We start from the raw sequence: 125,713 nt of genomic DNA, 5'->3' as shown, positions 1-125,713 counted from the left end.
CAGAAAAAAAAAGATTATGTCCCAATTTGCGTCACTTTTGTGACTAAAAAAAGGCATGAAATCTTAGTAAATCTCCCCTGAAATATGTTCAGGCAAGCAGCCATTTCCAGATACGACTTGCTACCGGATTCTGGGCAAAGTTGTTAAGAGGAAGCATGAGCTGGATTCACCTATAGGGTTTTACCAGTCTATACTGGCCTATGTGTAAATACAAGTGAACTCAATTTTATGGCCACTGGATCTTTCCAGAGGGTCTCCTATGACCATGTTGGCCTCTCACAGACACTCTCTTCCCTATTGTTGCGCAAACTGAGAATTTGGATCAGCTCTACAAAATAGGAATTCACAGCCATGGCAGCACCAGAGATAAATGTGACTGTAGAGTCACTGTAGCCTAGCAGAACCCAACCAAATATATACTGGAGTAGAGTAATAGCTTTTGGGTTACTAATATGAAGCAGTGGTAATCTAATTGATCGTTAATTAATAATTTAGACCCTCAATATCAATAGAAACATAATATGCAAATCAATGTATTTATTTTAAAATGTTTATTTTAAAATGCCGGAATTTAGTGCAAAAAATTCTGGAAACATACAGAAATTACAGTAACAGTGAAAATAGGGACAACTTGTAACATCCTAATTTATAGTACTTAACACGCTCACTGGTTATATCTAAGCACTATGCTAGTTCTAGCAAATGAATATGTAATAAACCTGAGGTTCGGAGGAGATGCGCATACCTGGACAACACTGTAGATATATATGTCTTTTTGAATGTGTCAGCCACCCTGAAGAAGGCCTTGTCATTTGCGAAACATGTTGGTTGGGTCTGTATGTAATAACTTCGAGACTGAAAAAGAAAAGAAATGAAAAAAAAACATTTGAGCAATGTGAAAGGGCAGGAATACACAGTATGTATGATATATGGTGTAGACACCTTTGCACCATGGGTCACCTTCCTGCACAAAAAACAAATCAAAGAGGTTAACCTCTTTCCATCTGCAGATTGGAACAAATGAAGAGAGGAAACAACAGGGAGAAATTAAAATATTTCTCTTTGTTACAACTGCTCTAGAGAGGCATAAGACTTTGGCGCTGCACCCAGTTTCATGATTAAGTAAATCTGAGGCAGCATCAAAATCAATGTGTGCTGGCTGAAAAAACCCACCACAGCACACATGGAATGCCACTTTCATGCAGAGCAAGGCATGGCAGCGACATGTGCTGCTTTGTACTTCATATCTATGAGGTCAGGCAAGCCATGCAGAGTGGCTTAACGTCGCTTCATAGATATGATTGAGAGACTTACTTTTTTTGATGCTCCGGCGGATGAAGACTCTCATAAATGAGACACAGTGCCTGCGAGTTGTAAAGTATGGCCGTAAGCTACATGTAGTAAGTTTACTCTTGTAAATTTTGACTTTTCAGACTTCACTTTTTCAAATGAGGGATTGAAAACATGTAAGTTACACTTTGTGAATCAGGCTTTAAGGGTCTGATTAACAAACAGCATTTTATAGTCAGTTTACTAGTACTACAGTTTTTCTACTCACTAAAAAATACAAATCTGAACCTATGGCCTAATTTACAAAGGTAACTTACACTATTTGATTTCACAAAAGCAGTGCAATATACTAATAACCAAAAAATAAGAAAAAATATGATTAAATTACTTAACTTAATAAAGATAGGTAATTAAAATAACAATGAATAGGAATTATTGTTCAAATAAATCTAATTATTTAAAAGAAGTACAAATCTTATTGTAAAACAATGTAAAAATAGACTATACGCGTTATTGAATTATACCATATTTCAAATATACAAAAATAATGTACAAATACCTATTTTAAAACATTTAATAATTGTTCATGCATACTAAAACATGTATATTTTAGGTAGGAATTTAAACCTTAGAAAAAAAATTGATGTATTGCATTTGCATTTATTAAAATGTAATTTCTTTTTTAAATTCACTTTTTTATCTTTTCCTATAATTTACCAGGCAGAGGTCTCTGCCCCGACTTTGGTAGATTATTCGGGAGGACTATGTCGGGATAAGTTAGTAGACTGTTCCAAATTGTTGGCTCAAGGTATCTAAAAGAGCTTCCTTTTGTAATAGGAGAAACACGAGTCAGATTTAATTTAGTGGACCAAACAGCCCTAAAGGGAATGTAATACTGGATGAGACACTGAAAGTACTGTGGACCTGTGTTTGTTAGGTCAAGATGCTACAAATAGTTCAATCTATCAACCCGCAAGCAATGCAGTTCGATGAGATGGAGATGGAATGATGGTTTGGGGCATGCATAAGCAGGTAGGTTGCTGTGCTTTAGATTATTTTCAGTCTTCTCAGTAGTGTCCAGCAATGGCAATGATCTAAGACATTCTAGGACAGAAGGAACCTAATGGCTTCCTCAAGTAACCTCAGGAGCAGGCTGTCAAAGTCTTAAATTGATAGTGTATGGTTTGATTATGGTCTATCAGAAGTCCAGAATTTTCACATTGGGTTTTGTAGTAGACTTTTTAATGCTATATTCCATGATATATTATGTTCATAGAAAAAATAAAGAATTGTCCCACGAATCTGAATGGCATAAATGTGATATATTTATTTTTCAGAAGAACCCTTGGGCATATTACCAAGCAATAGCGATAATTATCCCCATTGCTTGGTTAGAGACAAAAATTTACCGCTGAGCTGCGGCGATTTTTATCGCAGATAAACCTTGGTACTACCAAGGTTTATCGCAAATGCGATAAAAAACGGCCGCAATGCATGAATATCGCTGAAGAGTCAGCGATATTCATGCATTACATGCACAGAGATGGTGGGCGTTCCAAAGAGTCTGATCTAGAGGATGCTGGGGCACTTACAAATAAGACCATTGAATGTCACAACCAGCACCTTAACAAAATTCAATTTAAGATTGAGGACTTGGAAAACTGCCAACGTCGTAAAAACCTTTGTATTTTTTGCATTCCAGAGGGGAGAGAAAGGGAGAACCCTGGACAATTTATTGTTAAACTCTTCTCAGAGGCATTTCCGGAACTCTCAGATTAGGACATGGGCTCTCAAATTTAGAGAGCGCACCTCGTCCTTCTCTGCAGGTCTAGTTATAATACTCCCATACCTCCTGTAATAAGTCAACAGATCATAAGACCTATATTAATTTAAATTGTTAACTTTTTGCTAAGGCAAGCAGTCTTAGTCAAAGAGCGACTGTCCGCTCTGACTTATGCAAGTGAGTATCTTTCAAAATGTAACTTCTTATAAGGTATAGGTCAAATGATTCTAAAACTTTTGAATATGAAAGTCCACCATCCATCTCCAGCAGAAGCGAAATATGGCATCTACCAATTACAGCCAGTCTGACCATATAAAAAAATAAATCCATGCACCAAAAGTCTTTTCTTTGCTTCACTTAGTAGTTGAAAATGTTTGTAGATGTGCCCCTTTGTTTCAGGAACAATAATTTGAGGAGAATGAAAGTGAAGTTTTGGAGGTAAAGGATTAACACATTAGGGTGGAGATTTAATTTTTTTTCACATAGTGCACTGCAGCAGGCACAAATACTGTGCTGAGCAGCGTGAAAAGGAAAGAAGAGAAGAGTGTCTAATTTACTAAAATAGGGCACCCTCCTCCCTTTTCCCTTGTGCTGATGCTGAAATCAGCTGGCTTGTGCCACGGGGACAACCTTGCACGAGGGTGCAAGGGGATCTCCCCGAGTATAGCATAGGTTTTGTAGTGGATTGGAACTATTCCAGTAAAAATACTATGCTTATACTAACTTGAAGCCATTTCCCTTATTGTATGTGTGCTTTACAGTGCAGCACACATGCAAAGTCAGAAAAGGAATGAGAAATGAAAGCATTCTCCTTCCTTTCACCTACTTTGAACGCCCACAGTTTTCTCATGCTAAACCTTTTTACTTAGTTTAGTACCTTGAGTTTAACATGAGAAGCCTTGGGTAGTTGCATTGGAATGCCCATGCTCCACCCGTGGTACACCCCCTTGGCGCTCAGCAATGTAAAGCAATGATTTGCACTGAGTTGCATTTCTTTACCATTATTTCCAGCACTAAACAAATTTAGCGCTGGAAAGTAAATCAGAAAAAAAAAGATTATGTCCCAATTTGCGTCACTTTTGTGACTAAAAAAAGGCATGAAATCTTAGTAAATCTCCCCTGAAATATGTTCAGGCAAGCAGCCATTTCCAGATACGACTTGCTACCGGATTCTGGGCAAAGTTGTTAAGAGGAAGCATGAGCTGGATTCACCTATAGGGTTTTACCAGTCTATACTGGCCTATGTGTAAATACAAGTGAACTCAATTTTATGGCCACTGGATCTTTCCAGAGGGTCTCCTATGACCATGTTGGCCTCTCACAGACACTCTCTTCCCTATTGTTGCGCAAACTGAGAATTTGGATCAGCTCTACAAAATAGGAATTCACAGCCATGGCAGCACCAGAGATAAATGTGACTGTAGAGTCACTGTAGCCTAGCAGAACCCAACCAAATATATACTGGAGTAGAGTAATAGCTTTTGGGTTACTAATATGAAGCAGTGGTAATCTAATTGATCGTTAATTAATAATTTAGACCCTCAATATCAATAGAAACATAATATGCAAATCAATGTATTTATTTTAAAATGTTTATTTTAAAATGCCGGAATTTAGTGCAAAAAATTCTGGAAACATACAGAAATTACAGTAACAGTGAAAATAGGGACAACTTGTAACATCCTAATTTATAGTACTTAACACGCTCACTGGTTATATCTAAGCACTATGCTAGTTCTAGCAAATGAATATGTAATAAACCTGAGGTTCGGAGGAGATGCGCATACCTGGACAACACTGTAGATATATATGTCTTTTTGAATGTGTCAGCCACCCTGAAGAAGGCCTTGTCATTTGCGAAACATGTTGGTTGGGTCTGTATGTAATAACTTCGAGACTGAAAAAGAAAAGAAATGAAAAAAAAACATTTGAGCAATGTGAAAGGGCAGGAATACACAGTATGTATGATATATGGTGTAGACACCTTTGCACCATGGGTCACCTTCCTGCACAAAAAACAAATCAAAGAGGTTAACCTCTTTCCATCTGCAGATTGGAACAAATGAAGAGAGGAAACAACAGGGAGAAATTAAAATATTTCTCTTTGTTACAACTGCTCTAGAGAGGCATAAGACTTTGGCGCTGCACCCAGTTTCATGATTAAGTAAATCTGAGGCAGCATCAAAATCAATGTGTGCTGGCTGAAAAAACCCACCACAGCACACATGGAATGCCACTTTCATGCAGAGCAAGGCATGGCAGCGACATGTGCTGCTTTGTACTTCATATCTATGAGGTCAGGCAAGCCATGCAGAGTGGCTTAACGTCGCTTCATAGATATGATTGAGAGACTTACTTTTTTTGATGCTCCGGCGGATGAAGACTCTCATAAGTGAGACACAGTGCCTGCGAGTTGTAAAGTATGGCCGTAAACTACATGTAGTAAGTTTACTCTTGTAAATTTTGACTTTTCAGACTTCACTTTTTCAAATGAGGGATTGAAAACATGTAAGTTACACTTTGTGAATCAGGCTTTAAGGGTCTGATTAACAAAAAGCATTTTATAGTCAGTTTACTAGTACTACAGTTTTTCTACTCACTAAAAAATACAAATCTGAACCTATGGCCTGATTTACAAAGGTAACTTACACTATTTGATTTCACAAAAGCAGTGCAATATACTAATAACCAAAAAATAAGAAAAAATATGATTAAATTACTTAACTTAATAAAGATAGGTAATTAAAATAACAATGAATAGGAATTATTGTTCAAATAAATCTAATTATTTAAAAGAAGTACAAATCTTATTGTAAAACAATGTAAAAATAGACTATACGCGTTATTGAATTATACCATATTTCAAATATACAAAAATAATGTACAAATACCTATTTTAAAACATTTAATAATTGTTCATGCATACTAAAACATGTATTTTTTAGGTAGGAATTTAAACCTTAGAAAAAAAATTGATGTATTGCATTTCCATTTATTAAAATGTAATTTCTTTTTTAAATTCACTTTTTTATCTTTTCCTATAATTTACCAGGCAGAGGTCTCTGCCCCTACTTTGGTAGATTATTCGGGAGGACTATGTCGGGATAAGTTAGTAGACTGTTCCAAATTGTTGGCTCAAGGTATCTAAAAGAGCTTCCTTTTGTAATAGGAGAAACACGAGTTAGATTTAATTTAGTGGACCAAACAGCCCTAAAGGGAATGTAATACTGGATGAGACACTGAAAGTACTGTGGACCTGTGTTTGTTAGGTCAAGATGCTACAAATAGTTCAATCTATCAACCCGCAAGCAATGCAGTTCGATGAGATGGAGATGGAATGATGGTTTGGGGCATGCATAAGCAGGTAGGTTGCTGTGCTTTAGATTATTTTCAGTCTTCTCAGTAGTGTCCAGCAATGGCAATGATCTAAGACATTCTAGGACAGAAGGAACCTAATGGCTTCCTCAAGTAACCTCAGGAGCAGGCTGTCAAAGTCTTAAATTGATAGTGTATGGTTTGATTATGGTCTATCAGAAGTCCAGAATTTTCACATTGGGTTTTGTAGTAGACTTTTTAATGCTATATTCCATGATATATTATGTTCATAGAAAAAATAAAGAATTGTCCCAAGAATCTGAATGGCATAAATGTAATATATTTATTTTTCAGAAGAACCCTTGGGCATATTACCAAGCAATAGCGATAATTATCCCTATTGCTTGGTTAGAGACAAAAATTTACCGCTGAGCTGCGGCGATTTTTATCGCAGATAAACCTTGGTACTACCAAGGTTTATCGCAAATGCGATAAAAAACGGCCGCAATGCATGAATATCGCTGAAGAGTCAGCGATATTCATGCATTTCCGAGCTAATGCTCTTAGCCATGTTATCCACCTCCCATTGGATAACATGGCTAAGAACTGCTCAGGGCAGGTGTTAGCTTTTGGAGATATTCGCGCTTAGCGCGAATATCTCCAAAAGTTGGTAATAGGAGATAGCGATGTTAGTGACTGTTTCCAGCCGCTAACATCTTGGCACGCCCACTTTGCATGTCATTAGTGATAAATATCACTGACATGCAAAGTGGGGCCCGAGATGGTCGCTATCTCCTACTAGCTGTCGCTAACTGGTGTTAGCGACAGCTAGGTAATAGGGAGATAATTTTATCTCCGCTTTCTTGGCTTTTAAAGCCAAAAAAGCTGAGATAAACCCCCTTGATAATATGCCCCCCCTGTTACTATTACTCCGATTACCACCTTCAACACTAGCATGGAAAATATCAGCGTGACATTCGATCCAGAACTTTTTAAGGCTGTTGTCTTCCATCACTTATCTACCTATGGATTTGATTCTCATTATCTCCGAGCAGCACTCTTACAATAACTGCCACTCTTCCAGATTATTAGTCGTGTATCCCCTAGAGCACATTAATGCTAAAGCTCTCAGACATGAGTCCCCTGAGCAAGAGCATGAAGTAGATATTCATTAGGATGCATGCGTGGATATATATTGCTGAAATTAGCCACTGATTTGTGGAGGTGACAGAAGCAAATCAGTGAGATCTGAAATCGGATATTCAGCACTGTTCAAAGGGAAACAGCCTCCTTTAATTCATCCAGTGTAGCTGCAAAGAATATTTTCAACCAAACTGTGTAATCCCTGTAATTCTTGATAAGGCTGTAATGAAAAGGAAGAAGTGTTGTTGTGACTAGGACTGTCTACTGCTGTCCCCGTGTTCTGTGTTCATTCGCCCGTAAGTCCTACAGTTTTGTGATAACATCGCTGCAAGTAAAAGATCAAGGCATTGCCCAAAGTACAACAGCATTTCCAGGCTGATGTCCTTCCTTTCATGCACAACTGATAAACAGATGTCTAGGATCATTTTGCACGAAAATGAGTTAGAGGTAAGCCAATGAAAACACATTGTTTTGGTATCTATTAGATTGGAGAAATACATGTTATATTAACTTTTGTTTCTGATGCCTTCAGACTAGGATTACTTTACTCGCAGTTAATTAACACAAGGATTATATTAAATTTGGGGCAGATTTACAAGCCCCTTACGCCACTTTTGCGTCATTTTTTAACATGGGAAAAATGACGCAAAAGTGGCGCAAGGGACTTGTAAATCTGCCCCTTTAAGTTTACCCACAAAATTACATCTCAGAGAACAATAGTTTATGCTTTCAAGGTCACATCATAGCAGATGGCGCGCAACCTTGAAAATATAGGACTTCTTCAAATAATAAAAGATATGCTCCATTCCAAAAGAAGTACCTGACAAAATGACAAATTGCTAATTATGTGCCCCTCCTTCTTGCCATATTGAAGACATTCATTGCAATCTGCCACCCGTTTTATGGTAGCGACTTACAGTAGCAGCACCTTTGCGCAAGATACATAACTAAAAATTGTAAATGTGTTAGTAATGCCAGTGGGAGTTGGAGGTGTGGAAATGAACATATCACTGGAATGCAAAAGGCTCTGTAACTTTGTGCTGGTTTCCCATTGCATACGTTATAAATTTTCTCAATGGGGCTGACATTTCTGATTAATGGGATGAAACAAAACCATCTAATTAAAGCCTCAAAATATTGGAAGCAATTTCAAGGTTTGATACCCTTAATTAAAAAGGTCAGTTCTAGTAAGCTACTAAATGACCTTCCAACAGCATGAAACCAGGGGGCATATTACCAAGGCAGGCAAAAGGAAATTATCGCTGCTTAACGGCGAAAATGTTATCGCCCTATTAGCAAGCTATCGCTAACATCAGTTAGCGACAGCTTTTAGGTGATAGCGAGCGGTTTGGGTCCCGCTTTGCATGTCAGCGATATTTATCGCTAATGACATGCAAAGCGGGCGTACCCAACCTGTTAGCGAATGAAAGTAGTCGCTAACATCACTATCACCTATTATCAATGCAGGCGTATCGACATAAAAATTTGCGCACTTAGCGCTGAAAACTAACGCCTGCTCAGACCAGTTCTTAGCCTGTATATCCAATGGGAGGTGGATATTCAGGCTAAGTCCCTATTAGCGATAGAGCCTGGACGGCCCCCACAACGCTAAGGATGCCTGGCCTCCACCTTGGGGGTGCCCAGGAGTGGACACCTCACAGGGAAAGCCAGGATGGGTTCCACAGCGGTATTCGTACAAGCGCCTTGAGACCCTTGCGGGTGAGTAGTGCGCTATACAAGTATCAATTTACAATATCGCTGGATTTCCAGCGATATTCACGCATTTCGCTGCTATCGCTGGATATTTTATCGCTTTGAAGATAAACGTTGCTAATAGCACGTTATCTCTGCGATAAAATCCGGCAATGCGCGGCGATAAAAAAAATGTCGCTCAGCCTATTTACCGATAAATATCGCTAGTTGTTGATAATATACCCCCAGGTTTTTACCCTTTCCGGGACTGATTCTATGACTTCATATTCATAGATTATTAGGGAACCAACCTCTAAATCCTTCTTCTTCTCTCAAACAGCATTTGTATTTGCTCTAGACCAAATATTCAGGGAGCAGATAGATGACATGTTGCAGAGTATCCATGAAGTGCCCTTAATTTCCCAAAGTACTTCAAGTTCATATGCAGCACTGACAAAAGCTGTACAGACTTTATTTTATGATCGAGCCTCTCCGTTATATATTCATTTTGATGCAGTATTCCTCTTCACAATGTTCGCAAATTAAAATGATGTGACTTTTTAAAATTTGGTGACTAGAAGAGAAATTTAAGGGGCATATCATCAAGGACATGCGATAATTATCGCTCAGCACTCTTAGCGCGAGGATAATTATCGCCGGCCAACTCTAAATGTTATCGCTGAGATAGCGTGCCTTCAGCAATGCTGATCTCCAAATTTATCAAATTAAGAGCGCAAGCTGCCAATTGTGCGATTATTGCTGGAAATACAGCGATAATCGCAAAAGGTTTGGTGAAAGCTTGCTGATAGGGCAAGGCATACTAGGCCATGATATCCATCTTACATAGGATATCATGTCTAAGTCAGTTTTGAAGTAGGCGTAAGAAAAGTAGCGATAACAGAGGTTATTGCTACTTTGCTTGTTGCTCTGCAGATTAGCATGCCTATTGCTAATTGGAGAAATGTTGCTTGGAAACATGTCTGCAGTTATGTCAGGGCAGGACCGCCCACTTTGCATGTCATTAGAGATGGAAAGATGGGCGTTGGGGGAAAGGGCGATAATACAAGGATTCACACGATAGTGTGACCTTGCTGATTAGGCAATAAAATTATCGCCGCTTTGCGTCCGAAAACGGACGCTAAAGCGGCGATAATTTGATCTCTCGGGTTTGATGATATGCCCCTAAGTTTTTTTTTCCTTTCTGAAGGTCAGGAGTGTGTGGGTCAAACTGAGATAAATAGGAAGAATATTATCGAGCTTGGATTTTAGACATTGATGATTTTGATACCCATCCATGCAGACTCTTTTCTACACAGGTAGGCAGGATCTCTCTTGAGTCTTGGATTAGTAATTTCCCCCACAATTACTAAGGCGACCGATTGAAATCCTTAGTTACCAAGTTTGACTTCCATTTATTACAATGTGAACATGATCGTAATGGGGACGCTATTCCAACCTTTATAATAAGGAATTCCACTTTGGTTACTGATCATATCCTAATATCTGCCGATGCATGTAAGTGGTGTACCCTTCTTAGAATTTCCTTTCTGGCCCTGATCGACCATAACTGTATTTTTTTTTCTGGGGCAAGTTCGGTGGCACAACTCCCCGTCACGCTATCGACAATGCCCCAAAAAGACCTAATGGAGTCTGCATTAAATGCAATGGACTGGACCCATTTGAAGTTTTGTGCAATATTTTTCCTAAGTTTTTTAATGATATTATTCACTGCTTAGATGATGTGGTTACCCCTAAGCAGTTACTTTATAGTTTTATGGGTATCACCAAGACAATAAATGACCTTCTGATGCGCCCATTTATGACAGGCCCTGCCAAACATAGAGGTTCATTTGACCATGCATGAACCACTGCCTGTAGGGTCCTGGAATTGGCCGTTTGTGAATGACCAAGAGATAATTCGCTAATTAAATTACTTAGATTTAAAAACAAAGAGGCGCTGTCAGCTAGGAAAAAATAACTACAAGTTGTGGCATGGTCTAAACTGCCAAGCACTGCTGACATAGGAGATAGTGAATTATTCTGGGATTCTGTTAATTCCCCTTTTTTAAAGGATGACTACTTCCCCGAATTATGGCTTTGCCCCCATTACCCCAGGACATTATGAGCCAAGAAGTGTCATGGGCCCTGAAGGAAAGAAAATGGGGAAAGCCCCAGGCCCAGATGGGATCCCAGTTATGTTTTTAGGATCACCACTGAATTATGAGCCCCAAACCTTACCAGATTATTTAGTTTGGCTGTGATGATAACGATTCCTCTTTCATGGGGAACGTCTATTATAGTCCCCATTTTCAAGAAGGGTAATAAATCAGACCCTAAGAACTATCGACCAATCTCATTGTTAGGTTCATTGACAAAAGTGATGAGCAAAATCATGCTCTACAGACTAGAAGAATGGGCTCAGGATTGCTCAATACTTTCACGATTACAGTTTGGCTTCAGGAAAGGTGTGGGGACCCTTGAGCAATGTTTGAATCTGGATTTACTTATTGGGAAGTATACAGGTGGCAAAGGCGGAAGATTAAACCTCGGCTTTGCTGACCTGAGCAGTGGTTTTGACGTAGAAGACCATACACTTCTCTGGACCACTTTGCTCACTATGGGGGCACCTTTACCAATTATCTGCTTTCTGGCACGACTATATGAGAATCTGGCAAGTAAAGTACGTTATGGCCCACGAGGTGAATGCACCACAAATTCATAGTTAAACATGGTAATTTTATTGCTGCTAGGAAATTGATAATTAACAAAATCAAAAAATATACTATTACCTTTCGGTTTGGGTTTTAGAACATTATTTATGGATTAGTTGCCAGTAGCTTCTGTTGTTACCCTTTGCTACCTGGGTATTACTTTCTCAGGTCATGGTTTATGGTCCCAGGAAATCACTAATGTTACCAGAAAAATGAAAAGAAACACCCATGGAGTCTTTAAATTTTCTGCCAAGATGGGCTCCAGGCCAGTTAGGGAATTAATGCAATTTATAGGGCAAGGGTTTTATCTATTGCCACATATGGGGGTGTTGTGTGGGGCTACCACAACAGCAAAGTGCTTCAGACCGAGGAAAATGGTTTGCGCAAGCAACTTATTTGTCTGCCCACTGTGGCCTCGTATGAGATCATTCACAGAGAAGTTGAGCTGCAGCACCTTTCAGGGATAGTTACACTTCGTCCTTGCCTGTCCTAGGCAGAAGCGGTCGCTCCCCTTACCTCCTCCTCATTTGGTATCGTGGCGTAGCGCTTCTGATTCTGCCAAATATCTTTCCAAACGCTAGCCTCTGTCTATTCATTTGCGCACTGCTAGGCTCGATATTGCTTCACTGATTAGCGATTGCTGAGAGCATTTCTCGTTTTGCATTCCGAGTTCGCTTGCGCACTGCTGGGCTTTGTGTTACTTCACTGATTATTGACTGCTGAGTGTATTTTACGTTTTGCATTTCGAGTTCTTTTGCGCACTGCTGGGCTTTGTATTGCTTTGCTGGTTGCTAATTGTTGAGTGATTTTTGCCTCGCCTGCTTGTCTGTACAATTTCATTTCTGTGTGCATTTTACTTAAACTGCTGCCAAATTTCATAGCGCTTTTAACGCTACCATTGCGCTTTGAACCGCTAGCATTTGCTGCACTAATTCTCCCCCATAGCGCTCCTTTTTGCCCAATCTCGCCCTGCCTCGCAGCATTTGTTGTTATTGTTGCTGCCATTTTGTTTTGTTGTGCCTTCCCACACCGTCACTCCACCTCGCTCCCGCCTCCCAGCTGCCCCTCCCACCCACTGAACTCACATGCCGTCCGAGTCCACACGGAGAGCTGTGACCGTCCTGTCCTCGGCAGAAGCGGTCGCTCCCCTCACCTCCTCCTCATTTGGTATCGTGGCATAGCGCTTCTGATTCTGCCAAATATATTTCCAAGCGCTAGCCTCTGTCTATTCATTTGCGCACTGCTAGGCTCGATATTGCTTTACTGATTAGCGATTGCTGAGAGCATTTCTCGTTTTGCATTCCGAGTTCGCTTGCGCACTGCTGGGCTTTGTGTTACTTCACTGATTATTGACTGCTGAGTGCATTTTACGTTTTGCATTTCGAGTTCTTTTGCGCACTGCTGGGCTTTGTATTGCTTTGCTGGTTGCTAATTGTTGAGTGATTTTTGCCTCGCCTGCCTGTCTGTACAATTTCATTGCTGTGTGCATTTTACTTAAACTGCTGCCAAATTTCATGGCGCTTTTAACGCTACCATTGCGCTTTGAACCACTAGTATTTGCTGCACTAATTCTCCCCCATAGCGCTCCTTTTTGCCCAATCTCGCCCTGCCTCGCAGCATTTGTTGTTATTGTTGCTGCCATTTTGTTTTGTTGTGCCTTCCCACACCGTCACTCCACCTCGCTCCCGCCTCCCAGCTGCCCCTCCCACCCACTGAACTCACATGCAGTCCGAGTCCACACGGAGAGCTGTGACCGTCCTGTCCTCGGCAGAAGCGGTCACTCCCCTCACCTCCTCCTCAATTGGTATCGTGGCATAGCGCTTCTGATTCTGCCAAATATCTTTCCAAGCGCTAGCCTCTGTCTATTCATTTGCGCACTGCTAGGCTCGATATTGCTTTACTGATTAGCGATTGCTGAGAGCATTTCTCGTTTTGCATTCCGAGTTCGCTTGCGCACTGCTGGGCTTTGTGTTACTTCACTGATTATTGACTGCTGAGTGCATTTTACGTTTTGCATTTCGAGTTCTTTTGCGCACTGCTGGGCTTTGTATTGCTTTGCTGGTTGCTAATTGTTGAGTGATTTTTGCCTCGCCTGCCTGTCTGTACAATTTCATTGCTGTGTGCATTTTACTTAAACTGCTGCCAAATTTCATAGCGCTTTTAACGCTACCATTGCGCTTTGAACCACTAGTATTTGCTGCACTAATTCTCCCCCATAGCGCTCCTTTTTGCCCAATCTCGCCCTGCCTCGCAGCATTTGTTGTTATTGTTGCTGCCATTTTGTTTTGTTGTGCCTTCCCACACCGTCACTCCACCTCGCTCCCGCCTCCCAGCTGCCCCTCCCACGCTCCGCCCCCCTCCACTACCCATTATAGACAGATGAACCTACGCGCAGCATCCACGCGCTGTGGCCGCGCCAAAGGTGCGCCAAAGGTAAGCCCGTCTGCGCCTGGACTGCGCCCAACGCCAGACCCCCTGGTTCCCACACCCCCCCTACTCCCGCATCACGTACGACGCCTCTACCCTCTCAGCCCTTAACCCCGGCCGACCACCAACCTGTTACCAAGCTGGACCTTTCACCTGCAATTCCTGCAAGTTTGCCTGCATTAGGACCCTCACCAAACCCACCAACATCAAACAGAATGCCGACACCAACCATCTGAAATGCATCCTACTCAACACCCGCTCAGTCCACAGGCACGCCGTCCAACTTTGGGATCTACTCGACTCTACATCACCGGACGTCGCTTTCCTCACAGAAACCTGGATGAACTCCTCTTCAACACCCGACATCGCCATAGCCATCCCTGACGGCTACAAGATTATCCGTAAGGACCGAACCAACCAAATAGGAGGAGGCATTGCCATTGTTCATAAAAACACCCTTCGCATCTCGACCAGTTCCGATGACATCCTCACAACCGCCGAATACCTCCACTTCCAGATCCACATCAACCCCAAGACCACACTCAAAGGTACCCTCATCTCCGGATCACCCGGACCCCGCACACAATTCAGCAAAGACATCACTGACTTCATCAGCCCACACACCCTCCCCTTCGAGGACTACATCCTACTAGGCGACCTCAACTTCCACCTAGATACGAACAACGACAGAAACACCATCACCCTATTAGATAACCTCGCTAATCTTGGACTCAAACAACTTGTTAACACCCCCAACCCACTGTGCCGGACACACACTCGATCCAATCTTTACATCCAGCAAATACGTCTCCTTCAACCACACCACAGCTCTCCATTGGACAGACCACAGCTGCGTGTACTTCAACTACAAAAAGACTAAGTCCCAAAACCAGCTTCAACAAATTCCCCACAGGAACTGGAACAAAATCACCACTGAGCAACTTTTCACATCGCTTCACCAATACCCTCCTACCTATTCATCAGACCCAAACCAAACAGCTACCAACCTTGCACAATGGATCACCCGCAGCGCTGACGAGTTAGCACCTCTGAAAAACAACCCTACCAAGTTAAACCTCAAGAAAGCCCCCTGTTCCAATGATGAGCTTAAGAAATCCCAAGAAGACATGCCGCATCCTCGAGAAAGCCTGGAAAAGAAACCCATCCACCGAAAACCTTGCCACTTTCAAGAACGCCACCCGTAAACACCATCAACTAATACGCTCCACTAAGAAATCAGCACTCAAAGATCGACTCGACAACAACGCCCACAGCAGTAAGGAACTGATCAACATAGTAAAAGAATTCACCAACCCATCAGCCGGCACCAATGACATCACTCCCTCCCAGCACCTCTGCGACTCCCTAGCTTCATTCTTCCACAACAAAATCGCCAACATACACAACAGCTTCACAAAACAACCGGATGACCAATCCACCCCACTCACCTCAGAACCTAATCTCCCCCTAACAACCTTTGTACCTGGAAACCAGTCACCACTGAAGACACCATCCGCCTGATGAACTCCATCCACTCAGGATCGCCAACCGACCCTTGTCCCCACCACATCTTCAACAAAGCAGACTCCATCATTGCTCCCCACCTTCGCGACATCATCAATAGTTCCTTCAACTCCGCCACTTTCCCGGAAAGCTGGAAACACGCCAAACTCAGCGCCCTCCTGAAGAAACCCACAGCAGACCCCAATGAACTTAAAAACTACTGCCCTATCTCGCTCCTCCCATTCCCAGCCAAAGTCATTGAGAAAGCTGTCAACAGTCAACTCGCCGCCTTCCTCGAATCCAACAAATCCCTCGACATATCACAATCCTGATGCTGTGCCAAACACAGATCCGAGACCGCCCTCATCGCAGCAACAGACGACATCCGTAAACTATTGGACAATGGTGAAACAGCTGCTCTCATCCTACTTGACCTCTCCGCAGCCTTCGACACAGTCTGTCATAATACCCTCATAAACCGCCTCAGAAACATCGGAATTCAAGGAAAAGCACTGGACTGGATCATCTCATTCCTCGCAGGAAGAACCCAGAGAGTCCGCCTCCCCCCTTTTAGATCAGAAGCCACCAAAGTCATCTGCGGCGTACCACAAGGATCTTCACTCAGTCCCACACTCTTCAACGTATACATGAGCCCCCTCGCATCCATCGTTCGCAAACACAACCTCAACATCATCTCCTACGCAGACGACACCCAGCTGATCCTCTCCCTCACCAAAGACTCCAACACCGCCAAAATCAATCTACACGAAGGGATGAAAGAAGTGGCCGAATGGATGGAGACCAGTCGCCTTAAACTGAACTCGGACAAAACGGAAGTCCTCATATTAGGATCATCCCCCTCCGCTTGGGATGACTCATGGTGGCCACCGGCTCTGGGAAACGCCCCTAAACCTACGGACCACGCACGTAAAATGGGCTTCATCCTAGACTCCTCCCTATCGATGACCAGACAAGTCAACCCAGTCTCCTCCTCATGCTTCAACATCCTACGCATGCTCAGAAAAATCTTCAGATTGATCCCCATCGAAACAAGAAAAACAGTAACCCACGCACTGGTCACTAGCAGACTAGAGTACGGAAACACCCTTTATGCCGGAACCACAGCCAAACTACAGAAAAAACTCAAACGTATCCAAAATGCATCTGCCAGAATCATTCTAGACGTCCCCCGCAGAGCTCACATCTCCAGTCATCTGAAAGACCTCCACTGGCTCCCCGTCAACAAAAGAATTACGTTCCGTCTCCTCACCCACGCACACAAAGCACTATACGATCTAGGACCCGAATCCCTCAACACACGCCTTTCCTTCTACACCCCCACCCGCAAACTCCGTTCTTCCAACCAAGCACTAGCCGCTATACCACGCATCCACAGGTCCACCATGGGGGGAAGATCTTTCTCCTACCTTGCAGCCAAAACCTGGAACTCCCTCCCCACCCATCTCCGCCTTACTCAAAACCACCTCTCCTTCAGAAAACAACTCAAAACCTGGATATTTGATACATAACCCCCCACCTCCCTCAAGCGCCTTGAGACCCTCTGGGTGAGTAGTGCGCTATATAAATGCCAAACTTGAACTTGAACTTGAACTCTGGCATTCTATATGGATCAAAGAGGATACTAGTTTTACACAGTCCATCATTTGAGGCTAGTTTCCCTTGTACTGGCGATCTCTTGGTTATGTTACATTGATTTTATGTACAGTAAACGATTTAAGGTATCAGTACCAACTAACCCTCTGCTAGTCTGATCACTTAGTAAGCAATCTATTAGAGAAAATTTTATCTATACTAATATAATAAAGAGAGAGCCTAAACCTTTGAGGCGGGTAATCTCAGGAACCACAGCACCAATCACAACACCCAATACAGCGTTGGAAAGGGCAGTGGCAGCAGAAGGACATAGGCTATGCAGACAGCCACCATATACATGTAAAAGGTAATAGAACCGTGCCAGCAAAGTAGTCCCTTGTGGGTGTGTCTGCATTGTGCTGTGGGCGTGACAATCGCTGGCGGCATTCCGTCACGAGTGTTGTTTTTTCTTCCCAGGTTCTATACATTCCTGCTCCCTTTAAATAGGAATTCAGTGGAGGTCCCATTCACTTAAAACCACCCCAAGCACAGTTATGGGCAAAAATACAACTAAAAGGCACTGCAAAGCATTATGGGATAAGATTAGCATCATTTTTAGCATTCATGAAAGGGTTTCAATGCCTTTGAATTTTACTCATCAGGGACATCTTGGGACGACGAGGTCAACTGCAGCTTGATGTATAATATTTTAAATGCTATTGCATTTGCCTCATCAGGGACATCTAGGGACGGGGAGGTGAACTGCAGCTTGATGTATAATATTTTAAATGCTATTTCATTTGCCTCATCAGGGACATCTAGGGACCACGAGGTGAACTGCAGCTAGATGTGTAATATTTTAAATGCTATTGCATTTGCCTCATCAGGGACATCTAGGGACGGCGAGGTGAACTGCAGCTTGATGTATAATATTTTAAATGCTATTTCATTTGCCTCATCAGGGACATCTAGGGACGACGAGGTGAACTGCAGCTTGATGTGTAATATTTTAAATGCTATTGCATTTGCCTCATCAGGGACATCTAGGGACCGCGAGGTGAACTGCAGCTTGATGTATAATATTTTAAATGCTATTGCATTTGCCTCATCAGGGACAACTGGGGATGAAGAGGTGAACTGCAGCTCTTTGTAGAATTATTTGGATACTATAATATTCACTTCCCACTGCTAATCTCGTCCCATAATGCTTTGCAGGGGCTTGATCTCAAAATCATCACCTCTCTCACTGCTTGCTGGAAGCTAATTTCACTTTGGTGAAATGACCATATGCATTTTAGCATGTAGAAATACTTGTTATTTTACCTTGAATATATGAGGTTTCTGTTTTAATAATTGGAAATCTGACGGCACGAAATATTGCGGATTTATTGTACTAAGTTCGCGCCAATTCCGCCCACCCCTACTTTAAATACCCCTGCACCCCATAATCATAACCCACCCTTACTCTATAAAATACCCCAACATCCTTAAACACTAACCCATCTTAACCCTAAAAATATACCCTGTACCCCAAAACCCAAACATATCCCTAAACCATAAAAATACCCCTGTACCCCAATACCCAAACCTAGCCCTGAACACTATAATTACCCCTGTACCTCAAAACCCAAACCTACCCCGGAACCCTAAAAATACCCCTGTACCCCAAAACCCAAACCTACCCCATAACCCTAAAATACCCCTGTACCCCAAAACCCAAACCTAGCCCATAACCCTTAAAATACCCCTGTACCCCAAAACCCAAACCTACCCCTGAACCCTAAAAATACCCCTGTACCCCAAAACCCAAACCTAGCCCAGAACCCTAAAATACTCCTGTATCCCAAAACCCAAACCTAGCCCTGAACCCTAAAAATACCCCTGTACTCCAAAACCCAAACCTACCCCTGAACCCTTAAAATACCCCTGTACCGCAAAACCCAAACCTACCCCTGAACCCTAAAAATACCCCTATACCCCAAAACCCAAACCTAGCCCTGAACCCTAAAAATACCCCTGTACCCCATAACCCAAAACTATATCTGAACCCTTAAAATACCCAAACACCCCAAAACATATACCCCTATACCCATACTCGCCTTATCCAAACATTTAAAAAAAACATGCTTTTACCATTCATGCATTTACAACGCATTTCGTTGTAAATGTATGCGTGGTAAAAGCATATAAAATGTAATGTATATAAAAAGCATATAAAATGTAATGCCATGCGTTATAATGGCATTGCGGAGTCATGAAAGTATGCGGAGTGATGGTATGCGGAAAGAAAGTTGCGGAATAATGGGTGTTTACCCTCCCCGTAAGTATATTGGTGGCACGGTGGCCCACATCTCCAGCAACATACTCATATGTTTTCACCACCGATTGGAAAAATGCACAGGTCTCTCTCATTGATGCCCAGCACCGACATACACTTTTAGACACACCTCCCACCACAAGTTCTAGAATTGCGAACTTTAGAGATGGGGAGCTATGTTCGAATCTCGGCATCAGCTCAACATCCTGTGATTCCAGGCAAATCGCTTTGTATCCCCGTGCCTACCACAAATGAATGTGTTCTTCTGTAATGCAAATTGTGCTCATGCCATGTTGTCGAGTTCGCGCTATATAATATTGCAAGGAAAATAAAGTAGGGAAACTCGAGTTCACACACTACTGAACGCGCACTCTTAAGTGCATCAGCAGTGCACTGTGAATCGGAGCGTTTCACAGGCCTGTCACAGATAAGAAATGCTATCAAAACGAAATCCTACGAAACAATATACTACTGGCCGGCAGCAATTCATACCCGGACAACGTCGGGACGGGCTGCTGGTGAATTATAAGAGGGAAGTCCGGCTGGACTGCATGATAAGGAAACCAACTGTCAAGTTTTATCTAACACTTACTGTAATGGAGGGTTGTCAAGACCATTTACCTTATATTCCTAATCTCATGTTTTGCACTAGTTAGATTCAGATTGGGAATTGTCCACTATCTTGTTACATGCCCCAACATAAAAATGTGTCCCCTGGATTCAACTCCTTGTCTATGTGATGGACAGAGTAAGCAAAGCACTGTGCTCCTTATTTGTGGGGTTTTATTCTGGTTCTAGAAGTTATTACCTAAAATCACTTCTGCTTGAGTATGGTAATGGACCGCATATCGCAGCCCTAAAATACTTGTCCGAACTAAATGATGTCAGGCTTTGTCTCAATGTAGCACTTTTTTTTATTAATGCAATTAACATAGGTAAAATCATCACTGTATGATTATAGTGATGAATTAATTACGTTTGCAAATGGAGATTGTACCCCTTTTAAATATTTTGAGGTGTTTTTAGACATGACCAATTGTGTTTCCTTGTTGTATATTGCGTGTTGCCTTGTATTATCTTTTATAACTCGTATACTATACGTGTGTAATGCATTTAATTTTTTTTTCAATTTATGTATACTTTTGTGGTTGTTTTAAACATACCGAAAAAGTTTTCAAAATCAAAACCAACAGTGATGACCAATGTTCCCTATAATTCTTTTCCTCAGTCTGTGGCAGTGTAAGGTCTCTGTGCACTGCAGCCACTGCTATGCGTGGCACAAAACTGACTATGTGAGCACAGCGACAAACATCAGTGGCAAATACAACTTCTAACTTCTGTTAAAAAATGCAAAAAGAAGGTGCATTTACACATATACAGCATCCCAGAGGCATGCTTAATTGTGGAGTCCTGGATGAGGACTCAAGGAAGAAGCATACCAGTAGGAGTCCCAGTGGGTGAGAGTCCTTTTAAATAAATAGGGACACCCCTCTTATGTGGCAAGGTAGTGAGATAACCCATGTATTACCAAGTGAGTTCTCTATCATGTGTTGTTGATTATTGAATTGGAAGTGAATACAACCCACTCATAAAAATTTCTTGTTATCCCAGTTCATATATGCACTGTACAAGAGTAATATGTTGCACTAAAAACGACATATCTACATGAGCTGGTAAGTGCAAATAATCTTAAAATGCATAATGAAATAAAACATAATGCATCCATGTTCCTCAGTGTATTTTGTTTCAAATGGAGTAGTAATGAGGTGACAGAAGCCATGCAGCAGCGCACAAATCACAGTTGTTCCTACGGCAACAGAAGAGCACAGTGCATTGTGCTCAAGAAATTAAAGTGCTTGGAGCTATTGATCCAAAAGGTTTGGTGATTCTCAGTTAAAAATTAACACACTTTCACCACATGCATGCCTGTGACTTACTAAACTTGTAAGGTAGTTCATACGACTAACATACCCACTGTGGAGATCTGCAGCTTGCAGATCACATGCATGAAGAATGGTACTCTTTTAAAATGCAAAACAGCCTGGATAGCCTTTTTGTATATGACTCCTCACCTCATGCTGTAGAATGCAAAATGTCCTAGCTAACATGCAGGAACATTTAAATTCTACTAAGGACGCAGAGGCGAAGATTAGGCTGTACCTTTCTCCATTTATTGCACTCCAGCAGCCTTACAAAGAACCATAATTTATATTTAAACTACATTTCCCATGAACACAGGGAAAATGGAAACAGAAAAAGTCCAAACAGCAGCAGCCAATCCCCTGCCAGGATCCCTCATAAATTCCCCTGCAGACACTCTATCTTCCTCTTTCTTCCTGCGACCCATCAAGGCAGTCTTTGGATTATTCTTGCTTGCCAGCATCCGATCCTAAGGTAAAAGAAAGTTAGGTATGCTCAAGGGAGTAAAACCCTATTAAACAACTTTGCACAGCGTAATCTGTCAACCAGCAATGAGCTACAATATCATAATCAACAATTCATAGGAAACAACCATTTCCACAAACAATTTACTCACCATGCATATGCAGAAATTCTGGGTGGGTTCGAATGAATAGCGGGTGGGCTAATCTTCGCCTCCGCATCCTTAATAGAATGGAAACTTTCCTGCTCGTTAGCTAGGAAATTTTGCATACTATGGCAGGACCGGAGGCTTCAGATTAGGCTACTTTAAAGCTTGTCTACCACCAAAGACCCTAGTGACACTACTGGTTTAAAGTAAAATCTTTTGAAGGTGGAGTCCGAGGACCAGTCTGCGGAATTCAAAATATCCTCAAGCTGTGCTCCCAGAGTTAAAGCCTTGGATGCCATTGCACCCCTTACGGAGTGAGCTCCAAAACGGGAAGTATCTATACCTGCTTCCAGCATTAACCAGCGGACCCATCTCACAATAGTAGGGGACGAAACCGCCCTGTGTGTTTTAGTAAGAGCAATAAACAATTCGTCGATGCCCTTGGACGTGTATCTACTGTTGCCACTTCGTAGGCTTTGAGGCTTTGAGACCACACACAACTTTGGGACGTCAGGAAATGCAGGATAGGACACAGAACGTGAATTGCACTTAGTACATCTAGAAATATGATAGGTACCTCCTTCCGTAGTGAAGATCAGGCTCGTGAGATCTAAGGGCCTCACATCCGAAACCCTGCGAAATGAAATCAAACACAGCAACATTGTGAGTTTAGGGGACATCTGCTTCCTCGACAAATACTTGGTGGTTGGCCAGGATCGAAATAGGCTTAGAACTTTGGGACCGATTCACAGAATGAACTTAAGACTCAATACTAAACTTACTACTATTTTGGTATTCACAGAATGCACTTACTACTTTTGGCATTCACAGAATGAACTTACTACTTTTGGTATTCACAGAAGTTAGGATTTTGTCTTAAGTCTGTCTTAAGTCTGTCTTAAGACAAACTTAAGACAAAATCCTAACTTCTGTGAATACCAAAAGTAGTAAGTTCATTCTGTGAATGCCAAAAGTAGTAAGTGCATTCTGCGAATACCAAAATAGTAGTAAGTTTAGGATTGAGTCTTAAGTTCATTCTGTGAATCGGGCCCTTTGTTTACATCCCATAGCACAGAGTAACGTGGTTCCGGAGGCACCGACAACCTGATATCTTTCAATAATTTACAAACCAAAGGATGTTCGGGCGCTTATCCAATCGAACATGAACTGCTGAGATCGCTGAACGAAAGGTGTTAATTGACCTATAGGCCAGTCCCTCCTTCGCCAGCGAGGCTAAAAAGTTAAGGACGTGGACAATGTCCGCCCCCATCGGATCCACCTATTCTCGCAGACACCAACTTCCCCACCTTGACCCAGTGGATCGGTATCTCTTATTGGTGCTCTTGGCCCAGGACTTAGAGATGCAATGTGGCAGCTTCTTCTGAAATGCCTGGGACTTTCCATCAAGCGCAGGCCGCCTGTGGCCAGAAGAAGGTGAGGATTCCTCTGAGGATTTTTGAGGAGATCGTGACTGAGGGGTGGAGGGATTGGAAAATCCCAGGAAAGTTCCATCAGAACCAGAAACCAGGTTTGCGACCTCCATATAGTAATTACCACTAGGTCTGCCTGCTGTCTCCTCACCTGGGTTGATAACCTCATGATCATTGCAAAGGGGGAAATGCGTAACCCTGTTCCTTGCTCCAATCCTGGAGGAAAGCATCCACTGCCAATGCCTCCGGATACGGGCGCCAACTGAAGTAATGTTCCTGTTGGGTGTCTAGACAGAAGGCAAAGAGGTCTACTGAGAATGGGCTCCACTGAGCTTGGATTTCCCTGAAAATACTGGGATTAAGTTGCCATAGGCTGGTGTCCTTCCAGTGACAAGAGCACCAGTCTGGCACCTAGTTGGACAAACCCGGAAGATGCTCCGCTGACAGGGATATCTGGTTGGATAGATAATATTCCCAAAGATCGCAGACTAGATTGGATAATGCTTTGGACCGTGTCCCTCCATGATGGTTAATGTAGCACACGGCTGCCACATTGTCCATCGTGAGCAGAAAACAACTTTGGATCCTGTCTTTTGTCCAGCTTTTTACCGCGAACGAGCCCGTCATCAACTCCAAGCAATTGATGTGAAGGGTCTGCTCGGAAGAGGACCATCTTCCGCCGTAGATACTTCGCCGCAACAAGCACCCCAACCAGAACCACTGGCGTCAGACTCTATTATCAGATCCTGTTTGGAAATGAAAATCGCTCGGCCGTTCCAGGCTTCCAAATGTTCGACCCACCATTGCAAGTGAGAGGCACGACCTGAGAGAAAGTGATGCCTTTGCGCAAGTGAAAAGCTAAGAAGCGCTTAAGGGCCCTGTAGTGGAGGGGACCCGAAAAAATCATCTGGATCGAGGACGAGAGAAGTCCCACTACTCTGGCCAAGTGGTGTAGCAGATTCGTGGGCCTTGCTAGAGTACGCTTCAGCTCAAGTCTGATCTTGGATAACTTTCGAGAGGGCTGGGACAAGGTAGCCGCTACCGAGTCTATCATGAAGCTCAGAAACTGTATCCTCTGGGAAGGGAGAAGGTTCGACTTGGTCTTGTTGATTATAAATCCCAGCGCCTTCAGGAGAGACACAGCTTGTTGTAACTGGGTCACCAGCCTTTATGGGCACTGACTCATGATGAGTATGTTATTCAGATAAATTATCAACCAGACGCCCTCCGATCTGAGAAGCTCCACCACAGGCTTCATCACCTTGGTGAAACACCACAGAGGACTGTCTGAAAGGAAGGGAAGTGAACTAAAAAACCTGAGAACCTCACTGGAACTGAAGAAAACATCTTTTAAGGGGAAACATCATGATCGTAAGGTAAGCGTCCTTGAGATCCAGGCGGACCATCCAGTCCCGTTCCTGTAACAGATCCCTCAGGATGTGAATGTCCTCCATTTTGAAATGGCGGTAAATGAGCAACACGTTGAACTCTTTGAGGTTTATTATGGGGCAGTAACCTCCATCCTGCTTCTCCACTAAGAAGATGTTGCTTGGTAACCCCTGGCGGTGTAGAGTGGAGGGAGTAGTTGCACCCTTCCGCAATGACTCTGAGATCTCTTTGTCTATTAGATCACACTGTACTAGTGTGAAGACTATAGGCTTGTGGCGAAGGAGCTGAGTAGGCAGATCTGAGTACTTGGTTGGAAAACCCTCTCATGGTTTGCAAAACCCAAGCGTCAGAGGTAAGCAAAGACCAATTGGGAAGAAAAAGCTAAAGCCTGCCCCCAACATCGCCTCCCCCAAACTCTGCACTCTCACCTCGTTGGTTGTTGTATACTCGATCTCCTCCGCCTCTGCCACCTGTGGCGGGGATAACTCCTGGTCGGGTAGAAGTTCCGGAATTTGTCTGGTTCCTAGTACTGTCCTCTATGGGACTCACCTTGCTTGTGGGAGGCTCTGTTGTAGGGGCGGCCAACCAAGCACACCCTGCCACGACCAGCTGCGCCAAAAACAAGCGGGGTAGAGATGCGTTTAATCGACGTTTGGGCTTTGTGCGGAGAAACGTATTAACAAATGTACCCAGTTCCTTCATGAAGGGATCCCCAAAGAGATTGCCCTCTGCAATTGGGCCCGATTCTGAGGTAGGCAGCTCCCCTAGCGTAGGATCTATTTTTATGAGTAGGGACCTGCGACGTTCGGTCAATATTGCCACATGGCATTCCCTAAGAAAATGACCGCTCTCTGTGCCCAACTAGAGATGGTTTCCGGAGAGATCAGAGTGCCCAAAGCCTTGGCGTCTTCGGCCTTATCGAGAGTTTTTTCCAAGGGCCCCGCCGTGTCCAAGAGCTTATCTTGGCACGCTCTCCATGAGCGATCAATTCCTTTTTTGGGGTCTCGGATGATTTTTGCCAAAAAGGTGGACATCTTAGGGTCCACTTCAGGCGTAACTGCAACCTTACCCTCTAGGGTAGGTCGCGGGCACTCTGTGCAAAGACAACTTCATACCTCTTGGTCCAGGGGCTTGCGCAGTCTGGCCACCATGTAGGCAGCCACCTTGGGGGCCAGGACCCACTACGATGAGTTAGGATGTAATAATTCATCAGGAATATGCATGTTTGTGCCCAGACCCGTGGACGTTGACTGGGCAGGGTTAGATGGGCGCCATGGACGCTCCGACTCCCCATCCCTGTGGGAGGTCTGGGGGGACTCATCTGGGTCAAGTGTAGCCACGTCGTCTAGAACAGCAGAGGGTCCCGCCAGAACCTACTTCAGTTCGCTACTACAACCAGGAGACACTATACCATCGGCTGCTCCTGTGATTCCCATGATCTGCCCTACCGCTACTGACCTCACTAATATTGGAACCCATTACAAAATATTAACAGTGGGTGGACAATCCATTTCTGCCATTATCGAGGCAGGTAAAAGTCACAAATGCTGATTGTCTTTTCTTTTGAGAAATTGTTGGACAAGATGTAATTTTTTATAGTTTAGACTTTCAAACTGTAATAAAACACATCTTTAAAAAAATATAGGAAAACTAACATCTTTTAAAAATGTTTTCTGTTGGAACCACCTTTTCTGGCTTGAAATAAGACTAGCTATCTGTTACATGTTTGTTAGTAAGTCACTGTTTATAAAAGCAAATAAGTTGGTGAGTCAGTACGTGTGTTAGTAGCTGTATGAATGCATGATTGGGTATATGACTGAGTGGAAGGGTAGGTGGGTGAGTTTGTAAGTGAGTGTATGGTGAGGGAATGGGCATGTGAGTAGCTGTATGGGTGAGTCCGTGGGGTGTTACTGGCTGTACTGGAAGCTGAGAGGGTGGCTGCATGGGTAAATGAGTGGTGTGGGTGGGCGTATGCATATATGAACGGGTGTGTGATTGGCAGTAATGGTACCTGAATGGGTGTGTGAGATGCTGTAGAGGTGAGTCAGAGGGTGTATGAGTAGGGATATGGGTGAATGAGTGGCTGGATGCATGAGTGAATGGGTGTAGGAGTGAATGCATGGGTAATTGGGTAGGTGCATGAGTGTCTGTATGGGTAAGTGAGTGGGTATACAAGTGGGTGTTTGGATGTGTGAAAGGGTCTGTGAGTGGAAGAATGGGTACATGAATAGGTATGTAAGTGGTTCTATGGTTCTATGGGTGAGTGAGTAAGTGTGTGAGGTTAGTGAATGGGTGCATGAGTGGCAGTACGAATATGTGAATAGCTGTATAAGTATACGGTTGAGTGTGTGTGCATGGATGGCTCTATTGGTAAGTATGTGGGTGTGTGAGTAGGTGTATGAGTGTATGAATGGGTATGTGAGTAGCTATACGGCTGCATGACTGGGTATGTGACTGGCTGTATCGGTGTGCTTTTGGACGTGTAACAGTATCAGGGGCATATTTACAAGCCTTTATCACCATGGGAATGTCACTTTTTACGTGGCTTAATTTTGCCTTTTAAATAAGGCAACCTTTAATGCTATGCTTAGCATGAAAGGCGATGACAAAAAGGGTTGCTGCGGGCGTTCCACCACAAGGAAGACGTAAATAAGAGGTAGCGCCAGAATTAAGACAAGGAAAAACCTGGTCTTACCCTGGCGCAATGAGGAAAAAGGTTTACAGCCTTATTCATCAACGGGCCGTTTTGCGAGCCCCTAATAGCGATTCATAGCGAATCGCTATTAAGGACTCGCAAAACGGTATTCATGTAGGAATTGCTAAATAAATAGCGATTCCTACACATTCCTTATTTGCGAGTAGCAAATTGCTAATCGCAAATAAGGAATAACTCCCCATTCATTCCTATGGGCCAAAAGGCCCATAGGAATGAATGGGGAGTATTCCTTATTTGCGATTAGCAATTAGCTAATCCCAAATAAGATAGCGATTTAAAGGGTGCCAGGGGTGTCCAAAGGACACCCTGTAGCACCCCTTAAATGCAAATTGAAACAGGTGTTGCGCACACACATGTCCAAAGGACATGTGTGTGTGCAACATGCAACTTAGAAAAATGCTTTTAAAAGCATCTTTCTAAGTTTTTGCTATTTATATTAATAGCGGCCCAAAATTGCAATTTCTCAATTTTAAAATGCTTCATGAATTGCATTTAAGGAATCTCAAATAGAGATTCCTTAAATTCAATTCTTCGCAAATGTGCGAATTCTTAAATAGCGAATTTTGCATTTGGGATGATGAATCCCAAATGCAAAAATTGCACTCGCAAAAGGCATGATTCTGAGAATCTTGCACTTTGCGAGTGCAATTTAGCTTGATGAATCAGGCGGTTAATTTCTCCTCATTTTTGCAGTTTTCATTTGTGCTGCATTGTGCAGCACACATCAAAACATTAAAAGGCCAATGATTGTTTATGTACAGGAAGGTTCCTCTTCCTGCACATAAACAATCATTTTTTTAAATGCTGTTTTGCAACTTCTGTATGTGCTGAATAAGCAGCACTCATATAAGTCACAAAAGGGCATTTAAAGATTTTCTATATGCAGGAAGGGGGACCATCCTGCACATAAACACCCTTGCACTAGTGTGCAAGGGTGCCTGTTTTGGCATAAATATTGTGCAGCTCTGTGTTTCTGAAGTGGCGGAGTGAGGCGTTAAGCCAGGAAGGCTAACACCTCACTAAGCCACTTCCAGTGTCTTCCTTGGTACGTACTTTAACAATGTTTGTTGAACTACACCAAAAGCAGTAGTTAGGAAATTACTTTACTCCAATAAATAGCATCATTCATCTGTTGAAAAAGGAAAAGAACACAAATATAAGTTTGTATTACATTTAGAAATTAACCCTGGGCATAATACTACGAGGAATGTAAAGTATCTACTAATTCGCAAACTGCACGTAATACAGTACCAAAACTGTGCCTAATCACATAGCGTAGCAGCTAAATCAACAGCATCCTCAGATGCTTTGAAAAGCAATTTTTCATGCTGAAAAGCATATAACTAATTCACAAAAGTGAACTTTTACAATGAAAACATTAGGCAATGAGAGAGCTGATGATTTTGGGGTCCCCCCTAACCTAGGGGGAGGACCAAGCAGATGCCTTGAACACACAGAGCCTAAACAAAAAGCAAATTTTGTTGAACTTCAGTGGTGGTCCCATCCTCTTAGGACCACCCCAAGCACAGTTATTGGCAAAAAAACAATCCCAACCAAAGGCCCTGCGAAGCATTATGGGACGAGATTAGCACCTATAGCGGGCAGTCCCTTTTCTAGTAGCGATCCGTTCGCCATTGTAATCGGCCCCATAGATCTTAGACAGAGTGCACGATAACCGCAAGGCAATTCAAATTGTCTTCTGCCTGCTGGAAGCGAAGTACTGCCCTGGAAGCGATTGACCATCCCGGAGGTCACTTACCGGTTAACAGGAAGCTGAAGCCTAATCCACCCAGTGCTCAGGGAAAGGGATCTGCATCCACAGTGGCCGGCTCCGGGATAGAGGCTGCTGCTGTTGGGGCTATGACTCACATGGATGTGGATCCAGGAGCTGGAACTACGTAATCCCAGGGACTGCGAGGGCAGGACGTGAACCGGAATGAGCTCACCTCAGAGGGAAAGGGGCAATATGGAGCTGCGCGCCAGCAACATCTACCCGACCATACAGTCGCGGATCTGTTGAGGGGCTCGAAGAAGCAATATACTTCACTAAATTAAGCAGGCAGAACTATGGCTGTAGACAACCCGGACAGGAGCATGGAGGTAATGGATGGATCTGTGGTGCAAGGGGGGATCCCTTCAGACAGCGAGAGCTCAGAACTTGCAAATTCAGGTGCTGGCCAGCAACAGGCATGCGAAAGGGGAGGACAAGGGAACCCTACTCACTGCAGAACCGAAATGCGAATCTATACAAGGAGTGGAGGGGGAGATCAGACAGGATCTATGGGGACAAAGGCAACAAAGGAGGGGCAGCGATGCAAAAAAAGACGACTTATTGGGTAGGGATCGCCACAAATTACAAAACTTTCAGAGGTAGAACCTGACAGCTTCCAAAAAATGAATACCAAACGGGGGCACCAGGGTCAGGTGGGAACCCCTCAATAAGGATGCCAACTGAAGCCCCACTACCCCGGCAACATGATCTCAGCTTTCTAGGCGAGATAGGGCTGGACATAGCACAAAGTAGCAACAAAATGCGGCCAGGGAGGAAAGGGCATGACTCAGAAGCTGCAGACTGTTTCTATTCCCTATCTAATGGTACCTGTTCAGCGGATAAATCTATCTCGCTGACAGACTCTGGTGGAAACGACACTAGCGAGGTGGACTCCGCAGTAAGTGTGCGCAAAGCACGCATAAGGTCTAGCTGGGCGGAGAAAGCTGCAATGAAGAAAAAAGGAGGGCAAGAAGATTTGAAATGGGACTACTCCCCAACCTCACAATTGGTTGGTGCAACTGCTAGAAAACCTGATGCCGAATCTCAGGATAGTACAGTCTCAACACTGGATCTTATACCACAATCACTTATGTTTCATCATGAAGAGACAAGGCAAGACAGCCAACGCTCTCAACCGTCTCTTTGGAGAATGTAAGGTTGCAAAAATCTGCAATAATATCAGTGAGCGGCTAACTGAGCTGGACAAGTGAATTAGAGCCCTTTAGGATGACATCTCAGGTGTTCAGTGACAATCAGAGGTTCATGAGGCTAGACTAAGAGACATCCAATGGAAGCTGGAGGAGTAGGAAAACCGGCAACGGCCCAATAATTTGCTCTTCTTAGGAATTCCAGGGGGTCAAGAAGGCACCGATATGCAAATCTATATGATCGATCTGCCGAGAAAGGCATTTCCAGACTTGGAAGGGTGGAACTGGCAATAAGAAGTTCAACGTGCTCATCGAGTTCCCTTCAACATAAAAAACCCAACTGGACCCGACACAAAACCTAGACTCATCCTAGTATTTTTTGGGAAGTATCTACTACGGCAAAACATTTGGGAAAAGGCTAAACCAGAAACCAACCAGAAGGTAGATGACGTTGCCTTCTTTGGTAGGCCGGACTTCTGCCACATTACCGCCGAAAGGCGCTGGAGACTGCGAAGATGATTGCCCCCTTTCAAGCCAAAGGTGCCCAGCCATATCTGGTGAACCCAGCTAAACTAAAGATATTAGTAGGAGGTCGTACTCACTACTATAATTAACAGATTAAAGCGAAGGAAGCTCTGGCAGAGCTAATGGGATAGCAGGGGCAAGGTGGTGCTGTTAGACATGGGTGGCAGCAACATGGAAACAATAGTATCAATATGATAAATGCATTGGCTGCACATGAACGGAGGGTGCTAAGTGGGGGGGGGTTGACAGAAGCTAAACAAGAATGAAAGAAGCAATGCTCTAAGATAATATGGGCTGTAGAATGTATCCGGGCGGAATATGAAGCTAATTTGCGTGCCTCTCTGCCTCATTTTATTTCTTTTTTTCTGCTCAATCTTTATAGCGAATTACTCAACCAATGTATCTCCATTGTTTATTTTTTTCTCCTTTGTATTTTCCTTTTAGGATAGCAATTGGGGTTTTACTGAACATGGTGCTACTCTGCTTCATCGCACACACAGACCTTTGGTCTGGAAGCTTCCACGATGGAGGGTGAGCATGGGGGTTGGGGATGCAGGGGGAGGGGAAGGAGTGGGGAGGGGACGAAGGGTTGGAAGGACAGAGGGGGAGGTCAGGGAGGACAGGGGGAATAAAAGAAAGAGAAAAGTCAAGTATGAACATTAAGGATAAAACAAATATTTGAGGAAATTAACAAGTAAAGGTCAGAGAGGAGGAAAGCTGCAAGTCAATATGGATACAATTAGGATTTGTTCAATTAATGTGGGTGGGCTAAATGATAAGAACAAGAGAAGTAGTGTCTATGAAATACTTAAAACCATTAATGCAGATATAATCTGTTTACAGGAAACGCACATCCCTTGGAATAAAAAATGTGATCTTGAGATCAGAGGTTATAACTTGGCGTTATGCTCTACCCAGACCTCTACGAATAGAGGAGTAGCTATATATTCCAAACACTGATAGCACAATAGCTGATAAATGGGGGCATTGGGTAATCACACAGCTAGCAATGGGGGTGACAGTGAGGACCATATACGGGTCAAATCAGGACAATCCTGAAGTTTGGGAAGAACTTGTAGAGAGCTTGCCTCATGGCCAGAGCCAATGATTGTCTGTGGTGACCTAAACATACATTTAGATATGACCATAATTCAGACCCTGAAATATGGGCGGAGAAAAATTAAAGTATACAGGGCATTGGCTGCCTTTAAAACTAGCCATGGATTGATTGATGTATGGGCAGAAAAAATCTTGAGTGACCCCGGATATACCTATTACTCCCACCCCCATAGGAAGTATGTGCATTTAGACAATTTTCTAGCCCCATGTAGAATGCTAGACAGGTGGAAATCAAAAAATGACCACAACTCTTTTCAGACCACAACCCGCTTTTGATCCAAAATGTGACTGGTTCGGAAAAGATTATAGATGTCTTTGAGGCGTTTTATAGAAGGCTACATCAAGCGGACTCTCTAGAAATAATCCGGACAGGTCATTATAGTAGGTAGCCAGCACTAACAAGAATAGGTGATCCTACAGCTCAGGACCTCAACAAACAATTTACTTTGGAAGAGGTCCAAGAGGTTATAGGATCCCTCTCTGCAAGGAAAGCATCAGGCCCTGATAAAATCCTACTAAAAATATAAACAATCGTTGCACACAAGATTGCTCCAATTATGCACAACCTATTCATGGGTGTGCAGCATAGCCTTAATGGCAGGGAACAGACATGGTGATATTTACAAAAAAGGGTAAACCAGCAGAGCTACTTTGCTCTTATCATCCAATTTCACTTATTAATTCCAACACTAATGTATACTCAACAATTATAGCCAAACGGCTACAAGGGGTCAGATAGGTATTTGTATCCCCTTGGCAGCATGGCTTTGTCCCAGGCAGGGGGACCACATCAGAAGGGTCATTGCAATAATTGACATAGCAGAAGTAGAATCTAGCTAGGTGGCTGTTGTCCTCCTGGACGCCGAGAAAGCTTTTGACTGGGTATCGTGGCAATATCTGTGGGGTACTTTGGTAGAAAGGGGGCTTGGCCCACGGCTTGTGAGGGCTATTCAAGCTATATACTATAACCCTTATGCCCAGCTGCAAATAATGTGCAATATGTCAGGGAGGATTAAGATAGCCAGAGGGACGCGACAAGGGTGCCCTTGTTCCCCTATTTTATTGGCCATCTATCTGGACTCATTCTTTAACCAAATTTGACATAATAAAGCAATTAAGCCAATAAGTACTAAAGGATATGAAACCAAGATTGTAGTGTATGCAGACGACATCGCAATAATCACATCTGAACCAGAAACGGCAATTAGGGATTTTGAAAATTTGGCTGACGAATTTGGAAAGAAATCTGGATACCTTTTTGAATAATGGTGAAAACTCAAATCATCTTCTCTTCCCATTGCCATGTACAAGATTCCCTTAAAAGAGCAATGGCTACTTATCTAGGGATAAATATAGCAACGTGTATGGATACTCTTTGGGCAACCAATATTGATCCTGTAATGGAAAAAGTAAGACTGGAACTCAAACGACTAGACAAAATTACATCTTACAATAATAGAAAGAATGAATGTAATAAAAATGAAAAATTTTCCTTAAATACCACATCTTCTTTGGGCAATACCCTTGGAATGGGCAGAAGATAAGGTAAATAAAATTAATGTCTTGTTCACTAATTTTATTTGGGGCTATCAGAAGACATGGCGAGCACTGAAACGTATTACTCTCCCTAGCGAGTGTGGTGGATGGGGATGTTATATCCTGTTCATCTCTTTCCCTGCTGCTCAGCCTGTGTATGTATGATGTCATTGGAATGTTCCTGTGTGCATGGTTTGAATGTGTGGTCAGTTTGAATGAGTGGGCTGAGCAGCTGGATGCTGCTCCCGGTGGGACCTTCTCCCTTACTCCTACTTACCTTCCTATTACCTATTTTAACCAATAAATACCAACTCAAGAATACCAACGTCTACTGGATCTATTTATATAAATAAGTACCATTATACATTGCAACAATGGCGACGAGCGAGAAAGAACTACGTGTGCAGAAATTACTTTGAAACATGGAATTGAAGAGATGGAAAATGAAAACTTTAAAAGAAGACAAACAACGCTTTTAATGCCCCACCGGTGTCATGTCACATCTGACAGCCTACAGGAAACATCTATAAAGAGGTATGTTTCAAGCGTTGGACTATGTGTAGCTTATTTGAATTTAATAATTACAGACTTATTTACAAGAGTGTCAAAATTTCAACTTAAGACTGATGTCAGAGTAAAACAGTAGAAAAATTACATATCTTTCGAGCTGCGATGTTCAGAGCCCAAGTTAAAAATGACTATTTAATTTTCAAGAACAAAGATATGAACCTTTCAGCAATTTAAAATGACCATTTATATTTCAAAGGCAAACAAGTGAACCTTTCTGCAATGTGTCTGAAGCGACTGTTTTCATTTTGTCTAAAACCTTGAAGATGAAATAAACAGATAACTGCCCTATTTCAAAGTGGATTGTAACGACGCTTTTAAGGAAAGGAAGTTTAATTTTTCAATTCATTGCCTGCAAGCTACGACCTTTTTCAACTCTGAAGCTTCCATTTTCATTAAATTTAAGAAGTTAATTGCAGCAGTGTTCAGAGATAATTGTGTACCAGCGCGCTCAATTTAACGGAGCATGTCATGTAAAACTCCGACCCTTTGAAGTAAAACTCTGACACTCACCGTCCTGTTTGGAGATGGCGGTTGAGTTGTCAGTTGGTCCGCAGCGATCCTTACCCTTTCCCTGCCTCAGGCTATTTGATGACGTATTCTAAGGGTTTCGAGGAGTTGGCGAAGTGAAGCTCTCCTCACGTTCTGCTGCTGATGTCACTCAATGAGTCACCGCCTCTGTTCAAGCCGCTGCTGATGTCAGTCGATGAGTCACCGTTTCTTTTAAACTGCAATTTCACCGTGAGCCATCAGGCGAAGACGTAACTGACAGAGTGATGTTTACTACGTGCTGTCGTCATTTATCAGGCGCCTCCTGACGTGAAAGACACTAAATGCGCTGATGTCGTCCTGAATCAAACACTTTCATTTCTACAGCGTTTCTATCAAAATGCTTTGCCTTTCTGGAAGTCTACCATCGTGTTTCATCATAGTGTCACAGCGACTGACACACTATGTTGTTTTTAAACCCTGCAAGTACCTGAAAAGTTTTCAATTCTATTCCAAGAGACAAGGTACAGTTTTTCTATTCAAGTCTCGCAATTCACAACATCTGATATGACAACGGTGACTACTTTTATTATTTTAGTTTCTTATTTTACATCAGTCACTATTTATATATAAATTGATGTACATGTTCTGTTCTAAGTGATTTATGGAACTGTTATGTACTGAAATTGAGATATTGGTTTATTTGTGTTCTGAATGATTTACTTATTATCTTACACTACTGAGAACTGTTATATCATACAATTTATGAATTAATTTATTTACACTATAATTTATAGGTTGATTTTAATGGTCAAGTTTTGATATGCTGAGTTCTGGTAATGTTTGAATTTATTTATGAAAATGAACCACATTTGTGCTCAATTAATTTGAGGTGTTCATTAAGTGCTGAGATTAATTACACTGAATTTTGATGAACCACTTAATTAACAGTGCTCTATTTTAGATAGAGAAGTTCACGTTGTTTTCTTGAACTTTGAGGAGTTCAATGCTAATGTGCATTTTTGAATTTGTAGTTTATATATTCTGCGGAGCCACATACGTGCTCATGGTTTGAGGCGCTCCTGAATTTCCTGAAGTTTAGTTCTACAGTTTGGAATTTTATGATACATATGTTGTTCAAATTTTATGAGGCTGCAAAGTCCTCAGCTCTATTTATTCAAGTTTATTTTCCTGAACCACGCAAGTGCTCTATTCTACTAGAGGTGTTCAGTTATGGAGAGTTATTAGGTAGCCATGTACCCTTGCACTAGGTGTTATGCGTTTTGTTCTTTATACTTTAATTAAGTGATTATGGACAGCGTGGTAACTCCTACGTCCTAAATCTGTTATTCTATTGGGACACTATTTTATTTAGTTTAATTCCCTAGTATTGCTTTTCGTGACAGTCTGGCCAACTGGCATGATTAGCAAAATTTTGGGTTTTTCTTTGAGATGAGGGATGGTTGTATGTGATTTCTCTCTCCATTTGATGCGAGAAGATATTATTCCTGGTTTTATGCAAAAAGATAATTTTCCTATCTAAGTATCTTTCATGATGATATATTGCTATTTCATGATATTATTTACAGTTATTCAATTTCTATATTGATTGTTCAATTCATGATATTATTTACAGTTATTCATTTACTATGTTGACTGTTTATTTGTAATCCTGATTCTATCATCATCAGGACTTACTTTATTTAATTTCATCCTCTCTCTTTTATTTTCAATGTTTTAAAAGAGGGAGATGTGTTATATCCTGTTCATCTCTTTCCCTGCTGCTCAGCCTGTGTATGTATGATGTCATTGGAATGTTCCTGTGTGCATGGTTTGAATGTGTGGTCAGTTTGAATGAGTGGGCTGAGCAGCTGGATGCTGCTCCCGGTGGGACCTTCTCCCTTACTCCTACTTACCTTCCTATTACCTATTTTAACCAATAAATACCAACTCAAGAATACCAACGTCTACTGGATCTATTTATATAAATAAGTACCATTATACATTGCAACAGGGGAGCTCTCAACAGTTTATTCTATTATTGGGCCACTGCTCTGCAGCAGATGGTTATCTTACTTTTACCAGAGAACGAGAGAGCCAACGTCTTGGGCTTACCCAGAATATATCAATGATCTATAGGAAATTATGCAGAAGAGCTTTTCTAAAGGCAACTTGAACCACGCTTTTATTAAAAAAACATGGTTTAAGTGTGTAGTGGGGGCCTGGAAGGTCTGGAAAAAAGTTAGCAAGATCTTGAAAATGTCCAGGTATAATAGATATACCCCACTGTGGCGCTCAGCTGTATTACCGGAAGTACTATACGATGGTATGGCAAGGAGTTGTGAGCAGGCGGGTATAGTTAGGTTGGTAAATCTGTTTCAAAACAATGATTATTTCTTATTTACCGGGCTCGTGCAGAGATTTGGTATCAGTGATAAAACACAGTTAAAGTATATGCAGGTTCAGAGCTGTATAAAAAGTCTCCCCAAGGAGTTTATTAGTTTGGATAAAATCCCAATGTTGAAAATCAGTAAGCAACAGGATAGTGGGGTAAGGGAGTAGTACCAGTAATTAATTAAGATCCTTCTCTATGACATGGAAAAAAACAGAAACAAAATGGGTAGAAAAGCTAGGTGATGGTTGGTCAATTTGGATATGTCCCTAAAATTAGGGGTAAAGAACTTCTTATCAGCCAATCTAAAAGCCCAGCATTATAAAACTCTTGATAATTTATATTATACACCGGCCAAGCTCCATGGATGGGGCAAGAGGGATAATGAAAAATGCCCAAGATGTCAAACAGGTCCGGCAGATGTTATACATACATTTTACTTGTGTAGCAAGCTTTCAATGCTTAAAAATGGTATAGAGGAATTTGGGCTACAGACACTTAATAAGGAATTTATGATCACTCTAGTCTTAATGTTACTAGGGTATGACAGTCGGGCAAATCTTGATACATCACAGAGAAATGTTGGGCCCGATTCACAGAATGAACTTAAGACTCAATACTAAACTTGCTACTATTTTGGTATTCACAGAATGCACTTACTACTTTTGGCATTCACAGAATGAACTTACTACTTTTGGTATTCACAGAAGTTAGGATGTTGTCTTAAGTTTATCTTAAAACAAACTTAAGACAGACTTAAGACAGACTTAAGACAAAATCCTAACTTCTGTGAATACCAAAAGTAGTAAGTGCATTCTGTGAATACAAAAATTGTAGTAAGTTTAGGATTGAGTCTTAAATTCATTCTGTAATTCGGGCCCGTTGTATTCATAACATTAGCTATAGCATGGTTGCTGATAGCCACAGCATGAAAAGACAAAGAACCACCTACATACCAGCAGTGGCCGCATCGACTACTGAATATTCGGCTCCTGGGAATCCCACTATATAAATGTAAAGAACAACAAGCGAGGAAGAAAGGTATAAAGTTATGTAAACCCCTATTGTTATACTGAAATAACAAAGAATTGTAGGAGGAAAAATGTATACATTTGTAAAAATTGAATGTTTAAAGCAAAACACTGTACTTTGGCTTTGATTCTAAGAATCAGTATAATGTGGCAATATTGTCCTATTTAATCATATATTTATACAGTGAGGATCCATGTAGAACAAATGCTAGATACTACTTTTTAAATAGTAATACTCCTTAGCCATGTATTTGAAGAAACAAAAAGGTAAGTATCTGGTAGTTTGAAAGGCAGTTTTTGTTTCCATGTAAGGTTGCTGTCAATGCATTCTGGCTATTCAGCTTCACTCTAAAAATAGTCAGTATAGGGTTTCAACATTACATTAAGTGAAAGATAATAGCCATTGTAGTATAGGTTGTTCCAGAAATTAATATGTATGCAGCTTTGGAGTTTGTAATTTCAGTTTCCAATTTAGATCCATCATTAGCATTAATATAAGGTGTTTTTTCTTCTTTTTATATGCAATGCAGACATAACATTTGATTTGCAATGTGGGCATGCCATATTCTGCCCAACTTCTTTTCTTCAATCTGTTTAAAAGACAAGGGGCTTATTTATAAACCCCATTGAGCTGCTAGTGCTTTACTTTTTATGACAGTCCAGCAGTGCAAAGTGCAGACCCATATCTTTGAGGTCATGCAAATCCACTTTTCATGGCCTTGTAGATACAGTGTAACACAACACAGTGCTAGTCGATGCTTTGCCTTAACAGCATCAGAAAAGCGTTCCTTGGTAATTGCGGTGGGTGTTACCGTGCAGCACTCATGGGTTTTGACAAATTCACAAATTTACATGCATCTGTAAACCTTAAAATGCATAAAAACTGTACATCTCTGAGGGCTGGCATAACAAGGAGAAGTATGTTCATTTCAACTCAATTTTCCTCTTTCCACGTGCGCTTCATTGCGCAGCACACATAAAAAAGATGAAAACACCTACATGGATTGTTTTTGTGCAGGAAGTTATTTTCTCCTGCACAAAAAACAATCCTGCCAACATGGTAGACATCCTGCACCATGGTGCGAGGGTGCCTGCGTTGGCGCTAAGCACCAAATTGTGTACCGGCTGAAAGGACAGGAATGCACCCTATCTGCTCTTTTATTTGGCGTGGGGCAGTACAGCAAGAAGACTTGCCATGCTGCCCTATGCCAAATCATTATAAATGAGGATCACAGTTTTTGAATCCAGTAGTGTTAAGTACAGATATCACTCAGAACTGGTTTCAGTGGTAGACATAAAAGAGCAATCTTCACACTCATGGATCCATGTGTAACTTAGTCCTAATAAGTCATCAATACTTATTTCTTCTTCTTCTAAAACTCCAAGGATGATCATTATGAACTCCTGTGCATCTTATTGACAGTATATTCTACTGATCCACTACATATATCTAGTAGATGTCGAATGCCAGGAGCACAATGTATTACAGTCCTATCACTAGGTAAACCATGCAGTATAACACATCATCTCTACTTTGGTTGCAGTTCAATTGCATTTATGAGATGAGGTAAATGAAAGAGTAAATTGGGAATACAATTTGCATTAAAAAAATTCTCCAATTTATTCTTCCTAACACCTTCCTTGTTCTACTTGTTTTCTCACTAAAGGGCCACGAACTACTGTTGGACGGAAGCGCATCTGAGCGTGCAAAAGGTGCCGACGCAGGCGGGTGAGGTCGTGGTCAGTGGGAGGAGCTGGGTGAGCTGGTGAGCGGCGGCTGCTGTGGCTGCCTGAGGCTGTTACGGGCTGTTACGGGCTAGCGCCGAGGTGCGGCTGCGAGCTGTTTTTGACCCACGTCGGGCTGAGCCCGAGGTGCAGGCTGCTGCAAGGTGCTGTGACCCGTTGCGGTCCCGTTGCGGAAGTGGATGGGGACGCAGTGACGCGGCAAAGGCGGGGCCAAGTAAGTCACCCAAGCGAGGGGTGAGGTGTGAGCGGTGGTGGGTTTAGCTTTGTTTGATCGCAATAGCAATAGCTCTGACTTAAGTCGAGCCCCCTAAGCCGCTCTTAAGATCAAGACTCGCTCCCCACTGGGCGCATTTGTGCCCCCACGCTAACCTGTCCCACTCTGAGCCACTTCTTCACCGGTCCCACCCAAGTCACCGGCTTGGTGTAGGTCCCCAGCAGGGTCGCCTTCAACGTGCCGCTTGGTGGCCGCACCTTGGGTCTCGGTCCCGCTCCGCCCAGCCTTGCTCACACCCCCCCCTGCCACCCACCTCCTCCAGCTGCTCAGACGTTTAGGGCGCTCGCCAGTAAGGCCTTCCCAGCTTTGGTTCTGCTCCCTCCGCCCCCTCCAACCTCCCTAGCCCGATGCCACCACTGCTGGTCCCACTGCCCTGATTGTAACTGGGCCGCAACGCCCCCCCCCCTACGTGTGACCCCACCTGGGTAGTTGTGGTGTCGCATCCGGGGGGGTTTTTAGGAGCCAAAGCACGGGCCTCAGGCGACAGGAGTAGCTGAGACCTGTGGATAGGTGGCAGTGAGCGATGGGCTGGGTAGGGACCAAGTGTGCGGGGGGGGGGTGCCCACACGCTTAGCACCGGCCACTTGATCTCATTTATTTATTTATTTATTTAGCGATTTGTAGAGCGCCTGGTGACCCGGAGGCATCCCCGCGCTATGAGAGCTTGCTATGACCAAGAAAGGAAAAGAAGGTCCTATTTGGGAAAAAGGAGGGTTTTTAGCTGTTTACGAAAACGTAGGTAGCAGGGTTCCAGCCTCAGGTAGCGTGGGAGCAAGTTCCAGCCTGAGGACGCTTTTACTGAGAAGCGTCGACCGCCAGTGCGAGCCCTCCTAAATCTTGGGACATTGGCCAGACGCTCATAGTCCGAGCGCAGGGATCTAGGTGCTTTATACCGGGTGACCAAGTCTCTCAAGATCGAGGGGCCTAGACTGTTGAAAAGTTTATGGACGGTACACATAGCCTTAAACTGTATCCTCTCTCGCACTGGGAGCCAGTAAAGGGCCTTGAGTGCTGGTCTGGCCGAGACTCTGGAGGGAAGATTCATCAGCATTCGGGCGGCCGCATTCTGGGTGCGTTGAAGCTTTGCCAGAGTGGTCTCAGGGGCTCCTAGGTAGACGGTGTTACTGTAGTCCAATCGTGCAAGGATCAGGCCCTGGACCAAGAGTTTCCTAGATGGAGGAGGAAGCAGCGGAAGGATCTTGCGAATTGAGCGCATGAGTCCAAAGCTGGTTCCCGCTGTCCTGGATGCCTGAGTTTTCATGGACAGGTCTGGTTCGAGCCAAACCCCTAGAGTTTTAATTTCTTTCTTCGGGGCGGGCACCTCGCCGAAAGTTTTGGGCCAGACAGCTGGTGGAATAGCTGCCCATTTCTTGCCCAACAGCATGACTTCGGTTTTGGAACCGTTGAGCTTAAGTGATGACTCGCACATCCAGAGGTGGATTTCCTGGAGGCAGTTCAACAGGTTATCTGGGCAGTGGTCAAGATGTGAGAGCGAGACGACCAGCTGCGTGTCGTCCGCATAACTCACAATCTTGATACCGAAAGGGGCAACTACGTCCTCCAGAGGAGCCATATAGGCATTAAACAGGGTGGGACTTAGCGAGGACCCCTGGGGGACCCCGCTAGACAGAGGCAGGGAGGCTGAGCGGGAGTTGCCATCCCAGACCTGAAATGATCGGCCCGACAGGAACGACTCTATCCAGGCCAATGCGGTGCCCCCGAGTCCCGTCCTGGCCAGCCGGTGGAGCAAGACACGGTGATTCACCGTGTCAAAGGCTGCACTAAGGTCCAGGAGGATCACTGCCACTGACCCCCCTGAATCCAAAATGCACCTTGCCTCCTCGATGACAGCGAGGAGGGCAGTGTCCGTACCGTGGCCAGGGCGAAACCCAGTTTGGGATCGACGAAGTAGGTTGTTGGATTCGAAAAACTTGGATAGTTGGACGTTGACAAGTTTTTCGGCCACTTTGCTGATACCCGAGAGGAACGAGATCGGCCTGTAATTGGCCAGATCGGCGGGGTCAAGTTTTTTTTTTTTTAGAAGGGCTTTAACTACTGCCCCCTTCCAGCTCGGGGGGACGGAGCCTTTAGACAGCGAGGTGTTGATCATCTCCGTGATAGGGGGTACGATAGTAGAGGCAACTGCTTTCAGGAATCTCATGGGGGCAGGGTCACAAGGGGAGCCGCTTTTCATCTTGGCCAGAGTTTTTCCTACTTCGTCCAGAGAGACCGCCCTAAAAGCAGTCAACTGTGGGCGAGGGGTGATTCCTGGGTGGATGTCAGATGCGTAAGTGTCCCTGTAGTTTGGCTGGCTGGCTGGTGGAAGTGAGGCCAGGATATGGGGGATTTTGGAGTCAAAGTAAGTTGCCAGTTCATCGCTCCTACCTGGAAGGGACCTATTGGGGGAAGGGGGTGATGGTATTTTCAGCAGCTCTTTGGCTATGAGGTACGATTCTCTCGCCGAGTTGGTAGCATTTTTTATTCTTGCATCGTAATATGAGGCTTTGGTGAGTTTCAGGGCAGATTTATAGGTTCTCACCGACCTTCGGTAGGCATCCTTGTTGGAGTGGAGCCAGTCCTTTCTCCACAGTCGCTCCGCTTTTTTGCATTCCTTGCGGAGGGCTCTGAGTTCCGGGCTGAACCAAGGGGCTGAGCCAGTCTTTCCGTTTTCATCCTGGCGGGTTTTTAAGGGGAGGATAGAATCCAGAGAGTTGGAGATCCACTTCCTAAAGTTGTTATCTGGTGTGGTAGGATCCTCTGCGGGGGCAGGGATCGTAGAGTCCAAGGCTCTAGCCCAGTCCTCCGCAGAGAGTCTGGACCATGCCCTGTCCCGGGTGTAAGTGACGGGCTTGTGAGGCTTCCTGAATTCTCCTGGCCAGAAGAAAGGGACCAAAAAGTGGTCAGACCAAGGAAGGGGGAGGACCGCCTTGGCCTGGAGGGAGTGGACATTGGTGAAGACCGGGTCTAGCAGGTGACCCTTGATATGGGTGGCTCCAGAGTTGGCCAGTTGGAGACCATAAGCAGCCAGGTCAAGGATCAAGTCGGCGGCCCCTGTGTCTAGAGGGTCATCGAAGTGGATATTAAGGTCCCCTAGTACGATGAAGTTAGATGTTGAGAGGGCCAGCAATGATATTGATTCTAGAAGGGAGCTGGCAAAGGAGCCGAAATGGCCGGGGGGGCGATATACGAGAAGGCCTGCGAGAGATGTGGTCGGGGCCAGCTGGATGGTGAAATGGCAGCTTTCAGCATCCGAGATGTGTGCATTGCTAGTTCTGCAAGAGAGATGATCCCGGTGCAGGATGGCTATACCGCCTCCTCTGCCAGAGGGGCGTAGCTGGGACTGGATGAGGAAGCCCGGGGGTAAGGCTAACACCACATCCGAGTCAGAGTGGGTGGTAAGCCATGTTTCCGTGAGGAACAGGATGTCAAGGTTGTGGTCCCTAAGCAGGTGATTGATAAGCAGAGCGTGCATGGGGAGCGACCTACAGTTCAATGCAGCTAGTTTTAAGCCCAAGTGTGAGGTAGGTGGGTCGTTCAGTTGTAGATGGACAGGGTGACATAGAGCACAGTTAGTGAAGAAACCATCTACATCATGAATATAGTTACACATTGTGTTAGTGGTGGGTCTTAGACTTAGAAGGGCCCAGCGCGAATAGCATACCCTCTTGGGGACTGAACCCGGCATAGGTTCCAGCCCTAGGCCCGTTCGAGCGCGGACGGGCGCAGACGGGCTTGCCTTAGGCGCGCCTTCGGCGCGCAAACGGCGTTCATTGCTTATGATAATACAAGACAAGATAAGACAAGACTAGCAACCTCGTCCTGGACCTTCACGATCCTTCACGATCCTTCTGGCACCCAGTAAATACACCCAAGTGCAGTCGGCAAAATAGAGAGCATTTTGAAGAAGGCCCTCCTTTCCTAGTCCTCAAACTTACTGGCTCTGAATAGCCACGTCCAACAACAGAAGTGATGAGATCTGGGAAAATAAGAAAAGCCCCCTCCGTATTAAAACTGAAGAACTCTAAACAGTCGGCAACTGATGCGGACCGCCTCCTTGCCAACCACACGAGTCCATTGGCCGCTACGGTCACATTGAAGGCCCCTAAATCACCATTAAATGGATAGCAACACACCAATAATAGCAGTATGCATACCCCTTAAGCACCATCTTTGAATGGTCTAAAATCCCTCACCCTTCTGGACTACTTCAAAAAAGCTCCAGGTGGGGCCAAGTTCCCTCCTTCCCCTCAACCCTCAGAGGTAACTAAGTCTTGCGATGCTGACCCATCTGCAGAGTCAAGCACGTATTCGCTTCAAACATGGTCAACATCAACTAATAAGCCTGCTCCAGTTCCGGATGTGTATATCTTTGGGTCCGCATCCGTTGATCAGAACATCGTCTCGGAGGGCTTTGTGAGGGTTACCCAAAACACCCCACCATCAGCTTCTTCCCCCTCATGACATTTATAAGCAAGAGGCCACGTCCAGCCAATCACCCCCAGTGAGCCTAACTTATAACCCAAGCCCCCAAGCACTGCAACCATTGCAATAAGAGAACCTCTCAACACCACTACCTCAAAACTCTGATGTGCCTAGGACGGTTACCCCTGCGCCTCACTCTCATTTAATTTTCCCACAAATTCACACACAAAATGATCCTGTATCCAATTTTGACATATTTAGTCCCCCCTTACTACACGTTCCAAGCCTTCCAGAGGGGAGCCCAGACTTGACAAATCCCCAACACGCTTATACTCACCATCAGCAGCAATAATAACTTCTCCAAATCTCCACAAAAAACTGATCCAAATGACCAACTGTTAGCGGACTTGTCCTTTTTCTTCAAAAACCCTCAAAATTCACCCAACCCCATACCCAAAAATAGAGCCACATCAAGATGCCTCCACAATATCGAGCATCTAGCCTCAACTACTTCAAACCCTTCAATCGACAGTTACTGCTTTAAATTATCACTCGAACAAATTAGATACGCAGGTTGACCTACTGAACACTTTAGCACTGTTCACAGCAGGGATCGATAACAAATTGGACAAATTGAACAACTTAATTACAGGAGCACAATCATCCTCAAAACTAGTACAGTCGGTCTGTTGCTGCTCACCCATCATTGACTCACTCTCGTCGCTTCCAGCCTTCTTATCCACCGTCATAAGCGAGGTTAAGCAATTGAAGGGAGGCAGTCTATCCGAATGCCCCTATCAGCTATCCCAAAAACCCACAACTCTGAACTTCGATTTACCCAATCTTTAGTTTACATCTGCAATCAGGACTTAGCCGAGTGGGGAACCAGATTCTTTAACAATTCAGATTGACCATCAAGATGACCCCCACCATCCCAAAGGCCCTCCTATCCCAGCAGTGCAGACTGCAACTCCAGCCATAAAAGTTTGGTCAGCAAGCAGGCAAACACACCCTATCGGCATTAACGTGGCAGGGTTGCCCGTCAACCCAGCCGCTGTCGTCGTACCCAACTCTAAAACAATCCCTGCTCCCCTGCCACCCTGCAGCAAGAGAGAGCGCAAACGTCAGCGCAAACAAATAAATAAATCAAGACTAAATCCTACAGTCGACCCTCCTAAACTATTTCCGATGTTTGTAACTGCTGCCAATAAAAAAGTCCTAAGTGTCCCACAATCACCATCAACGTCAACAACCCCCTGTCAAAGCCTACCTATGGCAGACTCAACTTCAAGTGCCTGTCAACAGATTTCTGTTTGTAGCAACGATTGCAATATCACATCTGCTGAAGCAGCAGCACTGGAGCCTCAGCCTGCCACTGAAAAACTAAGGGTCGAACCCAACGAACCAATTATATCAACGACCACAGTCATGACAACACAATCTCAACCAGTTTCTCCCCCAAGTTCACCCTGGTTGGGAAAACTAAACACTGGACCCAACCTTTCAAAAGTAATTTACAATAAGAAACCAACTTCACCTATAAACACCCAGACACGGAGGCGAGGCCCACGAGATCCTCCCCAAGCCCAACTGGGATCAGACGTAGGCTCCCCAATTGACAAAACAACTCAGCCCAATTCAAGCTCAAGCAGCAAGGGTGCTAAAAGCGATCCAAATTGCTTCAAAATACTCTTTGCCCCTGAATATAAATCAAAAGGTCGGTATGACACCCTCAATAGGTCAAATATAATAAAACTTGCGACCTGGGTTTTGAAGCCCTTACATCAGACAATATTGAGTCCATTGAATTCCTTCCATCAAGAGGCACAAAACCCTCCGAGGTAACTCTGGTGTCATTCAGGTCCACCACTTGGGCACGAGAATTCTTAGAACATAAGGTTACCTTTCGGGAATGGGGCATCAAAATGTATCCCTATTCCACTCCAGGTTATCCCACAGTGCTATTAAACCAGTCAGCCACCCTGCTAAAAGCCGAATCCCCTAGAACTGGAGTCAAAACCAGGCCATATTCAATTTTAAAAAATGCCTTCGGAACAACAGAATTGAACACAATTTCTTTGAGTGCAGACCTTAATCCTGACAAAACCCAACATTGGGGATGGCTTCCGGCTGCCCTGTCTTGTAAGAAAATAGATTGACCACGCAAAGCACCTTTTGCAGCCCCAAACTATGAGGCCCCGGTCCAATTAAGATCTCAAGCATCTCCATCTGCAAATCCCTTAAACCCTGAGCCAGATCTCTCTTTTACATTATATTCATGGAACATAAGTGGTCTCCAACATAAAATGACCAACTTGGAGACGCACTCCTTCATATTTGGGCACACTGTAATAGCCCTTCTAGAAACATGGGCAACCCAAAATTGTCCTGTGACTGGCTTCATTGAATTTTGGAACCCGGCAATTAGAGACTGCCCCTATGGCCACCCTAAAGGTGGCCTGTCGATCTACATTTCAAACAACCTAAAAGGTCCGATTGTGCCACCAAATTTTGACGAAGACTGGCTACTTGGTGTTAAAATCGATTCATGGAACAAACAACGTCCACTCCTACTTCTCAACATCTACATTAACCCGAGTAGGCACACAAAAAAGGTCCATCTAACCCGCTTAATGAAAATTGTGTGCGACCTGGCTGTGGATCAACCCTATTCTGATTGTATAGCTTATGGGGACTTTAACACCAACATCTTTCAGGGTAACACTGCTGACCACGAAGGGCTTTTCCCATTCACATTCACTGAGGCAAAGGCACAGTCCAAACCACCAAACCAAGCCTACTGCGGTCTGGGAGAACTTTGCGTGCTTCAACTTTACAGTGCCGGATTTCTGGTAATGAATGGCAGATCAACGAATTACACTCCACCAAAATGGTACTGGACAAATGGCCGCAAACAATCTTATCTAGACTACACCATCTGTAATTTAGCCCTGCTCCAACAACTGGGCAACTTCAGTATTCATCCTCGAACGGAAAGCGACCACCGTCCCCAGACCGTTACTCTCAATGTAAAGCCAGAGTACCATAAACCTGCCTCAACATCATGCACAGGAACGTAGACTGAAAATTTGAAGCATCTAAGATGGAGTGTAGACATAAGCCCTAATGTCATGAAGGCAAGTCTGGCTCTTATAACAGGCGGAAGTGACCCGGCGCTTTCTCCTACTGTTGCATGGTCGACGCTCTGCTCACAATTGATAACTCTCTTCCCATCCAAACAGCATTTCCACAAGGCTTTTTCCAGTCGCCAGTTCTCAATCTCAAGTCAAACAAGGGTGCTGAAGAAATCCAGAAATACAGGTAGATTCATCAAAGACCCGTTTTGCGAGTCTTTAATAGAGATTCATAAGGAATCGCTATTAAGGACTTGCAAAACGGGATTCATGTAGGAATCGCTAAATAAATTGCGATTCCTACACATTCCTTATTTGCGATTAGCAAATTGCTAATCGCAAATAAGGAATAACTCCCCATTCATTCCTATGGGCCTACAGGCCCATAGGAATGAATGGGGAGTTATTCCTTATTTGCGATTAGCAATTTGCTAATCGCAAATAAGGATGCGATTTCAAGGGTGCCAGGGGTGTCCAAAGGACACCCTGTAGCACCCCTGAAATGCAAATTTACACAGGTGTTGCGCACACACATGTCCAAAGGACATGTGTGTGTGTAACATGCAACTGAAAAAAATGCACTAAAGTGCTTTTTTCTTTTTTTTCGCTATTTACCACGAAGTCTGACTTCGTGGTAAATAGCGACCAAATATTGCGAATTCGCAATTTAAAATTGGTTAATGAATTGCATTTAAGGAATCTCAAATAGAGATTCCTTAAATGCAATTCCTCACAAATATGCGATTTCACTATTACCGATTTTTGCATTTGGGATGATGAAAATTCTGAGAATCTGGCCCTTTGCGAGCGCAATTTCCTTTCATGAATCTACCTGATAATGCCTTGCGGTCTCTAACTAAATCCCCAGGAAACAACGAGCTCCAGAATGCGAACAAAACTGCTCAAAAATCATTTAGGTAGGCTTTACAAAAAGATAAACGACTTCACCAAAGTCAATTCTGGTGCAAACTAATATGGGAGATCAAAAACCGCAACGCAACAAAATTCTGGGCTTTAATCAATCGTTATAACTCTAGCTCATTCAGCTCTGGGTCAGCAAACATTCAAGAAGCCGACTGGTCCGCCTTCCTGACAGACCATTTTAGGTCCCCAGAGGGAACAGTGGCTTCAGAAACATGCGCTCCCAACCTGACGGAAATTAGCCCGAGTAAGAGCCGGAGCAGGCCCACCGGTTGTTTAGACCCCTGCAGCGACGATCTGCAGACCACCCAAGAAATGGTTACCAAAGTATTGTTAAAAGCAAGATCGGATGGAGCCCCGGGTCCAAACGGCCTACCACAGAACTTACTCAAATCAAATATAGTTCTTTGGTCGGGACATCTAAACAATCTTTTCAACTTTGCACTAAGAACTTCAATCATTCCGGACTCTTGGCATTGCGCAATAATTAATCCAATCTATAAATCAGGCTCCCACGCCTCTCCAAACAACTACAGACTAATTGCTCTCTTAGACATCGAGGCCAAGCACTACGCAGGTATTCTTTTGAAGGAGCTGAGAACATGGGCGGAACAGAAAAACCTGATTCCAAAAAATCAAACCGGCTTCACCACCAAATCTGGCACTCTGACTAATTTACTGACATTGTCCATAATTGTTGACAAAGCATGTTCAACATCCAGGGCTGTTTTTTGTTGTTTTGTGGATTTTAAAGCCGCCTTCGACCGGGTTCCCAGGGCCGTCCTATGGGAAAAGCTAAAAAAATGGGTGAATATTCAACACTCAGGCACATGGGTTCAAGTGAATTTGGGGTCCGGCACACATCTCGCTCGGAAAATCATGACAACTAGAGGTGTCAAACAGGGATGTGTGCTGGCCCCACTTCTTTTTAATCTGTTCATAGCAGACTTGTCGGCTGCTCTAGATGAAACAAACAGTCATCCACCTAAGATGGGAGGTTCGCCGATAAGCAACTTTCTATACGCCGACGACTTGGTTCTTATTAGTCTTACATGGGTAGGGTTGCAAAGGCTTTTGGACAAACTATACAACTACACCACCGCAAATAAATTAGAGGTTAACCAAAAGAAAACCAAAGTGGTTAGCTTTGGAAGAAAACGCAACGTCGGTGGTGGCTGGTTGTATAACAATATGAGCTTGCAACAGGAGGCACATATAAATACTTAGGGGTCAATTTCGACTCTAGGGGTAACTTTGTCAAACAGCGCAATGAGATATCAGTTAAAGCCATGATCCTACAGGTGACCCTCTCCAAGCTCTCAAAAAATCTGTCTGGCCCAAGTTTATTACCTTTACTGAAAGTTATGAGAGCAAAAATTGGGCCGTCCTTGTCATACGGCATTGAGATTTTCAGGGGCAATCTAAACACCAACCTAAACAAACACGTGACCAAAATGTATTAAAAAAAAGTCCTCCATTTGCCTAAAAATGCATCTGCTGCCCAGATCAGATTAGAACTGGGCTTATTAAATTATCAAGTCTCTAACATCGGCACATACTTAAATCTTTGCCACAAACTAAGACAAGCAGACATAGGCTCACTAGAGTCACTAGTTTGGCTAGACATTACTGAGAAAATCCAGGGGGCTCGTACGGTCGCCTTTTTAAGGATTCCATCCGTGAAATGTCTGCGGGCGACCTATGGGCCCTCAACCCTAGCACAACAGCATTTAAAACCAGCATTAAGAAATATGTCAGAACAAGCTCCCTCATCATTGACAAAGCCCATTTTGCCAAACGCAGACACGCATGGGCAATTATGAATTCTTATGGGCGGTTATCTCCTGCTACCTACCTGTCCTCCACTTACTCCCTGTACTTAAAACGTAGCTTTATGGCAATCAGATTGGGTGACTGGCAATTCCTAAAAGATTTGCCCTCTTGGCGTCGCACGTCAGAAGTTTTATTGTGCAGAGGGTGCGGCAAGACGGCTGAAACCTTGGAGCACATGGTCTGTCTTTGCCCCGCCCTTATGTTACAGCGCAGACGTAAATTGAAAACGGAGTGGAATAGGTTGGGTATCGGGACCTGCAGACAGGCAATTATTGCAGCTCTGAGCCCTGAAAATACAGCCTTAAATATAGGCCTTAAAACCTACATATGCTCTGCATACCGTAATTTTACGCATGCTTCTCCCTTTTAAGCAATAGTTTAAATTAAATTGCACTCTATTTTTAAGCTGCTAAACCCGTTTTTTATCTGATCGCATTTTATCATAACCCGCTGCTATTGATCTGTTTGCTGCTGTGTTTTATCCAATCTAATTTTATCATAACCCGCAGTTATTTGCCTGACATCAGACTGTTTTTACAAGCCCAACATTGCTAATTGTTAGTATCACAAACTCTTCTTTTTTTATGTTCTGTTTAATGTCATGCTGACCGAGCTTTTTAATCACCTATATGTAATAAGAAGCCGCATAATGCGATTTGAAAGATCTTCATTTAACCACTGTTTTATTGATTTTCATTTTTTCTCAATAACGTGTACTGTTGTTGGAATCATTGAGGTGTTCTTTTAAGGATATTTTACATCCAAATAAAGATTATTATTATTATATTATTATTACTTGTTTTCCTTCTTTTCAGTACAATCTATAGAATCTTTTTTAAGCTTTCACTTTGGACACATTTCAATTTTTCAAAAATGAGATACTGTCCTAAATGAGGAGCATTATCAGTTTTAAAAGATTGCACTCTTTGACACAACTTGCATCAACATTTGCTTTGCTATCATTTAAATCAACCAAAAAGTAACTTGACAATGTTCTAACTTGAGACAATGCTACAAAGTACATACCTTCCTTAAATACAGTACAACTACTAATAATAAAAGTTACACTTAAACCTTGAGGTTTATGAATAGTTACAGCATATGCTAGAGAGACTGGAAACTGCTGAATCTGGACACATAAGTCTTTTTACAAGCAAACAACCTACAGTATGTCTACAAATCTCCTATATGCCATTAATCTAATAACATTTTAAGGCTAAGTATTCAACCTCATTCCTATGATGAAAGTTATTGAAATCAATCACTTTACCAATAGCACTATTTACTAATCCTACCTTAATTTATAAATTATGCCATATGGGTAAACATTTTACTAATCATGCAATCGTGGAAACAGAATTCTTTAAGAAATCCAATGTTGCTTGTAGTTTTCTATTTACCTTTACTTTCAACCCCAGTTGTTCTATTTTGTTGATTGCTGTAATTTCCAAAATGTCTTCATTCTCCAGTTTGAGAAATTATTCATTAAAACTGGGCACTCATAAAGTGTAGGATTAGGCAGACTATGGATTTCCTTTGCCTTCATTCTCCGGTTGTCTTGTTTGAAGAAAATAGTTTCTGATAAGATGATTTTCTAAGGAAAGTTTCCCTGCTTTGTCACAACTCCTACTCTAATATCTTTCAGAATATTTCCATAATCCACGTCAGATGCTTGACGCATATTCTTAAGTAGTTCCTTGTATTGGAAGTTTGGCAAAATGTTTATTTTTCCAATACTTCCCAAGAGGTTTCATCATGATGAAGAAATGTCTTGAACATAGTAATGGGGGTAAGGTGTGGTAGGTCACTGGAATACTTAAATGCTTCCCTCCAAACTGAACATCATACCCTGTTTTTAAACTCTGTTCATTCTCAAGTACACAAAGGCAAGCATTATGTTTGAAACCATGCTCATATCATCAATGATTAAAAGTTTACATTTCTTCTGTACTCTTGAGACTTCATTACAAGCTTCACTGGATACTTTTTGGTGCTACAATTTATTGTCATGTTCAACAGGTAGCATAAGTAGTCGATGTAAAGTAATTCCTTACATTTTGCGTGTAGCTACCCCAGATGTTGCTGTTACTACAAATGACAAATTTGATTTTGTAGTCCTCTGTAGGTAAGCCAAGAGAACTTCCATTAACAATCATTTACCAGTGGCAGCTTGACCACTGATGTATAATGGTATTGGCTCAAATAATAAGCATTCATTCATTCTATCTATGGAGTGATTCATGCTCTATTTTCTCTATTACCTCCATAATGATTTCTTTCTGCTCATCATTCAGTTGATTAATTTACAGTTCCAAATCAACACTTTCCTTCCTTGCTTGCGGCATTGCACTTTCCACCTCATTCATTGATTTTGCAGCTTTATTTTCAATGATTGGTTGCCCAAGAGGATCTTTACTCAGTTTTCCTGAAGGTTGGGTGCTTTTTGAACTATCTTAGCAATGTCAGCAGAAATTGCTTCTTCCTGTTCAATCTCAACATTTAATATTCACAAAAAGTTTGGAAAGACTGAACCCTGAATGCTGTCTTTCACAGCATTGAAAACATCTTTGTAGCAGTCATAATCTCGGAGTAATTCCAAATCAGAATGCCAAGGCTGGAAGAGTTGTAGCAGTGCCAAATCGAAAAATTCTCCTTTGTCTTGAGTTTGGAAGCTACATTTTCTGTGGTTAAACAGATTTTCTTTTGTGTGTCAGACGAAACAACCCCCACAACCAACTACATATTTTTTTCATCTATATTTTCCGTCAAATTGCTTCTGTATCTCTAGTATTGGAGTATTTCATAAAGACACGTGTTTTCGAGATGTGGACTCCTTCTTCAGTAAAATCCAGCTGCTTGTATCTGTACAGGCTAGTCATCAAACAGCTCTCTGCTGGGGAAAATAGCAACCTCTAATTTTTTTTCCCCAGAGAACGATAGCATCACCAATGATTCCTTTACAATGCAGAATATGGATGCTAAAGGGTTCATACATTTCTTCTGATCTCGAATGGTCCTCCTTTTCAAACTGACCATCCTCTATATGATTTATATCTTGAGCAACATCAGCATTTCTATAATACATATCATTGTGTATCAGATATAAAGTTGCCACCATTTACTAGAATAATACGTGGATCAACAAAACCCCTCCATCGCCCTATAGTTTCGATATTCTTTTTTAATCTAATGGCACCTTTACAACTCTACCTTTGAGACCTTTCTGTACCTCTGTTGGATGTAATTTCCCAGTTTTTTGTTCCATACGAACTATAGCTTGGAAAGGAAGTATAATTTGCATGAGAATTAATTCATAAATATTTAAATCTTGAAGTTCTGATTTAACTGTAACTAATGCTAGCGTGTTATGTACAGCTCTAGCTGGCATTATAATATTCTCTAACTTATCATAGCAGCCCTTACATATAATTTGGCACATGTTCAAATAATATACAGCAAATTCTTGACACTTACTTCTTATCTCCTATTCAGTTTTTGAGTACACACCTATGTTACGAGTTTGGCTTTTCTATTGAGAGCATCAACAACAAATTTAACCTGGTTTGGTTTCTCTGAGCAAACTGTGTCAAACTTTGCAATCTTGTGTGCAAAGTTTCAGTACTAATTCCTGTATTTTGTTCTCCTCCACCTCTAGTAATCAACTATTCATTTTCCCTAGACTCCTTTTGAGGACTATAGAAACAAAACTGAATAGTTTCCCAAACTTTGCTAGCACTGCTACTGTACCATGCAAAAGGCTTTTTATCCAACTCTTCGAAATATAAGACAGGCGTTTTCGCAATGCAATTTTCCTAACCTTATGTCATATTTTGGAGAGATAAACAGCTAAAATATTGTGTTATGTTTCATAGGGTACCCCGATATAGACTTGAGTAGTCACCTGATCCTTTACCTACATTTAATGTACCATTGTACTACATAACAGGTTTTCATATTGACCTTTTACCTACTTAAGCGCTGCATGAATGTCATAATGTTTTCCCCGAAAACTAGCCTTATTAATTATGCATACATATTTTCAGAATCACAGCAGGATTGCCATCTTCTACATAATAACTATATATAGGGGTCTTCCCTTCCATCCTCCTCGGCCGACATGACACAGCAAGGTAGAACCCCTGAGGGTACCATTTGGTTATGCAATACCCAAAGGGAGAAACCACATCTTTGCTGGGGAAGGGATAGGAGAAAGACGTCCATGCATTGCTGACACACTGACGTGAGATGCTGACGTTCCTGCACACAGACACTCCAGCTCGAAGTGGTCTGACATCCCTTGCGGGTTGTCCATCTCGAGACCAAGACGTGGTCCTACAGTCTCTCACTTCAGGTAATGGGATTGGCTTAAGCCTAGGGGGATTCTTGGCTCCACACCTACATACATGCGAGGTACTCATAGGGGCAGCTAGTTAGGGTTGCATCATAGGAGTACGCATTATTACTGTCATGTTTTTATATACCTGCCTGTATTTATTGTTTTAGCACTATGTTACGAATCTCCAATTAGTGTATTAGTGCTTATAATAATGTGTATCTGTTTCCGTATTATGGTTGTTTCAGCACACCTATTTTACACTGGAATGATGCTGGTTAAATAAATGCTTATAGGAAAATGTCCCCACAGTTTATTCTATATATCTCTCTCTGAGACTAAGAGAGTATGAGTGACTGAATGAAAAGTACTGTACTGTTTCCACAATCCTGAGATGAGACAGCGTTGTCACGTTCTATAGTTGGCAAGAACTATTCTCTCCTTGGAAAGAGGCGTTTACAGAGGCACTGTAAGCTAGCTGGTATACAGGCAAACATACCCAGTGAGGTTGTCTGGAATCAGTCTGGACACCAATCCCACTGTGTATGTTGTCTAAATGCACAGATCCTTTATAGGATTATAGGAACTTCATGACATGGGGCTGCCAACATTGGTTTGGTACTTATTTAATGGTCAAAGCTGAGTAGTCCAATTGTGCTTTTCTTTGAGACCCCTACTCACATTTACCCAGAGATGTCTGGAGTGGGAAGGGAAAATCCGCCACAGCTGAGTAGGCATATCCTATGTATTGGCTGTAGGTTTATTCAAGCTTGAAGGACAAATAGTTCCTTTTGTGCATAAAACATTATCATAGATTCCTTGAACCTTTTTCAACAATGGCTGACGAAGACGTCCCTGCGCCAGCACAATTTGCAAATGCAGTTAAAGAAGGCGAGCAAGAAGGCAAAATAAACATTTCCGAAAATGTCAGAACTGCCCTTGCTTTTAAATCAGCAGACTATGGCATCACAGCAAGGGGTGGGACAGTGATATTCATTATTGGGGCACACAAGTCATACAGGTGAGAGGTATTCTATTCATGGGTCAAATTACCAGAAGCAGATGCATGCACAAACACATTTTGTTCATACACTAAAGATGAACCACTAGGGAAATATTGTCCATATGAGGACATTGAAATTCCACTCACCTACCAGGAGCATATTAACAGGCTTAAAGGCACCCTCCCACACACTTAAGATAAAGTAAGTCTCTGTCCTAGCAGCTTAGACACCGCATCCACAAATCGACACAATGCCGGTAGAAAACTTAAGTCAACTACACAAAGAAATAATAAAACTTTACAGAAATCTGACACTGTTCATTATGAGAAAACAAACTTCGGCCAACAAGGGCTACACCAGCAGGACACATTCAGGGGTCTGCGACTCAAATAACTCCTCAGCTACATGCCGTTATGGATAAAATCCGCATCTAGACATGAGCAGATGCCATTCCAAATAGCTCAGAAAATTGGACAGAGGAGGAATTTCCACACACAAGTCTTCAAGAAAAACACAGAATGCTAACAGTGTGCTTACCAATGAGGATCGCTCCCCAGATGGAGGATTGCACCTCTTGGGTTACAGGTTTACTGCCATATATACCAGAATTCATGGTATCCCTTCAACAGAGGTAATACCAGATGTATTAAGGCAGATACATAATGAGTATGGAGCAGACCCTGCTCTGAACTTAGAAATTAAATCTTTAGGAAATGTTGCCCCTGTATCAACTAATATATTAGCAAACATAAAAGGTGAGGCAGCAGCAGTGGCAATACACCAAAGCCTGAGGGACTTCACTCCTTGACAACACGAGCATGAGTTAGCTAAAATTATCGAAGACACACATGCCAAATTAAGTAGAGATAATTTGGGAGTTAGAGCAACAAAACCTCAACTCATGGGTGGACCTAAAAAGGATAACACCAAGCAAGCACCTGATTCTTCCAAGAATAGTTCACAATCAAGGGGTGGGTATCCTCAACAGGATCCCACTGAAAGGAGGTACAACCTTAGGAAACATGTTAACATTAAAAAACCTGACAGGTATCAGGATACTGATACACGTTCCTCTAGTTCCTTTTACGGTTCATCAAAAAACTATGGGCCCGATTCACAGAATCCAATCCTAAACTTACTACTATTTTGGTATTCACAGAATGCACTTACTACTTTTGGCATTCACAGAATGAACTTACTACTTTTGGTATTCACAGAAGTTAGGATTTTGTCTTAAGTCTGTCTTAAGTCTGTCTTAAGTTTGTCTTAGGACAAACTTAAGACAAAATCCTAACTTCTGTGAATACCAAAAGTAGTCAGTTCATTCGGTGAATGCCAAAAGTAGTAAGTGCATTCTGTGAATACCAACATAGTAGTAAGTTTAGGATTGAGTCTTAAAGTCATTCTGTGAATCGGGCCCTCAGAGTGGAAAGGACGGTTGCAACTCAGACAATAAGGAGGGACAAAGTCCAGAGACACACAGTGTTCTTCGGACTATAACATCAAAACGAAAAGAAACCAAAATCAAAACCTTAAAATAAGCCATGCCAAGGATACTGAGTACTCAACTTCTGAACAAGGAATGGATTCTAACAATGCTAGACAGCCCAGAGGGCATCCCAGAGCTTGCCAGAACCTGACAGAATTTCGGGTGACAGCGGCTATGAATTAACATATCACGGTGGAAACACCTGATACAATGATAAGTGTCCCACGCCCGTTATGTATATAACACTACAAATGGAGGGGTACAAACCCAGATAAATGAAAGGTCTCTTGTGTGAGAACCTGACCTATGGCTATGACATCCTTTGGCTGAAAAAGATTGGCCACCTGAGATTTTTATGCAATGCCCAAAGGGAGAAACAGTAAATTCACTGGCTTTTTCTAACCTTGTTCCAGTATATTTAAAACAATCATATGCACAGGAGTGGGAGTCCCCTCGCCATGTAATACCAGTAAATACAACTCCAACACCACAAAACCAGTACCCAATAAAACAAAAAGCAAAGAAACAGGTCAGGGAGATCTTAGATCCTTTGTTTCCCTTAATGAAACCTGATATTTCATATTGTCCAGTTTTAGACTACAGACATCTGAACACATGCACCCGGAGATTTCGAGTACAGAATGCAGAAAGTGTTGCTTTGATGAATGACCACTGGGTCAAGGCCAGCACTCTCCCCAGCAGCTCCGCCTGTTGTTGCCGGTCTCCAGCCTCCAGCTCGTTGCCCGCCGCCACGCTTAGAGCCAGCAGCCAGTCTCTGCGCCGCTGCTCCACCCCTGCAGTTCACCCGTTGTCTGGCAGATAGAGCCCCCCTGTCTCTCCTCGTCGCCGTTGCATTGCCTGTACTTTGTCCCTGCTTCCTGTCTTGTTTTCTCCTGTTTTGCATTAGTGTCATTTTGTTGTCTAGATTTCTGCATTAGTGTCATTTTGTTGTTCTTGATTTTTGCCCTCCCTGTGCGCCTGCACTGTTTTCCCGCCGCCGCTGCCCCTGCTGCTCCGCCTCCCGATCTGGCCCGCTCCTGCCCCCTTCCTCTGATCCCACCCCCCTCCCCTTCATATGGCGACCGATGTGCGGTCATGCCACTGGCGTTCCAAAGATGTGCCTAAGGCAAGCCTGTATGTACCTGTCTGCGCCTGGACCGTGCCCAGGACCAAACCCCCTGGCCCCTTCGAGCACCACAACACTAGATGCCACTATGACACCAACAACCTCCACGCACTCAATGCCTGCCAATCCTCCACCTGCTTCCAGGCCACCACGAAGCTCACCCACAGACCCTTCACCTGCCATATCTGCAGCTACACCAGCCAGCACACACCTGCACATCCTGCCCATTTCACCAAAGCAACCCACAACCATCTCAGATGCATACTACTCAACACCCACTCAGTCCACAAGCACGCCGTCAAGCTCTGGGACCTTCTTGAATCATCCTCCCCGGACGTCGCCTTTCTGACAGAGACCTGGATGAACACCTCCTTGGCACCAGACATTGCCATAGCCATCCCGGATGGCTACAAGATCCCCCGCAGGGTCAGATCCATCAAACCAGGAGGAGGAATCACCATCATCCACAGGAACACCATCAGAATTTCGACCAAGACCGAAAACTCCCTCAGCATGGCCGAACACCTACACTTCTAAATCAACATCAATCACAACACCACCCTCAGATGAACCCTCTTCTACAGACCCCAGGACCCCAACCACAGTTCAGCGACTCCATCACCAACCTCATCAGCACACAAGCCATCGCCTCCACAGACTACATCCTCCTCGGAGAGCGGAACTTCTACCTCGAGAACACAAACAACAGCAACTCTGCAACCTTGATCGACAACCTCACTATTTTCGGACTCCAACAGATCATCACAACACCCACCCACTGCGCCGGACACACCCTCGACCCCATCTTCTCTGTCAGCAATCACATCACCTTCAGCCACACCACCGAACTCCATTGGACCGACCACCACTGCATCCACTTCTCCTTCGAGAAACATACCGTGCGCAACCAACAACTACAAACCCCACACCGCAGCTAGAACAAAGTCACAACAGAGCAGCTCCTCACCACCCTCTCCCAAGGCCTCCCACCTGAGCCCTCTGACACCAACACAGTGGCCCACAACCTCAGACAATGGATCGATGACTGCGCAAACACCCTCGCATCGATCAGGAAACACTCAAACAGACGCACCGACATGAGGGCCATCTGGTTCAACGCCGACCTCCAGACTTCCAAGCAAACTTGCCAAAGACTTGAGAAGCAGTGGCGCCACCACCTGACACCAGACAACCACGCAGCCCTCAAGAACGCCAGATGTAAGCACCACCAACTCATCCGATCCACCAAAAGGACCTCCTTCAAGGAACGCATCGACAACAACACACACAACAGCATAGAGCTCTTCACCACTGTGAAATAACTTACCACTCCCATCTCCAGCTCCAATGATGTCACACCATCCCAAGAACTCAGCTACTCCCTGGCCACCTTCTTCCACCGCAAGATTGCAGACACCCACAACAGCTTCAACACCCGGACACCGACGACAGACGCCGACATCCTCCCTGACTCAATGCCCACCAAACACACCGACCTCCTGCTCTCCTGGAACAACATCAACGACGAAGATCAAAATCATGAGCACCATCCACTCCAGATCACCTTCCGACTCCTGCCCCCACTTCATCTTCAACAAAGCAAACTCCATCATCGCACCCCACCTCCAAAAGATCATCAACAGCTCCTTCGAGACCGCTACATTCCCGGAGAGCTGGAAACACGCCAAGATCAACTCTCTACTCAAGAAACCCAAAGCGAACCCAAAGGACCTCAAGAACTTTCTACCCATCTCCCTGCTTCCATTCCCGGTGAAAGTCTTTGAGAATACCTCCAACAGACAACTGACCCACTTCCTTGAGAAGAACAACATCCTGGCTCCACCCAATCTGGCTTCTGAAGCAATCACAGCACCAAAACTGCCCCCATCTCCACCACAGACGACATGAGGGCCATTCCGGACAATGAGGAAACCTCTTGGACCTATTGGCCGCCTTCGACACCGTCGGCAACCACAACCTGCGCACACGCCTCCAAGACGCAGGCATCCACGACACAGCCCTGAACTGGATCACCTCCTTCCTCACCGGCAGAACCCAGAGAGTCCGCCTCCCCCATTCCGATCCAAAGCCACCACGATAACATGCGGCATACCCCAAGGATCCTCCCTCAGTCCCACCCTTTTCAACATCCACATGGCACCTCTGACTGAACCCAGCTGATCCTCTCCCTCTCCAAGGACACGGCCACTGCCAAATCCAACCTCCACGAGGAAATGAAGGACATCGCAGACTGGATGAAGACCAGCCTCCTGAAACTGAACTCGGACAAGATGGAAGTCCACATCCTCGGCCTCACCCCCTCCGCATGGGATGACTTATGGTGGCCTACCACCTGGGAGCTGCACCCACACCTACCAACCAGGCACGCAACCTGGTATTCATCCTGGACTCATCGCTCTCAATGACCCAGCAAGTCAACGCCGTCTCCTCCTCCTGTTTCAACACCCTCCGCATGCTCCGCAAGATCTACAGATGGATCCCCTCCAAAACCAGAAATACGGTCACCCAAGCACTCGTCAGCAGTTGGCTGGACTACACCCTCTACGCAGGAACCATGGACCAACTCCAGAAAAGACTCCAACGCATACAAAACTCCTCCGCACGCCTCATCCTCGGAAGCCCTTGCCGAAACCACATCACCACCCACCTGAGAGACCTGCACTGGCTCCCAGTCACCAAAGCACTCCACAATACCGGACCAGCATACCTCAATGACCGATTCACCTTCTATACCTGAACCGTCAGCTGTGCTCTGCTAACCTTGCCCTCACCACCATCCCATGCATCCGCGAACGACCACCGGCGGCAGATCATTCTCCCACTGTGCCGCCAAGACATGGAACATCCTCCCCACCCACCTGAGATGAGCCCAGCACCTGCTGATCTTCAGAAGACTACTCAAGACCTGGCTGTTCGATCAGTAGCTGCTTCCTCCTCTCCCTACCCTCTAGCGCCTTGAGACCCTAACGGGTGAGTAGCGTACTTTACAAATGCTTGATTGATTGATTGAATAACATTGTGTAGAAAAAATACAAAACAACACCTGCCACCAGGTAACTTGTTACGTGGATAAATTAGCTCAGGCAGTGCAATGTCTTAGAGTGTACCTAAACGATAAGAAACAGGTTAAGGTAAAGCCTCAGAATAACATTGGAAGGCCCAGGTGGTTTAACCTAGCATGTCAGAATAAAAAAAGGGCCATTCAGAAAATAGAGCAACAACAGAGGATATGTTATGATTATGGGAATCTAGAGATCCTGCTTAAGCTGAAGAAAGAATATAAAACATTAGTAAGGAAGAAAAAAGGGATTTCTAAAGAAAAATGTTGGGCAAACCTACTCGAGACAATAGAGAACAAAAATATAAAAGGGTTCTGGAGGTTAATAAAGGCTGCCGCAGGGAGGTCCTCGGAAAATATGAGTTGTGTGGTGGAAGAAGCGGCATGGGTAAATTACTTAGGTGACTTATATAAAGCCAGTAGGATCCCTGAACTAAATAAGGAAAAAATAAATTGGTCTATATGTGTCGAAGCGCTCACACCAGCTTTTAAGGTAGAGAAAGTTAAAGAAACAATTAAGAAGCTGAATTTATTGCGTGCAGCAGGCCCCGACAATCTTCCCGCTATTCTAATTAAAACTCAAATAGATTGGTGGGCTGGTTTCTTATCTCATATGTTTGTTGCCATCTTAGATACAGGTTGTATCCCTAAGTCTTGGAGAGGGGCCATAATTAGACCCTTACATAAAAAGAGAGAAAGGAAAGATCCAAGGAATTATAGACTAATTAATTTATTGGACAGCGGAGAAAAGGTATTCTCAAGAATAATCCTTGGTAGACTAAAGGAGTGGGTAGAGCAGAAGTCGATAGTCCCAATTGAGCAGGGAGGTTTTAAAGAAGGACATTCCACCGTTGATCACTGCTTTGCTCTGTGGGCTGGGGCACGGAAGTCCATGGAGCAGCAGGGCAAGTTATACTGCTGCTTTGTGGACTTTCGCGCAGTCTGTGATCTGGTGGATAGGGAGTGTTTGTGGGAGGCCTTGAGAAATTATTAGGTCCCTGCAGATCTTTTGCTGGTAATTCAGGAATTGCATAGCCAAAATTGGGCGCAGGTGATTAAAGATACTACTGGTGGACTAACACCTGCAATAGCGATAAATAACGGATTGAGGCAATTCTGCGTCCTGGCTCCACTCCTTTTTGCAATATTCCTAGCAGATTTGCCCCTTATTTTGGGGTCTGACAGAGGCACATGCCCAAAGGTAAATGGAAGGCAGTTGTCCTGTTTGTTGTATTCCGACGATTTAGTCATACTGGACCAAACCAAGGTGGGTCTACAAAGGAAGCTGAATAAATTCAGTGAATATTGTACGGCACAGCGACTTACAGTAAACATGGGCAAAACAAAAATATTGGGAAGAGAAATCGGAAGTTTAATTGGTACCTGGGTCAAACAAAACTAGACACTGTAAATGAATATAAATACCTCGGGATATGGTTTACAAATTCTTTGAAGTGGGGTATGCACCTAGAAGCACAGAAAGTAAAAGCACACGTGGCGGTATGTGGGCTGAAAAGATTTAATCATAGCAATGGTGACATGTCCCATAAACCTCTATTGACGGCCTATAAAGCAATGATCCCTCCGCAACTCCAATATGGTTCAGAAATGTTATGTATTGATGGTAAAAGTTCCTGGGATAGAGATGAAGGGAAATGCTTAAAATCTTTACTCTCTCTCCCTAGCTCGGCAATGATCCAGGCAATTAGACTGGAACTCGGCCTGACTGCGTGGAACATTCAGGTGCAACTAAATTTACTTAGGTTTTGGAATCGTTTGGGTCTTAAGGAGGTCACAAAGGTGTCTCAGTGGTGCATGAAAGAGATTCAATCAAGTGAGAGAAATTGGGCTAAAGCCACAAGATGCAATCTTAACACCATTTGTGATCACCTGAATGTGGAAATAGATCCGAAGACATTGCAAATCGATGTAACAAAGAGTGCATTTAGAATGCAGAGTAAAGAATTGTCACGAGCAGCCGACAGAAAGTATTTGAGTATGAAAGACTCTGTAAAATTTGTGAGTAACAGCTGGGAGAAAGACCTAAGCTATCCCTACCTAGATACGGGAAACATCCTTTACAACGCAACTGTTACAACGCACTACCATTACGACGCAACCATTACTACGCAAGTAATTACAACGACTTGCGCTGGGGGGTGCTCTAGGATAGGGAATAGTTTTAATTTACTATCCAACACCTTCCCTACTATCCACGGGGACTGGAGTTGGAATAGTAAATTAAACTATTCACTATCCAGCGCCCCCCCAACGCAAGTCATTGTAACGACTTGCGTTGTAAAACTTGCGTCGTAAAGGCATGCGTTGTAATAGCATGCGTTGTAACGTCATACATCCCTAGATACATTACCGAATTGTTGGTTAAGAATGGATGTACTAAGCATTAGAATTGGTATCAATCCAGCCGTAATTAATAGTGCAAAAAAATCTGGTCTAATTCAACAAGATGGCAAATGCATGTGTAATCTAGGGATGAAATGTAGTATTTTACATATTTTATTGGAATTTTGGAAATTTTTATATTCACGTAAATTAATACTTTGCCGCTTCTTTTTAAAGTATGATGTGAGGGCCCGTTCACAAGCATGGGAGCTTCTCGCTGATATGGAACATTTAGATATCGCGATAGCCATTGGGAAATTTATGCAGGGTGGCTATTGGTTCCCTTGTCCAATAGAGGCTTAAGAGAAGCAAGGCGCCTTGTAATTTTAAATGAAATCAGTGGTTTTTAATTTGGTAGGAATGTAGTTTTAAGGTTATTAATGCTCTTATTGGTTAGGAAAAATGACTTTGTAATATGTAGATTTTTTTTTTAAATGATAATGTATGTGCTGTGGTTTGAAGACCAGGGGCTAGATGTAGGTAATAGCAAATTACCGAATGGTAAATACCGAATTTTACCGATTCGGTATTTACTAATCGGTAATTCCTATGTAGGAAAAAAAATCAGTAAAAATACCGAATCGGTAGATTCGGTAATTACCGATTCGGTAATTACCGAATCAGTATTTGCCATTGATTCCTATGGGCCTTAAAGCCCATAGGAATCAATAGCAAATACAGATTTGGTAATTACCGAATCGGTAAAAATACTAAATTTCCAAGGGGGACACGGTGTCACTTTAACACCCTGTTGCACCCCTGTTTCTGGCTTGTGTGCCATGTGACACACATACATGCCCTAATGGCATGTATGTGTGTCACATGGCACAGGTGTACATGCACAGATGTGTATGTACACAGAAAATGGTGGTAAATAACGGGTGGTAAATAACTAATTTCTAAGGGCCTGTGGCACGGTAAACTGTGCCACCTAATTGTTGAATTACAGAATCGGTAAATGTACTGACTCGGTATTTTACCGAATCGGTTAATTTACCGATTCAGTAAATATACAGATTCTGTAATTTTCTAGCCCCCTACATTACAAAACCCAAATATCGGTCGGTAAAGGCCAAAATCGGCCGGTACCGACCGGTATTTGGGCTCCTACATCTGGCCCCAGATGGTTTAAATAAACTTAATTTACTGACTAACACTAGATATCTTAAATGGATTTTTCTGCCAATATATAGTGCCTTAGATCAGATATTTGACAGCATTCTCAGCCCTCAGCTCTCAGCAGTGATTCTGTCAACTGCCCAAGAGTACAAGAATAGCCATGGGTTGTTCTCAGCTAGGGTGACAGAGTTACTTCAGATTTTTGATGAAGAGGCATGGTCCTATGTGGATGAAATGTATCTAATGGATAATGATTCAATGGATCATTTGACCAGGGTGAGGAACATCATTTTGGGGTTTGCCTCTGAGGGTTACAAATTCAACTTTAAAAAATCAAAAATAGCCCACCTCAATTTCCTATTCTTGAGTTACAAGTTATCAAGTGAAGGGAAAAGCCTAGTAGCTAACTTTTCAGAAAAGTGTGAAGTGCTACAAAGTCCAAAGACTCCATTTTAAGGTTCCTAAATTTTGGCGGAACATACATTTGGATTAGGCATGAAAAGTAAATCCTTTCTATGATATAATCAGACCTGATTTTTCAATTAGACATTGGACACAGGAACACACAAATGTACTTTGTTCCTTACAAGCAGACATTTGTTTTTTTGTAAAATATTTTATTGTAGTTTTAGTTATACAGGATCTCAAAACAGTGCACATACAACAGAAGCACAATCCAATGATATTGTCCAAAGTCACAGTACAACATAAATGCCAACCTGGTTATAAAGAATTCCCAAAAAGGAAAAAAGCACCATGATGAGTGCCTAGACAGCCCTGGCAAAGAGGAACACAATAACATGTAAAATCAGCATCAGTACAGCCAGTACTGCAATCAACTTCATGTAAATAATGCACTAAAGAAACATAACTAAGCGATAAATTCCTAACTTAACTACCCCTCCCTCCCCCCAGGTCACGATATGAGGTCTGTTCTTTTCCAGCCATGTGTCAGTAATCTAGTATGGCGTAACCAGGCGATCTACACTGTAACAGGGCCATGGCTACCCGCCTCGCCCCCCCTCCTCCGACCCATCTCTATCAGGTAATGATTCCTCTGACCGTTGGGTGGTGGAGGTTTCCCTCTCAGGGACCTCTGAAATCCTTAAGTGCTGTGCCCGTATGTCATCCTCTAATTTTCCATCTCTGCAGACTTGTTTCATTCGTATCAGCTCTGCTGTCGCCCATTCCCTTGAATCTCTGGCCCAGCATTCCAATATAGGAGGTCTGGACCTCATTCAGATGATGGCAATCTGCCATTTGGTGAGCATTAATCCCAGCTGGAGGAGTCTACTTGTGAGTTTTTTGCCTTTGGGGTGGGGCAGGAGACCTAGAATTATTTCTTTGATAGACTGAGGAAGTGTCCACCCCGTTATTAGTCGTGAACGCTCAAGTATCGACCCTCAAAATGGTCTTATCTTCAAACAATCCCATACCACATGTAAGAATTGTGCCTCATCAGAATCACATCTAGGGCACTGTACGGCGCGATCTGGATATATTTTATGGAGCAGCCACTGAGTCAGGTAAGTTTGAAGGACAATGTTAATCTGAGTTAATCTGAATCTAGTGTTGGTGCTAATCTGCTTGACCCCTTCATGTATTCTCATCTAATCGGAATCCGTTAGAGTTTCTTCTAGTGCTAAATCCCACTTGGCCTGTACCGGAAGTGGGCATGGGCCAATATTCTCCCTTAATGCCCTATAGATATGAGACACCAGCCTATGACCCCTGGAAAAAGTCACTAGGGCCTGAAGGGTGGCCGTAATAGGCAGCTCTTCCGGAAATATCAGCTGTAATCCTTGTGCCACCGCCAAGATCTTAGGGTAATGTAGGTATTGACCTCTACCCAGCATGAACGTTGTCTCTGCAGTTTTTCTAGTAAGAATAAGAAAGCACTGTCCTGAGTATAAGTCTCCCATTAAGTGGCATCCCCCCTCCATCCATCTAGTAACAGATATAGGGGGTCATCAGGATCGCGGTTTTTCCGCATCCTCGGGGCCGGCGGAAGGCACCGCCGGCCCAGAGGATGCGGAAAAACCGCAGCGGACTGACCAAAGACCCACCGCCACATTAGGATGGCTGGTGGGTCCTGGTTTCCGTCCGCAGCTTTTCCGCCGCGGCTGGCTTACAACCGTGGCGGAAAAGCTCTAATATGGTGATGGTGTCTGTCAGACACCGTCCACCATATTAGGATGGCCTGCAAAGTATGCTTTTCCGCGGCGGGTTTTCCGCCGTGGAAAAGCATACGGAACTTCACTGCGGGGGCCCGTTGCGGGCCCCCTAGGTGAAGGGGGGTGGGGGGTGCACATGGGGGGTACCTATGGTACCCCCCTGCATTTGCATGCAGAAAGCGGCAGGCACCGCGCGGTGCCTGCCTCTTACTGCATGCAAATGCAATGCGTGCATTTTTAACATTGCGGCGGGTGAAGCTTGAAGCTCCACCCGCCGCAATGTTAAAAATAGAGGATGTGACCGCAACCCTTGCGGTCACATCCTAATTGCACAGGAGGGAACTCCGCATGCCATGCGGAGCTTCCCTCCTGCTCTGGGGTCGCGGACGGACGCAAGTCCGTCCGCGATCCTAATCGACCCCTTAGTGTGGCTGATTTGCTTGAATGGTGCCACGGCCCAAAGTGGGTCTTCAGGGGCATAGGGTGCATGACGCACCACACTTACCTTATTATAAGGAGGCCACGTGTCTTATAATATATGGGAATCGTTCAGGGACCCATGAGCCCATCATAAGAAGGTCAGGGAGCGCTGTTTCCCAGTGGGTGTCCATCAGTATTCTGTTCTCCCAGTTATCATTCTTGTCAAGCCACTGCACCGCATGTTTCAGCAGTGTCACCATATAAAATTTTTTTTATGGAGGGACCTCAAGACCTCCTCATTCCCATGTCCTCTGTAATGTACCTTACAAGCTGACATGATAGCTTTCAAACACCTACGCACATGTATAAATACCACAACTCTTGTGATCTGTGTAAATGCAGGCAATCGGGGTACACTTGCCTAACCTTCAATGAAGGCGAAACAGTACCCATAGCAAAACAATCACACTTGTACACAAACACTGAAATGCACTCTGCTTCCACAGAATAAATTCTGTTGGCAGTAGAGACTTCTGTAGTGAGAGAAAGAGCACTGGCTCAGGAAAAATTTATATTTGTTGTAACTCCAGTACCATCCTTCGAGGCTGTTACAAAAGCTGGATACAATGGGCTAATTCTTTCACTGCAACAGATGTAGAATACAAATTTGATTCTACACTAAAAAGACAAGATATCCTGCAATATGAACGAGAATATCCTCTCCCAAATGAAATTATGCCTCTAGAAACATATGAATACATCATTTACACTGATGGTCTTGCTCAGCCTGCAATAGGTAGTAAACAACGATACAGCGCAGCTTGTGCAATTGTAAAAGGACGTATGCAGGACGGCAAGTTCCAGCCTCGCAGCATTAAGACGCAGTCTCTAGGAGATTGCATGACACAGCTGGCAGAATTAAAAGCCCTATTACTGGCATTAATACAAATAAATTGGGAATTCCCCACACTTACAGTATGCGATTTGTTTTACTGTGTCCAGTCTTACAATGAGTATTTTTACTACTGGGTTCAGAATGGGACTCAAAAGGTTGTGTGTTAAAGCACAAAATGCTTTGGGAACAAGTGGCAGAGTTGAAAAAAGACTTGCTGAGAGCTCACGTGATATATACACTGAGTAATCAACCTGATGGCATTCATGTTGAAGGAAATTCATTGGCTGATGAAGCCCCAACAGGGGCAGTACGAACTACTATCGTTGCTGCAATCACTCATTCTAGCAAAAGAGTAGATGGACGCACAATAGTAGCTGTCATTGCTTCATGCAAAAACAGAACAGCCTTGCACAAAAATGTGCCTCTGAAGTAATCCTATAAATTGAAAGCAAACAAAAATATTCTGTACGCTCAAATTCCAGGAGAGGGGATAGAGTTATACCAAACTAGGATCGCAAATTAGGTTTATTTCTAGCTGCACACAAGGGCATGGGTTCTGTACATCCAGGGCTTACTGCATTACTGCGTTACTGAAACATGCTATAGGTGGCCAGGTCTAACTAAAAAAACTAAATCGTTAGTACTTAAGTGTGACATCTGTCAACAGATGATGGGTTCCACCGTAGCACGTCCAGAACAGACACCATTACTAATATCAGACAAACCTCTTGCCTGTGTCTATTTGGACAACTGTGGCCCTTTACAATCTGATGGGGCTTACAATTACATCTTGGTGGCAGTCAATTCATACCAAAGGAAATTTGGTTGTGGAGAGGAAAAACAGGGACTTAAAGAAATCTTCAACAGCATGGTTATTATGTTTGTGTGGTAGTTGGGTCAATCACCTGTATGGGGTCCAGAGGGCACTAGATATTATGCCAAGAAGCTTCCTAGGAGGTGTCACCCATTACGAAGTCCTATTTGGGATAAAAATGTGGGTACCTGTTCTCGATTTTGACATCAATAAAAGTTTGCATGTTTTACAGGATCCTAATGAATATTGGGCACTATGCGAGTAAAATGCACTGCCACTGGGGAAGTAAAATCAGTCATAGCAAGACCTGTCAGGATCCCCTACATTTGAACCACAAAAAGTGACCTTGTGTGACTTGATAAATCTCAGTTAGCTTTTGTGTTGCACTTTCCTCCACTTGAGTGACACACGTGTGATGCAAATTCTTTTTTTAAATGGGCTTCTATTTTTGTGCTTCATGTTTGCAAACCTGTTCTGTAATTTATATGAAAGAGCTAAGCACTAAGGATTACAGTGGTTAGTATGAAAGGGGGAACCTTGAGTAGTTTCCAAGTTTTGTTGGAGATTATAGGATTAGCAAATACCATTGTTGCAGAGCTGAAAAATGACAAAAGCCTTTTAGCACTTCAGGCACCGTTTAACAAATGTGGATGGATAAAATACTATCCAAGCAACCTTGAATGAATAAAAGCCATCCCTGACACATTTTTTACTCATATTAGAGCCAATCAGAGAGGTATAGCTTTGTTTAGGCAAAAGATATCAAACAGTATTAAATATTCAAAAAGAATGAATCACTGAGGTTGTTTTCTAGAGTCTTTGGACATTTTCTGATGAGGGTACTCAGCCACACTGTCACGGCAGCAGTATATCTTGGTTCTTTGCTTATTTGATTAGGTGGGATGAATCATCAAAGGGTCATGGCACTTGAGTGTCTGGTTCTCCAAGTGTGTATTATGCTCCACCAGGAGGGAGACTGTGTAGTGTGTGACAGTAATTAGTGGAAAGAGTGTTCAAATAATAAAAAATATAAAATATCTGCTCTCCTGGGTAGATATTTTGATTTTCAAAGGGGAGGGATGAGGTTAAAAAAGTGGGTCGTACCTGATGGATATTTATAGGTACAGGTCAAGACCATGAGGAAAGTAAATTTTCTCCAACTTCCTTTTTTTCTCAAGGTTTATTGTGAACTACTATGACATGGATATTTTTACTTCTTCTGTTGGCGAATGTCAGTTGTGGCCACTTCAGAGTGCCTGAGGTCAGTAGGCACCAGTGTTTTTAATGGATGTTAACTCGACTTGTGCAGCTGTTATATGTGGTTACACAGGTAAGGGCATCTTGTTCATGTTTTTTGTTACAGTTTGTAGGAGGCTGGATTTGGATATTATTTTGTCTGGGTAGGTTCTTTCTCTCAGTTGTATGATTGTGCTTGCTGCTTGTAGTCCTCTTGTTACTGCAATTTCTCTTTAATGCGGGGGAATTGGTTAAAGGTAAGATTTTCTCTCAGAGAGCGCAAATGGAAACTGTTGACAGATAACAGTCATATTTTAGCTGTTCGTTTGTAATAGGTTTTGGTTTTCAGATTGTTATCTCCAGAGACAATGGTGATGTCTAAGATGTCAAAGGTAGTCATTTGGCTATGTATGTGAATTTAAAAAATTTGTCACATAAATTGAGCCATGTATGGAAATCTGATAAACTGTCTTCTGTGCCTTTCCAGCTCATAATGACATGTATATTTTCCTGAATAGTAACAGACATCTGTGTGGGTTGAGATTGTTAAGGACAAATCTTTCTTCTAAAGTGCTGACATATAATCCTCAAGGAAATTTTCTGCAGAAGCGAGGTGACTGCATTCGAGAATAAAATACCTGGGGGTTTGAAAAGTTCAGTTTTCTTTAAAAATAATTTCCTCAAAGGTTTTTAGTATGGCTTCTTGGGGAAGGCGGATGTAAAGACATTCAACATTCAAGCCAACCAGTAGTTCTGTTTAAAGGTTATATTCATTGTATTTAAATTGGTTCTGTAGATCTCAGTAGGGGTCTTTTCCACAAAGGGTCTGAATAAGAAATCTGTGAATTGTGATAGGGGTTCTGGGATTGAATTGATCCCTGTCACATTTGGATGCCTAGGAGGAAGAATTCTATTCTTGTGTATAATTATGGTGTTTTTTGCTAGTAAGAAATCTGATTCATTCTTAGAAATCCACAAATTAGTCTCAGCTTCTTCCACCATTATATTGATAGTATTTTTTTTCTAGTCTTGCGGTGGGACCAGTGGGTAAAATACTGTAGAATTCGTCATCAGATGGAAGGTTGATATATTGTTGATTGTAATGTTTTGGTATTAGTAGCACTATGTGGCCGCCTCATGGGCAGGTTGTTGTCTTCTTTTTGTTGAACCTGTGCTCTAAGTTTTTTTTGTTATATTAACAAATGGCTTGTTGGTATTGTCCAGACTCGCAATTTCTTTGAAAAGAGTTTGCTCAAAGGCAAGGATCTCTACCGATGTGGGAGTGTGAGGAGGTCAGAAAGATGATTTTCTCCTGAGATCAGTGTCTCCTTCTGTTTGTATGTCTGTTGTATTTTGGGAAAATGCCTTCAGTTTTATTTTGTCCCAAAATTCAGCAACTTCACAGTGGAGCTTGAGTTTGTCCATGGGTTGTGTGGAGACAAAGCCTAATCCTTTATTCAGGAGTTGGTGTTGGTCTTCGGTCTTTCGATGTCCCCAAAGTTAAAGTCAAGCAATTTGCGTTGCTAGTTCCTGGTTAATATGGGTGCTTTGAGATGCTCCTGGTTAGAACTCACTGATCTTTCCTTCCAACAAGACCCTCACAACAACTTCTCCACTTACAAACCTTCTTTTTTAGGGAGAGGCCAGAACCCCTCCCACCAAAAGAAACAAGCATTTACAATGCAACGGTTTCGCCTTTGGAAATGTTAAAGCTATTTGCAATGTAAATGACAATGCCATTTATTTATCTGTTTTCAAAACCAACACATAAATACAAATGTTGCCATTTACAATGCCAATAGCTCAAACTTTTCCAAAGGCGAAATAGGTGTTGGCTTTGAAAATATATAAATTAATAGCATTGTTATTCACAAAGCCAATAGCTTACACTTTCCTAATGCGAGTCCTATTGGCTATGGCAATGCTTGTTGGTAGCAAGCAAGGACAGTGCTGTTGTGGTGCTGAGTGATGATGTGGTTGGGCTGAGTGATGTGGTGGTGTATTAGAGTGATGTGGTGGTGTATTAAGAGTGATGTGGTGGTGTATTAAGAGTGATGTGGTGGTGTATTAAGAGTGATGTGGTGGTGTTCCTGAGTGGTGTGGTGGCGTCCCAGAGTGATGTGGTGGTGTCCCAGAGTGATGTGGTGGTGTCCCAGAGTGATGTGGTGGTGTCCCAGAGTGATGTGGTGGTGTCCCGGAGTGATGTGGTGGTGCCCCTGAGTGATGTGGTGGTGCCCCTGAGTGATGTGGTGGTGCCCCTGAGTGATGTGGTGGTGCCCCTGAGTGACGTGGTGGTGTCCCTGAGTGATGTGGTGTGTGAGGGTGTGTGTGGAGGCAGATGAAATTGTAGCAAACTGTGCCTGGCATTGCAAACTTTCAAGCTCAAATCAGATGTTTCGAATGACGAGGCAACAGAAGGCGCAGAAAAACAGCGGTATTTCATAGACATATTGAAGAGTGCCTGTCTGGTGGCTTAGTGGATTAATGCGTCCACTGTTGTGGTCTGTGTTTGACCTAATGGTCACAGGTTCAAATCTTTCAACTTGTTTTTAGCCACATAATTGATATGAGGGATTTCTGGCTGAAAACACAGTTTTGGGGCATGCCTCCTGAGCACACCCCTTCTCCTCTTCTTCTCGTGTCAGTAAGTGGTTCCTCATCAGAAATGGGAAGTCACCAGACTGTCTTTGGGCAGGATCTGCAGGGCATAAAATGCTTAATTCACAGGGACATCGACTGCGGTGCCTAAACGTGCCTCTGCAACATAAAGTTCAGAAGATACGAAGAAGGGACATTCCACTCTCTTCTGAGACCGTCGTAGAAGTAGATGACTCTAAGCTCCCGAGAGACCAACACCACAAACATCCAAACTCGCAACAACGACAGCCGGATTCTCTGCTGATTTTTTTCTACCCTATCATACCAGCTTTTTGTAGCAAGAGCTACAACGAGACAAACAGAAGTGCTGCATAAACGGAAAAGGTCAGTGCACAATTCGCAGCCAGTTTAGCTCGCTGAGGAACACAGGCACACATGTGTACAGTATCAGGCAATGCTGGCCTGTGAGAGTGCCAAGGTGTCGGAGACCCTGGTATACATTATGAAAGCCTGCTTCGGAGCAGTGGACAGCCAGTGCCACCTGGAGATCACAGAACTGCTGCAGCCCCCGCGCAAATTGATTTCATGCTGCATCCATCATTTTTGCTGAAAGGTTTCCTTTCCCTTTAATTTTGTCACAGATATTACAAGAATAATGTAATGTATACATTTATTTCCCTTTCCCTCGTGTAATTGAAACAGGTTTCCCCTATTGCTTTTAAGGTAGCACCTGTAAATTAAGTTTACACAAAGCGAGACGGTAATGAGAAAATTGAAAAATCAATGCACAAGACTCGAAAACCACCTTACGGTGTGCAGCACGCAGAGAAATTAGTTTCCGCTTTGTGTTTTTTTGTTGTCGTTTTATTTTGTTTTTAGAAATTAACAACAAAAATGCTTCAGGAAACATGCAAAAAATGTTCTACTTGCATTACAAATAGTAGAACTAACTATTTTACATACATGTTATGTCGTGGGGATGTGTCACAGCTTGCGCACACTGACGCATTTGTGTCAAGGATTCAGTCATAGGGCAGAGTTCGAGATCTGGTTGTTTGAGTAGGATCACATGTAGTTTGGAGAGTGGGTAATATGCATGTGCGTAAATATTTCAGTGCACGCGTGTTAAAATGAGCATTAGACCAGTGAAATATCGGGCGCTTCTCTGAAAACAATGGGTGGCAGAGGGCCAAAGCGCCATCTGCATCGACATACTGTGCTCGTGTTTCTGTTTCTCCTCTTTAGTTTAGTTCCTTCTAGCCTCAGTGGATTGAATGTTCCAATAACATTACAGTCCTTCTGCCTCAGGAAGGAAGAACAATACCAACAGGAAAATACCCTGGCACAATCTCCTCCACATAAGGGGTAGTACGGTGAAGGAAATACCAATAATGGAGGATGGTCTTTCAGTCTGAGCACTTCCTTCAGATAGCAGAGCTTTTTCTGTTGCCACTCAACTCAGATCCTGAGTGTATGGGGAGTCGGTATTGTTGAGAACATACAAGCTAGAAGGCCCTGGAAAGGTTGTATGAAGGCATCACGCATGCCATTACAATGCATGCCATAACAACACGGCATGAGTTTCTACCATGCATGCCTTTACCATGCAAACCTTTACAAAGAATATGCCTTTACCACGAAAATGTATTTATTTCACAGGTAACTATAAAGTCTTTTCATATATATATGTTAAAAAAAAACACACCAGGCACTCACTAAGTTTTCGTTTCAACCAGCATATATTGCACCATTCAGATGCACTTTGGGTAATGCCTTCCGCAGTGTTTGCAACATAAACGAAGCGGGCTGAACTTAAATGCTTTCACTTGTCCTCATTCCGGGAACTACGTCAGTCATCAAAGTAGGACTGCGCCATTCAAAAATGCAATTCGGTCTTTTAGCCCGCCATGTCAGAGCGATGGTATATGTATCACAAGTTCCACATCCTATATTTTACTAATCACAGTCTCAGCCTTGGACCGGCAATTTAGATCACTTTTGCCACAGGCAGAGAACAATGTGGAAAAAAACTAAGCGGCTGCAAGCTCAGATATGGCACGGTGCAATCAGTCCTCCAAAGTCAATCACACCCCAGTTGGGCTTCTCTTGTTTGCCCCCAAAATCCAAGCAATTCAAGTTGGCAAAATTGCTCTTCATTAAACCAAATATCCTGACAAAATCACCCCTTGTTGTAACCATATTGTAACAATACGGGCACCAACCAGTCAGAATTGCCCAATGATTGACTTTGGAGGACTGCTTGCATTAGATTGGTCCAGGATCTCATTTGACAAACCCACATCACCCCCAACCTTAGCAAACTCCACTGACTCCGGGTACAGCAAAGATACCACTTCAAGCTACTGAGCCACGCATACAAAGCCCTGCACAACTGCGGCCCAGCCTACTTGAACCACCGCCTTAACCAGACACCACCACTCCGCATCCCTTTTTCTAACCCTCACCCTCGCATCTGACATAGCAGAAGCAGCGGTCACTCCTCCTACCTACCACCAAACACATGGAATGAGCCATCCTATCATCTCTGGACCTCCTCATCACTTCTAGAGTTCAGACAATCCCTGAAGATCGGTCTATTTAACTAATTAACTGGATCCTGCCAGCACCTGGATGGATTCCCTCACGGGTGACAAGAAGCGCTATACAAATCTACTGGTTGACTCATTCACCATAGGGCGTCTTTAAAGCAATTAGGAAGAAGTCCACACTTCTCACTGCAGGTAGCAAACAACTATTCACTGTAAGCTCATGTGTGCATCATAATTGCTACACAGTAACAAGGCAGCCGTAGGACGGTGTACTCCTTTTAACAGCTCTTTTTATTATTCCTTAGAGGAATCCATTTATTTGAAGTAACAATTATTCCTGGTCAGCCAGTGCTTTCAATGGGCAGGTACAGTAAGGTGTTTAGTACCAGCACTTCTTTCATTTGAAAGAAAAAGTACATGCACTTCTCAGCAGGGGTCTAATAATGTTAATGGGAGGGTAACACTTCTCAGCAGGGGTCTAATAATGTTAATGGGAGGGTAACACTTCTCAGCAGGGGTCTATTATTTTTAATGGGAGAGTGACAATTCTCAGTAGCGGGCCAACATTTTTTAACGGGAGAGTACTGGCACTTCTCAGCGTGGGTCCAATATTTTTTTACGGGAGATTACTGGTGTTTCTCAGCAGGGATTCAATATTTTTGATTGGAGTATACATGCATTCTCAGCAAGAGACCAATAATTTCAGTGGAGATATCAGCACTTTTCAGCAGGTACAAAACCTTTGATGGCAGAGTACCGGCACTCCTCAGCAGGGATGTAATATTTTAGTGGCACTTCTCAGTAGCACGCAGGCGCTCTGCGATGATGAGAACCAGCACTTCTATATTTCCATGTCAGGCACGGTTGTCAGCTGTGCTCTTCAGACTAGCATCTCAATGGGTGATACAATTATTTTAATGTCCCTCTTCCCATAAGCCCCAAGGTCTCTCCCGTCCGCCCCTTGCAGCATGGAGAACGCAAGGGGCGGCATTCTGCAGCGGCCCACTTTTCTAAAGACTCCAGGGTGAGAAGAACAAGAAGATATTCCAATCAGAGGGGGCAATTCTCTTTTTGGGAGGTTTAATAAGGATAAATATTACTCATATTTAAGGAGAGGGTATTAATTTGGGCAGGAGCGGACTCAGGAGTCCATTTTTTAGACCAAAACTCATTTCTCACCATCAGACTTTGTTCTAGACCAAGAAAGAGAAAGTCAGAAAAAGTAGAAGGGGAGGAAAAGAATGACCAGGAGGAAAGAAGGAAGTAAAGAGCCTGCGAGAGTTAGATAAAGAAACAGGAGGTGTTGGAAGCAAGAAGCAAGAGGCATGAGGAGAGATCAAGACCAGGTAAGCTTAAAATTCACAAACCAGGACATTCAACAGCACCTAAGCACAATATAGCGCCTGCAGTTATTTCTATTTTTTTTATTTTTAGCAAAGCAAGCACTGAATTTTACAAAACCTAGTAGTCTTGATGGAAATAACATGCATTGTGGGATGTGCGCGGTGCAAAAAGACCAATAAAAGGCAATGAACCCTGCCAAAGAAAACATATTGTGGAAAAAATATCCCTGTGCACTTCTGATAACTCCAGAGAAATGGTTGGCTGGGGTGGGAGGTCAAGGTGAAGAAACCATTAATGGACTCAGGGTGGGGCAGCAGCAAAGTAAAAACCGGCAACTAAACCTTCACTTCAGTGAAATGGAAACGGAGGTCGACTGAGGGAGGGCATCCTGGCGCACTTAGGCCTGCCCTCTCTTTTAGTGCTTGAAGGCCCATTCTGACACACCCAGGGAGCCCCCGAGCCCTGAACATTCCATTGGAGGCCCCGCAGCTGACGCTCTTTCTGCACTGCAGAATCAGCCGCCGCTGCACGGCTCTCCCTTTCACCCACAGCAAGCTGCGTCCTCCCCCGCTGCCTGGTCTCTGCTGAAACCTCCCAGTGATAGAAAAACAGTTTAAAAAAATGCAAATGCATGTAACTGAGTAATCAACAGATCTAAAGGCTGCCTGAATCTGAATTTACGGTGACAATCATTTTTCTTTAATCTTTTTCAAAGGTACAGTGAGCTGGTAACAGATGAGTAACAGATGATCAGGGCGGGCTCGCGACTTCCCTGGAAGCGGCTGCAGGTCTCACCTGTATATGGGCTCGACAAATTTCCCAGGGGCGAAGGGGGCGCCGCCCCGTGCGGGCAACTATCAAAAGGGGTCAGGGGCTGGTCTGGGCTGTCTCCCACGGTGGGGGGAGTGGAGGTGACACATGCCTTTCAAGTGTCAGTGCTGGGATGAGCTGCGCCACTGAAAGGCACGATAGCAGCATCTTACCTGTGCGTGTCTCGGCCGCTGCTGCTTAGGGAACCCGAAGGTGGAGCAGTGTCACCAGGGCGCATAGCGTTCCCCTCCAAGCCATGTGCTGCGGGAGAGGCTTGCCCACCTTGCCTGTGTGCCCTGGGCGCTTCACCGCCACCAGTCACATGGCGGCCTGGGTCTCGCTGCTGTCGGGAGAGAAGTGCAGATCTGAACAAATTGCTCTCAGCAGGCAGCCGCCGCTCTTTCGCTTTCGGGGTCTTGTTGAGTGTCACTTAAGGATATTTGACTTTGAATGGGTGGGAAGAGGCATATTATTTTCGCGGTCGTTATGGCTAGGTAGAAAACTATTAATACTTTTTTTTATTTTTAATCTTACAGCTTCTTGTTCTTAAAACGGAAAATGTACCCCAAGTTTTCAAAAACTGCGTGCATAGTGACTGCGGCCGTGTTTGCCTTTCTCCGCTGGCTTTCTTGCTGGCTTTCTCCGACGTGGAGCTTGACGAGCCTTAAATGGGCGAACTTTTGTGCTGTCGGCCTTCCACCCTTGGTCCGCCCTCACACGCAGCAGGAATGAAATAATCAACAAGCGCCCCACACCCAGGCACTTAAGGAGGCAGTGTGAGGTGCTGGCTTTCTCCGACGTGGAGCATGGCAGGAATGAAATAATCAAGCGCCCCACACCAGAGCACTTAAGGAGGCAGTGTGAGGAGCTGGCTTTCTTATGAAAGGAAAACCGACTTCACATGTCTAATAGTCGGTAGTGATATAGCGCGTTTGCATATGAGTGGCATCAATTGACAATGCATAACAACAGTAATGCACGGTTTATATCAGAATCAGTTGCTGAAATATCGTACAGGAGAAAAAAGGAAGGGGTTGCAGTAGAGCAAGGCAACAACATTTATAACAAGTCAGGTCCCGGGCCGGCCAGCCAATCACAGCGCGGCCCGGGAATGACGTCACGGGGGTGTCCCGGGCCGGCAGCCAATCGCAGCGCGGCCCGGGACAAAGGGGCGGGGCTTAAAAAAAGCACCAGAAACGCCCCCGAATCGCGTTTTCGTGAGAAAGCGCGATTGACAGCCTCTGCCTCCCAATGGCTAGCCTCCATTTATGGAGCTAGCCAATTGGAAACAGAGGCTGTCCTAACCTCACTATTAAAAACAACAGATTTCGATCTGGGAGTGGCTTCGCCCCTCGCCAGGTTACGAAACCTAAAAAGGAGTGAGATGTGACAGCGGAAATCAGCAAGTTCTAACCAGGAGCATGTCAAAGGACCTGGATCGACCAGGAACAAGCAACACAAATCGCTAGTCTTGTTAAATATTAATCTTGTTTTTAAAAAATCAGTGTCAATTTTTTTTATGTATTATATAATTTTTCTAGTTTGATTGTTTTCTACTTTTCTATTTTTCCCCATTTTTATAACATCCGGAACCAACCCCATGTCTGCTATAGGCACAGCACAGCATTATTTGTTTAAGGATGTTTCCATTGTCATCTTTACCTCCCTGAGTGCCACATCCCATTCCCAACTTGATACTCATAAAGGTAACTGTTACATCTGTATGTTGTTATTTTTGCTCTGTCATATCCTTTCTGAGTGTACACCATGAAAGTTTATGTTGGTGTGGGTTTACAAATGGATACACTGTATTATATTGACATTAGGTAACTGACAGCTTCAAGATGGACCAAAGGAAAGGTGCTGCCAAGAAAGTGGCCTGTGATAAGAAGGGGCTTACCACCACTGGTAAGTTTCCCCAGGCCATTGTAGGAAAAAAGTGTGCCTGTTGCACTAGCTTAAAGAGCTAGCCTGGATCAACAATCCTGCATCAGTGAACCCACACCAGCGTAGGCCCAAGCCAATGTCTGGTACAGACGAGACATGACTTTAAAATGAACTTATCTCTTTTGCAAAGTAGTACCCATCGAAGCAGGAAACTCAGACAAGTGGACAACAACAGTCACAGCCAGCAATAGAAATCCCTTCCAAAATAGGGGCAGTTCAGGAGATGCTCAGGGTGTAGAATGCTCTCTTTCAGAAGATTCGTTGTCTTCCAGATCTCCAGCAAGAGAAAGAAGGATCATAAGGGATGCTTCTTCTCCAAGCTTCCCTTATGATGATCAAGACTCCACTTGGATCCTGTCTCAGTTTGAGAGTGAGACACACCAGGAGATGCTACAGAAAAGGAAGGTTCCTGAAAGCTTTAGAGTTATGGATGTAGAAGAGAAGGATGACGATGAGCCAGTCATCATGGATGTTAGTCATGGATGTTAGTCTATCCCAAGTGGACACGGACATTACTCCATCTCGATCTGCTCTGAGGGACGTGTCAAAGATGCCGCCACCACCGCCAGCTTCCCTATTTGCAATACCCTGGCAGCGACCTACATGTACAAACATCTCAGTAGAAGAAGGCATTACAGAGAGGAAAATGTCCAAATTCCCACCTACAGACATTTCATCTGACATTGGCTGTGCTACTAGTGTAAAACGTGGACCTCCTCAGTTTGGGACTTCTTTAAAGAAGGAGCCAAACATTACCATATGCTCCATTTGTGGAGCAAGTGTTAGTCAGAGTAAGCTTGGTACAAGCTATGGTACCGGAGGACTTTGAGAAAATAACACACAGTCCAGTGGGAGGAGCCCCTTAGCAGTGATGTTGGTGAAGAGGGTGAACGGCTGAGCAGGGAGTAAGGTCCAATAACACTGGAAGGTTTAGAAGCTGAATACATCTTCACTACGAAAATCAGTTCTTTCTCAAGCTGTGCAGTAGTATCGCCCACATCAGCAATGTTGCAATGGCACAAGACTCCCAAGGCCTGCATCAGTGGCAACAGAGAAGAAATAAATCCAGGCTATTATTTCTGGCATATAAGGCAAGAGAGGCAGTACGAAGGCAACCACCCAAAAGCACATTTATACAACGTGAAGCTGGCTAAAATGTTAGCACTGAACCTCCTCCATCTGTGGAAGAAGTACGTTTTATATAATGTGTGGCAGCCATCTGCCTTCAATGGACGTTTCCTAGCCAGTCCTATTTTTCCGGAGTTTCTTTTCCAGTGCTACATCACAATTTGCTCAAATTGCTTGAAAAAGCTTTGCAGCAGAGTGCTGTTCACACTAGCCACCTGACAACAGACATGTGGACTAGTTGCCAAGCTACTGATTACATGTGCATCACTGCACATTGGATCTCTTTTGTGGAGGCTAGATGAATGATATCTGCAGTTTTTGACACTGATAAAATGTTTAATGGCACTCGGTAGTATGCAACAGAAGCCATGTCACTATGGAGAAATCTCATACTGCAGGAAATATCTTGGAAGACTTTAACAACAAAGTCTTTCAATGGCGGCAACAAAGTGGGCTTAACATTGGATTTGTTGCCATGGACAGTGGCAGTAATATAGTTAATGTCATAGCAGATGGTGGCTATTTCAGGATCCTGTGTTTGGCACACTGCATTAACATCATTGCATGGGTCTTTCTCAAAAAAGACTGAGTCAGCAACTGTCCACCTGCAGAAGAATCATCACTCATATCAGATATTCTTTTAAAGCCTGGAAGCTACTGAGGGTCATTAAGCGTGATACTAGAATGCTAGTTAAAACATTCACCTGCATCAGTGGCAACAGAGAAAAAAAATACAGGCAATTATTTCTGGCATATTAGGCAGGAGGGACAGTACAAACACAGCCACTCAAAGGCACATTTATACAACGTGAAGCTGGATAAAATGTTGGCACTGGACCTCCTCCATTTGTGGAAGAAGTGGGTTTTATAGAATTTGTTATAGTCATCTGCCTTAAATGGAAGGTTTCTAGGCTATTTCAGGATCCTGTGTTTGGCACACTGCATTAACATCATTGCATGGGTCTTTCTAAAAAAAACGAGTCCGCAACTCATTTCAGATATTGTTTTAAATCCTGGAAGCTACTGTGGGTCATTTAGAGTGATACTAGAATGCTAGTTAAAACACATTGGAAATTAACTTATTGAATGCTGCAATTTCTATTTGAGCAGGATAGACCGATCAATGAATATGACATGCAAAGGGGGATGTAACTGTGAACGGCATGATCACTGAGAGGGACCAATGGGGCCTAGCCAAATACCTTACAGAGATGCTGCCTGCTTTTGAGGTTTTCACGTGGTAAGTCAGCAACAAGGACAGTACCATGGGCCAATCTATCCCGTTGTTGCATATGCTAAAGGAACAGCTAATGGATGCGTCTGGAATGTACCCAGTAGTGGATGAAAAAAAAGATCCGTATGAGTTGGTGGAGGGCCTAATCTTTTGCTTATCTGTTAAGACACAGGAGCAAAGAGACATTGTGCCAAACAAACATTACTGGCCACTTTCATTCCTTTTTTCAGATGATGATGTTTCAAACTACAAAACTTGGATCGGTGAGCAAGTCGGTGACCTAGAAAAACAATGCCAGGGACTTAGAGGTCCCTGGAATTGAACCTTCAACGTCAGAGCCTGAGGCAGGGCTGTTGGCTCACAGCAGCCAAAATCAAAGACAAGAACACAGCAGCAGAGTAACAAGAGAATCAGCACAAAAATCTGCATATGATTGGTTTCTACTGGCAGGGCTTACATCCAGTGCAAAGTTGACTGCAAAAGAGGTCAAGCAAGGTGGAGCACCAATGACTATTGAGAGGATGGTACAGGCCTATCTGGATGACCGAACAGAGGTCTGTCTTTTGTTAATAAAAACATTCTTTTTATTTAACATTCACTCAAAACATCTCTTCACACATATGTTGCAAATTAGTACACACATGTGTTTCATAGGTCTACATCCACAATTTGGTTTCACACTCTCTAAGCTTCCCATATCGTCCCACCCCCTTTTCAAAGCCCCATGTATTCCTTTCCTTACCTTTTTATGTGACTTTCTCAGCTCCAGCGCACCAATCCAAATCTTCCTCCCATTCTTTTTGGTCTAGTGGTCATCTTGCCCCCACTTCCTGGCTATGTAGCTTTTTGCCACCACTGCAGCAATTTTAAGCCATATTATTGTGTACTTGCAACATTTTACCTCTCCTGTCATGCATAGTGAGGTTTGCTGCATCGCACGCTTGTTCCTCCCCTGTTTGCTAATTTGCATGTCTTTGCTGCTGACTTCACCTGTTTTAAATCGAGCACTTATTTTAATCCTTTGCATTTTGATCATTTTTAAACATAATCTCCTGTTAAATTTTGCCGCATAACTGTATTTGAATTTGTTGCGCACCCCAACTAGAGCCGCCATCTTGGGGCAGTGCGCGCTCTAGTCTAGTTGGCTGCCGGGGCCTTAAAAATGTGGGCTGCATGGTCATGCGCAGCTGACGCACTAAAGGTGTGCCTAAGGCAAGCCCGACTCACCCGTCCGAGTCCCAGATGAGACCAGCGCCAGCCATGCTGCATGCCGAGTTCTAGGACCGGATGGCAGATTGTGCTACACCAGGGAAGCATTATGGGACCTTGATTCCCACACCTGAATCTATCAAGGTATTTGGGATGTTCTTGCTGGCAACAACAATGTGTGCCCGGCTTGTGACTTTAAGTTGGGTCTTGGCCTAGTCACCCCTGCCCAAGTCAGCACAACTCACTGTCGAGCAATGAGGACTCCCTCGATTGTGGCAGCTATGATTAATACTCGGTCACTTAGGGAACATCACGTTGAGGTCTTTGATCTCCTCGATGATAGATCTTTAGATCTATTGTTCATTATGGAGTCTTAGCTCAATTCTTCGTCCGATCCCGCTGTTACCCTTGCCACGCCTAAGGGCTAAAAGAATGCTAGAGCTGACCGCCCAGAAGGGAGGGGGTGGTGTGGCCATTTTCTACAAGAACAAATGGGATTTACGCAAGGGGGATGTTACCGCCTGGGGAGTTTGTGAGGAACTTGATTTTAGTATCTGGCTCCCAGCCCACTTCACCCTGGGAGGGTCCCTGATTTACAGACCCCCTGGTCCGGTGGGACCTTATTCCACTGGCTTTTGGGGATTCTATTGTTCCAAGGGCTGCTAGTTTTCCCCACTACATTGTCCTAGGGGATCTCAACATCCATTTTGATCAGACTGAGGCTAATGACTCGCTTGACTTCCTGGATATGTTACATTTGGCCAAACTTGAGCAGCGGGTCAGCCTCCCTACCCATCAGACTGGCCATTTATTGGGTGCAATTTGCACTAACTTTCCTATTGCGATAAGGGACCCGTGCCCAGTTTTGTGGTCTGACCACTTCTTAACATATTCCTCATGCAAAGTGTCCAAACGCAGAGCCCGTAGCACATTTTTTTTGCAAACCTGCTTTCAGTAAAATTGGCTCAGATACATTCAACCAAGTCCTGGAAGCTTCTAGACCTCTCATCTCGGGTGACCTTGAGGACAGAATTGCTGGATTTTCCAGCTGGGTCGCTAAGGCAGTTGACCCACTTGCCCCGCAGCGCTCTTCTAGGCTGTCTAGGGAATCCCCCTCCAAACCTTGGTACAGCCCTGAGCTGAAAACACTCAATCAGGAATGCACGATTCTTGAGTGAGCGTGATGTCGCGGTGATTATTGCCCTGCAGCCAAGCTGAAGCTCAGACTCAAGCAAAACATTTATTATGAGGCCATAACTCAGGGTAAAAGGCAATTCTATTCAAGCCGTATTGACTCTGCTAAAAACAATGTTAAAGACATTTTTGCAATTGTTCAGAGCTTTATGTCCCCTTCAGCTCAAACTAGCACGTCTGCATCCTCAGTCACTTTGTGCAAGACTCTTTCTAAGTGCTTCTTGGTGACAATGGTACCAAGGTAATTTCTGTATCTTCTCCAGCTGACTCTGGACTTGTTTTGTGTGCTTTCACGCCGGTGGATTTGCCTGATTCTCTTGAAATTCTTAAGTCCTTAAAATCTGGTTCCCCCTCTGATCCGTGCCCTGCTAGACTGCTAGCAGCAGCAGCAGCAGAGACTATTATGCAGAAGTGAACAGCATTATTAATATGTCCCTCCAGACAGCTAGTGTTCCAGAGGCCTGGAAGCAGGTCAAAATTACACCTCTTTTAAAAAAGTTGTCAATAGACCCTCTTAATCCCATTTCCCTGTTATCTGGGCTGGCCAAAGTGTGCGAGAAGGTTGTGAACAAACAACTCACCGAGTTTGTTGAGATGAAGGGCTTGCTGCATCCGGCCCAATCAGGGTGAGTGTCTGGACGCCGGCGGCAGGGCAGCATTAATTCTGCTCGACCTCTTGGCCACATTTCACATGGTCCCGCATTCTTTACTTCTGGCGTGACTTGCCAGGATCGGTGTGTCAGGTACTGCCTTGAGCTGGCTTCGGTCCTTCTTGGAAGGACGGGCCCAGCAGATTTGGATTCCTCCGTCCTCTTCCTCTCTTCAGTTAGTGACTACGGGAGTCCCTAAGGGGTCTTCCCTAAGTCCTCTTCACTTCAACATTTATGTTACACCTCTAGTATATATGGCTGAGGGCTTGGGGGCCAAGGTGATGGCCTATACCGATGACCTCTGGCTGATTTTCACCGGGGACAAAAACGTGGATTCAGTTTTCTCTGTTTACCACTGTCTCTCTGACATGTTTAATTGGCTAGCAGCTGCGCAACTCAAGTGTAATGAAGAGAAGTCAGAGATTCTCCTCTTTAGAAAATTTCCTCCTAACTTCCGGGAATCGCTCTGGCCACCTGAGTTCCCTTTGCCCACCTCTACAGGGAAGGCTGCCAAGAACTTGGAGGTGTGGTTCGACAAGAGCCTTTCCTTCTTGACTCACATCAAGAAGTTGGGCGGCAATTGTTTTGGTCTTCTCAATTCCCTAAGGAAGTTCTTTCCTCTCCTTCCCCAGGCAGCGAGATAAACAGCATTCTGCACTCATTATGTCCTGGCTGGACTATGCCAATGCTTTTTACATTGGCATTCCGGTGTACCTGCTGAATAAGCTTCAGGTGGTCCATAATGCGGCACCCAGACTTCTTTTGGGCATTTCCACCAGGAATAGCATGCAACATCAACTGCGTTCACTACACTGGCTTCCTGTGGCTGAACGGGTGAAGTATAAATCGTTGGTTATGGCCCATTGCACTCTTCATGGCCTCGGCCCATCATACCTGCAAAAAGGTTTTTCCCTGTATGTTCCCGCCAGAAATCTGCACTCTATGGGCTTTATTTATGAAAGCCTTGCGCCACCGGTACGTCACTTTTTCCCATGTTAAAAGTGACGCACCGGCGGCGCAAGGCCTTCATAAATAAGGCCCTATGTCTTTTTGCCTTGCTCAGGTCCCCCAATTTAAATATCAGAGACTGGGTGTCAAGTTCCTTGGCACTGAAGGCTGCTGTGGCTTGGAACACACTTTCCCTGAATTACACAACATTCAGGACCTAGCAGTTTTTAAGAAAAACCTGAAAACATATATTTTTGTTTAAATGACATTTCCACCTCTCATGGCCCCGCGCCAGACACTCATGAGTATCTTTGCACTTTATAAATCAAAGTAACATAACAAAACATAGTAGCAGCATCGCAGCTCCACTGGGATCTCTTACTCGTGACTTCAGATATAACTCTTGTCACCTCATTCCAGAAATTATGAATGAATCTACATTCCAAAATGATGTGAAAGAAGGAGACTATTTCACCACACCCCCTCACACAAAACTTAGATATACCATGGCGCAGTCGATTTAAAAATGTTCTTGGAGTGTACAACCTATGGAGAATATGTAGTTAAGTGAGACGTAACCAGGCTCTTACGGCTACTTCCCATGGACTATGCACTGCCTCCTCCCATTCATCTTCCTCTAGGGGCCCCAGTTCTGTTCCCCACACCCTCCTTAGGGGGTCTATTGGATTAGGTCAATTGTGCGTTATTGTGTTATATATTAATGTAGTGACCTTTGATATCATTGGATCTATTAATAATCTTTCTTCCAGAGGAGAGTAATCTGTGAGAGTTTACCCTCCTTATTGTGTTGGCGTAGAGCATGGCCTAGTTCCATGTACTTGAATTTCTCTATGCCTCTCCCCTCCATTTGTCTCCTCAACTGTCTATTCCCAACTGTCAGGTTGTCAGAAGAACAAGAAAGATAAAGCACGCCACTAACCTCTTCCTAGCAACCAGCAGGGAAGATGGCGTGTGTCGAGGAGGCTCACTACTCTCCTGAGCGCAATTCTCAACAGTGTAGTAAACACAGATATGGAAAATAGAACCCTGGGGAAAAGAAAAGGGAACAAAATATCAAAGAGTATTACCAGGAATTCTTGCTTCCTAGGTCTGGTCTAGGTTTCTGAATATCTTCCTTTTAGGTTAATGCACTGCATGGAGAAAAAAGAGAAAGAGAGACAAGCCTGAAATGCCACACAGACAACATACAGATTCAGTCAACAGTTTTTTTTATATATATGTCTTTCACTCACAAGGAGCACTGCAGCAAACTCTCCTAAAATAATTTGGATACTAAATCCTCCAGACACCATGAATCTTTGGACGCCACATGGAAACACCAGGATCCTTCAGGCTTCAAATCAATCAGGGTCTTCAGCAACAGTAAATGTTAAATTAAAGCACAAACGAATAAGGGGCACTCCACTTCTGTTCAAATCACAGCGAGTGTTAGTATAATTTCAAATAAGGCCCCGAACGCTGTTATTAAAGCACAGCGGAAGAGTCAGTAGCAGCACCCACGCGGTTCTCTAAGCCGCTGGAGGGTCTGCCAGGAGTACGTGCGGAGTGTTCGTTTTCAGCGCACAATGCCAAAATCAGCAAAACAAGGAACAGGAGGAAAAGAGAGGCGCTCCGGCGCTTCTTCTACCCGAGAATCATGATGCCTGAAAAGGCTCCCAAACAGGAGACGGGCACTCAATCTGGCAGTCTTGAAAGGGGCACACAAGTGCTTCATGGAGCTTCAAAATCCTCGGGCTGCAAACAGTTATACACACTGCATTCCAAATCCTCCAGCGGGGTAGAACCGTCCGCTCGCAGGGAAGCGCGGGTCAAATTGTTAAGCACCTTCTTACTGCAGAGGAGGTGCTTAAAAAGGAGGCCTTTTCTACAAACGGCAGTTCTGTTTGTCTCTGCTAGGCCACACTGCCTTCTGGGAAATGTAGTGCAGCGGGCTCCTGTTCCATTTACACCGATGCCCATGCATACAGGGAAGACTTTTATGGTGCGTGTGTACCTGACTTGCCTTCCTGAAGTGTATGATCGCGACACCAACAATGTCCATTTTAAAAAAACTTTTTAGGGCCCCCACTTCATTTTGTTGGATGCTGTCCTACAATGGGGTTCTCTCTGTCAATTTCCCTCCCCAACCTATATGTTTTGTTGTTTCCCGCCTAGCTCGCACTACCATTTGCATGTGTGGTGGAAGGTGCTTTTCCATATTTCTATGATGTTGGTCTGCTAGGTATCCCCTTTCTCCCATAGCCCAATGGTCTGCTCTAAAGGCTAGATTACTGCGATCAGTTAATGCCTAATTGTTATCTACTGTTAGGTTTGAGGCTCAGTAGTATTTCTGCGTGTCTGGGACTGTGAGCCCCCCTTCTTATACTCCCCATTGAAGTTTACAAAGAGCTTTTATGGAGCCACCTCCTTCCCATAGCAGTTTCCCAGTTTGCTACCCTGGAACACTGTCTTAGGTATTTTGCCTGGGGCATTGTGTATGATGTATAGTGGCATAGGTAGCCTCATCATTTTAAAGGTCACCACCCTGCTCATTAAGAACACCAGTAGTCTCCTCCTGTGTTCCACATTGCTCTTTAGTCACTGTATTTGGGGGTAAAAATTGCCTGATAGAAAGTCCTCCTCTCCCGTGGATATTTGAATACCCAAGTATGAGAATTTGGTTTTAACTACTAATGGTGTTGTGCCATCAGCCTCTGCGGGGTATCTCCTACCAATGGGAGGATAAGGGACTCAAACCCAGTTTATTGTGTACCCCGAGTAACTCCCAAATAGTTGGAAATTATGGAGCACCCTGTTACAGTCCTGTATGGGTTAACCAGATAAAGGAGCAATCATCCACATATGGGGATATTCTGTCCACCCAGTTGCCTCCTACCTGCACAACCGATATTATTGGATAATTTCGGACCCAGGCTGCCAGAGGCTCTAGTGGGAGGGCAAAGTTCATTGGCGTGAGCAGGCAACCCATGTCTCATGCCCTTTCTGAGTTGGAAGGATTGGGATTCTTTTCCATTAACCCTCAGCCTAGCCTGCGGGTCTTGGTACAGATGTTTTGCCCAAGCGCAAGGGCTGGGCCCAAACCCTAGACTTGTCAGAGTTCTGAAAATTAAATGTAATTTTATACTGTCAAATGCCATTTGAGAATCCCGTGAGAGGAGAACGGCCCCTGCAATTTTTGTCATTCTTTTTTAGTCCAGTGCCCCATATAGGGTTAAGCCGCTTGCCCCATCGGGGCATGAACCCTCACTGGTCCGGATGGACCAGTGTAGATATCCCCATCTGCCATCTGTTTGCTAGTGCCTTTGCTAGCACATTTATCTCTGTGTTTAACAGTGATATCGGCCTATATGACCCACACTTGACCGGGGATCACAACTATCATGGCAGTATGCTGGTCAAGGGGAAGATCTCCTCTCTCCGTAGACTCTTGATACACATTTAACAAATGGGGAGCAATTTTGCTGGCTGCACTTTTATACAGCTCCACTGGTAGCCCATTAGGGCCGGCCGCTTTTCCTGATTGTAAGTCAGTAAAAGTGCTCACTATCTTTTCCTCCATTTGGGTCTTGCTCTAATGCCTGTCTATCTTCCACCGACAGTGTGGGGAGATTAATTTCTTGCAGTAGTTTGGCAGTCCACTGCTGACTGCTTTGTGGATGAAGTCGAGGGTGTTTCATAATATTGGGCAAATGCCTCTGCTATTTCCTTGCTTGTCTGGTGGGTTGCCCCTCCTCCTGGTGCATGTATTCCCAGAACCCAACTTCTATCTTAATGTCTTAGCTCCAGCCATGCAACCATTTTGTTTGCTTTGTCTCCTATGTCATATAGTTTTCTCTGAATGGCTAGTACTTGTGTTCTCACCTTTGCTCCCCAAGTCTTTTAATTCCTCACTTTTGAGTCAAAGTTGTAACATTATAGACGCATCTGCATCTCTCTTTTCCAAAGTTTATTCTTCAATCGACATATCTCTTTTTCGAGTTCTTCCAACTTTCTAGCCTGCTTTTTTTTATGTATACTAATTTGTGCCTGGGTGAGGTATAGGTATATTGTTGTCTCACCGGGTTGTGGGTGTGCCACATCTATTATACCCATTACTGCTATAAAGTCCTTCTTTCTTTACCCCTTATCGCCTTAGCCCCTGTCAGTCTATCCAGTTATCAGTCCATGACTGCATTCAAATCACCCCCAGGAATGAGCATGCCTAGGGGCTTGGAGGGTGTCACTATGTAAATTTGGAGAAATATACAGTGAGCAGAAATTATGTTTTTTACTCTCCCATGTGCAAGTCAGTGCTGCATATCTTCCCAACTGGTTGTGCAAGCACCTACTCACTATAAATAGGATGGACGTCCTAGTTAGAATCCCAGCCCCCTAGATCCCTGCATGCTCTTGGAGTTTGTAGCCATATTGGACCAAGGCTTTACAGTAGTTACATTTTAAATGGGTCTCTTGAAGCAAAACTACATATGGAGTGTGGCGACACAGGTATTGTAATAACAGCGTATGTTTACCTTAGTACCCAATCCATTGACATTCCATCTCAACATTTTCTGTGACATTGTGTATCAGTATTCTTGTTATTTGTTGGGGTCTATGAATTTGCTTAATCTGTTGTCCCATGAGTTTGCCTATTCCTAACTCTGTGTTCGATCTTGGGAGATGTCAAGTCAAGTCAAGTCATAGAATTTATATAGCGCACTACATACCCAGAGGGTTTCAAGGCGCTTAGGGAGGGGAGGAGGATTATTTGTCAAATATCCACGTTTTAAGTTGCTTTCTGAATGCCAGGTGGTTCTGGGTAAGGCGAAGGTAAGCGGGGAGTGAGTTCCATGTTTTAGCAGCCAGGTATGAAAAGGATCTGCCTCCCATGGTGGTCTTGTTGATGCGAGGTACAGTGGCGAGGGCTTGGCTGGAGGATCGTAGTTGGCGGGAGGGGGTGTAGAAGGACAGTCGTGAGTTGAGGCAATCTGGTCCGATGTCGTAGAGTGATTTGTGTGCGTGGGTAAGCAGTCGGAAAGTGATCCTCTTATTGACGGGTAGCCAGTGGAGGTCTTTAAGGTGACCAGAGATGTGTTCGTTGCGAGGGATGTCTAATATGAGCCTGGCTGAGGCGTTTTGGATTCGTTGGAGTTTCTTCTGGAGTTTTGCGGTAGTGCCTGCGTAGAGGGTGTTTCCGTAGTCCAGTCGGCTCGTGACCAGAGCGTGGGTGACTGTTTTCCTTGTATCGGAGGGGATCCAGCGAAATGTCTTTTTGAGCATGCGAAGAATGTTGAAGCAGGAAGAGGATACGGCATTGACTTGTCTGTTCATTGAGAGTGAAGAATCCAGGATGACGCCTAGGTTCCGTGCGTGGTCTGTCGGGGTGGGTGCTTTTCCGAGGGCTTCCGGCCACCATGAGTCGTCCCATGCAGAGGGGGATGTACCTAAGATGAGGACTTCTGTTTTGTCTGAGTTCAGTTTCAAACGGCTTTGTTTCTTCCATTCGGCAACTTCTTTCATTCCTTCGTGTAGGTTAGTTTTGGCGGTGCTGGGGTCATTGGTGAGAGAAAGGATCAGTTGAGTGTCATCAGCGTAGGAGATGATGTTGAGGTTGTGTTGGCGTGCGATGGCTGCGAGGGGGCTCATGTATACGTTGAAGAGGGTGGGACTGAGTGAGGATCCTTGTGGTACGCCGCAGATGACTCCAGAGGCCTCGGACTTGAATGGTGGAAGGCGGACTCTCTGGGTTCTTCCGGTGAGGAACGAGGTGATCCATTCAAGTGCTTTTCCTTGGATTCCGATGTTATTGAGGCGTTGTAAAAGGGTGCTGTGGCAGACTGTGTCGAAAGCTGCAGAGAGGTCAAGGAGGATGAGGGCGACTGTGTCTCCTTTGTCCAGTAGAGTTCGAATGTCGTCTGTTGCTGCGATGAGGGCGGTCTCAGTGCTGTGTTTTGCTCGGAAGCCAGATTGTGAGGGGTCGAGGGATTTGTTGGCTTCGAGGAAGGCGGCGAGCTGGTTGTTGACAGCTTTCTCGATGACTTTGGCCGGGAATGGAAGAAGTGAGATGGGGCGGTAATTTTTGAGTTCGGTTGGGTCCGCTGTTGGTTTTTTCAGAAGGGCGGTGAGTTCAGCGTGTTTCCAGTCTTCCGGGAAGGTGGCGGAGTTGAGGGAGCAATTGATGACGTCTCGGAGGTGCGGTGCTATGACGGAGTCTGCTTTGTTGAAGATGTGGTGAGGACATGGGTCTGTGGGGGATCCTGAGTGGATGGAATTCATCAGGCGGATGGTGTCCTCAGTGGAGATTGGGTTCCAGTCGTTAAGGGTGTTCACGGGAGGAAGATGCTCAGCAAATGGTAAGATGGGTTGGTTTCCGGGTTGGTTGTCGAAGCTGTTGTGGATGTCTGCAATTTTGTTGTGGAAAAATGAGGCTAGGGAGTCGCAGAGGGTTTGAGAGGGGGTGATGTCGTTGGAGTTGGCCGAGGGATTGGAAAATTCCTTGACGATGTTGAAAAGTTCCTTGCTATTGTGGGCGTTGTTGTCAAGTCGATCCTTGAATGCTGTTTTCTTGGCTTTTCGGATCAGTTGGTGGTGAGTGCGGGTGGCGCTTTTGAAGGCGTCCTTGGTGCTGGTGGTTGGGTCTTTTTTCCAGGCCTTTTCAAGGGAGCGGCAGAGTTTCTTGGATTTCTTGAGATCATCGTTGAACCATGAGGTCTTCTTGCTGCCAGGTTTGCTTTGACGTTTTTTCAGTGGTGCTAAGGTGTCGGCGGTGTTGGATAACCATAGGGTGAGGTTGGCGGCGGCTTCGTCAGCGTTAGAAGAGAGGGCTGGGGGGTTTAGAAGAAGCGATGAGGAGATCTGGTCGAAGGTGATTTTGTTCCAGTTTCTTTGCAGAGTTGGTTGGGGGTGGTTGATGGGTTTCGGCTTGTTGTAGGTGAAGTGAACGCAGCTGTGGTCAGTCCAGAGGAGATCCGTAGTGTGGCTGAAGGAGACATGGTTGCTGGAGGTGAAGATGGGGTCGAGTGTGTGACCTGCGATGTGGGTGGGGGAAGTGACTAGTTGTTTAAGTCCGAGGTTGGCGAGGTTGTCCACGAGGGTGGCGGTGTTGCGGTCGTTGGTCTTTTCAAGGTGAAAGTTGAGGTCTCCCAGAAGGATGTAGTCTTTGGAGGGGAGCGCGTGAGGAGTGATGAAGTCCGTGATGTCTTCACTGAATTTTGCGCGGGGACCTTTGATGAGATGATTCCTTTCTCCGTTGACACGTGACGTCATTTACACCTGTCGAACAGTGTTAGAGGTGTCGGAGCCTACAACCAAAATTTTTCAACATGACTCCATCCAACGTGGCTGGTTTCATTCCCTAGGACATGTAACCCCCACCCTGCTTCCCTGCTTGGCAAGTCTAGAACCGCCCACCACCCCAAATTCCAGAGAGCCTGTCACCCCATATATGCTTGTGTCACGCTAGGGTAGACTGGAGTCGCCCAATGGCCCCAGTCTGAACAGTGCACTCAGCCCATCTTAATGTACTTATATAATTTCATGGATCTCACCCCCGACCTATCTCACCACATCCATCAAGGTCGAGCCTCTGCTGCAGTTGTCCTCTCCGCATGTAATGTAAAGCCTCTAATCCTGCTCTTTCTTTGTTCTGCTGCATGGTCTGTACACCTCAGGCCCCACTTCAAATCTCTAGTGGAGTTGTCCTCCCTGCATGTAATGTAAAGTCTCTGATCCTGCTCTTTCATCTCTGTCGCCCCCCCCACCCATGCCTGAGGTTCTTTGCTGATCTTAACCTTTTGGTGTCTGCTGCTTCACCACTCTCCATACCTCTATCCACTCCCAGGCCCTCCTCTGGAGGGTGAAATGCCAGGATTTCCCTTTGGCCATTATTCGCAGCAGCGCTGTATAAAGCATCAAATATTTGATGTACTTGTTTCACAGCTCTCTCTTCAGTGGTTCAAACTTACAATGCATCCTTTGAATCTGAAGGGTGAAATCAGGAAAAAATAAATCATTGCACTTTCGTTGGAGAGGTACCCATTTATTCTTGCCTCTTGTCGTATCACAACTTTGCTCCTGTAGTTTACCATGCTGGCAATAACAGTTCGTAGTGGTCCTCCTAGTTTTGGGACAGGGGCTCCATGTGCCCTCTCAATGGTGAAATATTTTACATTTATTTGGGATATAGGTGGTTTGGAATAAGGTCTTCCAGGAAGAGGTCCACACTAGGACCCTACATCCCAATGAAACTCCCACCCCCTGTATATTGCTTTGACATGCTCGTCCTTCTTGATCTTTGTGCTTAGCTATCTGTGCCTGTTGTTTTTCCTTAAGTTCCTGTATTTGTTCCTCTAAATTCTGTGTGGTGTTCTGCAGTTTTGTTACTTTGCCCGATATTTTTCCGGACGTCTGCTCTTAAGAGATTGACTTCTACAGTGGAAGTATCTATCTTGGGCTCAAGTGTTCCTTTTAGGTCCATAATGGCGGCTGTGATGCCCACCAATGATGGCTCTGTGCCATATGTATCTTCCTTCTGGGCTCCTGGATCAACTATGAGGGATGTTGTGAACACGCATTTTTCCATGTTGTTCGTCTGTGTTACTGATGGGGCCTTTGGGTTCACCATTTCTTTTTTGGGATATAGATAAGATAGGTGGTCCAGGTACACTCCCTCGATTGGTTGGTTGTGTCAACCCTCGAATCCTTTGTGCTCACCTCCAGGCCTCACTCGACCTTCTTGTAGAATCCAATTGTGTGTCTACTGCCCTTCCCCGCCTGACTGGGGACTGTATCACTCAGGCGTTCGGTCAGCTTGTGCGGTGGACCGGAGCCCTGTCTGTCAATCGCCGCCTAGCTTCCCCATCTCTCCAATAGACAAATCTACTCCTACTGCATTCAGTTGCCGTCCCGCATCTTATTAAGTCACAGGAGCAACTGCATGCCTATTAAGCATTATATAGTAATTAGGGCTGATTCTTGTGTGAAACGGTCTCCGTTTTATGATCGAACCCGTAGTAGTGATCCTTGGAGGCAGGGAACTAAAGGGCACAATACTGTCCATGGGCAGAGGGTAACGGTAAGACTGGTAAGTTCCTTCCTGCATGGGGCACACCTGTGCCGGATCTTCCAGTGGAGGAAACTCAAAAGACAGCTGCCCGCGAGCATGCGGTACAGGCGCAGAACAGTGCCTCTCACTGCAGCAGGAGGCCACCTCCCTGTGTCTCTCTTGCCGTGCAGGATGGGTCGGTCCCACGGGACTCACTGCCCAGTAAATATCTTTGAGGCGAGACTGCCGACCTCAAAGGTGGTGCTGATGTCTCACAGGTCCTTCAAAGTGGGACTCACAATGCCCAGCTCCAGGCTTCCTCTGGGGCAGGTACTGGCAATGCTGGTGCTGCAAGGCTTCTCCCTGTTGACTCAGCACGTTTCCCTCACTGCGGTTCCAGTTCAAACCCAGAGCAGCAAGCACACAACAGCAAATGAAGCACAGGGCCAAGAAACAGTGGGGCAAATTTACAATAACTGGCGCATCCCCAGGGATGCGCCAGTTATTGTGCGCCGCAGCTCCGCCACCCATGGTGCGCCACATTTACAATGCGGCGCACCATGGGGCAAAAACGCCACAGATGCGTGACACATATGTGCCGTAAAGGCGGCGCATTGCTGGAGTTGTGATGCAGCTCCAGCAAGGATCGGGGGTGCGCTATCTGTCCAATGCTGCGTCAAGCCTTATGCCTGCTTCAAGCAGGCACAGGGTTTTGACGCAGCATTGGCCTAAAAGTGACTGAGTGAAATCTTGTAGATTTCACTCAGCCACTTTTAGGAGGCGTTCCTGCGCTGGAACGCTCCCCCTGCGCCGGAACCCCTCCTTATGGCGCAGGGCTTTACAACGTGACGCATCTCCCAGATAAATACCCCGCACCATAGCGCATCTTTTGCGTCGCCGTTGCGTCACAAAAGTGATGCAACGGCGGCGTAAAAAAAAGCGCAAAGGGCTTGAATATCTGCCAGTGTGTACCACACACTGCAGAAAAAAACTCTTGGAATCAGCAGAGTGGCTGCCTGCTTTTTTCCCCGAGCTCTGGGTAATGCATGCGTCACTGGAGCACTGATTTCTCTGAAGAAAAAGTCGGGGTCTTCTGCCACTATAGCTCGGTCCCTCGAACATAGGTGCCCTTAGGTGCCACCGCTATGAGCTGCCCGCCCTCTGTGTTAAAATCCCTGCTGTGGGGAACCTCTCACCTTCACCAGGGGGCCTCCCCTGTTGTGCATCTCGCTGTGCAGGTGTTCATTCCATGGAAACTGGGCCACAGCCGACACCACCTACAGGCCTCTCGCTCCCCATTCCCCAGAGGTGTGGCTGCCCACCTCAGGCATTACTTCTTGGGGTAGCCTTTGTGAATTACCGGGTAAGGTTCAATAGTCATCTGTCCTGTTTTACCTGCTAGCGCTGACACGCACCTGTCTGCTCCTCTGTAGGCCTACCAGCTAAATTTCCACAAAACGCCTCATCGCTGCCAATGGGGGCCCCGTGGTGGTCCGTCGTTTGCTCCTGATGCAGCCAGCAGGTGTTGAAGCGCTGCTTCCTCCTATTCTAGGCCTCTTGTTTCTCTGGTCACACTAGCTGGGTGAATTCTCCGTTCATTGTCAGCCCCCTCGGGTTACAGGCTGGCTCTATTGTTTTATGGGGGTACAGTGATCATTGCTACATTCCTGCCGCCTATGCAGGTCCGGATTTTTGGGCGGATGTCGGGCTTTTTGGAACTCAGTCGGGTAGGAGTCGGATACGGTACTCGGAGTCAGGAGGATGATAGAAAAAACCCCACAAAAAATAACTAGGAGTATTTACAATCACGCTATTATGTTGAGTGGCATGCATTGTTTGTTTAAAACTGCCCCCACCCACAAATTGTTGCATGCTTCATCACAGGGCTTGCTGCACTACACTCCGGCGAAGATCATCACCTAGGGTGTAGCAAAATTGATGGGGAAGACAACACAAACATACAATTATAAGGATAAAAAAGAGAAATATAAGTGCAGAATATGGAATTTAAAAGTGGTTTAGGAACATCGACCCAAATATTGGACTGCCCTGTCAGGATTACAAGTGAAAGAGTATATTCCATACTTCACTGATCGGCATGTCCCAAAAAAACTGAATGAAATAAAGAAAGGCTCCGAAGGGGGGAGAAAAGAAGGGGACATTATGAGCTCCAGTAGTGACAGCAGCGATAATGATAAGAAACAAAGAAGGAGGGGTTTCCATGTATTCTCCCATGTAAATGTAAATGTAAAGGAATTTATATAGCGCAAATCACCAAGCGGTTTCTAAGCGCTTGCTTAGGGAACCTGTCCTGGTATTCCCCTGTGAGATAACCCCGGCAGGGTATCCGCAAGGTGAAAGCCAGGCATCCCGCCGCGAGGGGCCGTTGTGGAGATTAAGCAAGCTATTGCCCAGAGTCGCAGAGTGTGAACCCGTGAATCGAGTAGGCACCGGAGCTAGAATTGTCGAGTCCATGGACATTTTAGGACTCAACACCCCGCCGAGCCGGGAATTGAACCCTGGTCCCGGGCTGACCTCTGCTTCCAGGTCTGCCTCCTCTAACCAGTGAGCCACACTTCTCCCATGTTCCCAAGATACCCAGGCCAAGGATATGGATGGCCCACAATGCCCCTCCCTATGCAACAAATGCAGGAATGTCAAAATCCCCAATAGCCACAAATTCAAATCCCTTTTTTAGAAAGAGGCAGGGGAAGGAGGAAACAAAGAGGATCACAAAGAGTACAGTGGGAGGATCTAAATAGAGCCTGTCATGGGGCTATGTTCCAAGGACCATCAAGAAATTACATTGTTCATTAATGTGACAGATGTAACCATAACAGAACCACAAGAAAGAGTTTTGAACAAAAGATTAGGATTTGTTACAACAATTACATATGACAGTTTTCAACTCTGACAGGAATTAGCAGAATTCTTTAGGAATATTAGGCTAAAAATATTCTTCGAGGTTAAAGAAGACATCAGAAGAAGGGGCCCGATTCACAGAATGAATTTAAGACTCAATCCTAAACTTACTACTATTTTGGTATTCACAGAATGCACTTACTACTTTTGGCCTTCACAGAATGAACTTACTACTTTTGGTATTCACAGATCCTAACTTCTGTGAATGCCAAAAGTAGTAGGTGCATTCTGTGAATACCAAAATAGTAGTACGTTTAGGATTGAGTCTTAAGTTCATTCTGTGAATCGGGCCCTAGGAGACGAGACACAGCCTTTTGTCCTAAATCCAAATTCACTCCCCTTATTTTGACACTCACCCAGGAGTGACCACTTTTGAACCTGCAGTAGTGCATGTGGTTGAGGAACTAGCTAACAAGTAGTCCAACCCATTTACAAATCTGACCAGAGTGGAGAAGGAGGCACAGGAATTACTAAGACAGTATGACAACTTGATTATTAAACGAGGGGAACAAGGGAGGTGCTGGAGTCATACAGACCAAAACAGCCTATGAAACATAATGCAGCTGACTCTTGGATAAACGGAATTATAGCATCCTACCCCTGGATCCTACTCCAGAGATAAGAACAGAAACAGCCACCTTAGTGAATAATGCAAAACAACAGGTTTTTTTTTGCAGAGTTTTATATAGCGCGAACTAGACCCGAACCGAATCAGGTATCAGAGCGCTTTACATAGCACCAGTTACGTTACATGAGGACACACTTTCATTTTTTAGGCACGGGGAGATTAACAGCCTGATTCATCAAGCTGATTTGCGCTCGCAAAGGGCCAGATTCTGAGAATCTGGCCCTTTGCGAGTGCGATTTTTGCATTTGGTATTCATCATCCCAAATGCAAAAATCGCTATTTAAGAATTCGCATATTTGCGAGGAATTGGATTTAAGGAATCTCTAATAGAGATTCCTTAAATGCAATTCATCAACCAAATAGAAATAGCGAAATCGCTATATTTGGTCTCAATTTACCACCAGGTCTGACTTGGTGGTAAATTGCGTAAATAGTGTAAAATGCAATTTAGTGCATTTTTTTCTTTTGCATGTTACACACACACATGTCCTTTGGACATGTGTGTGCGAAACACCTGTTCAAATGTGCATTTTAGGGGTGCTACAGGGTGTCCTTTGGACACCCATGGCACCCTTAAAATCGCTATCTGATTTGCGAGTAGCAAATTGCTACTCGCAAATAAGGGATACTCCCCATTCATTCCTATGGGCCTTTTGGCCCATAGGAATGAATGGGGAGTTATTCCTTTTTTTGCGAGTAGCAAATTGCTACTCGCAAATAGAGAACATGTAGGAATCGCTATTTATTTAGCAATTCCTACATGAATACCGTTTTGCGTGTCCTCAATAGCGAGTCGCTATGATTCGCTATTAGGGCCACGCAAAACGGCCCCTTGATGAATCAGGCTGTTAGTGATTTGCCCAGAATCACAGGAGGTTTTTGGCGTCGTTACCGAGACTCGAACCCAGATCCCCAGGTCCGAGGGCGAACGCCTTAGCCGTTAGGCCAACCCCTCTCCCCAACAGTTGATGGACAGAATGCAGAACAATGTGATACATTCACCCCAGTACAAAGATCTGGGCTTAAATCCATTGTTTTTTTGCACTCCTCACCACCCCAGTTCAGACATGGCCATATGCAAATCAGCCTTGACCCTATGCCTCATGGGAACAGTCCAGCCCGAACTGCCAAGCCATGTCTTTCCTGGACCGGAATCAAGCATCCTAGGACCGGTTTCTGGCTATCAGCCGTTTTCAGCCAGGATAGTTGACTCCAGTGGTGTGGAGAGCATGGGACTCACGTCTGAGCATACCCAAATATACCTTATTTCTATACATTACAAAAGGTACACAAAGCTACCAGACCTCTACTGGGAAGGCCTATAGTATACTTCAAACCATTGGTACAGAACATTGAGGCATACTTGCAGGATACAAGAGATGTACTAAATCTCGTGAAATGTATGGGATTCAACTCTACAGTGGAGTTCCTGGTAGGGTTGGAAATTGAATCCCTCCGTACAGATATAATTCAAAGGGAAACATTAAGAGTTGTAGAGGATTTACTGTACGCACAGGATTGGAAATGCTGCACCCCAAGAGCACGTATACTTAATCTGGCTGAAATTGTCCTGACATCTTCGCTGTGTTGTGTTATTTTTACTCTGAGTTGCAGGTGGAAAGCGCCGGGACACTCATCTCGAGTAGCCGTGCGCTATATAAAAGTCATATAACATAACATAACATAACAGAGAGCAATCTACATGCAAACCCATGGTACTTCCATGGGAAACAGTTTTCCGCTGAGTTTGGCTGGGCTGTATGTGGAAGCCTTTGAGCAACAACACATCTTTACCCAGGACAGCCCCTGGTTAAACCACATAAAACTCTGGCGCCGGTTTATAGATGATGTCGTGCTGACTTGGAGGGTAGAAAAATTATCTATTAATGACTTCCTACTCTGCCTCAATATCCGTAACCCATTACTACATTTCACATCCACCATCACACATGAAAAGCTTCCTATTTTAGATCTGGTGATTTAACCAAGGGAAGGAAAGCGCTCAACCCACATTTTTCATAAAGCCACAGACAGGAATGTCCTTGTATTGTTTAACAGCTTTCAATCCAAATCCTTGAGGGAGAATCTCCAGGTGGGCCAGTCACTTACGAGGGAACTGCTTTGACAGAGAAGACTTTAAAAAGGAATAAATTGAACTATCTTACAAACCTCAGAATAGAGACTATCCGGATGGGGTTATAAGAAAAACACAGAAGAGGGCATCCAATTGATATAGGGAAGCCCTGTTGGAAAATACAAAAAAACGCAATAGACTAATTCAATTAGTGTTACCACATTTAACACTGCCTCTAACAATGTAAAACACATTGTATTGAAGAACGGGTGCATTTTGAACTCCAATGGCCTTAATCATGTAAACCTTTATTCACCTTCAAGAGAAGTGTGAACATGAGGGACCTACTAGTACACACTAGGCCACGTAATGTGATACAAGGGCACCCTCAGAGACTCTGAGACCTGCCACCAGTAACAGGCCACACTAGTAGTGGTGCATGCAACATCTTCAACCTCATGGAAGACACTAAGAGTATTGATGTAGGTTTAAAATATCCATAAGTGCAGAAGAACCATACAAACTGCAATTCAGAGAACATTATTTACCTGATTAAATGGCTATGTAGGCTACTTTACATAGGTATGATAACATGTAAAGTTAAGAAACCGATTATGGAGTATCGGAGTAACATCAGATGTCAGAACACTATGCCAAATTTACCACACATCACCTAGAGAACAAACACACAGTGGATGATATCCACTGGACAGTGCAGGATAAACAAAACATTCCAAGTACAGCGCAATACATCAAATGACTCTGCTGCTCAGGAATCAATAATGCATATATAGGATCCGAAGCAACAAGAATGGTTTAAATGATGAAATGCCGTGGATTTCACTGAGTAGGTTGTGAATACTAATATATCTGCCCACACGTTACTTGTCACAATCGAGGTAAAAGTGCCATCATGTTACTATAATGTACTGTACCAAGTCTGCATCTCATTTTTAGAAGAAAAATTGTAACTAGGTTAGGTGCCAACAATGATTATCAACAGGGTACATACCTTCCGAACACTTCATGCAAGTTTTTTGCTAAGGCATGGTCTCATGCAGGAACGCTTCAAAATCCGGATGATATGTATAAACAGACAGATTGGAGGGTTCCGATGGCAACTAGAACACATATTAACAAATGGCCAAAGTGAACTAGGGCTTAAAAACTGGACCTTGAGAAAACAAAGAGAGAGATGGGTATACATATATATATTATTTTGCCTTGTAGATGTTGTTTGACTACCAGGAGCCGCTATCAGTCCTGCATTTCTTTTAAGCCTCGAGTAACCATGAAACTCGGTAAGATGTTGTAATTTAATTATTGTTCAGAGTGCTCTACCACCCTCAAAACCCTTTTTGCACACAGTTCAGAGGGTGATGATTGATGTGGTTCTCTCTTCATAGCGAAATATTTTTTCGTATGGGTGAGAAATCTATAGAAATACGAGAATATATGGGTTAATACATGAACCTGTTTCAGGGTTACCTTGGGGATAAGTGAACTAGACGCCATGCAGTAACGATGCTTGTAAAAAATGGCATGAGTGTATACATGAAAGCACCTATTCATGCTATTTGTATATCATGAACCAATGATTATGACTTCTTATATTTTCACCTACAGGTACCACCACAGTGTGTCTAAGCAGCTCTAGACCAGAAGGAGTCTATCCTCAACCTACTAACAGAATGTAGGAAAGGAGGTTAATATAAAGGGGATCTTGGGTCTTGGTAAAAACCATAAGGATGTGTTTAAGTGCAATATTAAACCAGCTGAAACATGTAGACAGACATGCAGTTAGAAGGGGTGAAGGGTTAATATAAATCTCCATTTACACCATCCTATATTCATTTTTAATACTGACTGGGAAGTTCAGGAATAGCGTATCAAGGTGGTTATTTCTGAGCCAGTTTTAAATTCTATGGGGCAGATTTACAAGCCCCTCGCGCCACTTTTGCGTCACTTTTAACATGGGAAAAGTGACGCAAAAGTGGCGCAAGTGGCTTTTAAATCTGCCCTTCTATTCTGTAATTATGGTCCGTTTATGTCTTGGGTCATGTACTTTATTGTGAAATGCGTTTTTACTGTGTAAGCGGCAGGTCTCCCTGGACTTGAGGGTTCTCTCATGCTCCAGGCATGCTGCCTGCTCACCAAAATAGGCAGACAGTGCCCCTAAGTTAAAGACTCACATCCACATGACAACTCACTTTGGGATTCCCTCTAGTCATATGCAGAGAGTCAGTAGTTCCCCGATACTTGGCAAAATTGCGTCCACACCTTTCCCAAGGTTTAATGGCTTCCTGGCAGCTTAGGTTGCAGGAAGAGTCCGGGATCTCCCCCGGAGCCCACCAAGAAGAAAGTGGAAAAGGTCAAATTAATCACAATGCATATAGAAACTGAGACAGGACTACTCTTTTAGTGACCCAGGCAATGGAAAGTGCTATAGGACTACTTGTCTTGCTTTGTTAATCGTTACAAATGGTGCCTCCATCTTGGATTAACACCCTCACAATGGATTAGCCCCAGGCATGCTAGACAACACACATTCATTTACCTCCCCACAGTACACAAGCAGGAAGAGCCACCAATCTTCCTCAGAAGCAAACAACATAGGAAGTGAAAAAATTACAATACACTCACAGCTATATAGAAAGTAAAACAGGACTATTGCTATACCGGCCCAGCTAATTGAAGGAGACATAGGACTACTTTTCTGGCTATGACATCCACTACTAAAGACATGGCCATCTTGGACTGACTCCCTCACATTGGACTAGCTCCTGTACGTCTTCCGTTAACATCCTTCAGTTTACCTCTCCACATGCACACAGGTGAGAGTTTTTATTTTATATTATTTTTAATTTTTACCCAGCACCTAATCAATTACACACCAGCAGCGGGGCATTCACCTCTCAAGTTTTGAAACAACCCTTACTCTACCGTCCCCCTCCTTTCCCTCTGCCCTAAACCTGCAACTGTACACCCATTGTTCCAACACCTCCTCTACATCTCACGACTACCCTATAACCTTCCACGCCCATCCCCTACCCATCATCCCGCACACTACAGTTAACTGCGACTGTCCCAAACGTACATCCATGCACAATATTCCACTCCTCCCTATCCAAACCAACAACCTTCAACCCCACTGTGGAATGCACAGGCGCACACACTTACACCATTAATTACCCTCCCAAACTTTCGAGAATAGCAGCCAAACGCTTAAACACAATTTTTTAAAATCACACAGTGAAACCCTATCTCTGACCCCTACTTCTCAACAAACAAAGGGCACATAACCACTGACAATATTTTCTACACCAAAAGAAAAGCACAATGGAGAAAAGCCTTCCTCACCCTGTTCTCGATCTCCTCCACCAGGAAAACTGCACATGGTTTCACAATTTCTATCTCCCCCTCCCCAATCTACAATGCCGCAGCAACAATCACCATCTATCACAATGGGATCATCCTCATGCAAGCATCTGATGGTAGCTTAAACCTGCTGGAGAACATCTTCCCATCATCAAGGAAAAAGTGGTAAACCCGTACCCCCCTCACATGCGATTCCCACACCCAGCACATATCCTAACACCCCCCTTACCTTTACATCTAGTCGCTCACACCTGATGACACGTTCCACATCTACAGCCAATCCCAGTGCTACCCCTTCTCCTCACCCAATTCCTTTACAACACAGTCCCCTCTTATTACACTACCAGCAGCTATACCAATTCCAGATCCAGCAGTCTCCCCTGGAATGGACATACATCCCACCTATTCAAACCCTCCCATCTACAAAACCAACACTACCATGACCCACCCACACCTCACACCCCAGCAATTCACACATCAGCAACCTTACTTTTCCACCCCCAATCTGGATAAGCAACCGGGCAGGATGCAACACAATGAGACGGAATATGTGTTACCCTCATACTACCTATGGGACACAAATACACCTCCCACACCTACAATACAACTATCAAACAGGCTACCACCTACACCAGACCCTAGACTTGACAAGATCCTCATTTCCCTACAGCAAGTCAAAGAAGACCTACAAGTTCTATGTGAAGTTCTTCTTCACCAACCATTGACCAATCGATCTGAACAAGAAACCAGGACAAAATTCCACACTAACCTCTCCAAACTCTCCTGGAAATAACGCCCCCTAGGCGAAGATCAGTTCCTCTCCAAATTACTGCAACCCAGCCAATCAGAAGGACCAATCCTCTATCGGATAAATACGTACTCTCCCTATTATGCTCCTATGATCACCCACAACCTAACCTCAACACAGTGATTCCTAACAACCTCCACAAAATATCTAACCCTGGGCTTAAAACTACACTACGCTGACGGAGCATGCAAAGTTTGACGTAGCGTAGCATTTAAATCAACAATATTCTCAGATGCTTTGAAAAAGCAGTTTTACATGCCTAACAGCATATAAGCCGCTGCTGACCTCTGCTTGATTGGCGAGCTGAGGGACCTGCTTGCCACCATTAACGCCGCTCAAGGGGGCTCACGCAAACCATCGCTTTCCCCCGCCGCCGGAGCTTGTACCGGCCGCCGAAAGGGGACGAGCCTTGCCCTGAGGACTACACCTCCCAGCGTTCCCTGGGTGACTGGGACGCCACTTCCTGACGCCTGCTGCTTCCGGCCGGAGGTGCTTAAACATCAGCTGCACCTCCCGCGTCGCGGGACGCGTGCGGGCAACGCCGGGCGGAGCCCGGGCAGAGGGCGGGCTGTCTGTGGTCGTCAGGGGACGACAGAGGACAAGACAGGCTATACCCTTTAGTCGTCACTATGGGGAAACGTAAGCTACTCAGACAGGACAATGACTGTGAAGGTAAGAAAGCGAAGGTGGCTAAAAAACAAGAGTCGATAATTTCCTACCTAACCTCTGCCGTGGGGGCCCTAAATGAGGAAATTGCCATTGCTGAAAAGGAATTAGGCTTGGGTGCTACAGACCCGTTTTCCACCTTGTTAGATCATAGTTTACTATCAGCTCGTGCCCTCCCTATTCCCCTTTAGCCTGTTGTTGCCATCATACACCCACCTCAGGCTCCTATACCCTCTCAAGAAACATCGTCTACGGATCAAGATAACCCTGGACAAGCACTAGCTCAAGAGCATAAAGATTGCAAGGGGGTAAAAAAGGGCAGTAGGAATAATAAATCTACTCTGGAATCGGATTTGCCAGATAGAGCTGAACTGAACATTAATGACACAAGGTCCATGGATTATCTGGCCGATATAGTGGAGGGGATGTTTGAGTCTCGTCTGGAGCCAGCTCTCGTAGCCATTGCCAAGGATATTGTGGACACTCTAAACTCCTGTGTACATAAACTATTGGACAAATGTAAACATATTGACAACTTTATAAAGGAGTTTAAAGCGGATCCCTGTAGGACACCGATTTTGAAGGACGGGGGGCAAAACTTAAAACATTTTCCAGGCCATGTGTAGTAAATGAAATACCAGGGGGGCAAATTAGCGATGATAACATTGGGCCCAGAGAGCCACATGTAATCATAGACGGGCAGTTTGGTCCACCTGTTATTGTACAGCCTCGCATAGGGGACCAGAAGAATAGCTTCCCACCGACTACTTCTAGCAAACCTGCCCAGAATAGGAGCCGTGTTCTGCACATCCCACCAGATGCAGCACCTCTAGTAGCTGTCCTAACGGGAATTCCTACCCTGAAACCTGGCGCGAAAGAAACCGATCATGATTTGTTGACTAGGGCACAAACATGGTGTTCTCAATTCTGCAGCGGAGGAGATGATATTTCTAAGAATATCATCTCAGCAAGACGGGCAGAGTGGGTTGGCAGGCGGCGAAAATGCTTACCAGGGGACTGTGTGGTCATTAATTTTAATTACCCCAATGTTGCAAACAGATTGTTTTGGGATGGGTCTGAACTCACGGGTACTTGTATTAGACCTTTACCACTGGGTTATTTCTATCCACACCATACTGAAATTCAGCACATTAGGCCGTCCCACCGTCCCACTAGTGGTTGTATTACAGGGAAGTCCCACATAACCAACTTTTCCTATCAGGCTAGACAGACTGACCTAAGAAAGGGGGGTTGGAATATAGTTCCTTATAGGAAAAAATCATCCACTAACAATGATAGCAGTACACCCATACGCCTAGAAAACAGATTCACGCCGTTAACAAATATGGAAACAAATGATTGACTAAATAATTATGATTTAACTAGTGAGGACAGTAGATCGAGGGCAGGCAGTGGATGCTCAAGAAAGTTTTTAAGTTGGAACATTGCAGGTATAAAAAATAAATGTAATGATGCACCATGGATTAATTTCATTCAAGGCCATGACGTAATAGCCCTTCAAGAAACCTGGGACTTAGACAATAGCTTCTGCTTAGATGGCTTTTCCTCCTTTTTTGTGAAGGCTGTCACAGGATTGGGAGGCCGAGCCAAGGGAGGATTGCTTCTATTGACCTCATTGGACCTGGTAGGATCATTTAAAAAGCTTGACTTTGCCTCTGACAACCTTTTGATTGTGGAATGGGGTGGCTCAAACCATACCACTATTTTGTTAATCAATTTTTATAATGCTATAGAAAGAGAATTACGTAACTCCCATCTTAGCGCTGTAGAGCGTTTTTTAGACGAATATAAAAGTCTGCATAGCACTTCATTCGAAATTTTGTTAATGGGAGATTTTAATATTCACCCATGTAGATGGGATTGTTTGGCGGAACAGCAGATGGGCCCTGTTGGATCTTCCGCCGTACATTTTGAACATACTCAACAGGGGGAATCCCTGGAGGCTCTGCTAGCCAGTTTTAACCTATTTGAGGTAGATGGGTTTGGGGGCAAAGAGAGGACAGCAACATTTAAAGGGAGAGAGTCTGGTACCATCATCGACTATATATGTGTTTCAGTAGGCTTGATCCCTGTAGTCACCTCATATAAAGTTGAGGACCCGGTCTATAGTGATCATAAGCCCCTTACACTGGAGTTAGACTTAGGGGATGTAATAATCAGACGAGACATCACTGGTATGACTAAAAACACCCTGAAATTGAAAGATCAGTTTAGGAGGCTTAACTGGGCAAAGATAGTCCCTGACTCGTTTATGTCAGACTTACTTATTAAGGCAGATGCAGATTTTATGGTCTGTTTTGATACTACGGCTGGTGGAACCAACATAATTGAAGCCTTTATTTCCATCTGTAAATAGGTTAATCAGGATTTAAAGACCAAATCCAAAGCTCCAGTATCTAACCACCCACGTTGGTTTGATAATAATTGCTCCAAAGCACATAAAGTATTATTACATGCCCTGAAACAGAAACCAAGGAACAGGGAGGTTGTAATTAGCCTAAGGGGCGCCTATAAGCAAGCTATAGTAGCAAGGAGGAAGGCCATTAAAACTGAAGCATGGAATGATCTTAGTTCAATAGATATCCAGAAGGACAGTGGTAAATTTTGGGGCATAATTAATCATCCATATTTTTTTAGTACAGAGAATACTGCCTTGGACTGTGTGATTGCAGATGATCTATGGGTAGCCCATTTTAGTAAGATTTATGATAACGAGGATGATACCACAATTACACCATCCGATCCTTTACCCACACATAGTTCCCGACCGTTAATATTTGAATTGGCTGATGTTGAAAGGGCAATTGTGGATACATCGAAAGAGAAAGCCCCGGGCCCTGATGGGGTCCCAGCAGACTTATACAGGACTCAACCCACTCTATGGGCTAAGGTCCTTACTAATGTCTTCAATTCAGTTAGCATTAACGGTTTTCCACCATCCTGGTCAACATCAACAATAATACCGGTGTTTAAAAAAGGCCTGAGAAGTGACCCCTCCTGTTACAGACCAATCTCGTTAATCGACTCTGCCGTTAAGATTCTGGGCAGAGTGATTCTTTCAAAACTGGAGGATTGTCTGAAAGATGGAGGGGTCCTTTCTAACCTTCAGTATGGGTTTCGATTGAAAAGAGGCACATTAGACCAATGCCTCAATTTGCAGATGCTCATCAGTAAGTATACTCAAGCAAAGGATGGCATGCTCTATATGGGGTTCATGGACCTGTCATCGGCCTTTGACCAGGTAAATAGGGGAAAACTGTGGGAAATTCTGAAGAATCTGGGAATTGATATATCCCTGGTGATTTTTTTAGATACGCTTCACCGAGGATTGAAGGCGAACATCCGTGTTAATAGGGAAGGGGGGTGTACTCGTTACTTTGACTCTAAGCGGGGGGTACGGCAGGGGTGTATCCTGGCCCCTCTGCTTTTTACCCTCTATATAAATTCCCTAGATAAACATCTGGAAATGGCCACCCCGGATACCCCCCATGTGGGTAACTCTGCAGTTCCGGTCCTTCTTTATGCTGACGATGCGGTACTGTTGGCCCGCACAGGACTGGGGCTGCAGAGACTTTTAGATTCTTTTGGTGGCTTTATGGAATCTTTAGACCTTAGGGTGAATAGTAAGAAATCTCATGTTATGGTGGTTGGAAAACACCCAAAATCATATAAAACACTGCCCTTTTCTTGCAATGGTGTAGCTCTATCCACCGTCCCAGTATTTACGTATCTTGGTGTTATTTTTGATCTAAAGGGAAGCTCGGCCCCTCAAATTAATGTGAAGTGCTTAGCGGTTGCCAGATCATCTTCTGCCCTAATGGACTTTGCAAGGCGGTTGGGATCCAGGCCTATGGAGGCACTTTTATCTATTTATAAATCCAAATGCCTATCTATAGCGTTTTATGGGGCCTCATTATGGGGCTATTTGCAACAGGATAAACTACAAAAAATTGAGAACAAATTCTTAAGGATCCTGTTAGCTGTCCCTCAATCCACGCCTGTGTTTACAATACATACTGAGTTGGGACTGAGCTATATCTCTGATCTCATACGCCTAGCCCCAATAACGTGTTGGGTTAAAACTTGGATTAATAAGGAGATTTCATTGAACCATGCTATTTTAAAAGATGTAATGGCACTTGAAAAAGCACACAAAATACCCTGGCTATCTTATATTAGAGATGTCTTTGCTAAATTGGGGTGTCCAGAGCTTTATTACTTCCCGCATCTGTTACAAAAAAGTGATCTGAACTGGATAAAGATGAATTTTATGAGGATGGTTGAGCAAGAGCGGGAATATGTGGAAATGAATAAACCTCTTGTTAGATCTAACTATGTTTTAAAGACTACTCCACATTTAGAACCGTACCTCAGAACGGTATCAATACCATATCACCGACATCTCTTAATCAGATTTAGATTAAATATTGTTCAGTATACTTTGGGCATTTCATGTGTGTGGGGGAAACCAGACCTTACACCTCCCTGTAGCTGTGATAATGCCTCTCCCCAAACCCTTTTTCATTTCATTCTGTTTTGTCAGCACTTCTCTGATATTAGGAAGCAACATCTAGTGCCTCTATTAAGAGAAGCAGGATTCACTCAAGCTAAACCAGCACTGATGTTTTTACAATTGCTAAGCACTCCGAAAGTGATGTTTGGGGTTGCAAGCTTCCTGGTGGCTACTGTACGCAATAAGAATAAGAGAGTGGCTTTTAGAGCCCTGGAGAATTGATTATATCCCTCTGCCAATGAATTTTGACATTTTTAACTTTGTGATATGCCCATTAACAACATTTGCCTTGGTGTATTTATATACGTTTTTATGTACAATACTGTGTATTAATTTTGATAATATTTTAACGTTTTTAAATATCTCTGTATAATGTAATTTTGTGACTGCTTTTATGATTTAAATAATCAAAATAAAGTGCTCTTGACTTGACTTGCGTATAACCAATTCACAAAAATGAACTTTTACAATGAAAACATTAGGCAATGAGAGAGCTGAAGATTTTGGGGTCCACCCTAACCTAGGGGGAGCACCAATCAGATGTCTTGAACACAAAGAGCATAAACAAAAAGCACATTTTGTTGAACTTCAGTGGTGGTCCCATCATTTTAGGATCACCCCAAGCACAGTTATTGGCAAAAAAAAGATCCCAACCAAAGGCCCTGCAAAGCATTATGGGACGAGATCAGCAGTGGGCAGTGAATATTATAGTATCCAATATCAAAATAATTCTACAAAGAGCTGCAGTTCACCTACTGGCAGATTTATGATGACTGGCGCATCCCCAGTGATGCGCCAGTCATCCTGCGCCGCTGCTCCGCCACCCATGGTGCGCCGCATTTACAATGCGGCGCACCATGGGGCAAAAACGGCACAGATGCGTGACGCATCTGGGCACAGATGCGTGACGCATCTGTGCCGAAAAGGTGGCGCATTGCTGGAGCTGCGTCGCAAGCGCGACGCAGCTCCAGCAAGGCTCGGGGGTGCCCCATCTCCACAATGCTGCGTCAAGACCTACGCCTGCTTCAAGCAGGCGCAGGCTTTTGACGCAGCATTGTCCTGAAAGTGACTGAGTGAAATCTTATAGATTTTACTCAGCCACTTTTGCAAGGCGCACCTGCCCCGGAACGCCCACCCTGCGCCGGAACGCCTCCTGATGGCGCAGGGCTTTACAAAGTGACGCATCTTCTAGATGCGTCACGTTGTAAATATGGCGCATTGTTTGCGCCGCCGTTGCGTCAAATAAAGTGACGCACCGGCGACGCAGGGCCTTCATAAATCTGCCCCCTAGTTTTTACTAGATGTCCCTCACGAGTCAAATGCAAAGCATTGAAATTATTCTTACATCAAGCTGGAGTTCCACAAGTCGTTACTAGATGTCCCTCACGAGTCAAATGCAAAACCATTCAAACCCTTTCATCAAGCATTTGCATTTGACTCCTGCGGGACATCTAGGAACCACCAGTTGAACTGCAGCTCTTTGTAGAATTCTTTTGATATTGTATACTATATAATATTCACTGCCCACTGCTAATCTCATCCCATAATGCTGTGCAGGGCCTTTGGTTGGGAATGTTTTTTTGCCAATAACTGTGTTTGGGTTTGTCCTAAGAGGATGGGACCCCAACTAAATCGTTTAATAAGATGTGTTTTTTTGTTTTCAAGGCATCTGTTTGGTACTCCCTCTAGGTTAGGGAGGATCCCAAAATCATCACATCTCCCACTGCTTGCTAATTGTTCAGTTTCACCATTGTGAAAGTACTACATGCACTTTAGCATATAAAATGAGAAATACTTATTTTATCATATCTGGTCATGTACAGGAAGCATTTTGCAATTTTTGCACAGTACAGACAAGTACACAGTGTCACCAGCTACGCTACGTGTACTACGTGAAGCTGTGTGTAGCACTGCTACGCAAGCTATGCCCAGGCGTAAAAAAATCCCTAATCCAAACTATTTCTTCCAATACAAACAGAATCACAAAAAATATTCCCAGAAGTATAGTCAAAGACAATCTCAGACAAGTCCCCTTATTCAGGAACCCAACTCAACCCCCACCAACCCCATCTTAAATGTATACTGCTTAATTGCAGATCGGCCTCAAAACATGCTGCTAGTTTAGCTGACCTCGTACTTACGCAAGAACCGGACCTACTAATTCTGACCAAAACATGGCTGAATGCATCTTCTACGCCAATCCTCGACATACTGGTACCCCTAAACCATGACGTTATCAGACTGGATATAATTGATAAGCCAGGGGGTGGTATTGCATGTATACACCAGAACAATCTCACAGTGAACCGATCCCAGTCTCCACTATTCCCCTCCTGTGAATACATATACTTAGAAATCACTAGCAATAGAACCAGTTTGCTCTCAGCACACTATCTATCATCCTCCAGGTGATAACCTCACCTACAGAGAACATCTCATGGACATTGTTTCTACTAATGCCAGACAACAAAATACCCAAATATTTCTCAGGGACCTCATTCTCCACTGGAATGACCCTAATGATTCAGCAGCCAATAGTCTCAAAACCTTCCTCTCGGACCTCAACCTCACCCAAATCTGTAACAGCTGCACACATGATAAAGGATCAATCCTTGACTTAGTCATCTCTAAGGCAGATCTATCCAGCTACAAATCATCCTTCCATGTGATTGGTCCGACCATCATGTCATCACCTTCTTCATCAATGAAACAGTGAAACTTAGTATTGTGCAACTTATGAGATCTAAAATATGGAAGAGGGATCTGAAAAACATTGATGCTGACTTAATCACAACGCCAGTTCCAACATCCTTCTTCCCCCAGTAGGGCTATCAGATGTTCAAGATCTCACCAATCACTACTTCAACTCCATGAACATGGTATTAGACAAGGTCACCCCCCTACAATTGAAGAGAGTCTCCACAAAAGATTCAAAACCCTGGTTCGATGGAAGACTCAATGAGGACAGACGATCCTTAAGACTAATGTAACGTAGATGGAGATCTGCACCATCCACCAACCACTTCAAGCTGCTAAGAGAAACACATACCACAGAAAGATCAGATGATCTAAAGCAGACTTTTTCAGTCATCAATTAGACCAGGCCAATAATCATCCCCAAAAACTTTTTGAGCTAATCAAAACACAATCTAAGGATGCACCTCACTCCCCTCCCCAAACTAACACCGGCACACTACCAAACTACAAAGAGTTCACCTCCTTCTTCACTCTGAAGACCAAAAATATTAAGAAGGACCTTCTCAACATTTTAATCACACATACTGACATAAACATTGACTCTTCATCATCCCTTGCAGGAGTCCCTCATCAGAGCTCTCTAAAGTTCGACCTAAAAAATAATGCAGCTTGGTCATCCTTCAATATCTACAGTGAAGAAACTATACTCAAAATGCTCATGGCTTTGAACCCTGACAATCACTTCACTGACCCTCTTCCCGCTAACTGCATAAAAGATTTCATCCCATTGCTACTACCTCTTTGGACCAAGATTATAAATACTTCTCTCTTTCAAGGAACCATCCGTGATATCCTTAAATCCGGGCAGGTATCCCTCATCCTAAAGAAGCCAATGGTTGACCACGCAGACTTAAATAATTATCACCCAATATCGAACATCCCTACCCTGGCCAACTCTTAGATACATGTGTACAACTTCAGATTTGGAGACACAGACCATTTCAAACTGCTCAACCAATACCAATCCGGCTTCCGTGCAGGACACAGTACTGAATCAGCTATGACACAAATAATTGATGATGCACTACAAATCCTAGACCCAAAAATGACAACCTGCTGTAGCTTCTGGAACACAGAATGGGATTATCAGGATCCGTTCTAAATTGGTTCATCTTGTTCCTCCAAAACAGATCGCAATGATTCAAGGTTAATAATTCCCTGTCCAAACCCATCCCAGTCACCTTAGGAGTCCCACAAGGATCATCACTTTCGCCAACACTTTTCATTGTGTTCATGGAACCAATCACCGAAATTGTCAATTCCTCGAACGTAAAATATCATATGGACGCAGATGATAAACAATTACACCTAAAGATCCATTCACTAGAAGACATCAAATCTTTCAACACAACTCTAGAAAAAACTGAGACATGACATTCTAAAACTAAACATCCTCCAAACCAAATTCCTCGTAATCGCTCCAAAATAATAAAGCTACAAAATATGTAAAAGGTACCCAGAATTCAAGAATGGATCAAACACCTAATAACACTCAACTGCCAACCTTTTATCGTTGATTCAGCTAAATCTCTGGGTGTAACTCTGGACAGAAATCTAAATATGCAGAAACACATCAGCACCACAACAAAAGGAGCAAAGTTTCAGATGAACACATTGTGAAAACTAAAGCCTTTCCTGCCTGAAAAGGACTTCAAACTGGCGTACAGGCAATAGTTATCCCAAGAGTAGAATACGGGATTTTCTCTCTCTGCGGTCTCCCCAGATCCTCAAAGGCCCCTCTAAGAGCTTCAATCAACGCAGCAGCTGGACTTATTACTGGCTCCAAAAGAAACTCCCACATATCCTGTGACCTAAGATCCCTTAACTGGTTACCTTTCGAAGCCAGAATCCAACAAAAAATCGGATGCATGACATATAAAGCCATTCATTACAACACTCCCAGCTATCTGGCACAGGAACCTGTGCCTTTATGTGGCAACAGAGCATCCCAAAGTGGCAAAAACCTTTTACTGAAACCACAAAGATTCATCAAGAACAAAACCTAAAACCGAGCCTTCCTGGGGATGGCACCCTGGATCTGGAATGCTTTACCCCCAAAAACTAAACTGAATCACTCTACTGCATCTTTCAAATAAGAAGTGAAATCTCTTCTCATGACTTAATTCACTTAAGCCAAGGTTACTGCGACTATACGATTCTTGATTTCTTTGGAACTCTATGTTTTTTACTATATGCCTGTTTATCTTCGATATTCGTGTGATTATACGACTCTTGATTTGTATGGAACTAAATGTTATGTACCATATGCCTTCTACATTGTAATGCACTCTGATACCTGCAAAGGTCTTGTTCGCGCTATATAAAACCTTCAAAATAAATAAATAAATAAAAATAAATAAAAAATAAATACATTCTATTTTTCTTTTGTTTATCCCTAAAATGTTATATTTGTATTGTCTTTCCCCTCCATTTTTCTTCTCCCCAGGTGTTGGTCTGCACAGGGGTATTGTGTAGCAAGCCCTATCATGTAGCATGCCACAATTTGTGGTTGAGGGCAGTTTTAAACAAACAATGCGTGCCACCGAACGTAATAATGTGATTTCAAATACTCCTCTTCTGTGTGGTTTTTGATATTAGTAGTGGAGGTTGATGTAGGAGTTTTTCCTCTTCCCCCTCAGTCGTGTGTGATTTGGATGACCGAAGTACTCAGGGCGTGACTACTTCAACAACTGCCAGCAGAAGAAGGAAGTTATCAACTTCACAGAAACCAACAGATTTGGTGATGACTCTTGACTACCCAACTCTGTGTAGTGGAGGTGAGCGAGGTGCAATGATTTTACTTGATTTGGAACATGCAATGTTGATGAATGTGTGGTGGTTGGGTGGGGGGCCTGTTGTTGGAGATTACTGCAGACAGACATGTGGTGATCATCACATTATGCATGTGCTAGACTACATATTAATAATTATGATGATCATGACAGTTGCAAGTATGGTCAGACCAATAGTACATGTGGCCACTTGTCTGTGATTGTTGGTTGTCATAATGCTCCCACCTAATTAATAGATGGCACATCAGTTAAAAAATAAATGATAGCAAAAAAGATTATGTTTTTTCGGTGTTGCCTCTGATTCTTCTTGGTGCACTCCTGATGAAGTTTAACTTTTGTCCTTCTCCTTCATTCTACAATGTCATTTTTGTTTTCCAGACCTTCTCTTCTCCTACACAAAAAGGCAAAAGCACCATATCACTCATGCTTGTCTTACAAGACCGCATCAGCCAGGTACCCAAGATTGACAGACAATGCAAGAAGAATGTAGATGCATCTCCAAATCTGGCAATACTGTATCATTTTTTAATAATCACTGTGTGAACTGTGTGTGTTGTTTGTCTCACTCCTACATATTATTTTATTTACTATTTTCAAACCTAGGTGACAAAACATTTAGATATATATTAATATATCAACTTGGGTCTCTCTGGGGCTGACAGACTGTTTGGGTTACACTGCCATGATTTAAGTTAACTGTGTCATAATCAATCCTTAATTTCCTTTTCTTCCCTCAACAGATTGATGAAGGTTGGGCGCTCATTGCCCAGGAGAATAATGCCTTTGTGTAGTGTTGGTCTTTGTCACACCTTTCCCCAAATCCCCCTCCTCATCCATTCATCAACCTCCTAACACTCTTGCCCCGGGCTGTGTGATTTATTGAGGTGTGACTTTATGACTTACACCATTCATTTATCACACACTTGGTGGGGTGGATGTGGTGATTGCAGCACCAACTCGCTTCAGGATCATTAGTTCTGCTTTGATTACCGAAACAATAGCTCACAATGGCCTCATTCACCCACTCACACATACAAATGATCAATATTATAGATATAGAAGACCATAATTCATCAGCATCATCATTCAGGCATTGTTTTGCCTAGGCTCTTAATCTTGTCACTTTCATAATCCGAGTATTTACTACTTCAGTTTTAATTGAAATACTATCTCACCATTGCTCTGAATATTTTAGTACTGCTATCAGGTATTCTTTGATGCTTGTAGTCTGGTCTCTAATATTTGTAAAGTTATGATATAATAATATATATAACCCATTTTTATTTACGTTAGTTTAGTTGTCTGCAATGAATAATCCTTCTAAATAACCCTACAGTTGGAGGTCAACTAGGTGGGAGAGAAACCTCACATCTCTACCACACTGGCACCTTGGGAAACCATTCTGCCCTTGGTTCATCTATTTAATTAAGAGAACAAGGGAGCAAGTTCTTGTACTTGTAGGCAATACAGGCAATGGAAAGTGGAAACAAGTTGTAAACCCACCTCCCCTCTGTGGTCTGACTGAAGAGACTAGGAGAGTAGCAGTACATAACTGTTATATACTATCAGCAGATTTTAAAAAGAGGCTGCTGCTGAGCTAAATCTGGTAGCAATGCAAAGTAGGACCCACCAAAAAAGATTTGTAAAATAATTACTATATTTATTACTATATTAACAACAATATAGGCTAAACCCTATAATCCTAAATTGGCCCATTCCTCTCCCCAAACAATTCTCACCACCCCAAACCAATGATATTAATGTCCTAAAAAATTAAAACTAAAAGTCAAACTGTCCCGGTCCCAACTCCAGTCCTCCGCACAACAAATCCCGTTCCCACCCACCAAATCAAGGGTTAATAAAGGGGCAAAGGGGCAGAAGAGGGCACAAACAGTGGTCCTGGAACTTGTTGAGGTAACTCTCCATCTTAATCTGCATGACTTCCGTTTTAATCTGCCTAACTTTGACCTTTTCCAGCCTCCCCATGATTTGGCATAAGTTGCGGTAAGGAATTAAGGGGGACAGCAGTGATGAAACGCGGGTGGGTAGCTGCCAGTGGAATGCTGTTCTAGTGTTGTGACAGAGAGGCTGGAGGCAGTGGGGGCTGGCTGGGGTCTTCGGCAGCAGCTTCCTCTTCATCCACCTCATGGGCCACCAGCAATCGGTACTCATCCCATATCACCTCCTTCTTCTGCTGTTGCAGCCGGGCTGCTACATTCTTCAATTTGGATGACCACCACGACAGCAGGAGTAGCTGTAAAGAAAAAAAGAAAAATTGTAATCAATACTCTGTGCAAAACACTTTTTAAACATTTTGCAGTGGGTGGCACAGTAGCATTACATTGCAGGTCCCATAAGGCCATTCGATTTGATGTGATTAGAGGTACAACCATTACCCACACATGATTGACATAAAATTGAAGGCAAATGACAAATGCACAAACCGTAAGGAATTAAGGCAAATGTAAACACAGCACAATAGTTTTAAAAAACTGTTATTTTTCTTTCTTATCAAGGATTTCCTAATAAAAAAAACCTAAACAGACACTTTGTGCGGAAAAAGATCAATTACCTCTCATTAATGAGTAAGGCATTACGCACAATGGAGTACACATTTACTTTCTCTTTTTGTGCTAAATTATTGGAGGCAATCGAGGTGAGCAAGTGCCCAAGTCATATGCAACGCTAGTCATACTTTACTACTCTCTGCCGTCTGCCGCCAGGGCAGCTGTAATAGACAGTTATCTTATTCCAAATGCCCTTCTCTTCTCTAAAAAGCCTTTCAATCCTATACTGCCTACAAGGCAGCTAAATATTGATACACATCACATATCAATCATGCGCACATCCTGACTGCCATAAGTAGACAGTGGGAAAAGCGATGCATTGCATTACAGGGAAAGTATTACCAAACAGTATATAGATTATATTTGACACGTTCATTACTGACTATCCCATCCACAAACGTCAGGGCAGTTACTGAGTCCCACTTTACTCCCTGACCTCACATTCCACCACACTTCATAATATTTTTTTACAACAATCACATTTGCTTGTCAGTATGGAAAAGGAAAGGAAACTTAAATTACTCTACTACAGGGTAAACTGGAGAGATTAGGCAGGGTCAGTAGATGTTTTACTGTTCATCATCATGTGCCTAAGCTTTGGCTTCTGAGTCACTGTGGTTGACAATGTTGAAAGGGTGTAAATCCATGATGGAAGCCATGATGTATTATATCACTTGTCTAGAAAACAATGGCACATTGTCAGGAACACTGTAGCCAGTGCTGACACCAGGAACAGTCAGGGAAAAGGCAAGTGAAATTTAGGAAGGCTCAGCAATCCACATTGGAGAAGATCTCCTTCAGCCACCAAAACCGCTCTAAAACATTTTCTGAATCTACTCAGCATTTCTCCAGCTATGGATTTGATAAGCAGAAACTGCAAATCTGAGAAGAGAGGTTAGCGGTCTAGTTCATTTGAGCATGAGGTGGAAGCAGACCAAAACGTGCATGCTCAAGTGTTGAACACTGAACTTGAACTGTTTCCAGTAAGGCGCTGGTGGCGTCTTTCATCCACTCAACATTTCTGAGGAGAATTTAGTTCTTACATGGACACAAAGAAGTGTCTCTTCACAGCGCTTGCGTAGCGCATTTGTGCCCCTCAATTATTTGAAAAGTTAGTGAATTTGAGCGCCAGAGTAATGGTTTTATACAGCGAATGCTAAATAATAATACAGAATTTCTTGAATAGTGACAGGAGTTACTTCGAGTACATCGGTCTCTTTGAACTATCTAGAAGAACCAGGTAGTGTCTTTGTAATTAAACTATTTAACACGTACTAGTTTGCGAGCGGTTTGGGTAAGCAAAATACAAATTTACTAAGTGAGCAGTACCTTAGGTAAGATTTCCTTTTTGGAATATATGACTATTCAATAGTGCACAGTATGCCTTAAATTTGTGGAAGAACTAAATATTTACAAGACTACATATGGAACTGTTCCAGAAAGAATTCTAAGCGATTCTACAATACATTTAAATCCAACAGCATATCCTTTCATTGGTGCAGAAAACATTTAGAGAGAGGCTGTTGCCCTGCATGTCATTGGGTAATAGTACAACAAATCATGTAATATTTTTAGAGCAAAACTAATGTAAGCATGACTTACAAAGTGCGAGTTGTATGATTTCTATTCTATGCAGGTACAACATTGCAGAACCCATAAAAGAAAGAACAGAACAGAAGTAGACAAGAGTAAGAAGAGCTGAGAATACTTCTTCTGCAAGGTAGTCTCTCTTGTCTATCCACTTCCCCTTTCACCTCTGCTGTTGCTCTGCATAAACAGATTCAATTACGGTAGGTGTGGGGGTCTTTGGGTTCATGTTCAGCTTCCGTGGGATTAAATTAAGGTATCTTATGACACACATACAAAGAGTAGAGTTTTAAAAAGTTCTGGTGAGGATTTGCGGGAAAGAATAAAAGAGTGAAGTACAGACAAGAAGTGACTGAGTAGGCACTGGCAGGGAAGGGAAACACACTTAGTTGCCATGCATTGAAAACTTTGTAAATGACACACTAACTCAAGCAGACACATATTGCACAGCCAAAACTGTAGTGACAAATTGAACCTTGCAGCGGTTAAGTCATCCAGGGTGGCACTGGCAAAAATCCATGGGTAGGGATAGAGGTGAGGATTGATGATGGATGGATGTAAAAACATATTTTACGCTTAATAACATACTGTGAGTCACAGGAATAGACAGGAATACCACCCTTTGAATCAAAGCGTTGATAAAACTATTCTAGGTGAGTGAAGTAGGTGAGCATTGCATATTCCTCACCCTGGGCTTGGATACACACCATTTAAGCATTACATACATTCTCCCATCCAGGCTTTTATCATTGAAAACCATCTATCCATCCAAACATTCATCTTTCACCAACATTCATTTGCCCACCATACACCCATCCTACTTAAACCTACCTGAGAATTCCTTTAACCCACTCAGGCAGGCATCCTTTCACTCACCCGTGTACAAATCAATGTATGGTCACATGGGTGTCGACCCACCCACTGTGTGTTTTTAAGAAAAATGTTGGCATGTGCCTTATATTTCCCAAAACTTTTTTTTAAAGTGGCATAAATATTTCTGTACTTAGTTTCTTTCCTGTATACCCTGTAATGTTTGATGTAACAGCTTCCTGATGAACGCATCCCTTACAAAATAAGTGTAGTGTATCAACAGAACGTCAGCTTTTATACCATCTGAGCCACCCACATTGTGAACTTATTGCCATTATATTAAAATTGATTAATCAATGCAATGCATTTGTATCATATGAGAAGAAATGTTATTAAGTGTGAAATGCATTGACTGGCATAGGACCCTGCAGAAGATTGATATGTGTTTTTTTTAGAAAAGATCACTATATATTTTTGATAAAGTTAAGACTAAAACAATAAAATAAAATACAAATTACAAATATTTTTGTAACTACAGTATAAACAGTCATATAAGTCATTTGATACATCATTATTATGTTACCTGTTGTTTTGTTAGCCCACATATTACATGCCTGCATATATGTACTATATGTCACTTGCCTAACTGTGGTTCTCAACTAATCCGTTCACTCATACCCTTTCTCCTACCCAGGCAGGCATCCTTACACAGCATATATTCTTTCATTTATCTTTTACCCACCCATGCATCATATCACCCACTTTTATGAATTATTTCACTTATGTATGCATCCATGCATCCTTACACTCATATTACATTTCACCCATCCTTTCCCCTTCTATCCTTTCTCCCCTTTTCGATTAACCCATTGTTGTTAAACTTCAATATCAACCTTCCAAGTTCCAGAAGGAAGAGGCCATTAACTACTCACTTTCTGCTATATCCCCTAAATGGGGGTGGTCACGAGTCAACACTCTTGCGGTGAGTATATATTACTAATTGTCAATCAGCAAGCAATGTGGCATACCACTGCCCGTCCTTGCCGCTGCTGGAACGCCCTTCATCTGCCACTGCTGCATCCACTCTCGATGCCGGTTTTGGCAATGGTGTTCGGTGCAGCTAGAAAAAATATTTACACATTTCATTTTAGATGCCAGATATGCCTCTTCCATTATTAAAAAAAACATTTGTGTAAAATACAACCACAATAAATCACTACAGTTCAGTGACAGTATCTTCTATCAAATTCTAAATATGGTGTTGGGGATATTGTTGGTTTGTGATGTTTGATAAGGCAGGTAGTTAAGTCAACCAACATGTTTTTGTAAAGGAGAGGCAGAACTATGATGAATCTGGTCTACAAAGCTTAATGAAGGGGTGGAATAATTGATCAACAAAAGACATATGGTCTTTGTTGGTGAATGCAATAGGCCTTCCTCATACTTCAAACCATGCTGCACTATCATCAACTGCTGATTTACTTTAATAATAATCCACATACAACATTGAGGGTTCCCCCATTACCATGGCCACTCTCTTGTTTTATTGGTTGAGCATGAGCAAGAAAAAGAAAGCCTTCTCAACAAACATGCATACACTACCTAACTTGCATGCAATCTTCATAGTAGAGTAGAACAGATGGACTACTACAGACAGTTTGAAGTCAAGTCCAGTAACTTGAATTATAGAAAATATGTAAATAGGATAATATAGGGGATAAGAACAATTTAGGAAACAAACAAATAGAACCAAGAGGAGTTGAAGAAATATAGAAACAGGCACGGAAAAAGGATAATAATTTTAATTGTGGAGTGCCAAAAGTTAGGGGGAAAATAATATTATGAACTGGAGGACCTACTTTGGACAGCAAAGTCATCTGCTGAGGCACTTGTGGAGGCAGTGACAACTCCCTCGCGTAGCTGGATCCTCATGGCCCATCCTTCTTCCTGCACCTGGATGCTAATTTAAGAAATACAGAAAATAAGATTAGTGGTTCAGTTAATAGTAATCTCCACAAAAATAGTTTGTCAAGGAAATGCAAACACAGTAACGTTGAACTTTTCCAAATCAAATGTCCTATATTACCACTAGTATCATAGACCAATTCCTAATTTCCTAACCCTATTCCAAATTTCTTAAACTGCATTTTGAAACAACTAATAAATTGCAACAAATGATCTTTGCTACTCATCTCATTCTCAACCTCTTAGTCTCAAGTTACCCTTTTTGATGGGCCTAACTCAACCTTCATTGTATTTAATACCAAACTCCCAAGAGTGGACTGACGCGCTCTCGAAATTCTTTGAGGAAAAAACCACAGCCATCCATCTTTCCTTCACACCCCATCAAAACAGCACGCACCCTGAAACTCTGCCAAACCAGCCCTCTGACTCGCCCCATATACTGAATGAATTTGTAAAATACTACAGCAAGGCGACCATATCAGTCGGGCTGAAAATAAAGTCTGGTTCCCCCACTGATATTATTTCCCCCAAACATTTCTCTATGCTTGCCCCAGTATTGGTGGAGCATCTGACCAGCCTTTTCAATAAGTCACTCTCAGAGGCAGATTTCCCCGCAATATGGAAAACAGCAAGTGTTAAACCAATCTTAAAGAAACCCACAGCCAATCCCAACAATCTTTTGAATTACCAGCCTATCTATTTACTCCTATATTTTGGGAAAATGCTTGAATCCTTTGTTAACAAACAACTTGTAAACCATCTCGAAAGCCACAAACTCCTAGCCTCTTCATAATCCGGCTTTAGGGCCTCACACAGTGCGGAAACAGCATTGGTCGAGGTTGCTGACAATATAAAACTGGCCTTAGATAAACATCAATCAGTCATCCTCGTCCTGCTCAACCTGTCTGCGGCCTTTGACACCATCTCCCACTGCATTCTAATACAACGCTTTGGGAGATTGGTGTCAGAGGAAATGCCCTAAAATGGCTTTCGAGCTACATATGCGACCGTGTGACAGCTGTCCAGATCGACAAAAACATTGCACGTGAAAGACCTGTCAAGATGGGGGTGCCGCAGGGCTCCATTCTGAGCCCAACACTTATTAATGTTTATATGACACCATTGGCCAGAGTGTTTACAGCCTACGGCTTTAATGTTCTTTCTTATGCCGAAGATACCCAGACTCAAATTACATTGGGTCCTGACCCTAATGAAACCAAACAGCGTTTCAAAAACTGCTTGACCCATGTTGAGAAATGGATGAGCACAAACCACCTTCAATTCAACGGCAGCAAGTCTGAAATCACGCTTTTTGGCAAAGATGCAGAATATTGGACTCACGATTGGTGGCCAACCAAGTTAGGTACCTGTCCAATGCCTAAGGAGTCAGTCCGAAATCTGGGTTTTTACATGGATAACCAATTATCCATGAAAAACCAAATCAATCATATAGTGAGCACTTGCTTTGGCGTAATGTGCAGCATGAGGAAGGTCTTTAAGTTTATACCCATGGAGGCCCGGAAACCCCTTGTCCAGGGTCTAATTATAAACAGAATGGACTACGGGAACGCGTTGCTACTCTCAATAAATGAACACCATCTAAACGGGCTCCAGGGTTCTTCAGAACACTGCAGCCAGGCTGGTCCTTAACCTTTCACGAAGATCTCCCTCCACCCCTGCTGAAAAAGCACCATTGGCTTCTAGTAAAAAAGCAAATCCTTTTTAAAACGCTTTGTCTGGTTCACAAGCACATGCATGGAAATTGTCCGAAATACTGGTCTCAAAAGCTAAGATGGTATCAACCTCGTCCTTGTTAACACCCCTGAGAATTCATACTTCCAGAAACTTTCTCCTTTCTCGCTCCCGCCTCATGGAATAAAATGCCTCTCCATCTTCGCATTATCCCTGAACTCAGCCGCTTCCCCACTTGGCTTTTTGTAAATTAAACCATCTGATCTTCTTGTCAGAGCCATCTGCAAGCGCCATGAGACTCCTCGGATGTGATTTGTGTGCAATACAAATGTCCTTGACTTGCCCTAATGCATAGATGCATGCATACTGCACATCAACCAGAATTTGCTTGGGATTGGGACTGTATTAGGTACAAAAAAAAACAAAGGCACAGAGAAGTAAAAGAACGCACTAACTCACTAAGACTAATAACTACAACTATCTTAGTGACTGGGCAGAGGAGTGTCTGTATTACTTTTTAAATAGACCGCCCAAGCCAACGAGTAGGAATAGGTAGCACTGCTGACCACCTCTCTACTCAATGATAACATAATATTCTAACATAAACTTAGCCTGCCTGAGAGTAAGCAGCATGCATGCTATTTGGGAAAAAATATTGGCATATATTAAACACAGCAAATAAATAAATATTTCTCCTCAAGCCTCGCAACCTTCACACCCAGCAGCTCGAGCAGGTCCTGGTCTGTATCCAGGAAGTCAGCCTTCCAGTTCATAAGCTGTGGTTGGGTGCACGGAGACCAGCCATCTCCCATCTCTGCAGAGATCTCCCATCTCTGCTTATGCTCCTGAAGGGTGTACCAGCTGCCAGACCTTGCACTTGCTGCCAGGGGGGGGGAGGTAGCACTGCACATTAAAAACTGGTGCAGCCACCTCCACCTCAGAGCAGGTTGTGCGGGGCTGCACAATTTCATTGCCTTGCCGACCCAAGGTCAGCATCTGTGCTTGGTGCTGGTTCGGGGGTGGGGGTCAGGCACTGTCAC

General features: G+C 43.8%; 1 long non-coding RNA gene across 1 annotated transcript; it reads right to left on the bottom strand.

The window, feature by feature from the left end:
- Window positions 1-4,860: 4,860 nt before the first annotated feature.
- Window positions 4,861-87,925, bottom strand: LOC144768628 (uncharacterized). Its single transcript, XR_013598588.1, has 3 exons — window positions 87,704-87,925; window positions 87,539-87,601; window positions 4,861-4,970 (listed from the first exon to the last, which is right to left on the bottom strand). It is a non-coding gene; the product is annotated as an uncharacterized LOC144768628 (long non-coding RNA).
- Window positions 87,926-125,713: the final 37,788 nt, after the last annotated feature.

This window comes from Lissotriton helveticus, chromosome 1_1 (genome assembly GCF_964261635.1).
Source record: "Lissotriton helveticus chromosome 1_1, aLisHel1.1, whole genome shotgun sequence".
NCBI classification, from domain to species: domain Eukaryota; kingdom Metazoa; phylum Chordata; class Amphibia; order Caudata; family Salamandridae; genus Lissotriton; species Lissotriton helveticus.
This window is presented reverse-complemented; position numbering and strand designations above follow the sequence as displayed.